Source organism: Vipera ursinii (assembly GCF_947247035.1).
Source record: "Vipera ursinii genome assembly, chromosome: 1".
NCBI classification, from domain to species: Eukaryota; Metazoa; Chordata; class Lepidosauria; order Squamata; family Viperidae; genus Vipera; species Vipera ursinii.
The window spans coordinates 84,069,495-84,191,390 of NC_139512.1; the positions used below are offsets into that span (position 1 = coordinate 84,069,495).

Here is a 121,896-nt window from a genome sequence, read left to right on the forward strand (position 1 = left end):
CGGTAGCGGCCTGGCTTATTTCCTGTGCTGGCAGGCAGCTATTATGGCCGCTTTAATGCTCAGCTGGATCAAGACCTCCCCATTGACAGTCTGGTTTGGGCCTGGACCTGACCGTGGTGGGAGGACGGTCTTGGATTGTTCATCGACCGCCCCACTGGTGTGAGAGACCAGTTGGGGCAGGCTTGGCCCTGGACTCTCTGCTCTCTCCACCCCAGGTTGGACTCCTCAGCCGGAGTGAGAGGACGGCTGGGGCTTCCTTCCTGATCACCATCTCAAGTGAGAGCTGAGCTGGACTAGTGGATTGAGAGATACACCCACCGGACTCAACACTATTCCATCTCGATACCATCATTTTATTGATTCACCCATTGTAAATAATTGTAATCTTTGCCCTATGTGGACATGTTATTGTTCTATGGTTTGTTATCGTTACTCTGGAGCTGAGCTGTATGCCCTCAGGGGGGTTTCTCCCTCTTGGGCACAACCAACCGCCTGTTTCTACACTCCCCTTAATGACGAGCCCAATTGTTGGGACTCCGAGAGGTGGCTGGGCTTAGACAGGGGCCTAGTGTTGAGACACGTTAAGAGGCCCCCGATACATTTTTAGCTGGTTATTTTAAAAGGTTAGGGAGGGGGGGATAGTAGAGTGGGGAGGAAATTATTAACCGGCACTCAGTCTGGGCCTGCTAGGGGTCCTGACGAGACGGGGTTGGGGGAGGTGGTTGCTGGTTCTGTGAATGTTGGGGTGGGGCTTCAAATCCCCACGACGATAGGGAATGGCAGCAGGTGGTTGCACGGAGGGCCGTATCAACATCTGGGATCGCGCCCCCGCTGTCTGCGTGCGGTGGCACGCTCCAACCCCCCGGTTAGCACCCTTTTCCCCGGGGATGAGGGTGATCAGGCCCCTGAGCTTAGGCTGGTTTATTTTAATGCCAGATCCGTCATTAACAAGGCTCCCCTCATTCAGGATTTGATCGAGGAGGAATGTGCGGATCTGGCGTGCATCACGGAGACTTGGTTGGGCTCGGAGGGAGGGACTCCTCTGACCGAGTTATGCCCTCCAGGTTTCCGTGTGCTACACCAGCCACAGACTCAGGGTAGGGGTGGAGGGGTGGCGGTGGTTGTTCGGGAGACTTTATGCCCGCGGGAGACCACCATTGTCCAGATGGCTGGGAGTGAGTCCCTCCTCCTGAGATGTGGCCCTCGGGCTCAGTTGGGCTTGTTGCTCACATACCTGGTGCCCAGCTGTGTGGCAACAGCCCTGCCCGAGCTGCTCGACACCCTCTCAGGGTTGGCGGTGGAGTTCCCCAGGCTTATAGTTCTAGGGGACTTCAATTTGCCTTCACTGGGAGGGTCATCTGAGTTAGCTCGGGAGTTCATGGCTTCCATGACGGCAATGGGCCTGATCCAAGTGATTCAGGGCCCGACTCATGTGGGGGGTCACACTCTCGACCTGGTGTTCCTGTCTGGACAGTGGTTGGATGATCTGGGAGGGGGTTCACCAACCATTGTTCCCCTGTCATGGTCAGATCACTATCTCCTGTGGCTGGTCTTCTGCCGCTGGGCTGTGGAACCGACCAGGTGGTTCCACCCCAGGCACCTAATGGACCCTGAACGGTTCCAGATGGCGCTTGGGTCTATACCCATCGCCCTCACCCACAGCCCAGTCGATGCCTTGGTGGATGCCTGGGAAAGGGCGGCTGCTGGGGCACTTGACTGTGTTGTACCCTTGTGACCTCTGATCCGGCGCAGATCCCATTGGGCTCCATGGTTCTCTGCGGAGCTCCGGGAGATGAAGCGTCGGAGACGGGGTCTAGAGAGCGGTTGGAGGTCCAGCCAATCTGACCGATTGCAGTTAAGAACCTTTATAAGGTCTTATCTTGCGGCAATGAGGACGGCGAGGTCTAATTACTTCGCTGCCCTCATCGCGTCCGCAGATAATCACCTGGCTGCCCTGTTTAGGGTGACTCGCTCCCTCCTTAACCAGGAGGTGAGGGAGGATCCCTTGCAGGGACGAGCCGAGGAGTTTAGTCATCATCTGGTGGACAAAATCGCTCAGATCCGGGCCGGTTTGGAATCTGACTGGGCAGAGTCTGACGTGGAGGAATCGGACGGTCTTGAGCATGTTATCTGGACTGAGTTCGATCCTGTTTTCCCTGATGATGTGGACAGGATCATGGGGAGGCTGAGCACCACCACCTGTTTGTTGGATCCGTGCCCCTCCTGGCTGGTTTATGCGGCCCGGGAGGAGACACGAAGCTGGTTCCAGGCAGTAATAACTGCTTCTTTGAAGGAGGGTGTCTTTCCTGCCGCCTTGAAGGAGGCGGTGGTGAGACCCCTCCTCAAAAAGCCTATCCTGGACCCGGCTGTTTTAAATAACTATCGTCCAGTCTCCAACCTTCGCTTTTTGGCGAAGGTTGTTGAGAATGTGGTGGCGCATCAGCTTCCTTGTTCCTGGAGGAAACTGATTATCTGGACCCGTACCAATCGGGTTTCAGGCCCGGATACAGCACGGAGACGGCATTGGTCGCGCTGGTGAATGATCTCTGGCGGGCTCGGGACAGGGGTTATTCCTCTGTCCTGGTCCTATTAGATCTCTCAGCAGCTTTTGATACCATCGACCATGGTATCTTGCTGCGGCGCCTCGGAGGGTTGTTGACGGGAGGGCAGAGATCCTCCCTGAGGCCTCTCGTTTGTGGAGTTCCTCAGGGGTCGGTTCTCTCTCCCCTCCTGTTCAACATCTATATGAAGCCGCTGGGTGAGATCATTCGTGGTTTGGGGGTGGGGTATCATCAGTACGCTGATGATACCCAACTTTTTCTTTCCACCCCGAACCAACCCAGCGATGCCCTCGCCGTGATGTCCCGTTGCCTGGAGGCGGTCCGGGTCTGGATGGGGAGAAACAGGCTTCGTCTCAATCCTGCCAAGACTGAGTGGCTATGCATATCAGCATCTCAGGTTAATCAGACTATTCCACCTCTAACGATGGGGGGAGAGGTGTTACCCCCCGTTGATAGGGCTCGCAACTTGGGCATCCTCCTGGATTCACGACTCAATTTTGAAGACCATATAGGAGCCGTGACCAGGGGGGCTTTTGCCCAGGTTCACCTGGTGCGCCAGTTGCGACCCTATCTGGACCGAGATGCCCTACGCACAGTCACTCATGCACTCGTGACCTCCCGTTTAGACTACTGCAACGCTCTCTACATGGGGCTGCCCTTGAGGACCACTCGGAGGCTTCAGCTGGTGCAGAATGCGGCCGCACGAGTTGTGATGGGGGTTTCCCGATACTCCCATGTAACACCTCTACTCCGCGAGCTGCATTGGCTCCCGGTTGCCCTCCGGGTGAGATTCAAGGTGCTGGTGATGACCTATAAAGCCCTAAATAGCTTGGGTCCAGGTTATTTGAGGGAACACCTGCTGCCGGCATCAAGCTCCCTTCGTCCAGTGCGCTCCCACAGGGAGGGTCTTCTCAGGGTACCGCCAGTAAGAGATTGCCGGTGGACAACACCCAGGGATAGGGCCTTCTCAGTGGGTGCGCCTACCCTTTGGAACCAGTTGCCAGTGGAGCTTAGGCCTGCCCCCAACCTCCGTTCATTCCGCCGGGACCTGAAGATCTGGCTCTTCAAGCTCTCTGGCCCAGGCTGAGAATTTTAATTTTAATTTTAATTTTAACTGGGGTTTTATTTGTTCAGGGACGGATATAATTTTTTAAACTGTTTTTAACTTTTGTATTTTTTGTTTTAATCACCCTGTAAACCGCCCTGAGTCCTTCGGGAAAGGGCGGTATATAAATATAATTAATTAAATAAATAAATAAATAAATAATAATAATAATAATAATAATAATAATAATAATAATAATAATAATAATAATATAATCTGGAACACAACACGCTAGATATCACAGTTGTAGAGAACCAAAGCGTACAGCTGATTGATATTGCTGTACCAGGAGATGCCAGAGTCGAAGAAAAAGAACTGGAAAAAATTACAAAATACTGCAACCTGGCCATTGAAACTGCATGATTATGGATGAAACGTGTAACAGTGATACCCATTGTGATCAGGGCACTGGGAGCTATGTCCAAAAACTTTGCAAAACACATCAAGAAATTGCAGCTTCCTGTAATAACTCCAGCAAAGCTACAAAAAACTGCGCTACTCAGAACATCTTACATTTTAAGGAGATAGCTGGTTGATACCTTGGATGCTGGCAGCAGCCCATGTCAACCATTAGTGCCAGTCAATTTGAGTGTTCAGTTGACTGAGTTTCATGTTTTATGAATAAAAGTTTTATAACAACAACAACAAAAACAAAAATAACAACAACAACAACAACAACAACAATAATAATAATAATAATAATAATAATAATAATAATAAAGTTGGAAGGTACCTTGGAGGTCATCTAGTCTAACCCCCTGCTCAGACAGGAAACCCTATACCATTTCAGACAAATGGTTGTCCAGTCTCTTCTTGAAAACTTCCAGTGTTGGAGCATTCACAGCTTCTGGAGACAGGTTGTTCCACTGATTAATTGTTCTAACTGTCAGGAAATTTCTCCTTAGTTCTAGGTTTCTTCTCTCTTTGGTTAGTTTCCATCCATTGCTTCTTGTCCCGCCTTCAGGTGCTTTGGAGAATAGCTTGACTCCCTCTTCTTTGTGGCAGCCCCTGAGATATTGGAACATTGCTATCATGTCCCCCCTTGTCCTTCTCTTCATTAAACTAGACATTCCCAATTCCAGCAACCGTTCCTTATATGTTTTAGCCTCCAGTCGCCTGATAATATTTTTGCAAAAATCCATATTTCTTCAGCAAAGAAGAGTAAGAAGAGCAAATGGAATTTATAGTATAAGGTAGAGCATCATTGCTTTCTGAATTATGTGTGAGTCAGAATTACTTGTGACTCAGACATTGGGGTTAGGCCTGAACAGAGAGATTGGCAACAGTTTATAGCCAGATATTTGAGTAGACCCAAGGGCAATAAAATAATATAGCTTCATATTTTGTCAGAGGGAAAGAGAGTCGAGACGCACAGTGTGACCCATACAAAGACAATGAGAAATCATTGTCATAGAGCTTTACAGAGTTTTTCAGATTTTACTATGGTCATCTCATTTCAGCCATAGTGTTAGGAAAGACATACAGTTCATTGATACAGCTTATCAAATGAACATAACAGAAAATGCTAAAGTTCTTTCTTGGTACCAAAACTTATTCCAGAATAAATTTGAAATATATTTGAAAATGTACTTGAGCCTCTGTCTTTCACTTTCAACTATGCAGTTCTGAGGGAGGTTTTTGCTTTGGAAATCAGCAATGGGCTAAAAAAAAGTATGATTTCCCCCCCCCCTCTCATCATAGGATCAGGAGAAATAAAAAGAAAAAAGGAGAAAAAAGGAGGAGAGGGGAGTGAAAGGGAAGGGAAGGGAAGGGAAGGGAAGGGAAGGGAAGGGAAGGGAAGGGAAGGGAAGGGAAGAGAAGAGAAGAGAAGAGAAGAGAAGAGAAGAGAAGAGAAGAGAAGAGAAGAGAAGAGAAGAGAAGAGAAGAGAAGAGTCGCAAAGAACACACATTTCTTACCTACTTTAATCCATAGTACTTCCTCCATCCACAATCAGCCGTAGAAGTGGGTGAAAAGTGTAACACACCTTTGAATATTCTGATTCCAAAATCATTTTAATTTCTGAGTCAAGAGCAAGCAACGTAATGTCCAATCTAGACATAACTATATACATGACTTATTGTTTTATGCCTAGTCTCTAGGTAGCAGAAGTATTCAGTTGGCTCAGAATGAATCTGTGCGATCCCTTTTTACCTGTCTGAACTGAGGACCATTGGCACATGGCAGGGTTGTGGATATGTGATGCAGTAAGTCTTGAATCTTGAACCTTCCTTCTAGGAAATGAAACGAGACTTATTTAACTCTCTTATGGCCTTATGGTGCCACTTCTTGATCATTTCCTCCTCAAATGCAGTAAAGATAGATTGATGGGCAAGCTTAGTGCTGATAAACTTCATAAAACAATACTTTACTACTATAACAATGTTAGAACAGGTAGCAGCAGAAAATCAGGGCCAAGAGTAAGGACAGATATAGAAAGATTAGGAGAATGGAATGCCAGGAATAGGAAAAAGGGGTCCAGTGATGAGGTGGCTGAAAAAGACAAAGCTTGAGCCTGTGGTACATAGCATACATGAAACTTGTTCTCCACACACTCCCGGTCTCTTCTGCCTCACAGCTGAATGCATGATCTGGAGTGCTAAGAAAATGATCTAATGGTTTCAAAACTTATAATCTTTTATCTTTGAAATGCAACTCTCATCAGTTTTGGGGAAGGGACTTCTTTAGCATTAAGAAGCTGAGTAACACCCTTTTGATTCCCACTCACCAAATTGAGTTTTGAATTAAATTCTGTGAGGTATGTTTGTCCTTCAATCTCTCACATTCTTGGCAGCTGCCTCAACTTACTAATAAAAGCCAAACCCTAGAAAGGGAATAGATTTTATCTAGGTGCAACTCAGGGCAAGATGTACTTCTAGATGATAAAATGATCCAGTGAAATATAGTGCAGGAGTCAGACAACCATTGCAAGTTTTAACACGCATTTGCTAGATGAAATGTACATAATGCCTTGGAAAAACTTTAGCACCAAGGGCAGTCTTTTTTAAGCAGAAAATGTTATATCCATAAATGAGCTGCAGAGAACTTCACAATACAGTTTTGGGTTGTTGTAAATTATTACAAGTTCAGCTTTTGCAACTGCATGTACCTTGTTTTGCCAACAAATTTCAAACAAGTTTGAACTATGCCTTTCTCCAGTCTTTCTCCGTAATTGATCCTCCTTGAGAAGATGCCACATTATAAAGGAGGAGAGCCAATCTGGCCTTCTGGTGAAGATGCTGGTCTAAAAACCAGGAAGCAAGGAGTTCTAGGCCTCCCTTAGGCATGAAAACCAACTGGGTGACTTTGAGGCAGTCACTCTTTCCCAGGCCAAACATCTTCACAGGATTGTTGTCCTGGGAAAATGGGAAGCAGAAGTATTAGGTACGTTTGACACTTTGAATGAACTAAATATAAAGGTTGCATTATCATCATCATGACTATCGTTGTCGTCATCATCATCTTCTCTAGATTTTGCATATCAGCTGCATCAATCATCTAAGAAGTCAGGTCAAATCAATGTTTTACTCAATAGCAAAAACAGCAGCCAAGATGTTGCTTTACAATACTGCATAGCTTGAAAATGGTTTTAAAACAATCAGAAGACCTAAAAGACTTAATAGTTATGTGGGTAATTGTTCCAGTATCAGAGCAACATTTTCTGATTTCTGTCACCAAGGATACTTTGCACGTTCCCTGAACTAGCTCTTTAGCATGTGACATGGAAAGCTGTAGTCCAGCTTTTGACAAAATTAATCTATTCCCCATGTAAGAGAATGAAAAGGCCTTCTTCATACAAACGAAGCATCCAGCTAGGATCCTAAATTGTCTTTATAACCGAGAAAAAGTCCCTTCATTTCACAGGTGATCCTTGGATCCAATGAGAGCTCCTATTGCCTTTTAAGAGGAAGGGTAAATAATAACACAGCAAACTAAAAGTTGAACTGGTTGTTTGCTTTTTTAAAACCAGCTCTTGGTTTCATTTGTTACTTCACCTGCTATTCTTTAGAAAAATCTCCCAGTTCCCTAGAGCAAATTTACAAGGTTGTAAAAGGAAAAGGAGAAAAAAAAAAGAATTGGTGAATATAACTGTTTGGTATATACTGTATGCTGCCAGTTTTGCATACCTGAATTGATTAATATTACTTTGGCTTCCAAAAATCAGTTTTTTAAAAATGTAGATAGATTCCTATGTAGATAGTTAATCAGAGTCCTCAACTCGATAACAATAACAAGTTGATTAAAGCTTGCACATTAAGAGTTCTTGCTGACATTTTTCTTGGCTGCTCTATATGATCTTGAGAAAGCATCTCTTAATCTCATTGGTAACATTTGGAATTAACATTTGGTTGACCAGCAGATCATTTTAATTTCCTACTCTGTTTCCTACATTGAAATAGTACAAATTTTGTTATCACTTTTTTTCTTTTTTCTAGTTTCACAGATCCATGCTGGTTGGGAATTCTGTAAAGCCTAGCCTAATAGATTTTGAGAGAACCAGCTTGAGAAAATATGTTCACAAGAGTACAGTTTAGTGGTCCTACTCTGAGCAATCTACGTGGGCTTCCATTCTCTTGAGTTCTTCACTTGGCTTATGCTTAATATTGGCACAAACTGTCATTTGACCAACAGTACCACAATTGATAATTATTTGTGTCTAGTGATTAAAGTGGTTGAATTAGAAACTGAAAGACTGAGTTCTAGTTCTAGAAATGTTACCAAGAGAACAACATGGGCCTGTTTCTTCTATTGTTAGGATTCAGATTTTAATTTATTTATCTATAGCCCCCCCTTTATTAATTTTATAAATAACTTGAGGTAGCAAACATATTTAATACTGTTTCCTCCTCCTATTTTCCCCACAACAAAAACCCTGTCTTCTGGATTGGGCTGAGAGGTAGTGATTGGCTCAAAGTCAACCAGCTGGTTTTCATGCCTAAGGCAGGACTAAAACTCACAGTCACCTGATTTTTAACCTAGTGCCTTAACCACTAGACCAAACTGTCTACAACCTCCATAAACGTATTACAAATGGACCAAAGAAACCACAAATGTATCATTTCTCTAGTGGATAGTGGTAACCCTTCCTCAAATCTCAGCAAGGTACAGTATAACTCCAAGTCTTATGAATCGTTGAGCTACCAAGTAAAAGGTACCACTGGACAACTATGCCATGTGGTAAGCAGCTTGTGTACTACTGGACTATGTGGGTCCTCCTATGGGTTTTATCTCAAAGGTCCATGGAAACACATGCTATTAATACTAATCAAGCAGGAGGTGACAGTCTGTGTCATAACATGAATAGTGCACATGTTAATAACTTGTTCTATGACACAGCTGCCCGGGGGAAAATATCAAGAAGCCACCACCTGGAAGATGGAACTGCCCTTTAATCCTATATCCAAGAAAAGGAATTCTAGGGTGCAGCAACATTTCCTGCAGCCATTTCAGTTGCTCTGAAATGCTGCAGCAATCCATTTCCCTCTCCTGTTGAATCAATGAGGTCAGAATTTCCCAGGTCAGAAACCATAAGGTGAAAAGGAGGTTCTGTGGTGAATTTTAACAACTTGAGTAGCTTGCTGCTGTATTGACACACACACACATGCAGTGGCTAATTCAGACTTGGATTGCAATCATTTCACTGGACGCGTAACTTTTAAAAGATGTTATTTTATCTCAACAGTTAAAACTTTCATTTAAATCCAATTTTTTAAATAAATAAATAAATAAATAAAGGCACTTCAAACTGAAATTGCAATTAGATGTTAACTAACCTTTAAAAAGGGCTAATCAGGGTCACATTTAGTACTTGGATTGTAAAGCACTAAGAAATTTCAGAATTTTACCAAAAGGTATAGTTGTCAGTTTCAGAGTGTGATTTTTTTTAAAAAAAAACAAAACACATATCCTGGAATAAGACAATAGCAAATGTTTCTGTGTGTTGCCAGGATCTCTACAACACATAGTCATCTAGAACCAAGTTCAACTACAGCAATAGCGCAAAATTTAGAGAAGGCTTGTAGAAAGAAGAAGGGCTTGTAGAAATATCTGTCTTGACTAGAAAAATACTAAACTGTTTTCATTGTTTTCATATGTAAAATTATAAATTACCTATTAATAATTAATATATTATTAATTATTTAAATTTTCCGATAAGTCAGTTCTTTACAGGATTGCCTTCGGTAACCACAAGAGGATTACTAGGTTTTATGTACGATCAGTACTAAATGTCATACTAAGATTGTTTAAAGTGGCATGTGTAATCCTATTCTTACTTAAGAGTTATTTCTATTCATTTCTGTGGGATTATATAGAGTTGGATTATACGTTTTATGGGACAGCTACCAATATCTCCAACAGAGATCCCCAAGGAAGGAAAACTGAGAATTCAAAATATACTGTTGCACTTGTTTCAATGTCAATGGCAAGCTTCTTGGATAAGAAGCAAAATATTAAAAAAAAAAACCAAGAAAGTCCAGTTGCCTTTTGGAAAAAGCACCTTTGTGACACTTGTTTCAATGTAATAGTTATTCTTTACTTTCAAGAACTTCAAGATTTCATTTGTGGATAGCAACGCTGAAACAGCCAAGTAACTGTGCATTCTGAACTATTGACCTCAGGACTTTCTTGCCTTCTGCAATAAATTTCATGCTCTTAGAAAAGAGACACACTGAGGCCGAATTTCTGAATGAATTCCCATTTCATACATACTTATTTGCTTGCAATATTACAGCATGCAATTAGTTTCTGATTCCGTTCATCAAAGTCTCCCAGCCACGACCAATCTACTTAGTCAATCATAATGATACTATTTTGATAGCTGCATCTACTTTGTTATAGCATTAATCCAAAGAGTTTATGCTTTTAATGGGCTTGTCCAAGTCGCTAATCCTTCCCTTCCCCATCAATCTCCAAACATCCACAAAATTCTTCTAAAGGAATCTAAGGAAATATGTGTAGCTAAATCCATAGGGACAGGAAATAGCACCACCAGGTGGGCAACCATCAGTGGACAATAGATAGAATGACCTGGACAGACAATGGATTAATTGAGATCCTTTCTTTGGGACCAAAAATGTGTGAATTTAAACTTAATACTTAGTTAGGAAAGCCTCAAGGAATTCCAGATATCCAAGAGAGCAAACTATAGCCAAGAAATCTACATGACTGTGTGGAGGGAAGAAAAAAGACCTTCAGACTGTGGGGGGAAGAAGGAACAACTTCAGATTTTTGCTTTTTAAAAAAAGATATCAAACATTTACATGTAATGCATACTTGATCCTGTCAACTCTGACCTTCGTTCGTTTCGCTGGGACCTAAAACCCTGGCTCTTTGAGCTATCAGGCCTGGACTGTGGGGTTTTAATGATTTTAAATTGGGATTTTAATTTTTGGGGCCATATTTAATTTAATTTAATTTTAACTTAATTTTATACTGTATTGTTTTTAAATTTTGCCCTGTAAACCGCCCTGAGTCCCTCGGGAATAGGGCGGTATACAAATTGAATTAATAAATAAATAAATAAACTCATTTGTTTTTTAACATTCTTTTAGTCCTGGAGTTGATTAAAGTCAATACTGCTATATTAGACTACAAGGACCTTGTACACTCCCATTGCTTCTGTTAAAACAACTTTTACAAATTCAGTCTTTGCCCTTTCACTGATATATCCATTATGCTGCAAATGAGGTCTAGGCTTTATCTTCAAAGAATTGTTGAAAGTTTAGACTTGAATTGTTAAATTTCAAATGAGTGGCCAAAATTGAATTTTGAAAATGGAACCTAGAATAGCAAAAAGCAAGTGTCAGGTAAAAGGAAAAATCCAATTTAGACTTTTAACATACAAGCATAGAAAACTGAAGGCAGAAAAAGGCCCAGTAGTCCATCAACCCCTTCATGGATTACTGCCTTGTCGTGGCGAAGGGGCTTGCGTAATTCAATGAAGCTATGAGCTATGCCGTGCAGGGCCACCCAAGACGGAAAGGTCATAGCAGAGAGTTCTGACAAAACGTGATCCACTGGAGAAGGAAATGGCAACCCACTCCAGTATCTTTGCCATGAAAACCCTATGGACAGTACCAAAAAGCAAAACGATATGACGCTGGAAGATGAGCCCCTCAGGTCGGAAGGTGTCCAATATGCTACTGGGGAAGAGCAGAGGGCTAGTGCTAGTAGAACCAGAAAGAATGAAGCGACTGGGCCAAAGCTGAAAGGACGCTCAGCTGTGGATGTGTCTGGTGGTGAAAGGAAAGTCCAATGCTGTAAAGATTTTCTCTCCATAGGAACCTGGAATGTAAGATCCATGAATCAAGGCAAACTGGACGTGGTCAAACAAGAGATGACAAGACTGAACATCAACATCTTAGGTATCAGCAAACTAAAATGGACAGGAATGGGTGAATTTAATTCAGATGACCATCAGGTATACTACTGCGAGCAAGAATCCCTCAGAAAAAATGGAGTAGCCTTCATAGTCAATAAAAGAGTAGGAAAAGCAATCCCCAAAATGACAGAATGATCTCAGTTTGAAAAGCAATCCCCAAAATGACAGAATGATCTCAGTTCGAATCCAAGGCAAACCATTCAATATCACAGTAGTCCAAGTCTATGCCCCAACCACCGGTGCTGAAGAGGATGAAATTGACCATTTCTATGAAGCCCTACAGCACCTAATAGAACTAACACTAAAAAATGATGTCCTTATCATCATGGGGGAATGGAATGCTAAAGTAGGAAGCCAAAAGATAACTGAAATAACAGGCAGGTTTGGTCTTGGAGTACAAAATGAAGCAGGGCACAGGCTGATAGAATTTTGTCAAGAGAATGCGATGGTCATAGAAAACACTCTTTTCCAATAACCCAAGAGACGGCTCTACACATGGACATCACCAGACGGTCAACACAGAAATCAGATTGACTATATGCTCTGCAGCCAAAGATGGAGAAGCTCTATACAGTCAGTAAAAACAAGACCAGGAGCTGACTGTGGCTCAGACCATGAGCTTCTCATTACAAAGTTTAGGCTTAAACTGAAGAAAGTAGGGAGAAGCACTAGGCCACTCAGGTATGAATTAAATTATATCCCTGTTGAACATACAGTAGAGGTGACAAATAGATTTAAGGAATTAGATCTGATAGACAGAGTGCCTGAAGAACTATGGACAGAGGTTCTCAACATTGTACAAGAGGTAGCAACTAAAACCATCCCAAAGAAAAAGAAATGCAAGAAAGCAAAATGGCTGTCTGAGGAAGCTTTGCAAATAGCTGAGGAAAGGAGGGAAGTGAAAGGCAAGGGAGAAAAAGAAAGATACGCCCAATTGAATGCAGAATTCCAGAGAATAGCTAGAAGAGATAAGAATGCTTTCTTAAATGAACAGTGCAAAGAAATAGAAGAAAACAATAGAATAGGGAGGACCAGAGATCTTTTCAAGAAAATTGGAGAGATGAAGGGAACGTTTAATGCAAAAATGGGCATGATAAAGGACCAAAATGGCAGGGACCTAACAGAGGCAGAAGAGATTAAGAAGAGGTGGCAAAATTACACAGAAGAACTATACAAGAATGAGCTTAACGTCCCTGATAATCACAATGAGGTGGTCACTGACCTCGAGCCAGACATCTTGGAATGTGAAGTGAAGTGAGCCTTAGAAAAGCTGAGCAACAACAAAGCTAGTGGAGGTGACAGTATTCCAGCTGAACTATTCAAAATCTTAAAAGACGATGCAGTAAAAGTGCTACACTCAATTTGCCAGCAAATTTGGAAAACACAACAGTGGCCACAGGATTGGAAAAGATCAGTTTACATTCCACTTCCAAAGAAAGGCAGTGCCAAAGAATGTTCAAACTATCACACCATTGCACTCATTTCTCATGCTAGTAAAGTTATACTTAAAATCCTACAAGCTAGACTCCAGCAGTATGTGGATTGAGAACTACCAGAAGTAGAGGCAGGATTTCGAAGAGGCAGAGGAACTAGAGATCAAATTGCCAACATACGCTGGATCATGGAGAAAGCTAGAGAGTTCCAGAAAAACATCTACTTCTGCTTCATTGACTATGCTAAAGCTTTTGATTGTGTGTATCACAACAAACTGTGGCAAGTTCTTAAAAAGATGGGAGTACCAGACCATCTTATTTGTCTCTTGAGAAACCTATATGTGGGCCAAGAAGCAACAGTGAGAACTGGACACGGAACCACTGATTGGTTCAAAATTGGGAAAGGAGTCCGGCAAGGCTGTATACTGTCACCCTGCCTATTTAACTTATATGCAGAGCACATCATGAGAAAGGCAGGGCTAGATGAATCAAAAGTTGGAATTAAGATTGCCAGGAGAAATATCAACAACCTAAGATATGCAGATGATACTACTCTAATGGCAGAAAGTGAAGAAGAACTAAAGAGCCTCTTGTTGCGGGTGAAGAAGGAGAGTGCAAAAGTTGGGTTGAAACTTAACATTAAGAAAACCAAGATCATGGCATCCAGCCCTCTCAGTTCCTGGCAAATAGATGGGGAAGAAATGGAGGTAGTGACAGATTTTATTTTCCTGGGCTCCAAGATCACTGCAGATAGAGACTTTAGCCAAGAATTTAAAAGATGCTTGCTCCTCGGGAGGAAAGCCATGGCAAATCTAGACAGCACACTAAAAAGCAGAGACATCACCCTGTCAACAAAAGGCTATGGTCTTTCCAGTTGCAATGTATGGCAGTGAAAGTTGGACCATAAGAAAGGCTGAGCACCAAAGAATTGAGGCCTTTGAACTATGGTGTTGGAGAAGACTCCTGCGAATCCCTTGGACTGCAAGGCGATCAAACCGGTCAGTCCTAGAGGAAATCAACCCTGACTGCTCTTTAGAAGGCCAGATCCTGAAGCTAAAACTCAAATACTTTGGCCACCTAATGAGAAGGAAGGACTTACTGGAGAAGAGCCTAATGCTGGGAAAGATTGAGGGCAATAGAAGAAGGGGACGACAGAGAATGAGGTGGCTGGATGGAGTCACTGAAGCAGTAGGCGTGAGCTTAAATGGACTCCAGAAGATGGTAGAGGATAGGAAGGCCTGGAGGAACATTGTCCATAGGGTCATGATGGGTCAGACACGACTTTGCAGCTAACAACAACAGTCCATCAAATCTGCCCTTTGAGGCTTTTTTCTTTTTAATTTATTTATGTATTACAATATTTATTATTTTGTTATTTTTATTTATTTTTAATTTTTTGTTGGATATAGATACATGTTTATCCCAAGCATGTTTAAACTCAGTTATTGTTTAAAATCAAAATTCCTCATGCTTCTGTATATCTTTCACACTTAAAAAAGTGCTATACCATTTTGTTAAAAATGGCATACTTTTTTTTATTATAGCCTAAAATTGATAGCAAACTACTACATTCAATGTGCGTGGGGCAAAATTTGTTTGAATCCCGTAATGCCATCTGAGCTAAGAAATGAATTATTTTAAAAAGAAAGGAAAAACTCAAGGTGCTAGCCATCATTGTGATAAAATATAAACCTATCCATAGTTATTGTTTAGTTCCCCTGCCCCTACGCCCAGTATCAACAATTTCAAGTAAAAAGAACATAAAATTTAAAAAAAAAACCATCAAGGCTTTATAGAATATCACTTTTTTCATATTACTTTGCAACAACCCAGATGCATGCTTGTATTAATTACAGAACTTATATGGCTGCCTATTTCATACAAAGATTCCTGACAGCTCACAACAATCTGTAAAAACATAGCTAAAAAAAATGTATCCTTCTTTCCAGGTGCCACAACAGAACTTCTTCACTGAGAGACTGAATGTCTGCACAGCCATGTGATTATGTTTTTATATCAAACTTGCTACACTTTTCATGGGTCTATTTTTGTTGAACAAATATACTCTTCATGTTCTATTTTCCAATCATGACTTTTATCTGCCAAGTTTCTATGATAGAGATAATATTTGCTTTCCTGCATCAGAATTTCTCATCCTTTATTTGTTACTCGTATTCTGTGCAATAATGCACAGATATAGGAGATTGAGAAAGAACACTTTTGAAAATGGTGCATACAAAGGAGTGCATGTGTGCACGCATTTGTGCTTACATTGAAACAACAACCTCATGCAGAGATATTATACTTAATAAATTGCATCAGGGAAATTAGCATTGAAAAAGGTATCTCAGAGAATTTATGTTACAAGCAACGTACATAAGACAAAATTGTACACAAGAATAGTGGACTGTATGAAAGTTTGCAAAGAAAAGAAAAAGCTCTAAAAAAACTTTAATTGTTGGCAAAGTATGGATATTACTAACAAAGACATTATAAGACCGAAATTATACCCATTCAGTCTTTCTGATACAAAGAGTTTTTTTATCTGAGCCTTTGGCCAGAAGATTGTACAGGACACAGTTTAAACTGAGCATTCCTAGATCAGTACAACTTTCAGTTGGAGATCCAATGGATTTTAAGAATTAAAATGGAATTGACTCAAAGCTTGCAGTTCAAACATACAAAAATCTTGCAGATTAGCCATCACGCCAGTGGCCACCTATTTCATACAGCAGTCAAACAAATGACTTTAGGAAGCCGTCTACTAAAATGTTTCATTTCTTGCAATGATTGGGGGGGAGGGGGGAGACTGAGGATTGTCTGAACAAATGTCTAAAATTTATTTAAGGTGATTAAGGTTGAACAAACTAAAAATGAATTCTCTCAATATGGCAGAGGTTCAACCTGTTCTATGTGGAATATCATTCTTTCTGAAAAGGCCACTTGGGACTTTGAAGGTCCTTTTGGATTTAAAGATAGAGATGACTAGGAATGGCTTTTGTGAGGCTTCTGCAATCTCACAATTTATATATTTATTTATACTCTTTTTTATAAGCCAACATTACAGATTAGTTTTCTTTGGCCTCCAACTAATTTCCATAGGCTTCTATGTACTGTCCAGTTTTCCCGTCTACAGACTCCAAAACAGATAGCAACTTTTTCTGGAAGTAGAAACAGATTATGTTGCCCTCTTTTAAGTCTTCACTCACCTACAGTGCAAACACAGTTTCTATGCTCCATTTCTGAAACACACATTTCCCTGTCTCCTTGAACATTCCTGTCTGTTTAGGCTGGAGTGCTTCAGTTGTTGCAATTTGTTAACTATTTTGCAGAGGAAAGACTTCACCTTCAACTGAGCCCATGGCTTAGCTTACCAATAGCTCTAGTATATTTTAGATTTTTCCTTTAACCTGACTGTTGCAATAATACAATTGCCATAATTGCCTTATAAATCAAATGTTGGTGGTCACCTCACATAGCACCTGTTAGCTATTTCTTAAAGCAGGTACCTGGATATAATCCTGAGAAATGAATTTAAGGAGATGCTCTGAAATATTTTTTTTTCATTCAGAATCAAAGCTCTGCAAATCACTTTAGTGTCTATAAGCCCTTCAGCTTCAATTAAGATAACCATTGTTCATATGTGAAGCAAGCTATAGTCAGGGAAAAAGATTGGTAGAAACTGACTGATGATGTAATGGTGGTTCTGAATACAAGGGGTAAGTAAATATTATGATGGGATTGCAGAAGCCTTGGTAAACAAATGCTTGGTCACTTCAGCCAGCTCCTATGAGCTCAAACAGCACCATCCCAAGCACAAAATGGAGTTGACAATAAGCTTGCAAAAATTCTAGAAACTAACTTTAAGGGATGAGGAAACTTTAAAAGAGAAAGAAATAAATCGATCCAATACTAACCAAGAGCATTCCGTGTCATAATGTTTAGTATCCTGTTTTGAACTATATTAAATTTATTCACCATAGTTCAGAATAACTACTATTTTCCTGCATAATAGTAAACAATACGTGATAAGTTCCTTCCTTCTTTTTAGGTCAACTTCATCCTATTTTTTTCCACCAAAAATGGTTGTAATTTGTTCATCCAGCTTTAAAACTGAATCTGTATGTCTAGAGGTACATTTGCAAAATAAGTGATTTCTCATAAAAAGATCAAATATATCTGTTCTCCTTGCCAGTTAAAAGCCTGTCATTTTTATAGTGACAAGCAACTTGTGTCATAAGCGAAAAGCAGGGGCTGAGAAATGAATCCAGAACATCCAGTAACCATTTTATTTGGCCAATGTTCTGCAAACATTCAAATCAAAGACAGAGAGCATTTTTCCATTTCATCCCTGCCCTGTCCTATCCCCAGAAAAGCAAAACACTCCTTAGAACTTCAAGTGAAATAATGAGAATGCCACTCCTTTCTAGACATGAAAAAAAACCATAAATATAAGTAGACAAGTTCTTAAACTTTGACAATTGATAGCTGTCTGGCTTGGACTCTGGAACAGTACGTGCATGTTAATGCCTGTCAGCATTTGATGAGGATTTGGAAATGAACTAAGAACTTACATTTTCAAATATGAAGGAAGGGACTTTGAAGATGCATAATTAAATACTTTTGGCTTTTCTAAGTCACATGAAATAAGGGCCTAGATTCAGAATTTCCACCCACTAGTGGGAACACTCCCTAGGCAGAAATCTGTTCAGGACACTGTGATAAGTGAAAGGAGACAAAAATACTCTGTTGCTTCTGCATTCCTCTTTGTTCCAGAGAGCTTCCCAAAGCTTCAGAGCCAATTTTTAGGGATGGTAAGGAACTGCAAGAGGCAGAAGCAATTAATGAATATCTCTTTATTCTGTCAGAAGAAGTACTCTGCTTGGCAGAAGCCTTCTAGAGATGGAAGAACATTTTCCATCTGCAGAAGGCAAAGTCTGAGCTCTTAATAATTTATTCCAGTCGATTTTAGTAGTCTATCATCATCTACTTTTCATAAAGTCTCCACAAACAAACTATTCACAGAATGCAAGAATTCAATGAAAATAACTTTCTGTTCTATCGGTCACTCTAATCGCCTGTAGGGAAATGTGAAGGTTATGATGTGGCTGATCATAAAATAATGTTTTTTTGATTGCCTAGAAACCCATGGTATTTCAATCCAAAAGCCAAATAAACATCATCTCAATGTGAAATCAGCATTCTTCAAATAAATGTCATGGAAATAGATTGAAGCTGCAGATCCTACATTTTGCAGCACACATTAGAACTATTAGACCACCTGGTTGGAAATTCTAGGATCCGCAGGTTCAAATATCTGAAAGAAACCAAGCTGGAGAAATGTGGTGTAGGCTGTACATGAATGAAATAGAAGAGAAAGTCATAAGCTAATCCATATGTTTTATTCTTCTGTATGCAGAACATACCTGCATCCCTGTATATAGGTGTGCGTGTGTGTTTTGCTGAAATAATATTTCTTTTTAAACTGATTCCTTATTGAAAGTATCCACACCTAAACACACAGTATGGTTTATACATAAGGAGTTCTTGAGTGGTTCATGTTTTTTTTTTACCATATCTGCCCTATGATAAACTATTCTGTGAATCAGCTTCAGTCTTACAAATATCTTTATCCCCAAATGGTGCCTTCCACAATGTGGATCAATTCTCATGATTATTTAGTGAGGAAGGTTACCTAATAGAACTTTGTTGCTTGAAAATGATTAAAATTAAGGTGCCTCTTAAAGCAGGCTCACCTGGAAGCCTAATAAATTCTTCTAATGAAGACCAGAAAACTCTGAACACTTCTTCCAAATTGCTTTTTAGATATACACAACCCTGTTACCTCATGCATATTGGATTTCACTACTGTCCTATTCATATTTATTCCACATCAAATCTTGCTGTATACAAAAAGACTCTCACTTAATGAACACAGAGTTCAGACAACTGAAATTATAAGCGAGTTACATTCTAAATTTCATTTATGTATGTATTGTGAATTGTTGCACTATAGGAGATGAAGAAGAAATTGCATCATGGAACATTCTATCATTAGTTGATTCTCTGAATTTGATATAGAAATTAAGAACTCATCAATAATTTTATTTTATTCCTTGAATGACTATGGTCCCAAGGGATAGACTGTCTACTCAACAAATTAACTTTACAGAGAAAAACATAGAAAGTTCATTGTAAACTTTACATATTGTTAAAATTCATTTGAGCTTTTAAAATGTTGTTCTGAATACTTCCTGAATAATAGTAATTATTAGTAATAGTAATGGATAAATGCCTCTAAAGAAGCTGGTCTTTCCTGCAGCCCAAGTTAATAAAGCGACAAAAGGCCAGGCCCAGCAACTGGAGAGAAGGAAACATGTCCACAGTAGCCTAAATAAACATTGTGAGGACATGTTATAGAGAAACCATTCTGAGGCAGATTCATGCTACCATCTGGAGAACCTGAGGATGAGGCCTTAAGGAACCTTTCCAAATGTAGAACTCCAACGCCCATCAATACTTGCTGGCCTAGCCAATGGTAAGAAATGACAGGAATTGCAACTTCTCAATTTCAACTCAATCAGAATAGAACTTCTATTCTTATTTTCATAGAATAGAAATAGAACCTTGGAGGTCTTCTAGTCCAATCCCTGCTCAAGCAGGAGACCCTACACCATTTCAGGCAACTGGATGTCTAGTCTCCAGCAATGAAGCACCCACAACTTCTGAAAGCAAGCTGTTCCACTGGTTAATTGTTCCCACTATTTCTCCTTAACTACAGGTTGCTTATCTCCTAGAATAGAATAGAATAGAATAGAATAGAATAGAATAGAATAGAATAGAATAGAATAGAATAGAATAGAATAGAATAGAATAGAATAGAATAGAATAGAATAGAATAGAATAGAAATATAGAAAGTGAATGGAATAGAATAGAATAGAATAGAATAGAATAGAATAGAATAGAATAGAATAGAATAGAATAGAATAGAATAGAATAGAATAGAATAGAATAGAATAGAATAACGTTATTGTCACTTTAAATGTATACTAATCGGCATACAATAAAATGAAATTTCATTGCATACAGCTCTCTAAGAGTCACCATCTCCAATATACACTGCATAAATATGACACAAAAAGAAAGATTGTTTTTTGTATATACACATACCCACATACTGTCTTTGACACAGAGAATATCCATTTTCATATTCTGTGACACAGTTTCTATCCATTGTTTCTTGTCTTGCTGTCTGGTGCTTTGAAAAATAAATTGACCCCCTCCTCTTTGTGGCAGCCCCTCAAGTACTGGAATACTGCTATCACATCACCCCTCATCCTTCTTTTCTCCAGATTAAGCCATATTCAATTCCCACAACCGTTCTTCATATGACTGAGTCTCCAGACCTTTAATCATCTTAGTTGCTCTTCTCTGCAATTTTTCCAAAGTCTCAACATCTTTTTGTAACGTGGTGACCAAAACTGGATGCAGTATTCCAGGTGGGTTATTCAGTATTTATGCAGTATTCCAGGTGTGGTATCCAGGTGTGGTTCTGGAGGATTAGAGTTCTCCACTGCTGTCTAAACTATGGGTCAGGCTTACAGAATGCCCACCATCATGCAGTTTTTTTACACTGGATTTTGGGGACAAAGCTATTCAGGAAATGGGAATAATTATTTGCATAAAACAATAATAAAAGAAGGAAATGTTTGACTATATTTTATTTGTATGATCTTATCCAGTTGATCCATTTTATAGCTTTGCTCCGAGTTAGGACTTGCCAGTTGATATTTGTCAAGTTGCACTGTAAATAAAGTTTCCTATATTCTAGCTGTCAAATTTATGGGTGTGCTGCTTTGGAGTGGAGAACAAGGTTCCACACAAAAAATCTTGGTAGAGACAATATTACATCATCATTTTCCATTTCTTCAACACTTGGGGCAAGTAAAAGTCAAAGGAGGATAGAATAGCAGCTGAAAGAATGCACTGGCAACTTTAAAGTTAAGGATTACCTAGGAAAAAAAGTCTGACACTCTTTGGGCTAATATTTGAAGGGACCCCTCAAAAGCAGAAAAAGTGAACATTTTAAAAATAAAACACAGATGTAAGAAATGAGTGCCTTTGAATTAAGAGCATGAATGCAGCCACACTGCCTCCTGGTGTTCTGTCCAAATTTGGTATTTACTGCATCCTGCAAGAAAACTGGATTCATCTTGCCAACATAAAATCTGAAATAGATTTACACTGTTAATCTGAATCTTCTAGGATTCTGGTTAAATGAAGGCATGGATCCATCATGTATCTCCTTACAACATTCACTTCCAAAACTGTGTTGTGCAAACAGGGAGATAGCATTGTATACTACGATTCTAATTATAACATATGCATTATAACATATGTGCAGTATTAAGTATTATATTTATATTATTAGCATTGCCATTCCATAATAAGCAAAGAAAAGCAAAGCAAAGCAAAATCCAAGCCCATGAAAACATTTGTTTATAGCTTGTAGATTGAAAACAAGCAGATAATTTAGTATGGGTGTACCTGTCCCATTTCTAATGTGCCAGAATTTGCACATTTAGAACAAAGTTTTAGAAGGGATTTACAAGTGTTTGGTGGGTGTAATTTTTTTTGCATCCCTTTCCAAACTAAAATTAATTATAAATTCCATCAAACTTTTCCTCAGAAGCTGAAAATGATCTATGATATGCAGTTATATTTGTGTGGTGTTTATATGCATGCCCATATCTCCTCCCTAGTTTAACCCTTCATTAGTTTGCAAAAGCAGATATCTGCATAAATCGATTTCTATCCTTTCATGTACTGAGGGCTGTTGCTCCAGCTTGCTCCACTTTCTTTGGAAAAGGAAGTATTCATCCTTCATCCAAGCTTTTTTCTCTCCCTCCCTGACTGATGCAAGGCTGCCCTGCTTAACAAAAGACTCTAGCCTACAAAATAGCTGCCCAACTGAACTATAGAACCCAGAATTTACCTGATAGTCCACAGTGTTGATGCTTTTGTAATATTAACATTAAACCTTATTTCTCCCATAAATTAAGTCACTGAAATCAAGACAGTTCAGGGCAATCCTGAGGATGAGTTTTTTCTGCTATGGCTTCCTGTCTTCCTAAAAAGATCCACTATTGCTTAGTATAGTGAGGAACAGTGAGGGTAAAAAGTAAAACCTTAATATTGTATTGTACTGTATTGTCTAGGAATGCATGTCACCATGCTACGGGTTCCCTCTCCTGAGTAGGAACATCTAGCAGCACCAAGAAGAGGAACCGTCTCCTTGGTTGTTCCATCCCTATGGAACTCATCCCCAAGAAGATAAGATTGGCCCCTACTTTGGTACTCTTTCACAAGGCCTTAAAGACTGGTTTGGCCAATGGGTCTGGAAAACCCAGAATGGGATGAAGCCCATCATATGGTTTATTTGACTGACTGATTGTCAATCAAATATGGCCATGGAAGGGGGTTCCTGTTTTCAATTGCTTTTATATCTTTATTTATTAGGGTTGTTTTTATCTTTGTAAGCCAGCCAGAGACACTGATAATGACTTGAGCAGCCATATAAATTTTCTTAAATAAATAAACCACAACATTCAATAGTATACAAATTATATAAACTAAATTCATAGGGGGGGGTCCCTGAAAAGAGGCAAAGATATGCCTCTCTCACCCACAATGGCAACTGATAAGCTGACATGTAAAATGATTCACTCTTCCAACAGGTTATATTGACAGGCAGCCAACTATCCAGCTAGGGAAAGTTTATGAAGTTAGTAGAAAAATGGGACATGTGTGTTGCTGGGATCCAGGACCTCTGCTGTACCACTATTTTATTTTTTAGTGTAGATAAAGGTTATAATATGTAAGCTCCCATTCTGGCACAAGAAATGAATTCTTGGTTAAGCATGTTCTTAGTAGCCCTTTGTTCCATAATTCTGTGTCCGCCTTTCTGAGTCATTCTTTTGCACCTGGCTTTGACTACTGGCCTCATAGTTCCACTGAATAACCAACTGATGTGGGTTATGCAATTTTCAGTGGGAAAACTATCAAGAGAAAGATTGAAATACATTTTTTAAATCCTGAGCAAAAAAACAACTCGTTCTTCATCAATTGTTTGTTCCTTTTTTTAGCCTCATGACATTGGTCAGCATTGAGGTTGAAAGTAATAGAAAAAGAAAAAACGCCTTTAAAGGTTACATTTAATTTTTTTAAAAATTGTTGGCATCTGCTCAATTTTTTTCTTAATTAGACAACAAAGTATGTAAAACAGAAATTGCATCACAGAGATTCTAAACTAACCTCAATAGTTTGGCAGAAGTCTGAAATGTAACTTTTAATTCTGTTCAGAAAAAGATTTGTTAAACAATTCCTTTCAATTAAAAAAAATCCTTCAAAACAGAGAATGCTGGGATGGGTGGGGGGGAGAGAGAGAGAGAGAGAGAGAGAGAGAGAGAGAGAGAGAGAGAGAGAGAGAGAGAGAGAGAGAGAGAGAGAGAGAGAGAGAGAGAGAGAATGTCTATTTGAATTCACAATGTATTTGTGTAAATCAGATGAATTAAAATCTAAGCAATATTTTTTTTCTCATCTCTTTTCAGTTGTGAAAGGCAAATCCTTAACCAAGAGTTGAACCAAAACATACTCAGGGCTATATACAGTAAGATAAAGGTTACTTTTCTTTTTCCTTTAAACCTCAGAGATTAAGAAACTGAGATTGCAAATCAATTTAGGTCTCCTTTTTCACTGAATCCCTTAATCCCTTCAAACCTTGGCATCATTTCTCACCATTTTTTTCGTTCTTTCATTCTAGAATTTCCTACCTGACAGTCACATTGACCTTCTACTAAAAGGCAAGATTGGATATCTGACACCTGATTTACAAATACTGGAGTTCTGGTTACAAGTTTCAGGCTGCTTCCCATGATCTCCGAACCACTGTCTAGAAGCAGGGAGCCTGGTTTTGTAGCAGACTGAAATCTCAGATATACGGTTTTGTAAATTAAGACTGTGAATGCTTGATCTTGATTTCTTACTAACATTTGCTAATATTCAACCATCATGACAAAAAATAAAAGTTCTAGTGTAACTCAGTGGAAGTTAATTATTTTCTATTACTTCTTGTGAAGTAGTGGTCTAAACTTTATTATAAGAATGGCCAATTTGAACCCTTTACTTGATAAAATTCCAATGGGTCTTAAGGGCTGAATTTCTTACAGTGTTTTTGAATGCAGTGTAAATAGTAAAGCTGAATGGAAAAAAAATCAAGATAGTAAAAATAAGTACTTCTTCACAAATTGCAGAGTTAAGCAGTGGACAATTAAAATCTGAAAATATTAGGATGGTCTTCAATTAGGGCAATTTAAAGGCAATAAAACAAATTCAAGCAGATAAGCCTATCAATGACTTTTAATCATACAGATGAAATATTATCACTAGGGACAGAGACAGTATCCTTCAGACTATTGGAGTTTGGGAAAATGAACAGGGGTAGGCTATTGAACTGCTACCCCTGTTTGTGGGTTTCATAAAAGTACCTAGCTGCCTCTGTGACAAAAGAATCCCGAAACAAATGCCCCTTTTTATTTGGTCTGGCACAGTTATATTTTTACTAGTGGCCATGTTTATGTTAGCATCATTGCCAGGAAACAATACATCAAGCATAGACAAGTTAATTAAAATGATTAAGTACCAAGTGACATGAATACCCTTAATCTGATAAATGCAATCCTTAGGTGGAATGAGAAATGTTATGTACTAAGCTTTATTGGAACACATAAAGCTATGTATAAGAGTCACCACCAGGAGGCGTTGAACTGTAACTGTTTTGGCGGGAAGCAATTCGGTGGGAAACAGAGGTTCAAACCGATTGGTTGGTTGAGTACCTGGCCAGGTACTGGCCAAGTATATATAAGAGTGCAGGTAGCCCCTATTCCCCAGTACAGTCTGATATTTGCTTGTTTATTAAATTTCTATGCCACCATCTCACTGATACAGCAACTATGGACAGCCTAGAAATATAATAATTAAACAGCAAATTATGGTTTGTTCAACCTATGCTTCAATCTTCATTTGGCTATAAACTAACATTTTGATAAAATGATAGCTTTTCACATTCATCTGCAAAGTGAAACTTTGGCTTGCTTAGGAGAAGGTGGATATTTTTTAGGAAATCATGAACAATGAGGAGGAAGAGAAGCAAACTGGAATCCTTACATCCTCCAACCAAGGGTAGCCATTGTCATCATACAACGATTGAATAGTGATTCCATCACAATTTCAGATTAGTTATTAATGAGGAATGTTCATTTCATTTTTAAACCATCCTATTTTACAACTTCTTTTTCTAACAAATTAAAGAACCGTCCAATTGGCATGACCATTCTCCCTACTTCAGTTTGGAATCCACAGCAGTTCTTGTTATGTTGTTGTTGTTAGCTGCGAAGTCGTGTCCGACCCATCGCGACCCTATGGACAACATTCCTCCAGGCCTTCCTGTCCTCTACCAAGTTCATGTTATATATACAACATATTAAGCTAGACTAGTGCAATTTAATATTAAAATTGAAAATACAATAAATGTAAAAATAAAATTCAACACCTTAAACCACCACTGCATTAGATTTTTGTTTCTGGTTGCAGGATGATGCAAGACTGTACCAATAATTTCTATCAAATTTATAACCTAATAGTGATATTTCCAAATCCATTAATTTGGTTACAATTTGAAACTAAGGACTCGTCTATGATTATAAATCTACTTTCTTAGCAGAAGAAAAAAGATACAATCAGTGGGCTATCTTCTTTGCTCACCCAGATAGTAGTAGATTAATAGCACTAACAATAACACTTAGATTTATATACTGCTTCAACAGTGCTTTACAGCTCACTCTAATCAGGTAAACTTGAGCAATTTCTGAACACAAGTTAAATTTGAGTAGCAGTCTTCTATAGGATGTCGCATGTTCATGTCCTCAAGAAATGGCCACTATGGCATTATTTTTACCAGGACATATAGAACACAAAATATACTTTGAAGCTGTATATTATAGTTTGTCCTAAAGTAAACTGTTGCATGCTTCCAGAAATGCATATTGCCGAAATCAGTTATTTTGCCCTGAATATTGGAGTGCATTTTAGGCACATTTAAAATTTATTGGATCTATACAATTTGCTGACTTTTTTCCATGTACTCAGAAAAGATGAATTGATAGATATGTACGTATTACTGTCAATTATTGAGAAAAAGCTACCATGATTTCATGAATTGTTTGAAAAAACTTACGTGTACCTCAGGTAAAAATCAGCTCTCAAAATTACTAGGAAACGATCATAAGTAGGCTAGATTTGGTTCTGTTTTCAGCTTTATGTTCTTATTTCTGCTTTTCCATAATAACAATGACTTTTTGCGGCAATCATGTGTTTGCATACTCAGGAATCAGTATGCCTTGCGGTTGATTGAAAAGTAAGTGTGCCTAGGACTGCATTTTCAGTCATGTGAGCCTGTCCTTAAAAGGAAATGTTTCTATCCAAAATCTAGTAAAGCTTAGGAATTTGCTGCCCAAGAGGTTATCACAAAGGCAAATAAGAGAGCGAGTCTTAAAGACTGGACCAGCAGAAGCAATAACCTTTGCAGTTATGCAACCTGGACTAATGACTAATGACATAGTAATCAAATGTCATTTTTCATAACTTCGATTGATTGTCTGAAGCAGAATGAGAAGGTTTTTTTTCCCCATGAACAGTATTTCATAAAAGTCCAGGTGCCTTTGGGGGAGTTTCCCATCTGCTGAAGCCTCGGGGGTGCTGTGTTATGTTCACCTATGACCACCAACAGAGTGCTGTAATCCAGTTGTTTCTACCAATGGTCACAATTAGTGCATGGAGAAACCCAGAAATATCTCAAAGATCTTAGGTAGTCCTATAACCTAAAGTAGGGATGGACAACCTTGAGCATTATGCCAAGTTTTCATTTAACTCCAAGTGGCACTGTCGTTCAAATTTGAGCAACACACCTATGTGGTAATTTCATTAGCTCAAAGTAATTTCCCCTCAGATGCTGCAGCGTTGTGTAAAATGGAGAGGTGGGGGATCTTACTGCAGGAATGAATACAGGTAGTCCTTGACTTACAACCACATTTGAATCCAAAATTTCTGTTGCTAAGTGAGACATTTGTTAAGTGAATTTTGCCCCATTTTACAACCTTTCTTGCCACAGTTGTTAAGTGAATCACAGCAGATGTTAAGTGTATCTGGCTTTTCCATTGACTTGGGTTGCCAGAAGGTCACAAAAGGTGATCACATGACCCAGGAAACTGCAACTGTCATAAATATGAATCAATTGTTAAGTTGCTGAATTTTGATCATGTGACCATGGGGATGCGGCAGTGGTCATAAGTGTGAAAAACAGTCATACGTCACTCTTTTCACTACTGTTGTAACTTTGAATGGTCACTAAATGAACTGTTGTAAGTCGAGGACTATCTGTACAGCCCTTGGCCAGAAAAAGCTTCCCCATCTTTGATTTCAAGACACTCATTATTACCAAAGAACAATGGTTAATGACATACTGGAAATTATAAAACAAATCTATTACTTTCTGCTCTAACCTTAATGGGACATGGAGTTATTATAACTAATAACGCAATATTATTCAAGTCTGTTTAACAGTAAAGCCATTGCATTCAATAGGATTTATTCAACTACAATACAAGTAAGCAGTGCTTTTTTTGTAAAAGAAAAAGGTGCCGGAACTCACACATGTCATACAACCTGCCTTGCCTACCCTACAAGGTTCTATCCAAAAAAGGTGCCGGAACTCCGTTCTGAGAGTTCTATGAGAAAAAAAGCCCTGCAAGTAAGGTTATACAAGGAGAGAATCATAGCCTCAAGAACAAAATTCATAGATAAGGTCTAAAATGTGTGACAGGGGGCTTTAAATGTAACTCTTTCAAGCTTTCTCTTCTTCTTCTCAAAAAATACTTGAAAAGAGCTTTTAAACAGATTGTCATATGACATGAATATTAGCTATTCATTCCAGTAGGCTACAATAAGCCTCTTGATGACCCTAAAAAGCTCTTTGCATCACAGCTCTCATTTCCCTTTTCATTTTCTAAAGTTTTATTTTTTGCATTTTTACAACATAGAGATTTTTCATGTCATTTATTTATTTACTAGATTTATACCCCACTTAAACAATATGACTCTGGATGGAGTACAACAACAAAACTCAAACAGTAAATGAACATAAACAACAGAAAGACATACAAGAGATATAAATATAAGATACAAAATATAAAATGGTGACTAAACATAATAACAAAACCACCAGAGAGAGACTCTGCTCCACTGGCCTCTAATGCTTGTTTATAATTCCCTCTTGAATCTAGACCTCCCCAAATCTCTGCCAAGAAAACAGAAATGTTAGGTCAGAATCTGTAATGGATAGTGAGAATAACCTTGTGAGACAGAAGGAAGAATCCCCGCCCTGACAACAGGCTAACAAACAAAATTTGAGTGCAAACCAGCAATATAATTTGAGAACGTTTCTCAGAGGGGATCCTCCCTAGTTCTCTAGAACAGGGGTCTCCAACCTTGGCAACTTTAAGACTTGTGGATTTCAACTCTCAGAATTCCTCAACCAGTGGCTGGCTGATGAATTCTGGGAGTTGAAATCCACAAGTCTTAAAGTTGCCAAGGTTGGAGACCCCCACTCTAGAACATAAAGGCAAGGAGGGAAGGAATGCTTTCAGACTTGCAAGATTCTGTAATGTAATCTTACCATAAGGGTAGTGTGTCAATGCTAACATCAGATGCTCTTGTTTTGACAACAGATGGAAATGTAGCCATCTTTTCTCTTTTGCTTTTAGAGTTACAATAATGCTGGGAGGGGGGATGTGGATGAGAGTCCAGTTAGTCATAACAACAATAACTCAGCCGTGGGAATCAAGGTTATTGCGCCCAGAGCTGATAAAGATTTGGTGGGCTGAAGAGCTGGGCAGAAAACCCGTGCTTCAAGCTAATTGGGGAATGTGATTTATGACTGTTAATTGGAGGAGGGAATTGTGCTTTGTTACTTTATGTGGGGGGTGTGTGTGTGTGTGTAATGTATTGGGACCTTTACTTGAACTGTTCACGTGTCTGTTTGAATGCTGCTTATGGTTGCTCAATGGTGTGCCTGTGTAACGGTCACTGACTAAGCCAGACTTGCTGTCTCCAAGAAGATCATTGGATGACTTGGGGTGGGAATGGGTTCCTTTAAACCTATTGGCCGCCGCCTAGTGGCCAACCATATAAGTAGCTGCGCAGCAGCCTCTGTTTCAGTTCTGTTCCTGTTTGCCTCAATAAAGCAATGTTCCTGTTTGCAACCTCTCATCTCACTTATTGCCTGCAAAGAACCGGCTACACAACACTGGTGATGAGGATGGGATGCTGCTTCTTCAAAAGAGCTTGAAGTCACTAGTGGGTGAGGCCACCATAGCGTCTGGCAGGGATCGCATTCCCCCCCCCTCAGTCGGCCTAGCAAGCCATGCTAGTGACCACCTGTCCTTGGACTTGGAAGAAAGGCTTCAAGACCGACTCATCTGTGGACTAAGGAGCAGAGAGCTTCAACAAAAACTTTTTGCAAAAGAGACTCTTTCACTCCAGGAAGCCCTAAAAGAAGTCATGGCGGACGAAGCCGCCAGCGGGGTTGTAAAGGCATTGCAGCCTGCCAAAAGTACTCCTCATGAGGAAGCCATCCACCACAAGGATGCCAAGCATTCAGAAGACGTCGACTCCAACCACAAAGTCGACAAGATCCAACGGCACCACTACAAGGAACAGAAGCCCTCTTACAAGGCAGTTCCCTTCCTTCGGTGTTTGGGCTGTGGCGGCCGCCACCAACAAGCAGACTGCTGGTTCCGGACAGCCACGTGTCAGGCCTGCAGAAAATCCAGCCACATTGCAGCCATCTGTAGAGGTTGCCAGAAGGACCGCCAATCGGACAATCCGATCAGGAGAGGTACTGGGGCCCCGGAGCAGTATAGAGTAGGGTTCTGATCCAGGCACCAGAGTGTTTGCCGCACTGAAGCTCACCACCCCTTTAAACCAAAACTTCGCCTTCACGTCAAGCTGCAAGGCATTCCTTGCAGGATGGAACTGGACACTGGTTCAGCTGTAACCATTATTTCCCTGGAGACTTTCTAGTTCATGTGCAACTGCAGCAAGAGATGGGCCAAGCTTAGGCCATCCGACGTCATTCTAACTGACTTCCAGAATTCTGAGGAGCTGTCAAAGGCGAGGTCACTTTGGCCGTCAAATTCAAGGGGTTTTCAGGGCCTCTAGATGTGATTGTGGTGGAGTGGTGGCCAGAGAACGAGCTTAATAGGACTTGATTGGTTTGATGCACTGGGCATTCAGGTAACCGGAATCCACTGGACACAAGCAGTGAACTTGGCGTCAGTATGCAAGGAATTCACAGATGTTTTTGACACAAGCCTGGGAGAGTACAAGGGCCCTCCGATAGCTTTTAAGCTTGATCCTGCCATAACCCCTATTAGGATCAAGTCCCGTAGAGTGCCATTTGCACTGAAACACAAAATCAATGCAGAGCTGGACAAGCTAGTCTGTCAGAGAGTACACAGTCCGTAGATGGGGGTGAATAGGAAACTCCCATTGTTACACCACTTAAGGCCAATGGGGAGGTCAGGATTTGCACCAATTACAAGTGCACCATTAACCGGGAAACTACAGCAGCACGCATACCTGGTGCCAGTCATTAGTCACATTTTGGCATCGGGGGTACTGTGTTTACTAAATTAGATTTGGCACAGGCCTATCAGCAGTTACCTGTGGATGAGGCCACAGTGGCTGCACAAACCATTATGACACATAGGGGGGCTTTCAAGGTCAAACGCCTTCAATTTGTGGTTAGCGTAGCCCCAGGAATCTTCCAGGGAGTTATGGAGCATACGTTCAAGGGCATTCCGGGGTCTGCCCCTATTTTGATGATGTGCTCATCACCAGTGAGTCCACTGAGGTGCTTGCAAGGAGGCTCAAGGCCATCCTTTAACGGTTCCGTACAACAGGACTCAAACTGAAGAGGGACAAGTGTAAAATTAGGGTCCAGATGGGGAAAGTCAACCCAAACACGGTGGCAGCTTCACTGACACAGCTGCCTCATTGGACTTTGGTTTGGGCCAACCAGGAATGGCCAGCCAAAGGAACTCGAGTCAATCCGACTCACATGACCTTAAGAGCCCTGGTCTACCCAGCCCAGCAGGCAAACTGGTAGACCGGGAGTTGCCTGGATCCCCCAGGGGTTCTGAATGGTCACATAGACACCACAATATTTACAAGATTATATTCTTAAATAATGTATGTACATTCTAAAGGGGAGGGATGTAATGTATTGGGATCTTTACTTGAACTGTTCACATGTCTGTTTGAATGCTGCTTATGGTTGCTTAATGGTGTGTCTGTGTAACGGTCACTGACTAAGCCAGACTTGCTGTCTCCAAGAAGATCATTGGATGATTTAGGATGGGAATGGGTTCCTTTAAACCTATTGGCTGCCGCCTAGTGGCCAACTGTATAAGTAGCTGCGCAGCTGCCTCTGTTTCAGTTCTGTTCCTATTTGCCTCAATAAAGCAATGTTCCTGTTTGTAACCTCTCGTCTCGCTTATTGCCTGCAAAGAACCGGCTACACAACAGGGGGGATTCAGTTTTTGACTTTAACTATGTAGTGCCAAAGCTTTGTTTCTTGAATAAAAGATTCTTTAAGCCAAACAATGCCTTGAAGTTGTTTTAAAGAGTTTCATCTGTCAGAACCATGTCATGTTAATATTCTTGGTTTTGGTTTCCTGATCTGGATTACCTTGAAGGACAGACAGGATCCAGGGAGCCAAAGCTCTGATTTCCCTGAATTCTGAAGTCCAGTGATAGATATTCTTCTCTGCCCACCCCCCGCCCCCTGTTAATCTTAAAGCCAGGCTGGGGAGAGGGATTGGGAAGAGTTTTTCAGGGAGAAGCAGTTGAAAAAGAAAATACAAGCCTTCAATTCATAACCCAGAAAATTATTTTTGAAAGAAGCAGAAACTTCCATTGCTGCAATGAAAATTATTGCAGCAATAAATAAAGCCTACTTTATTTATTTATTTATTTATTTAAAACACATATACAGCCCCCCCCCCAATTCAACCTAGTTGCCTCTGAGTGGCTTTCAAAAAGAAAATGCAGCAAAACCTTTTTTTTAAAAAAGGATATAAAACTGCAATGTGCACTCCAAGTGACGAGAATGAAACCATAAAATAGTAAGCCAAATAGCAGTAACATCATCACCATTCAATCAGGACTTTGGCACCTCACAACCCAAAGACTCAGGGCAAGTGTTAGGTCTTGACAGCACTTTTAAAGGTCAAAAGACCCAAGAGGAAGATCATTCCATAACAAATAGGGCTGTCTGTCACCAAGAGAAACATTTGCTGGCTCACAAAAATGGCTACTGCTTCAATGGAGGAATGTAAACTCCCTCTCAGAGCATGTGAGGTAAGCAGATAACTTAATTTTATGTTATGAAGGCTCACAGAGTGACGGAATCACATGGTCATAGTGATTTGTAAATAAATAAATAAATATAAATAAATAAATAAATAAGGATTTGTTTAAAAAAACAACTTTGGGGAACATTTCTTCATATCTTTTCATATTTATTATTAATGAAATGCAATTAAAATCCCAACTCATTTGAATGATCTCCGATGAAACATAAATTAAACGAATTATTTATTTATTGGTCATGATCTAGATAGGAAATGAATTTATGTTCCGATTCTACATTCTGTGAAGTTAAAATGAAATTTTAATGAACATTTTCAATTTGCCAAGATAGTACATGGGATGAAACATTTTGCAGATCTAGCAAAATGCCCACCGGGCAATAGAATCTACTGAGTAGAAAGACCCAAAAGTAAATATGTAATATAAATAACTGCTCACGTATTTTGAAATGGCCAGTGAACTAGCAAGTACTGCAAGGAATAGAAGACGGGGGTGCGGGGGAGGGGAATAGAAAAAAAAAGAGGGCATAGTCCTCAAAACCAGACACAAAAGGTTCTTCACACACTCGCTTTGACATTTGAGCTGCATGTTGTTGGAACATTACTCATTTGACCAGTTGGTATAATTCAGGGATGATGAAATTCTTGCATCCCAATATTGCAGATCTATAACTGCAAGTTCACTACTTTTGGCCATGATGGTTTGAGCTGCTTGGTTGCAGAAATATCATTATCCATTCATTTTGCTCTCTGTTTATATACAGTAGTTTGCCCAACCAGTGTTGCGGGGGGCGGGGTTGGTTGTCTCCTTAGTAGTTCCTTGTTTTTTGATTGATTGATTGTTTTTAATGGTGTTAATCCATGCTTACCTGGGTGTTGGCTGCTGAAGTGTGAATAGCATGATAAAATCAATATCAAGGTAAAGAATATGAGATTAACAAATAAGTGGTAATGCAGGCTTCAGTCTTGAAGTTACAGCTAAATAGTGGAATGTGCATCAAAACGTCATCATGAAAGCACTATAATTTATGTATCTGCATCATGCAGCAGAGTGCAAGTATATAAGGTAGCATGTGGTTGATGATATCACCTAGTTTATGTCACTTTGGCAATCATCATGGTGTGTCATAAAGTTGGTCAAAGTCATTTTAGCATTTGTCAAGCTGTAGCAACCAAATATTAATAATCAGAAGTACTTTTTACCTTTTATCAGGTTTTTTTAGAGGAGGACTTAATAGCACATACATCATGCCAATTTAGATTTAGAAAGTGGGATATAAGTTATGGGAAGCTAGTTTTTAAGTTCTGGATTAGGACATTTAATTCTTAAATCTTAATTAAAAACCCTCAGCCAAACCAAAGTTATGGTACAGATTTATATCCAGCTGAGACTTTGTGTCTAGATTCTTGTCTTCAACCTCAAGACACTGTGCAAGAAAGGTAAGACAGAGCTGACCTGTGGCCCTCACATTTCACAACCTGAAGAACGTATCACGGACAAAAATGGGACTAGAAGACAAAAATAAATTCAGCCTCCAGGTGAGTGATTCACACATGATGGTGATCTTGTGGAGGTCTATTGTGATCAGTAATCACTGGCCAAATCCTAGTCACCACTTCAGCAAACACACACACACACACACACACACACACACAGAGAGAGAGAGAGAGAGAGAGAGAGAGAGAGAGAGAGAGAGAGAGAGAGAGTGGTCTAGTCAGCTCAGTGGGCTCAAATTTGGGTTTTTAATATTATTGGTTCACAAACATGTACTGTATTAGTGACTGAAAACTCTTCCGCTGCAGTATACAAGGGGTGATATAAATAATCATGTATAGAAAAAACAGATATTGAATGAAGTTTCAAACTCTGGATGCACACGCTGTATAGAATTGTGATCTTTTGTGGCTGGCAAGTCGATGCTAAAGGTTTGTTACGTGGCACTGAGAATATAAAACAATTCAAACAGGTTAATACTTGATTTGTTTTTCTAAATGGAAGGGATAGGAGGTATGCACAGATTTATCTATAATCATTACCTTATTTGCAGAAAAACATGAACACTCATGCTCTTGAAGACAAAAATGCAGGGAGAGGTATTTGTTTAAATGGGTGGTCCCTAAACATTTGTTTAGTTATGCATGCAGAAAGCTTAAGAAACACTGTGCTAGATGATTGCTTGTCAAGTCAAATTTCAGTACTTTTTATACATAATGTAATAATCTGGTTTTTTTTAACTTGCACTAGATTCAAAGTAACTCATAAATGCCGATTTTGTTTAATAAGGTGCTAATATTTTATTCCATGTATTTTAGCATTATGTTCTACATCTTTTCCCATTGACCTGTTGATATAAAGCAGAGGTTCACTGAACACTGATTATCACAACTGTTTGTATATTGTTGTCAACTGCTATTGACAGATTTTATTTTTAATATTCTCTAATAAAATGGTTAAGAAACTGCTATTACCATTATTACACTTCTCTTAAGAATATCTTTTTCTGGATTTTTTTAAAAAAATACAATATTACATACAAGTGAAGAAGTGCCAATAGTCCTTTCATTTTCTATCTCTAATATAAACTTGAAGTTTTGGGGAAATTGTCTAGATCAGGGCTTTTCAACCAGTGGTACGAGTACCACCTGTGGTACACTGGCACCTGGCAGGTGGTACGCGACCACCCTAGAAAAGTGGCAGCAGGGGAGGGGAATGAGCTGAACCAGTGGCAGCACCGCACAAGCCTGCGCGAGAGATGGCTGGAGCTGCAGGGCTGTAAGGGCTCAGCGGAAGCACCAGGATCAGCACCAGGCTTCAGGTGGAGCTCAGCACTGATCCTGGCACTTCTGAGCCCAGAAGAAGCGCCGATCAGCTGAAATGTTGCAGCATCTCCAGGGTCTTGTGATTTACATTCAGATGCTTGGCAACTGATTCATATTTATGATGGTCACAGTGTCCCAGGGTCATTTTTTTTGGTCATCAACTTTTTGACACTTTGCTAGGTGACTGGTGGTACTCGAATGTTGCCATATCCTAAAAGTGGTACAATGGGTGAAAAGGTTGAAAAGCCCTAGTCTAGATGCAGATGTCTTTGGCAGAAACCATGTTTCACGTTTTCATTGGTCATCTGAGATTGCAATCTTCTCTTCCATTCCTCTTTTACTGATGTGCATTTGTCTCAGTGGGTTGGGACGCTGAGCTTGTCGATCAGATGGTCGGCAGTTTGGCCGGTCAAATCCCAAGTGCCGCATAACAGAGTGAGCCCCTGTTACTCGTCCCAGCTTCTGCCCACCTAGCAGTTCAAAAGCAAAAATGCAAGTATAAAAATAGGGACCACTATGGTGGGAAGGTAACAGCGTTCCTTGCACCTTTGGCATCTAGTCATGCCTGCCACATGGCCACAGAGACGTCCTCGGACAACCGCTGGCTCTTTGGCTTTGAAACGGAGATGAGCACCGGCCCCTAGAGTCGGAAACGACTAGCACGCATGTGCGGGGGAACCTTTACCTTTACCTTTATTTCATGTAATGTAATAAACTACGTTAGGAAGACCAACAGATTTTTCCCCCCCCAACGTATACTGAAAACTATTCCAATCTATACTAAAACCAACATTTATTTCAATGTATATTGAAACCAGTGAACTTTGCTTTCCACTCTATGCAGCTGAAGCAAATGAGTTTACAAAAGATTAGGTGACAGGACCTATGTGACTTGGCAGATAAACTTGACTGATAAACTTGAAAGGGCTCTGTTCAAACAACAGACCTAGTAAAATATTCTGTTCAAACCAGACCTAAATCATCGCAATTGCCTGATTCTAAATCAACAGGTTTGTTCATGTTTCCATGTTTTTAGTAGATAATTTCTGACCCACATCCAAATTAGCTCCGGGCCCTATTCTGGCCCTGTTGAACAACAATACCTGAACACTAAGTGGGATCAGAAAATAAAACTTAGCAGGTCAGCCTTTCAGTGTTGCCCTCTACACATAGTCCTTTCCATAGATAGGTACATGCTAAACTTTACTATCTAGATCTGGGCAAAAGTAGCTGATAAAAACACATTAATAAAGGTGGTTAAAAAGGGTTAATGCAAAGCTCTGGAAGAATTCCTCCAATCTAGGAAAACGATTAAAATGATTCTTTGGTTCGCCAATGTAAGAAAGTAAAAAGGTTAAGTATGCTGGACTAAAAAAATAATAATAATAATTCAGATTTGCATTTACATGGATGGCAGTTTGACCTAGTAGTAACTGAACAGGAAGAAATCTTTGAGTAATGGTGAATAGTTGGATGAATGTATCAAATGATTTGGTTAACATTTATACATTTCTATTACAATCACACTTGGAATAATTTGATAGGTTAGAAACAATGTGTGTAGTTCTGATCATTGTATCTCAAGAAAGATACAGTATAATGACATAAGATGCAAAAAATAAACACTAAAATAATAACAGGGCTGGTACAATTTTCTTATCAGGTAATTATTTGGGAATATTTGCTGCTGGTTCCCGTTCTTTCATCCTTTCAAGCGTGGTGTTGATTTATGATCTTTTTTTCCATCAAACTCTGAAAGTACTGTCTAGTTTTACAAAATACAAAGTAAAATATCAATAAAAACAAATATATAAAACCAATTAAACCAATAAAAGCATAACCCACTCTGGCAACTACAATCCAAGCAACAGTTTTCATAAATTAAAAACTCTGCGGAAAGCTTCAATTATGCAATTTACTGAGAAATTGCATAGAAACGGTCCTTCAAAGCTTTGGAAGAAGATTGTTCTAAAGGAATGGAGTCATAAGTATTTCACTCCAAATTTCATATATAAGCTGAAATTTTCCTACCTGAGATGAAATTAATTCTATCAGAAGTCAGGCCTGGAAATAATTGAAAACCAAGCCATTAAAGGGCTTCATGGATTTAAAAAAAAACCTCAAAAAATTTAAATTGTATTCAGAAACGTACTTGCGGTGGCCAGAGAATTGATATTTCAGGTTTATAGCTGGACTTACTGACCACAGGCAGGCCTCTGCATTTTGTATCTGTTATAGCTTCTACGTATTCTTCATATTTGATCAGATTTTTCCAAGGATCATTTTAACCCTACAGTGTTCAGTGTTTAGAATAATAATAATAATAATAATAATAATAATAATAATAATAATAATAATAATAATAATAATAACAACTACTACTACTACTACTACTACTACTACTACTACTACTACTACTTTTTTCTGGCAAGCTTTTATAGAATTCTGTCCAACTGCAGTCTATTGCTATGATTTCTATAGGAAATTTTGTTTGATTTCTTCTTTTTTGCATGTTGTTATTCTAAGTGCAAAATCATCTTATATATTTTATAGAAAGATGTGTTATACATGTTAACAATGAATAATTGAATTGCTCATTCTAGTATTAGATAAATGGTAACTCCCTAATAAATACACTCTTATGCTCACGTCAGCAGCAAAGAATTCAGATTTCAACGGGCTTACTCTCTGATGAGTGCGTGTATAGCGTTGCAGTTTAAATCACTGGTACTGTGCCACCTGCTTCTCAGATAAATCTCTTGCTGAGAAAACTAATGGCACCATATAAGAACATGCAAATAAGTGACTGGGATTTTAATGTGGATCCAGACTGACATCATTCTTGCCTTAATCACTGCCTGACGCCACCCAATCTAGAATTGCCTTATAGGATTGGTAGGTCATTATGAAGACCTATATCAGCTTCAAGAGAAATCAAGGGAGAAATGTAAGGCATGCCACCAACCTTGTTTAAACATGTTATTAGCCTCATCATCTTTTATAGGTTTTAGTTCAAGATGACGGTCTTCAACTGGGATAAGGAGATAAAGAAGAGATGATATACAGCACTTGTCTTCTGAAGAGTGCATAAATATATCTCCAGCATTAATTACTTGAAATTCTTTTTGATCTACAGCTGCTTTGGAAGCTGAAGTCTCACTCAGCACTGTTATTATTCCTCTGAAAATTGACATCATGTTGTAATTTCAGAGTAGTGAACTGATCTCATGTTAAAACTTATACTGGAGCCACCTCATATTTGGTTGACTTATTCCTTTATTCCTCCATCTGGTATGCTAAGAATATGTTAATCTTACAAATCCTAGAATCCAAGCTGTAGGTCATGCTTGCTGGGAATTTCCAAAAGATCTGGAAGGCACCAGAATGGAGACAGTTGACTTATTCAGTGGATCTGCTTGTTTATATCCAGTTTATAAATAGCTCAATAGATATAAAGATTGTTGTCTAGCATGTTTTGGTCACTTTTTAAAAAAAAATAGCTGGCTATAAGTAGATACCAGGAATATTTCAAATTCTCTCAGATTATTATTATTCAGCTGATACACTCAGCTTTTCAGAAAATATTTGATGAAGCCATTTGCAGAGGTTAAGCTGGCTTGGGTTGATTCTGTGCAGTCTCTAAGAATGTCTTGGAATCTTATTTCATAATATGGGTTGTGAAAGAAAAGGGAGTTAAATGTAATAAACAAATGGTTTACTGGCAGAGATCTCTTTGTTATTTTTTGCTGGGATGAAATCTTTGAAAATTTGATTTAAGGGTCTGTATGAAACAGATGATTCTCTAATACATTCTAACACATTGGTCAAGCTTGTCATTATAGTGCCAAAAGTAAGGATGTTCTTGGCCAAAATCACATCCACAGATATAAATAGCTAGCCACTACAGTGCACTGACATATTTTATTGCAATAAAATACAGAGAAAACCCCATAAAAAATAAATTTAACAAAAAATAACATTTTCTTTTCTTATTCTCCCAGCTTTTAAAAATTATTTTGTGGTTCTTAATATTTTAAAATTTGTATTGATTTTTTCAATCTTTTGAACATTCACCTGAACTTGATTCCTGAATATTGTATTACCTGTGGCTGTATTTTTTTTCATTTTTACTCCACATAGGATTGTGTAAAACAGCAGCCCCCAACCTTTGCAGCTTGGCAGCCAGGCTGGGGGGAAAGAGGGGAACCGGGCCATGTGAGCAGCAGGCCAGCGGGCACACATGTGCAGCTTGACTCACACAAGTGGTGGACTCACACAAGCATGCGTGCACATGCAGCTCAACTTGCACAAGTTGAGTTGCATGTGTGCACTGGTCCTCCATTCCTACGGCCCTGTTGCAAATAGGCCACACAGCCTGGTAGTGGGGTGTGGCCCATGGGTTGGGGAGCCCTGTCTAAAATGCAAACATAATCACTTCCCTAATCAGCTTTTACATTGCAAGGAATATCTCAAAAGTGCTTTTTCAAAAGGCAAGTGGATTTTGTTTATCCTTGAAGACATTTCACTTCCCATCCAAGAAGCTTCTTCAGTTCTGGCTGAATGGTGGAGAATGGAAGGTTGTATATTCCTTGCAGACATCTGGTCATCAGCATTCTTTCTGACAGCTGTTGAGGTCACTTGGAAGGTTTATCTGTGCCCTCAGGGTCACCTGAATAGTGCAAATGGGTGTGGACCCTTCTTGGAGGTGCTGAAAAGACTGTGTTGTAAACAGCAGATAGGTGGTGTCATATCCCTCTCCCTGAACTGAAGAAACCTCTTGGATGAAAAGCAAAATGTCTTCAAGGAAAAACAAAGTCTAGTTGCCTTTTGAAAAAGCCCCTTTTGGGACAACCATGACTAGGATGACTGAGAATCTCCATAACACTACAAGGAGGGCCTCCGCCATTGCAATTCATCTTTATCAGCAAGACCTAATAAACTACTGCTCCATTCCCAAAAGCTTTCTTGGGCGTAACCATTCTAGACTCAATAAGATCTATATTTTATTGAGACATGTGCAGGACTTGATCTGCTAAGATTCTTGTTCTGGACAATTGGCTTTGTGTAGCGATCATTCTTTCTCTATCAACCAACCCCCAACTGCATATGAGGAAGATTAAAGAAATGTAAGATCATCATGTAGTAGTGCATACTTTAAGTTTACAAATACTCTTCTATTTTACCTGGCAGGTTGGCTAAATAATCTTCAGTCTAGGATCTGCAAATCTGTTTAAGCTTGCGTTCAACGAGAAATTCAGGATTTAATCCCAGACATTTTATAAAACATTTTAAATTATTTACGCGTATAGATGCTGCAATCAGCATTATTTTTCTGGTTACAGAATGGATCAGCACAGGTTGATGACATGAGCTTGATGTTTCTTGTTTATGCCTATTACTGTAAACCAAATAGATTTCAAATATTGTAACCATTCCTGCCTCCAAGGCAGGGGTGTCAAACTCTCAGTGTCACTTTTTTTCCAGTGCTGGCAATGGGGTGGGCATGGTTTTGCCATGACACATCCGGTCTGTAGGCTGGCAGTTTGACACCCCTGCTCTAAGGTATAAGGACTCAAGAACTTCAACTACTTTAGTATTGACCTGAAAACTTCATGGACATTTTATTCAAAGTACGTCAAAATAAAATTAAATACTTATATAACTTATGCATGAAGGAAAAGGGAATTGCTGGCAATGGGGTGGGCATGGTTTTGCCATGACACATCCGATCTGTAGGCTGGCAGTTTGACACCCCTGCTTTAAGGTATAAGGACTCAAGAACTTCAACTACTTTAGTATTGACCTGAAAACTTTGTGGACATTTTATTCAAAGTATGTCAAAATAAAATTAAATACTTATATAACTTATGCATGAAGGAAAAGGGAACACCATTCTGAGAAGCAATCATCCACAGCTGAAAGGCCAATCTTTCTGTAGACTCTTCATAATTTGTGCTATAAACTGAACATTTTGTAAATAATGTAAAAATCTATTTCATTATAGAAAGTGTATGCAGATTGCATACGTAATTTACAGTACAACATATAATTTTACAGGAAATAAAATCAGATCTTGAGAGTTGATGCACATGCAACATTCATGTATGTGTTTGTGTTTAAAAAGAAGAAAATAGCTAAGTATGTATTGTATCAGGACCAAGAAGTGACACTATCGATACTTATAACAAACTTCATAACTTTAAAAATTTATAGGAATAGAATTCTGTATAGAGTGTCATGGTTCCGACTAACGAAACACTTCAAAGAACTTTCAGGCATTTTTATCCTAAAGAGTCTTTAATCGTGAAAACAAAGCGTTGGACACAGCATGGTGAAGTGCCAAGATCTGAATTCCCCTCCCTTCAGCACCTAATATCTGGCACAATTCCCTCCTCCAATTAGCAGTCATAAATCACGTTCTCCAATCAGTCTGAAGGGCAAAGCTTCCCTTCCGTTCTGTAACCCTTATTTAAAAACAACCAGGGGAAACATTCTTCCTCCCAGCTTCATCTAATTCTAAGAGCAAAACAATTTAAAGGAAAAGGCTGCCTCTTTATATTGCCAAAGCAAAAACATCCAATGTTTGCAGCATTGACATCGAGCTTATAATAGTAATATCCTGTATCTTTTTTCAACTTCCACACTTACTACTGAACATAATGTTACAGTGAGTCAGTTAAGCAGCTAAATAAATTTGTTTGATAAATAAATATAAAGATCATGATTAAGCTCCTCTTTACAGGGGTGGTACATCTCTGTGAAGGCTTGAAAAGTCTATTATTATTCCACAGCCATATGTATGTATGCAATTATCTCAGGACTAGGGAGTGCCTGAACTCCAGAACCAAACTTCTCCAATTTTAGTAGCAAAATTAATGTTGTAATTCTAAGGACTGATAATGCATAAGTGACAGAAGATTGGCCTTTGAAACTATGCATGATTTAGTGTTTCCGTAATACTCTTGTTCCCATTCACTCTTACATAAATTATGCAATAGCTGAAATGAATAGCTTTTTGACTTAGAAATAGCTTCATACAGAGAAAATGAATGTAAGTATCCTGCTGCCATTTCCAACACATACAGTAAGAGCAGCATTTCAACTCGTAGACTCTTTTATTACTAGCTTCAAGGTGGCCAGCAGGACAGGAAAGGAATTACAATGTCATCCTGAAACAGCTAAGTAGAAAATCATCAAGACTGAACATCAACTGTCAGTTATTTTTTTTTAAAAAAACACCACAATTTGTTATTGCTCCATGTTTTGACTAATGCATGCAAAAATGTCCAAGTTACCTCAATAGTTGCTTTGACTTTGGTCACTCTCCAAAGCAATTGTTTTATTTCACAACCCTCCTCTCTCCCCATTCCCTCCCTCCTTCTCTCTCTCTCTCTCTCTCTTTCCCACTATGTAGTTTTCTCTAAGGAATGTATTTCATACATTTGCCAAAGTGGACTGTAATCTCCAAAAACTAATTATGTTAGTTTAATGTTGCATTCTCTGCCTGAAAGGCCTATATGGCTACCTGTCTAGATATCATATTTTTTTAAAAAAATACTTAATAACAATAGCAATAGCTCTGAGTCTTATATACTACTTCATAGTACTTTACAGCCCTCTCTAAGAGGTTTACATAGTCAGCATATTGTCCCCAACAACCTGGGTCCTCATTTTGCCAACCTCCAAAGGGTGGGAGGCTGAGTCAACCTTGAACCAGTCAGGATTGAACTCCTGGCAGTGAGCAATGAGTTAGCCTGTAATACACGGTGGCTCAGTGGGTTAGGACGCTGAGCTTGTCGATCAGAAGGTCGGCGGTCTGGCTGGTCAAATCCCGAGTGCCGCGTAACAGAGTGAGCGCCTGTTACTCGTCCCAGCTTCTGCCAACCTAGCAGTTCTAAAGCACGTAAAAATGCAAGTAGAAAAATAGGAACCGCTACGGTGGGAAGGTAACAGCGTTCCATGTGCCTTTGGCGTCTAGTCATGCCAGCCACATGACCACGGAGACGTCCTCGGACAAGCGCTGGCTCTTCGGCTTTGAAACAGAGATGAGCACCGGCCCCTAGAGTCGGAAACAACTAGCACGCATGTGCGGGGGAACCTTTACCTTTACCTTTTACTGCTTTCTAACCACTGTGCCACAGTGTGGGGCAGAGGTGTCAAACTGCCGGCCTGCAGGCCAGATGCATCATCCAGAAGCCGTGTCCACCCCATTGCCGGCAATGGCAAAACCGTCCCAATACGTTGCACAATGTCATGTGACATCGCGAGTTTGACATGTCTGGTGTAGGGAAATGTAGAGAAAGCATGCAGAGCACAGCATGTCATATTCTTTTCATCCTATTACCAAAGTGTCCATAGAGGACAACTGAACATTTCTTTGTATGACACAGTAATGTGTTATTTTATATATGTGTCTGTCTGCATGTACCATCTCTCCAGGCACTAATGAGACTGTGTGCTCCTGTTTGTGTATATACATGAGAGCTTAATAAAAATGGGAGCATAAATGTTGCTTGTGAGGGTGTATGCACTGGTGGGATTCAAATATGTGAGCAACCAGTTCTCTGTGTGGATGCCACTTCTGGAAGTCCATTCTGGGCCTGGGCAACAAAACATTAGCTATCAGTTCTGCCGAAGTGATGCAAATCAGCTGAATCCCACAACTGGTTGTATGTGGGTCTAGGGAAGGGGGAGGAGAAATAATAGTACTAATTATACAAAAATGAGAACTGCATATGTAGGCTGGTTGTAAAAAAAATCTCTCTGAAATTCTGTACTGCTATAGCTGTCTTTTATTTGGTTGGATATTAAGGTCCATATTTCAAGATGTATAACATCATCATATAAAAATAAGTACATATAATTAGTACATTTAGATTTATAGCCTGAATGTGGAGGCAAGGTCCTCCTCCTCTTCTTCTTCTTCTTCTTCTTCTTCTTCTTCTTCTTCTTCTTCTTCTTCTTCTTCTTCTTCTTCTTCTTCTTCTTCTTCTTCTTCTTCTTCTTCTTCTTCTTCTTCTTCTTCTTCTTTTGCTGGCTTCAAATCCAGCAACCCCTTTACTGCTGATCCAGTTTCTAGAGATCATTGTGTGCTGGGCAAAAGATCTGAAGAAGAAATGTATACTCATTCAGCCAAAATGACAGCTTTTTCCATACAGGCTAAGATCTTGCAAGCTCAGCTGAATATTGATGGCTTCAGTGTGAGGATCTCGTAATTGAAACAGACTGTTTTACCTTCTGGACATCTTAATTCATGGGTGTCAAACTTGCCATGTCAAGTGACATTTTGCAACATATTGCGACTCTTTTTGCATTGCCGGCAGTGGGGTGGGCACAGCTTCGGTATAATGAAACTGGCCTGCGGGCTGGCAGTTTGACACCCCTGTCTTAATTCATTTTAAAACAATTGCCAGATTTCTGCACAATGGAATAACTGGAACAGTTGTTAGGATGAATATAACTGAAACACCATGGCGTGGAAGATGTACTTTAGACTTTGCTTGAGTAAAACACTATTCTGTAATTCCTTAGAGCCATCCACTATTTTTAAGGATTCGATATGAGTCTACAAAAAAGCTGCCACTCTTTTACAAAGTGTATTTTCCCTTTTTCAGGCTTGTGGGAAAGTCCAGTAAAGGGCAAGGTGCTCAAAATATTAGCAGAGAAGTAATCAGTTGATGCAAGAGCTGAAACATTTCTTCTGAAGCTTTTCAAAGCCTGCCTAGCCCTCAGCTGGATTTTCCCCTATGGGGCAATCTCTTAAGCAGATCTTTCCATGGAAAGCGATTTCTGTCTGAGTATGTGGGATCTCATCATAAACCTGCAGTGGAGACAAGAGGTCTTTTTCATGAATGAATCTGCTAGGCAATAAAAGGCATTTTGCAGTGCCAATCATAATTATGTACAATTATGCACAGTTTCTATCTATCTTCTGAGTGTGTTAGAACTCTTCTGCCACATCTGATTTTACTGTTGTTTCACCACTCTGCCGTCCCAGTCCATCTAATACAAATCAGTGCCCCCTGGAGCCACTTAGATGACTTGCACAGATAAAAAATAATAAGGGGTCATAAAACAAGAAAATAACAGATGAGCTGGATGCACACAATGCTTGGAAGATCAAGTTGAGTCAGCTGAAATCTGAGCTGTACTTTAGGCGGAGAGAAATTGACTAAAATACAAATACAGGGAAGTGGTTGTAGTTCTTTCTTGATGTTTAATGTGTTGAAATTGTATTTTAACATGCCTTAATTTCCTTCTTTTGAATTGGTCTCTCCACATCTCATCCTTAGTGAAGCGTGGAAGCCAGCATATTTATGTAATTAATTTAATTATGGGACTTATATGCCGCCCTATCTCCTCATCTTTCCTACATCGGATGAGGAGAGCACATTTCTCTTCTTCTGTCCTGGCCACTGTTTACAGAGGCATGACTGAGAATATTTTAACAAACTACATCGCTGACTTGTTTGGTGGCAGCAGTGCCTCAGATAGAAAGTCCATACAGAGATTGGTAAGGACAGCCAAGAAGATCATAAGAAGCTCTCTCCTGGTATTCAGGATTCTGTTTATAAGCACTATGTGCTTCAGGCTCAAAGCTTTATTAGAGACCCCACGCACCCACTTTACGGTCTGTTTCTGTTGCTCCCCTCTGAGAGGAGGTTTTGAAGTATTTCTAGAAGGACTACCCAATTCTGTAATAGCTTTGTTCCCTAAGCCATCCATCTGGTAAACTTACAAGTTCATTTTTCTTTCCATGCACATCTATACTAGACTGCTGTTTCTCTGTGTCATATAATATATGTGGGTATATGCATAATTCTGTCTTTGTTTATTGATTGATTGATTTTTGTAATATTTATGTAGTGTACATTGAAGGTGGTGACCCTTTGAGAGCTGTATGCAACGAAATTTCATTTTCATGTATGCCGATTAGTGTACATTCACAGTGACAATAAAGTTATTATTCGATAGTGAGATCAGCAGTATTCAAACCCATGGAGCAAGCTTAAACTTCTCAGATATTGAAAGCAAAAGGACTTTATTTTGATTTAAATATTTAGCAGTCAGTCAGGTCTTTCTTGCTGTATTGATAGATAGATAGATAGATAGATAGATAGATAGATAGATAGATAGATAGATAGATCTATCTTCCTGTTCTGTAGTGATAATAAAACTGTGATTTAACAGTGGTTTATTATAGCTTTCCTAAGCTCACTGCCAGTCAGTGGACTTGTAAAAATATATTGGTGGCTGAAATGGTTCACTGAAGCATACAAGGATAGGCAGCAATGTGAGTATTAAATTTCAGAAAACTCACACTTTAATCCATATAATCTGTGCTATATGAGATTGTGATTACTCGTAATCAGCAAAAAATATTATTAGTAAAATAATTCAGGGGCTAGAGAGATACTCAATTCTGAATCCATTTTGGGGGTACAAAATGTAGGTAAATGTCTTTGAAAAAGAAAGGGATGTGAAAGCATAAACAAATGAAACTATATCCCTAATATTATTTGCTGGAAAAAAAAAACCCCTAAGGTATTGTTCTCTTTAAGGCAAAAATATGGGAGGGAATAGAATTTAATTGGAATATTCCTGCATTTTCATAACGTTTATTTAAGAATCTGTGATTATAAAAACTTGACAAACACTCCTCTAGGGTTAGAATGAAAGCAAAAATACTGCAGCCATTATGAAAATTGCATGGGTGTGTTGATGTCAGTTACTAAGAGTTAAATCTTGACTGACAGTGATGTTACAGTTTTATCTAAATTCATTGTACAATCATATAAGACAGTTGAAGTGATGATATCTCTCTTCCAAGAATAGTTTAGCTCTGAGAAAGTAGTGAATTAATCTATGAACTCGTAAACTGGGTTCAATCTAAAAGAATATCATGTAAAATGGGCCGTTTCTTAGACTCAGGACCAGGTATACGCTTTTTCTTTTTTAATTTTAGTATTGTTCAGGTTTTTCTGTTTGCAGTAAATGATTCAAAACTGTCTCTATGCCAATCAGATTTCACTTTCCTTTTTAAGCAGAATGGACTTTGTGTCTTCTACACATCTTCCAGCTTTGCTCCAGAGTTTTGAAGGATCATCCATAGTAGATCTGAGGAACTCACACAGAATGAGAAGGAGAATGGAGAAAGGAAAGTCCTGTGGTAGTAGCATTATCTCAGGGTATGGTCAGTCTATGGTTTAAGGCTTAAGTGAGACCAGGACTATATGTCTTTAATGTAGCCCATTCTGTATCTGTTCATTTATGTAATATTACTTAATAATTGGAAACTGAACTGTATGCATAAAACCAGACCTGCAATGCTCTGGTTTTCTCCATCAGGATTTTAATGCAATCAGAGTACCAAACAGTGAGCTCTACAAGTTTTTAAACTACTTAAACAATAATAAAACTATAGGCAGAAAAATCTGCACAGTAAAATGTGATTGTCATTGAGCAATTTCTGGAGTTATCTGTGTTTAGGAATGGCACAGTATATCTATTAAAATCATGAACATTTAAAACCTGGCACCAAAGTTAAGTTTCCATACCCAATTCATTGTTAAATCCTCCTCACTCTATCCCAGAGCTTTGGGGGGGTAGGGGAAGTTATGTAACAGAGGTGTTAGATGGCTAAAGATAGGGGCATCCATCACTGGACATGCTGCCACATTCTGGACTGGTTGTGGTTTCCAGATGGTCTTTAAGAGCAGCCTCATGTAGAACACACTGCAGTAAGTAAAAAATGAAGTGACCAAAGCATGAGTGACCATGAACAAGGCCTCCCAGTCCAGGCAAGGTGCAAGTGGCACATTATAGGAATCTATCCAAGGATGCCCCAGCCATGGATGCCACCTTCTTCTTGGGGAGTCTAGAAGGATTCCCAAATGGTGCACCAGTTCAGTCCAGGGAGCACCACACAGTGCAGAGTCAGAGATGAAATATCATCTTGGCTGGGTTGGGGTGTAAGCAAAAACCCAGAACTTCTCTGGCTTTCCAGGACTGATCCATAGCCAGTTCCATCCCATCTTGACCCTTACAGCAGAGGACCCCAACCTTTTGGGCACCAGGGATCGGTTACGTGGAGACAGGTTTTTCTGTGGACCAGAGGGGGCATGGTTTTGTGTGCTGCCTGCATCCTGTGATGGGGCTTTGCTTGTTCGCGGGCCAGTTGCTGGCATGCCGTGGCCCGGTACTGGTCCATGGACTGGGGATTGGGGACCCCTACCTTACAGCATCCAGGTCATTGACCAGCACCACCACAGCATCACCACTTATGTAACTGTGTGTCATCAGCATACTGATGAAACTGCATTCCATACAAACAGGCAATCTCCCTCATATAGATATTTTAAAAGAAAGGGAAAGGTTCTATCCCTAAGTGCCCCGTATTGCAGGACCCAAGGGTTTAGCATCTTCTTCCCCCACTAACCCTGACTAGAATCGGCTGCAGAGGAAGGAAGAAACCTTTCATAATATAGTGCCTCCCACTCCCAACTTCCAAAGCTGGTCCTGAAGCATAACATGGCTGATGATATCAAAAGCCATTGAGAGGTCCAGGAGGACCAGAATGGTTGCCCCAAACCCATCCTGAGCTCTCCAAAGGTCATTGGCAAGTGCAACTAATGCCCCGGACTGAACCCAGACTGAAAAGGGTCCAGGTAATTCACTTCATCTTGGGCTCTTTGTAGCTATGCACCAACCACCCAATATGAGTAATTTATTCCTCTACTGAACTGCTTTTTCTATGTTCCTCTCATATTTAGTTAGTACCCATTAAGTCCAGTAGTAGTATAACTCTCAGTTTAACATATTGGGGAATACAAATGGAAGGATGACTTCCTTTCCTATTTATGGCTTCCTACAAACCTGTTTATTGACCACCAATAGAATGAAATATATAGAATACGGTCTAGCAAGGCTTTCCCTAAGTATTTTTAAGCCCAACCAAAGTACTCCTTTGTTCTAGGTTGAGAAAGTATTTATAAACCCAGCATGTCTTCAAAGAATGAAAAGTGTTTAATATTGATCATGACTGTTGATGTGAAGTGCAAAACTGAGAAGGTAGCTAAACTTAATTTGCCTTCTGCACTGGTGCATAGGGAGGAGCAGGGATGGCAATGTCCAGCCTGCCTGTGTGACATCCACTACCACGTGACCTCTTTCACTCCTCATCAGCAATTTATTAAAGTTTGGTTTATTTGTTTTTTTGTTTAAGGCAGATATCTTTCTAATATTCAGGAGCATATTGTAAACCAGCTAATGGCTTCTTAATTTTTTTTAAACCTAATGTTATGCAGTTTATAGTCTGAAATCCATGCTTCATCCAATTATTCTCCCATAGTATAGATATTTTTTACAAAAAAATCATATAACAACACTGTTTGAAAATCTTGCTTTTTGACGGCTGTAAATATGACTAATATGGTGTACTCTGATTTGTGTTTTGAATGAACCAATTTAGGAATGAGGAGGTATCTTGGATATGTGATTCGGCAGTTAGAAAGGCTCCTGCAGACTCTGAAGAATCTCTGTTTTGCATGACAGCTAATCATGCTCTTCCTGAATTAATTCGCTTAGAGGACAACTAGCATAAACCTCAGTTTTTGAGTGCTATTCTAAGTTTTTGATTTGTAAGCAAGTTGGAGATCTCAGTCAGTAACAACATTAATTCAGTTTCATCAGCAATCTCGGTAAGTGTGTTAACCAGGAATACAAAAGCAACATTATCTTATAAATAGAATTATAATGTTACTTGTGTTACACTGTTGAAAATCTACATAAAGTTTTGACAATAAAAGTATAATCCATACACCATCCTTTACATTACTCTATAAGGTTTCTCAAGCTTAAAAAAAGGTGTGAAGGTTTGTGTAAATAGAAATGTTTAGCTTTACAACTTACATTTTGGTATTCCCCAAATCTAACAGATAAAGCAGTTCAGATTCTGCTCGTATCACCCCTGCTACTTTTAAAACTGAAACCAGAGAATGTTCTACAATCTTCTACAAATACCCCAATGATGTCTTCCAGTTCACGGTCATAGATGCATTTTCATCATTCCTGCATTTTTAGAAGAATTTGCTAGAGTTTTAATATACCTATAGAATATAACCCCCAAAATAAAATCTACTTTTATGTGTACTCAATAATTCCATTTTCTTTAGGAAAACACAAAACAAGTACCGTATTATGCCTATTTGGAAACACACATCCCCATCTTATCCAAGGTACACAGGGAAGGAAAGAGGGTGTTTTGTTTTGTTTTGTTTTTAGCAAATGGGTGAATGTTCAAAACTGGACTCTTCTCAATTTTAAGAGCAACTTCTCCTCTTTTCAGCTGTGTCACACTCTGTATTATCATTGTCATCAAAGGGTGTGTGTATAAAAACCTGAAAAACCAAACAGACCTGTCTGGAAAGTGTTCCATATATCGGAGGACTGCAGGTGGCCCTTCTCGCAGTTTACACCTCACTGAGCCGGAAAACCTCTTGGCTTTGAAGATTACTTTCGGATCTAACCTTTCCTTGAGAAGAAAACAACTGCTCCCAGCTGCACGTAAGCTTCATTTACTTCTTCGTAAGGGCTCTTAAGGAAAGTCCCCTGCTCCCAATGCTGAATGATGTATGTTGTGGAAGTAAATTGGCACGGTTTTGTATTAGTCCTTAGTATTGCCCTCTCTCTTGGGAAAAACACAGCCTGCAAATGTGAGTGTGACATTCAATCTAATGTTCAGAGAATTGTAATTAATGTCCACTTTCTGGCAATTAGGTTCCACAGAATATAGTGAGGTTTTTCTACCAAAAAAAAAAAACCCTGAGCTCCTTTAGACTATAATCATTCTCTTGACATTGGTTCCCAAAGCTGTTTGTTACTGGATTTGGTTTTTGGTTTTTGTTCTTTGTACTTCTCAAAAATCAGTAAGATAAAGAATGTCATGAATGCCAAAACTGCAAAATAATCCTCTATTCTCATTATTGATTCTAGTAATATTTTTTTTAAAAAATGGTCATATGAAGAAAAGCTTCTGGGGCTTAAGGCATGTTGTGTAATACTATTGATTTGTTTTCTTTTTACTGGATTGTTTTTAACCCAGTTTATGGAGATTTGAGATGTATACTGCTCAGAATTGTTTATGACTGGAGTGATATATAACCCTAGTAAAATTTTAAAAAAACTGAAATTAGAAATACATATATCCATATGGGCACTTTTTAGAACTAATATAACAGTTATCAGATTAGTGTGCTTAGGAAATTGCTGTATAATATGTGTGATACTTCTGGGGCCTCTAGTGGCTGTTGCTATGAAACAAATCTTACTTAAAAATCTTTAAATCTTTCTTACAAAAAATGTTGCCACCTACTAAATTGGAAGACATTTTATTAGCCAAGTTAATAGAAATAATCATTTGGTAATTAAATATAAATACATATCTTTTCTGATAAATGTAATGGGCTATATTTAAAAGATATGACTGAGTTATTAAAATCAGTAAGGCAGGGCAATACTGTGACTGAATTATGTACAGTTAACATCTGTTAATTCCACAGTCATTTTTTCCATTATATAATTATCTATTAATTATTATACCCCTCTTTCAAATTTCTAATTTCTTTTGTAACTCTTTCCAAATTAGTTTTTAAAATTCTTCTAAACCGGTGGCAGAGTGGCCTGTCCTACACCTGCAGCCCCATAGAGGTGAGAGCTCTATGGGGTATGCTTCACCCAGAGTGGGTCCTGGACCACCCCCAGAAGCAGAATCACAACCCATCGTGAGAGGATGGGGGAGTGGCCTGCTTCTGCGGTTCACCCAGCCAAGTGGCAGTGGCTGGGTGACGGTCCAGATACCCACCTACCCGACTAGACCCTCCTTCTAATGCTCCACCCAGGGGACCGCCTTCCCAATGCTACCCGATGCTCCCTATGCATCTTCAATATTCTTGCATAGACCTTCTCGCCCTCAGGAGTTCCCCCCTCTCCTGGGTTCGTCCTGCCTTCATTACATCAAACCTCGATGACGGGCCCGACCTTTGGGCCTCTGAGAGATGGCCAGGCAGGGTCAGGGGCCTCCATTACAAGACCAACAAGAGGCCCCTGGTTAAGTTTCTTGTTAAGTTTTTTGTTGGGTTAGGGAGGGGGGCGGGAAAAGAGTATGGCTGCTCGGGAAAGGCAGGCCTTCCGAGTGCCATAACGCAGGCCAGGCTTGGTGAGAAACGAGGACCAGTCGCCGACAATATCCGAAGGTGCACTGACGAACATCCTATTCCCAGGATGGTGGGGAACGGCAGAAGGTGCACAAACAGAGGGCCGCATCATCACCGGGAGTGTCATCTCCGCTCTGTACAAGCGGTGAGACGCTCCGACCCTCTGTACTTCCCCGGAGGACCCGGGAGCGAAGGTGTGCAGCCTCCTATGCTGAGGCTGGTCTACCTGAATGCCAGGTCCGTAGCTAACAAGGCACATCTTGTTCGTGACCTAGTGGAGAGCGAGCACGCGGACCTGGCTTGCATCACGGAAACCTGGCTGGGCCAAGAGGGTGGTGTCCCTCTAGTTGACCTCTGCCCGCCAGGTTTCCAGGTGCTGCACCAGCCTCGGACCCACGGGAGGGGCGGGGGAGTGGCAGTTATCATCAGGGAATCCCTTAGCCCGCGAGAGATCACCGTCCCTCAGATGGTCGGGTGTGAGTCTCTCCTACTGAGATACGGCCCGGGAGCGCAGTTGGGCCTGCTGCTAGCATACCTACCACCTAATCGTGCAGCAGCAGCCCTGCCCGAGCTACTCGATGTCCTCTCAGGGTTGGTGGTTGAATTCCCAAGACTCATGGTCTTGGGCGACTTTAACCTACCGTCCCTGGGAGGATCGTCCGATCTGGCTCGGGAGTTCATGGCTTCCATGACGGCCATGGACCTGTCGCAAATAATTTCTGGACCGACTCATGAGAGAGGCCACACCCCAGACTTAGTGTTCTTGTCTGGACGGTGGCGCGATGATTTCGGTGGGGGTGCCACGACTGTTATGCCCCTGTCATGGACCGATCATCACCTCGTGCGGCTAGACTTCCCCTTTGCCACCCCCCGCCGTGGGTGCACGGTGCCAACCAGATGGTACCGCCCTAGGCGCCTAATGGACCCTGATAGGTTCCAGGCAGCGCTTGGGGACGCACATGCACTCCCTGCTCACAGCTCGGCGGATGCCTTAGTGGAAGCCTGGGAGAAGGCAGCCACGGAGGCTCTGGACCGAGTTGCACCCATGCGGCCTCTGACCCGGCGCAGATCCCAGCGAGCCCCATGGTTCACCGCGGAGCTCCGGGAAATGAAGCGTCGGAGACGGGGCCTAGAGAGCCGTTGGAGATCCAGTCGATCCGAATCCGACCGATTGCGATTAAGAAGCCTCACCAGGTCTTATCTCGCTGCGATAAGGGTGGCAAAATCCAACTACTTTTCCACCCTCATCGCGTCCGCAGATAATCGCCCGGCTGCCTTGTTCAGGGTGACTCGCTCCCTACTGAACCAAGAGGTGAGGGAGGAACCCTTGCAGGGTCGAGCCGAGGAATTCGGTCAATATCTGCTGGATAAAATTGCTCGGATCCGAACCGGCCTGGACTCCAACTGGGCTGAGTTGGAAGAACAAGACATGGACAGTCTTGTCGACGTCACCTGGGAGGAATTTGATCCTGTGACTCCCAAGGAAGTGGACAGGATTATGAGGAGGTTGAGCTCCTCCACATGCTTACTGGACCCGTGCCCTTCCTGGCTGGCATATGCAGCTCGAGAGGGGACACGAGGCTGGTTCCTGGCGGTCATCTCCGCTTCTCTGAGTGAGGGTCACTTCCCCACCGCCTTGAAGGAGGCGGTGGTGAGACCTCTCCTCAAGAAGCCCACCTTGGACCCATCCTCATTGAATAACTTTCGTCCAGTCTCCAATCTTCGCTTCCTTGCGAAGGTTGTTGAGAGCGTGGTGGCGCACCAACTCCCTCAGATCCTGGACGAAGCGGTTTATCTAGACCCGTACCAATCGGGCTTCAGGCCGGGGTACAGCACGGAGACGGCATTGGTCGCTCTGATAAATGATCTCTGGAGAGCCCGGGACAGGGGCCATTCCTCTGTCCTAGTCTTATTAGACCTCTCGGCGGCTTTCGATACCATCGACCATGGTATCTTGCTGCGACGCCTCAGGGGACTGGGAGTGGGAGGCACGGTTCTGCGCTGGTTCTCCTCCTTTCTCCAGGGTCGCTCGCAGTCGGTGTTGGCAGGAGGACAGAGGTCGACCCCGAGGCCTCTCGCTTGCGGAGTACCTCAGGGGTCGGTCCTCTCGCCTCTCCTGTTCAACATCTACATGAAACCGCTGGGCGAGATCATTCGCAGCTTTGGAGTAGGGTACCATCAGTATGCTGATGACACCCAGCTTTTCATCTCAACTCCAAACAACATCAGTGATGCCCTCGACGTGATGTCCCGCTGCCTGAAAGCGGTCCGGGAATGGATGGGGAGGAACAGGCTTCAACTGAACCCGGACAAGACTGAATGGCTGTACGTACCGGCTAGCCAGGATACTCAGAACATCCCATCCCTTAACATCGGGGACGAGTTACTACCCCCTGTTGATAGGGCCCGCAACCTGGGTGTCCTCCTTGACTCGCAGCTCTCCCTGGAAGATCACATAGGAGCTGTGACCAAGGGGGCCTTCTCCCGGGTTCGACTAGTTCGCCAATTACGGCCTTATCTGGACCTGGATGCCTTACGTACAGTCACCCATGCTCTTGTGACCTCTCGCCTAGACTACTGTAACGCTCTCTACTTGGGGCTGCCCTTGAGATCCACTCGGAAGCTTCAACTGGTGCAAAGTGCAGCGGCGCGGACACTCTTGGGAGCCTCCCGATACTCCCATATCACACCTCTCCTCCGTGCGCTGCACTGGCTTCCAGTTGCCTTCCGTGTGAAGTTCAAGGTGCTGACAATGACATACAAAGCCCTACATGGCATGGGTCCGGACTACCTGCGGGAGCACCTTCTGCCAATGTCAACGCCCCACCGTCCTGTGCGCTCCCACAGAGAGGGCCTCCTCAGGGTGCCACCGCTCAAGGAATGTCGGCTGGTGGCCCCCAGGGGGAGGGCATTCTCAGTGGGTGCGCCAGCCCTCTGGAACAGCTTGCCAACCGAAATCCGGATGGCCCCCGACCTCCGCACCTTCCGGCGCGAATTAAAAACTTACCTGTTCCAGCAGTCCGGCCTGGCCTGATAGCTCTTATTGGGGTCCCAATTTGTATTTTACTATTGTTTGTTTTTCACTACGGTTCATTCTGTATGCCTATCTTATTCTGTACACCGCCCTGAGTCCCTCGGGAGAAGGGCGGTTTATAAAAACAAATAAATAAATAAATAAATAAATAAAAGAAAAAAAATTCATCGGATAGATATAGACATAGATATAGCTACAGAGAATATGACTTCTTTGCATATATATTAACTCTGTATATATGTAAGTAATAAGTTTCACTTCTGATCTGATTCACTTTCCTCTTTCAGAGTGGTTTTCCAAGCAATGAATTTAAATAAATACTAAGTGTAAGGCAAAAACAAATTGTAAGAAAATATGCTTCTTTAGTTCACAGTCAGTGAACCAATTTTATCCCTTTTACATTGAATACATAGTTGTCATCATTAACTTTTTTCAACAACTATCTTTTTAGAAAGTATTGGGGGGTCAAGAGGGAAAATCTGTATTCCTTTGCTTAGCTTGGCCTTGCAAATATTTCCAGTTTTGACTGGTTGTGAATCATGATAAGAATAATTAATTTGTTGTGCATCTTTCTCACAGTAATTTTAATTTCCCCGCTTCTTCTGGCACCAAAAACAGTTCAGAAACAATTTAGTGGGAGTAACTATATATCATAAATATATATACAGTTGCTTCTTTTTTGTTCAAATGTCTTGCTACCTATTATCTTTTTTGGTCATATTTGAGGTATTATTTACAAAATATTAGGGTTTTGATAATGTTCACGAAAGGGTGAAGCATAAAGATATTTCACTATAATAACACAGATTATTATTGTCAATTAGTATTCTTTTTAAAATTATAGTTTCAGTCACAAAAACTTTGTGATGCTGTTCCATTTTTGTGTTTTAAAAAGAAAAAAATAATAGTTTGTATTAAGTTTCTTCTTATTTGCAAGAAAACTGACTGAAATCAATAGGTTTTTACATTAGTCAAACTTAGTCCATGATTATCTGATTTTGACGTAGAGAAAGGTTGTGATCCAACAAAACAAGTGTGGTTATCAGCAAGTTTTCTGCTTTTATTAAAACTAATTTCTGTTTTGGTTTATCAAAAAATTATCTATAAATGAAAATTATATCGCTAATGTGTTTTTAAATTTTCTTCTCCCCCACCTTCTTTATTAACATGTAATAGAAACATAATTAGAGATTCAGGTTTAACTTCATCTTAGCCACATACATAACACACAGGTGTGTATCATTTAATTTATTTGTTTAACTTATTAGAAGCAATTTCTGCCCTATGTTTTATGTGTTGATTTCTACTCATGCAATAGAGTAGATGGTATTCATCTATGGAGGTTCTCCTTCTCTGGAGATTTTTTGAAAGAAAATGGACAGATATCTTTCATGGATAGCTCATTTTCCTGCACATTAAAGAGGTTGAGACTAGATGTTCTTTGGTCCCTCACAAATCTATAATTTTATGATTCTATTGTTCTCTAATGTGGCCAGTTAATTCCACAAATTGGTTCTGGGATGTTCCCCAGCTATTCAGTACAAACTGGATAAAAGCTTGTGGTCAACCACAGGGAAGGACTAATTATCATGGGGCGATGCTTTAGATACATTACTATGGGCTATCCATATATTCAATTAAACCTAGGAATTCAGTAGATCAGAATATCATTGACTTTTTGATTACTCAGACCACTTCAGTTCTACAGATCGCTTAATTAAACGCTTACTTAAACTAAGAAGCAATTTGGTTTAGTGGTTAAGGTACCAGGCTAGAAAGCGGGAAACTATAAGTTCTAGTCCTGCCTTAGTCGTCAAAGCCAGCTGGGTTTGATTGCCTCTCTCTTGGGATTGTTATTGTGGGGAAAATAGGGGGAAGAAGGTGAGTTGAATATTTATTTATTTTATTTTAATTCCATTTATATCCCGCCCTTCTCCGAAGACTCAGGGCGGCTTACAAGCTTAGCAGTAGCCTTCATTCTATGTATATGCCTGCTTATTAGGGCTTTCACACACACACCCCTAAGCGGCATTATTACAAAGTCAGCTTAATTGCCCCCAACAATCTGGGTCCTCATTTTACCTACCTCAGAAGGATGGAAGGCTGAGTCAACCTTGAGCTTGGTGGGACTCAAACCTGCACTAAAGCACTAATATATTCACTGCCTTCAGTTATTTGTAAAAATAATAAAGGTGGGATTTAAATAAATAAATAATTTAACCACAGTGTTACTAACAGTAACTAAATTGATGAGGATGATGAGGATAATGATAAAATACATATTGTCACACACAATTTGGTAGTGAAAATTCCATTCTGATGGACTGCAAAGCTTTAAAACATATAGTAAGTATTAGTATTAGCAACAGCAAACAATTTGCGAAAAAGGAAAGAAAATGGTGTCACCTTTGTCCTATTCAGCCAAGAGTTATGAGCTAGATTTTATGGATTCATTTTGGTTCACCCTGTTTTCTGCAAAAGGTGTTTTTTAAAGCCATCTTAATTTCTTGAACACAGAGATTTGTTAATCCTTTAATTACAACAAAATGCTAACTCTACAGAGAATAGCATTATAATTTACATCATTGGTGAGCATTTTGTGTTAAGCAGGACTTGATAAAGTCTCCTTGTAAAGACACTCAGATTCTTTCAGATAGTTGGAAGGTAACAATTATGATTATTAAATTGAGGTTTTTAATTAAATATTAATCTGAGAGACAAAAATCTCCACAAAGCAAATTTAGCATTTCATCTTAGATAGGAAACCATTTGGAGAAATATCAGAGCAGAGAATGTAGCCATCTTGAGGAAGAATACCTCCAGGAGAAAACAGTTCCCTCTTTGGTTGCCATCAATCAAATTTTGGATTGTTTCTATACTGCCATCAACACTCCACTGCAGGTTGATCCAAGCAACAAAATGAGCTGACAAATGTCTAGTCCAATCTTATTAAGAATGGGTCATTGCATGACTTCTTTGTTCAATGCTACTCACAATATAATTGTTAAATGTAAAAATATATATATATGGGAGTTTCTGTTTCTGCCACTATTGTTATGATGATATTCATTATGTGTGATATTAAAGCAAATAATTAAAGGTGAGCAAGTGATATGAATAATCATATAATATTTTAGGATGATGCTGGACTCTGTTAGCCACAGTACCTTCCTGCCAAACACAGTAATGTGTGAATCCTTGACATCGTGGTCAGACGTATTTGGAATAATGGATGAACAGTACTCACTTTTTGATCATCAAACAGGTGGGTAAACATTTCATAGTTTTACTTAACAATTAATAAAAATTGTAATAAAATAAAAGCCTTCACCTTGTGATACTCTCAGAAAGGTGTTTCCAGATTGTTTACAGAATGAGTTTCTTGCTTCCTAAGCATTTTTTGTTTATCTGTCACTTTTACAATTCCATTGCCATTTATGTATATAAGACAATTTCAGAGTGTACTAAAATGTTTTTAGGCCTATTCAGGAATAAAGAACTCTTTTGGATATGCTTTTCAATGTCTATGACTTGAATGCTTCTTCTAAGGATGGGGAAGAAATCTATTTAGTTGCCTAACTCCCTGCTATGTGGAAGAAAAAGAGATCTGTGTAAAAATAAAGTTAATCTGATTACCTATAAGTCATTAAGTTGCCGGTGTCAACTTCCCTTCGCCCTGTGCGTTCCCACAGAGAGGGACTCCTCAGGGTGCCACCGGTCAGAGAATGTAGATTGGTGGCCCCCAGGGGGAGATCTTTCTCTGTGGGCACCCCGGAGCTATGGAACCAGTTACCGGTTGAGCTCCGGACAGCGCCCGATCTTCGCTCCTTTCGCCGCGATCTGAAAACATACCTGTTCGAACAAGCCGGCCTGGCCTGAGGAGGGATTGGTAGGGTTTTTACTATCTTTTTATTGGGGTTTTTATTAATGTACCAACTGTTTTTATGGGCATGTATTTAATTACCTTTTAATTTTTGTAACTTTGTGTTTTATTCTTGCCCTGTACACCGCCCTGAGTCCTTCGGGAGAAGGGCGGTATAGAAATATTAATAAATTAAATTAAATTAAAATTAAAATAGTTAAGTCGTGGGCTCTTGGGTGCAGGAATGACGACATGAAGCTGAGTACAGGATAAATCATGCTTTATTCTTGCTGGAAATGTACTGAAACTTGGACTGCAACCAGACACAATATATAGTCTAGCTCTAGCCCCTAGGCAGCAGCCAATGGGTTTGAACCCACTTTTGCCGCCTGGGGCTAGCCAATTGCAGGACCGGAGAAAGCCAGTTTGGGTTGCTGCTCCAGCAACGCACGTGGTGTATCACCACAAGCCCAGTACATAATACCCCTCCCCTCTTAGATCGAACTATGACAACCGCAATTAGTCTTGACAGTTGTCAAGACTTATTAATCAACTCACATACAACTGTAGTGATAATAATAAAAATAATAAAATCACTGTGGCTGCAATGAGATTAAACAACGTCTAATGAACAGGTTTCCATTGCAGAAAAGAGCAGTTTCACAATGCACTAATTTCTGTAGTTAGAGGTAACAAGTTTTACAACAATATGCATCACTTTATTTTACAATGTAATCTGTGAGGTACACAGGAGGCTTGTGTGGCCTAGAGGAACATCTTGGAGTTCCCATCACTTTGTGGTCTACCAGCTTACCCAGTGGGCTGGGTAGACCCATGTCCCTTTGTGCTCCAGTGTCAAGGGGATTCAAAATGCTCTGGCCCACCCCAGAGTCAGTCTGTTCAGCAGAGTAGGCACAGCAGTTGCTGAAATTTGGTTGGCTCGCTTCGCCAGGGGGTCCATGTTGCACTCCTGTGCTACCTTGTTCTTCCTCAAAATCCATCTCCTCTGAGAAGGAAAAACCCTGGTGGTCCAAGTGAGGGCTGGCTTGGCCACAAGTTTGAGGACCTTGGGAGAGACTTATGATGCAATCTTCATTTAGTGGCCGTTCTGGAAACCTTTTCCTGAGTTGATTGATGTGTCTTCTGACAACTCACCCTCCCTCCAACCCACTTCATAAGATAGGGGTCCAGATGCCTTGGTTATTTGACCAGGAACCCATAAATTCCCTTGACCATAGTTCCTGGCCCAAACCCAGTCGCCCATGTGCAGCCCCCTCGGAGGTTTTGGTCAAGAGGCTTCTGCTGCCACTCTGCCTGGATGCAACCTGTCCAGTTTAGTAATCAAACACCTCCCCCAACATAGTTCAGCAGGACTTTTACCTGTAGCAGTGCAGGGCGTAGAATGCTGGCAGAGTAAAAAATCTGCCAATCTGCGATGCCAGTCACCTGTGACAATGCACTTGAGTGCCTCCTTTGTTGTCCTCACCATGTGTTCAGCTTGTCCATTAGAAGATGGATGAAACGGTGCAGACGTTGCATGTCTGATGAGATTAGCTCTAAGAAAAACCTGAAATTCAGCAGCGGCGAATTGGGCCCCATTATCAGAAACTAAGACATCAGGCAAACCATGTGTTGCAAAGAGTTTCTCAGCACCTGGATGATCCTAGCAGTAGTCATGTTAGGAACTGGAATTACTTCCAGCCATTTTGAGTGGCTATCCACTACTATCAGGAAAAGCTGCCCCTGAAAAGGCCCAGTGTAGTCTATGTGAATCCTAGACCAGGGAGTGTGTGTTTCCTCCCACCTGTGAACTGGGGCTTGAGGCATTTCAGGCCTAGATTGCTGGCATGTATAACAACCATGGACTTGACCCTCGATGGCCTTATCAAGGCCAGGCCACCAAAGGTAGCTTCTAGCTATGGCTTTCATTCTGACAATGCCTGGATGTCCTTCATGTAAGGAGTGTAAGACCCTGTCTCTTAGGGAAGTGGGAATTATGACTCTGTTCCCCCATAAAATGCACCCTTTATGTGCAGACAACTCATGCCTCCTGACAAAATAACTTTGAAATTCAGAGCCTGGGCTTTTTTCCAACCAGCCTGTGTATACCCATGACAACACTCTACTCAGTATTTTATCTGTGGCAGTTTCAGCAGCAATATCCCATGCATGGAGGGGAAATTCAGGTATGTCCTGTATGGACAGTAGTCTAGCAGCAGGAGCTGGATCTGGATCCATTAGTGGCAGTGGTAGTCTACTGAGGCCATCAGCATGGCCCATTTCCTTTCCTGGTTTATGAATTAATTTGAAATTGTATGCAGACAAAAAAAATAGACCATCTCAACATTCTTGGAGATAGTATGTGGGGGGGGGGTTGTTTGTCTGTTGTGAACAGTCCCAACAGAGGTTTGTGGTCAGTGTAGACAGTGAAATCATGAAATTTTTTAACTCCAGCAACTATGGCCAGGGCCTCTTTGTCAATCTGGGCATAGCTGCGCTCAGCAGAGGACAAGGTCCTTGAGTAAAATGCAATAGGGACCTGTTTCCCATTTCTCTCTTTGTGGCTTAAGACTGCTCCCACCCCATAGGGAGATGCATCACATGCAAGACATATAGGTTTAGACTCTTTGTAGTGAGTTACAGTGGACTTTTCTGACTATAGTGCTTTTAAGTCCTGGAAACTTTTTTCATGTAAGTTAGTCCATTTCCATGGAGCTTTCTTATCTAGAAGCCTGTGGAGGGGCTCTGCTATTGCTGCCTTATGAGGTAGAAATGTGTGATAGAAGTTTAGGAGGCCCAAGAATGCTTGTAGCTCTCCTTTTGATTTGGGCCTAGGAGCCATTTTAATGGCCTTCACTTTAGAATCAGCGGGGTGAATGTCGTTAGCATCAATTCGGAAACCCAGGAATTCTGTTGAAGAAACCCCAATACTACACTTGTTCTTTTTTAATTTGAGGCCTGCTTCGCGAAACCTCTGCAAAACAGCCCTGAACCTTCTGGCCAACACTTCTGGGGAAGTCAGAGAAAGAAGGAAAGCAGAAGAGCAATTTTGTCATCTGGACAGAGCTTTGAAAGAAGCTCATGTGCAGAATGTGATGGAAAACAGTCTCTTGCCTTAATTGTACATCCAATAATTAAGGCAATTGCTTTGATTGCTCCCAACATTTCATGCAAATATTTTTCATGGTTACCTTTTTTTGTTTCTGCCAGCTGCCTTATGAGTTAGCTGAACAACTCAGTTAATAATTTTTAAAGCAATGAAATATCCATCACTATAAGTGATTAAAAGTTGTAACAAAATAATCTGAAAATATATACAATTTCTTTGTGCCAGTGCTAACTCATTTCCATCTTGTTGCAAGTCCTCCATTCTGTTTTTCATAACTCTTTGTACAATCTTCCATTTCATACCAACCCAAAGAGAGATTCCCAGTTTAGGATCAGTCATCCTTCTATCTCATAAATGTGGCCTATTGTCAGTAATATTATACAATAATGCAACAGACGGCATTGTTAGCTTGAACTGACATTAAATAACATTTGGTAATGTGGCTTTGGATATAGGCATCCATTCTTAACTACAATGATGGCAAAATGATTAAAACTGCAATGTGTAGTCACCACGCAAGCTCTATCCTTTCATTCTCGTATTGCAATGTTAATGCAAATATTAAGGAGCATGCTTTCCATCATGACATTGTATTGTTATGCGTATTTTTTTTTCAGTTGCCCACATCCTTCTGGACATTTATGGCTTCAGAAGTTGATCTGAAGTTCTTCATTAAAGTAAACAACTAAGTTGTTCAAACTTTAACTACTGGATTTTTTTCTCAACATATTGTGGCAGCTTGTGATTCATCCTGGACATCAATGCATCCAGAATACTGGACAAGACACAATGTCTGTGAGTGGCTACAGTTTTGCTGTGATCAATACAAATTGGATGCTAACTGCATTTCCTTTTCCCACTTCAACATAAATGGCCACCAGCTCTGTTGTATGACCCAAGAAGAATTTTTAAATGCTGCTGGAATTTGTGGTGAATACCTCTACTTCATTCTCCAAAACATCAAGATTCGTGGTCAGTGTGCCAAAGATTTAATCAGAATATTACTGTTTCTTTCTGGGTGTAATGCTCAGCCTTATGCAAAGTATTGAAATGGCAGCCAGTGAGACTGCCATGTGATGCTAAATCACAATCTAGCAGACATATCCAAAGAAAGAAAGACCAGATAAGATTGAAACAATTTAGAAACTCATTAAATCAAATTAATCCTTGCAAAATTAGACCAAGAGATAAGATCAGGCAAAGAGAAATGAAAACCACAAAAGGCAGCCAAAAGCAAGATGAGATTAAAATGAGGGGGAAAAATATAGAAAAGAGTAAATTCTGACTCATGGGTTTAATCAGGAATGTTCATGGGAGAAGGGGAGTGTTTAAAACGTTAAAATTGATTATTTTGACCCCATCTAGGGACAGCCCTTGGACTAATCCAGACGGAGAAGGTAATTCATTCAGCCCACATGACTTTGAATGATGTCCCTCTTCAAAGCCTTAGATCTCATTTCTAGCAAGAGCTGTGATTTTAATAAATAATAAGATGGAGCATCTATAGGTGTATCTCAATGTTGGCTCTTTTGCACCATTTTAAAGAAGAAATTGAAAAGCTAAATCACAGCACAGAACAATCTGTTCACATGAGAATTTTTTTAAAAAAATATTGCAATGGTACAGAAATTCTAAGTAAGGCATTTTTATTATATACAATAACACTGTAATCTATATTTGTTTTTATAGGTATCTCCTTCTTTCAGGACAATGAAGATACAAAGTCATCTGAAAAAGACTGTAAGGGAAACTTCAAAAGTTTGTAATAAACTTGTTATAATAAATGAAATATTTCAGCTGGGGTTAGAGGTTCTCTCAGCAGTAGCGTTAGTAGTTTACTCTCCTTGTTCTGGCTGCACAAGAACAGTGAGAGCAACCTGCTCCCAATGATGCAAAGGCTATGACTGTATAAGTTGCAGTTTTATGTGGAAATGTCATGGCGCACATATCAAAATTTGCCCCACAGACACCCACGGTCACAATTAATGCCATGTTTCCTTGTTTGCTTTCAGAGGAAATAATTATTGGATCATGATCCATCTCCTGCATCCTTAGAGCAAAATTCCTGTTCAAAATCATTGCAGAATGTAAAGCCCCAAAGCTCTTTATAAAAAAATAATAATAAATCCTCTCTAAATAAGATCTAGCCTCCCATCAATCATCTAACCTTTGAGCTTTTGTTCTGGAGTATGGGCAGGGCTTTTTTTCTCATAGAACACTCAGAACGGAGTTCCGGCAACTTTTTTGGATGGAACCTTGTAGGGTAGGCAAGGCGGGTTGTATGACACGTGTGAGTTCCGGCACCTTTTTCTTTTACAAAAAAAGCACTGAGTATGGGGTTTTTGGTTTTAGACCGGTTAATAGCAGAGCAACATCAAGTATGATTAGATGCTATGTTCCTCCTTAATCATTTCCAGTTTGGCTTGTAACTGATTTTGTAGGAGACGTCTACAAGAAAACTAAAATGGGAAACGTTTCCTTGATCACCTGATTGAACTCATGCACTTCTTTCTGTGCCATTCCCCCTACCAACTGAAAAAATTAGAAAGAATATTGACATGTAGCCTCAGATAAATATATTTTTCCTTGATAGCGTGCAAAGTTTGTGCATAGTGTCAGGCAGGTGTAGAATTCTCGCCAAAGCTTTTTAATATCTACATTAAATATCTACAACTGGAGCTTTGGAGAGGAGTGCTGTTACAGTGCCAAAGAATTTAGATCTATATCTCATAAATTAAAGATCTAAGCCTGACAGGTTAGAATTTAGGCAATGTTTAGAAGCTGTGATCAAATAGACTAAGATAAACAGACAGTTGATATCAGAAAACACATTATTGAGTTTTCTAATGATTAATAGGCAGCATGCTGTCTATCAAGTTCACAGTATTGTTCTTATATTAGATGCTGCCTTGCTTTTCAGTGATCAGACAGTGTAGTAAAAGTAACACTTTTCTGACAATTAAATCTTCTATTCAAGGATTTATCCTCCTTGGACTTTATGATTCTAATTATATTTTCCATGTTAGACTACTGTAATGCAAGTAGTCCTCAACCTATAACAGTTCATTTAGTGACTGTTCAAAGTTACAACAGTAATGAAAAATTTGACTTATGACTGTTTTTCATACTTACGACCATTGCAGCATCCCCATGGACACATGATCTAAATTCAGACACTTGACTCATATTTATGACGGTTGCAGTGTCCTGGGGTCATTTCATCAACTTTTGTAACCTTCTGACAAGCAAAGTCAATGGGGAAGCCAGGTTCACTTAACAACCATGTTACTAACTTAACACCTGCGGTGATTCATTTAACAACTGTGGCAAGTCATAAAATGGGTCAAAACTCACTTAACAAATGTTTCACTTAGCAGCATAAATTTTGGGCTTAATTGTGGTCCTTAGTTGAGGACTAACTTTATGTGTTTTATGGCTGAAACTTTTACATGGTTTACATTAAAACCTGTTGGCCAAAGATAGGTACTGTTTTGAAAACATCTTTGCATTTATAAATTGCAAATTAAATGTTAATAACTACAGATTATCGTTGTTCAAGTGGGAATTTAACCTTTCAGTCCCCACCATGGTCCTAATGAAAATTGTTCCTCCAGACATGGAAGTTGCATTGGAAGAAAAAATTCCAGCGTTGCTTCTTCTTGCTTCCGTTAGCTGCCATCTGAATAATTGTCCCCTTCCCTTTCTAATACCTGCTGTTTCATTTTTTTAAATATGCCACCATTTCCCATTTACCTTTTTTCTACATTCAGCCTCCATCAATGCCCTAATTCAGCTGCCATCAATTGTGTAAGACAGGGGTCTCCAATCTTGGCAACTTTAAGACTTGTGGACTTTAACACCCAGAATTCCCCAGTTGCCAAGATTGGAGACCCCTGGTATAAGACATTTGATATCAAAAGCAAGAAGTTTATAGCCCCACCTCGGAAGCTATGGAAGTATTTCCTGGTGAAATTGAAGCAGATATACCAGTGTTAAGAGGTGGTAGGCTGATGGAAAATATATTCAGTGGGGAGATTCTCCACAGAAAGACTGTTTTTTGGGGAGCGACTGATAACACCTTTAAGTTTTTTTATTGCTTTTTGAAGGTTGATTTATTTGGTTGCTCTCTTTGTCATTAGTTTTCAGCAGGAAATGACTTTCAGTAAGTAAATGGGACAATTCTTTCATGTGATTTGCATGGATTTGGTAACATGCAAGTCTGACTCAACCCTAAACTCAGCGTAATTATAAGTCCATTTTGATAGTTTCAGGTTGTGTAAGTCTCCCAGAGGTCAGATGTGTATCTTTACCAACCGGTTGGCTATGTACATGCTGCAAGACCAAGAAATGCAAGGAAATCAAGGCTGTTTAACTTAGCCTGGGCACTGAACAACAATAAAATCACTGATTAACCAGCCAATTTTGCCTTCGTCCAGTGAGCTCCTTTGCCTCTATTTGTTAGAAAATTATGCTCCATGAGTATCATTCTAGAGCAATGTTATAATATAAAGTACTATTTACCTAGAGATGGTATCAGGGCACATTGTGTTTTCTGGTAACCATCTTTTAGATCATTCACACTTGACCAACGATGATCTTTGCAGGACTTTCAGTGGTTATTGATGCAATTTCAGCTAATTATCCAAATTGGGGTTAATCATTCTCTTTTATAATGATGCTGGGTTTTTAATTCTAAGAAAAGCCTCAGACCTACACTGGTTTAGTGTTCCATAGAGTTTTATTCAGAGAACATGAAAACGTGTTTAAATATCACTGAAATTCTTTCAGAATTATTTACGGGTTTTTTTAAAAAAAATATCTTCCAGATAATGATAAGGCATGTTTGAAAACGGGTGGCCTCAAGAGTCAAGAGTTTCAAGGTCAAAATAGAACAAGTAGGTATATTTCTGACATCTAAAATTTTATATATAAGTATCGGAGAATTATTAATACACACACATATATTCATATTTACACAAATGAAACCAAATATACAGCTATTTGCTTTTACTTTTAAAAATAGTTTATTTACATTATATACCTGATTTTATATACATTATAAATACATGATTTTATAATCAGTTTATAAACTAACCAGTATATAAATATCTCTTTATATATCTTACGACTCTGCAGACTCTGCCAGACAGACATAACTGTAAATAAGAATTCTATTAGTCGGCGTAAGCATCTCTTTCAGGAAGAAAGGCAGAAATAAAAACTCTGAACATGCTACCTTTGAACATGTCATTGGCTGGCTTGTTACTGGAGAAGAAATATGAAAAGCAGGCTGCAATGTCGCATGGTCACACAGACAGACAGACACTGAGCTGGGTAGTAACTTCTTTATTTGGTATCAGGAACGAAGCTGGGGAAGGGGTTTACCTGGCGTCTCTTTATACCTGCCCAGGTGAATCGCAACCAATAGATTCAAACCTGGGCTTCCCGCCAGTGCAGGTGGCCAATAGATTTAAACCCTGACTTCCCGCCAGAGCTGACCATGCCCCGGAGCTGTCAGGCTTGCTCCATTCAGGCTTTCCCGCCAAAAGTGGTTATAGCCTGGAGCTGTCCATCCCCCTGCTGTGCTGACATCCTGTGTATGCTTTTAGTCGCAAACACTACACAGGCATTATGAACATTGACAGCCTAAATTATAAATGAAGAATCACTCTTTTCTAATTATTTTTTATATGTAACAATTGTGTAAGAGATGTGAAACTTTAGCTATGACTACAGCTGAATATGGAAAAAAAGCTAGGTACACTTGATAAACTATTACCAAGAAATCCTGCTTTAAAAATGTTAGTCTGTTGTGATATAACTAACGTAGTTTCTGAACCTGGGCACCCTTCAGAAATACAAGGTTCAGTTCCCTTTTTTTCCTGCAATAGACAGGTTGGCTTGGCCATTCTGGGAGTTGAAGTCAATATCAGTAAGAGGCCATGGGTCAATAGAGATCACATGTGATAATAGGCTCTGAGATTTAGGTGTTGTTTCTTGATCTCTCAAGTCATTGCTAAAGTCAACCATCCCAAATCCTTAGCAACAGAACTCTGAGAAATGAAAAAAACGTAGATTATCATTTCAGACTGCACGTCATTATTTCTTAGCAGCATTTATGCTTATGACTCTCATGACATATGTCATATGTAGGCCAACTTAATTGTTAATAAAAAATAGTCCCTTCTGATTTCTTTAACACGGATACGACATCCTAGGTCCTTGCTTTATTTGGATCCTGGATCATTTGGTTGTCATGGTTCTGACTAATGAAACACTTCAAAGAACTTTCAGGCATGGTTTATTCCAAATGTGCTCATGTCCAAGCCAATGAATCTACAGCTGTCCTTCAGACTTCCCATGTAAACATGTGGAAGCTCAAGGAAATGAGAGCAGGGCTGTATCCACAGCTCCATTCTTCTCCTGTTCTGAGTTCTTCACAAATGCCTGAACAGGGCTCAATTTTTGGCCTAATCTGCTCCACCTGATTAAAAAGAAAAATGGGCAAAGGTCAGGAAGATCATCAATAATATATGCTGCCATGAGCTTTGTGGATTATGTTGCTCATCCAATGCGCTATTTTTAAAATTAATTTTGCAATTTAGCCTCAAACTTGTCTAAGATCAGTATATTCCTCACCTCATTATAACCTCAGGTGATGACTCTGCATTTCTGATCAGACTTTTAAGCAAGTCTGGAAAGTAAAAAGAGGTCAGACAGTATCTGCTTCTTAGATTACCACATCATCCTTAACTTCCTGCTACCCCAGCCTATGTGATCTCGGCAAAGATGATTCAAATACACTCAGCGTTCATCTACTATCTTAAATTGTTAATTTTCTAATAGCATGTTGGATGACATACAGAATTCTTATTGAAGAGATACCTAAGTTGTCTGAACCCCGGGGGCTATGAAATATATGGGAATATAGTCAGTTAAATATATAGTCAAAATTTGAGGCAGATAGGTGGTTTAGAAATATAAAATACAAATAAATAAAAATAAATAAAACAGAGCTTTTGAGAAACAAGAAGTGAAATCCAATGAGTGAGGAAGGAAGGAAGGAAGGAAGGAAGGAAGGAAGGAAGGAAGGAAGGAAGGAAGGAAGGAAGGAAGGAAGGAAGCTTGGGATGGAAAAGAGCCTCAGGAGACAAGAAGATCTCACAAAATATCACACTGAAAAGATGATCATGCTCAATTTTGGAAAGGGATGGAATTAAATTTTCTGAAACAAGAATTATGGGATGGGGTGCTCATCTACAGAAACTGCATTATATCAATCTACCACACAAGATGTCTTCCAGAACAACAGGCCTTATTTTCAAGAGAGAGTAGATTGTTATATAAGCCCTCTTTCTTTTTAGACACACAGAGGTTGGTCCTTTCAGTTTTGCCAATCAGGAGGTTGCACATTTATTCTCCTGATTGTTTCCATTTGGAATGGCAGGAAAATAACTAAAATAATGAAATCCATTCAGCGGGGTCTGACAGGATTTAGAAAATGGCACATGATTGATTACCCTGGGCCTACTTATCACTTGATATAGTGATGAAAACTGCATTGCACATGGATGCTTGGTAGCTTCCTATGTTATAAAGCAAAGGAATTTGGTCTCAGTGTCACCTGATTGGTTATTTTTCCTGACTATGCTGGACTGCTTTACTGGCATTACTTTCATCTTAGGTATATCATTGATCTACAATTCAGATATAATTTTCTAACCTCTGATAATCTGTCACAGAAAAGCTTTTCTTACCTCTGTTCACTGTCATTCTTGAAGGTCTGCAGAGTTCTCACTTGTGGGAATTTGTACGAGATCTTCTTCTGTCTCCGGAAGAGAATTTGGGTATCCTTGAATGGGAAGATAGAGACCAAGGCATCTTTCGCGTTATCAAATCTGATGCTCTGGCAAAGATGTGGGGACAAAGGAAAAAAAATGACAGAATGACTTACGAAAAGCTAAGCAGAGCACTCCGGTAAGTTAATACTTTAAGAAGATATATCTAATACTGATAAGAGCTGGGCATTTTGCATATGTTATAACAGTTTTATGCAATCTTCTTTGTTTTTTGTCATTTCCAGGCCCAATTCAAGTGCCTTGTTTGTTTGTTTGTTTATAGTTCATAATTCTTAACTGCCCATCTCTCTCAGATGCCTATATTAGCTTATAAGGAGCTTTCACCATATCTAAAGAACTGCTCTTCCCATTGCTTTTACTGTACCCTAAAAATCATCTTCAGAGGCTCTGTTCTTGTGTCCTCCTAAGCTAAAGTGTTTTTTTAAAAGTTTTATTAAGGTTTATTATAGCATAAAATATAATGAACATAAAGATTAAAAGGAGGGGAAGTGCATGAGGAAAAAGAAGCAAAAAAAATGTTGACTTCCGACTCTTTCCAACACAGTAAAATACTAATTCAATTTACAACCTCAACTTTTTACTTTACCAATAATTATTATAAGCCAGTTCTATAACTATACAATTATTAAATCGTCAAACTAAATTCTGGTTTAGGTTTTTTTTCTACTTCAAGGATCAAAACCAATAGATACAAGCAATGTTCCAATAAAAACAAGACTAAATAAAACCTCTTTGTTTAAAACAGTTTACATCGCCATTTTAACCAAATCCATTTTTTTTCTTTTTTCTTTTCTCCAGTTGTGGGAAGTGATACATAAAGGTAGTCGTCGACTTACAATCACAATTGAGCCCCAAATTTCTTTTGCTAAGCGAAATACTTGTTAAGTGAGTTTTGCCCCATTTTATGACCTTTCTTGCCACAATTGTTAAGTGAATCACTGCAGTTGTTAGTAACACAGTTGTTAAGTGAATCTGACTTCTCAATTGATCCTGGACACTGCAACTGTCATAAATATGAGTCAGTTGCCAAGCATCTGAATTTTGATCATGTGATCATAGGGATGCTGCTGCAATGGTCGTGTGAAAAAAGGTCATAAGTTACTTTTTTCCAATGCCGTTGTAACTTTGAATGGTCACTAAATGAACTGTTGTAAGTCGAGCACTACCTGTTATTTCTATTTAAACATATTAATATTTCTAAACTATCATAATTTATTTTAACACAAGTAACTATACTTTCTCAGTTCTTTAACCTTAGCAGTTCTTTTATGTTCATTTTAAAATTCTAATCATTTTTAAAACATTCATCTTTATAAATAAAATCAATTAATGTAATCAATTAAAATCTTTAAGCCACTCCCTCCAGCTTGTCTCATAAAATAAAATGTTTTTCTTTTTCAGAATGTCAATTAAATAGAATAGAATAACACAGTCGGAAGGGACCTTGGAGGTCTTCTAGTCCAACCCTCTGCTCAGGCAGGAAACCATTTCAGACCAATGGTTGTCCAAACTCAGCTTAAAAATGTACAGTGTTCCACTGATTAATTTCTCTATCAGGAAATACATAAACTTCTCTTTTTCTAAAGAGATTCTCTAATATGATTTTTAAAATAAATATGTCAACATTGTCAATTCCCATTTAAATTTCGAAGTGAAAACTTGTTCTCCTGAGGATTGTAGATTTACTTGCACTTTACTTTCCTCTTCTTCTTTCAAATGCACTGGAGGATTTAAAATTAAACCATCTTCACAGGAACACTGTTAGTGACAGATTTATATTCCAAACGGAGATGAGCACCGGCCCCTAGAGTCAGAAACGACTAGCACGCATGTGCAGGGGAACCTTTACCTTTACCTTTTTTATTGTCAGATAGGCCCACAGTAGCCTCAATAGCTTGATAACTTTCTACACATGTTTGCAACTCTGGATTGCTCCTCTTTCTTCTAATTACTTGAGTGATTTGTTTGTCTTGGTCCTCATGTGACATCTTTGGCATATACAGGTAGTCCTTGAGTTACAGCCACAATTGAGCCCAAACTTTGGTTGTTAAGTGAGACGTATGTTAAGTGAGTTTTGCCCCATTTTACGACCTTTCTAGCTACAGTTGTTAAGTGAATCACTACAATTGATAACTTAGTAACCTGGTTAAATGAACCTGGCTTCCCCATTGGCTTTGCTTGCCAGAAGCTTGCAACAGGTAATCTCATGATTACCTGGGGCATAGCAATGGTCATAAATGTGAACCAGTTGCCAAGCATCTGAGTTTTGATCACATGGTCATGGGGGTGCTGCAAAGGTCGTAACTGTGAAAAATGGTCATAAGTCACATTTGTCCGTGCCACTGTAACTTTGAATGGTCACTAAATGAACTGTTGTAAGCCGAGGACTACCTGTAGTTGAATTGTTTTGTTTAAATACTCTTCCAAAATAATTTTTGCAATCCCTGTCTGATTTAGAGACCTTCTATGTTGCTTCGTCTTCAGTATTTTAGCTCCCTCTTGTGGTCAAAGAATAAATCTTTTTTTAAAAAAAAGCTTTTTACAGACTAGCTGGTATCTCCTGGCCAATCAGAATCCTTGCTAGTAGGTAACATCATCAATGCTAGTGATGATATTACCTAGTTTGAGTAATGTAATGTCTGCAAGAAAACAACCAAGTAAGAGCATCAAGGACCCCTCATTTCAATCTGAGCTACAAATATTTATCACAGTCCAAATCCATTAAAATCAAAAGATTTCAGCCTCCTACAACAACCAACCCCAAAGTGAAAATTATAACCCACAACTTCAAATAAAGGTGGAAAATTCATGAAAATGCCCAAATAAAACAGCAACTTTTTAAATCCTTTCGTTTCTCCATCAAAATAAGAAATGAAAAAGGATTCCACAATTCCTTATTTCAGCCCACCTCTGGCCACCACCCTCCTCATTGTTCAACAATGGCACAGATCTTCAAAAAGGAGTAACAGGCTGTGAGAAGAGAGAAAAGAGCCTTTTTTTAGTTTAGTAAAGATAATAATCAAATAAATTTAAGAAGTGAAGGCACAACTTGTCCATTTAAAAAATAAATTTCAAAATGGCTGCTTTTTCAACAAGGAAGTAATTGCAGTCCCACCTCTTGTAGGGTGATTCTAAAACCCCTTCTAATGCAGGAGACACATATATACTTAGGGAATTCAGTACCCTTATTTGTAAATTGAAAACACTTTTCCAGATTGATCATCTTTACTGAAAGCCTCCAAGCCAAGTGGTTATTGAGGGACAGGCCTTCAACACTAGCTACCCAATTCTGAAAAGCTCTGCTCAACATGGAACATGTTGGGCATCAAAAGTGGGAGGTTTTTTTGGTTTAATTTTGTTTTGGTTTTTGGTGTAAAACAAATACAACAATTTAATACTCCTACATTCATTTTCAAGTACTGTGAGCTGATTTGAGAAAACTTAGTTTTGAGAGGTAGCATGCACATTTTAAAAGTAAAACTTTCTGTCTAATTTGATATAGATTAACTCATTCCAAAGATGATCAAACTTGAGCAGGATTAGGGGTGGGGTAATGCTGCAGCTTGATATGTTCTTGAAGGAGAAAATGAGTAAAAAAATTACACATTCATTAATAGAGTGCTTGCCAGCCTAAGCCATATATATAACGTTTAATACCCCTACATTTCCATTTTGCTTGACAATAACCTGACAACTTTACTCTGAAAAGTAAAAAGAAAATGTTAGAAAAATAAAATATGGCTAAAGGGTACTGGTTCCCCAAATATCTGGGAAAGTTTAAGTTCTGAGACAATTAACTATGACTTTTGCCTATGTGAGCGGAAGCCCCTGCGTTGTCAAAACCAAATGTTTCATGCTGTCATTCAAATGTAGTGTTCAGGTGCTTCTAATTCCCATTTCACTGTTATTGTTGCAGGTATTATTATAAAACTGGAATTTTGGAACGAGTTGACAGGAGATTAGTGTATAAGTTTGGAAAAAATGCACATGGATGGCAAGAAAGCAAATCATGAGATACCCATATTTTTGGACTCATTATCCAGTAAACAATGTGAAGGTCAACTCCAAAACATGGAGGTTCTCTGCCAGCTTTTCTAGATCAAGATGGCCATATATTCTGAATAACTGGATAAAATAACCATTAATAGACAGTCTGGATCAGGAAATGTACTGCCTTTGCACTTTTTATCTTCCATATAACCTGCATGGCACAAACACCCATACATGGTTTCAATTTTTCCAGTAAATTCCCGCGGATTTGCTCTGAAAGCCAATAAGAGTTTGTCATTAGTACTTAAAACTAAATCTCAGCATTATAACGCTTCCATTTTGAGTTTGATGGAATCCTGAATAACATTTTCTTGTTAACATTTTATATTCACCCATGGGTGGGCAACCAATTGCCATGTGGTCTGTATGAGTCTTTATAATATTTTTTACAGGCCAGAGAACCTTAGAAATAGTGCCTCTAATACTCAGCAGCAGAGCACAAGAAACAGAGGTGCAATTTCTTATTGCTTGAATGGAAAATAGCGTTTGTGTTGTTGTTGTTTTTTTAAAAAAAATGTGTTTAAATAATATTAAAAAGCCCTCAAATGTAAAAGATCTGCTTCCCAGCTGGTAAAAGATAGTCCATGTCTATCATCGCATTCCAATAGGTAACGTAGTATAATCATTTTTCTCTATCGTATCAACTTGAATGTGGATATGTGGTCTTCTAGATGTAGTTGAATCGGAACGCCCAAAAGTCTCAGCCAATATATCCAATGAAAATGGGACATGGATCTGATTCGCCAGGACTGGAAAGCCTGCAAGTTCTCCGCTGCCTGTCCTCTTGCATTCAAAAGCAGTTTCATCCTGTCTGCAGCAACATTCTTTGGGACGGTTATGCTGGTAGTCACAACAATATCTGTTACAGCATGAATAAAAAAAATTATTTTGTGGTGTATGAAGACTTAGGAAAGACTGGTTCTGATTCCAGCTGGACAAGAATTTGCTGCTACTATTCACCTTTTACGTATGTGAAAGGAATCAAAACAAATATTCCTACTTCAGAATTTATGAAGAAGTGTTTTGTTTTGTTTTTCTTCGGGAAGAAAGGAACTGTGTTCTGTGTTCATAATGGCACTTTTGCAATTTGTAAAACATGAAAAGACTTCAGCTATGATTTACACTCCCTCCCTCAATACAAATTTCTACATCAGGAACGTGGTTGAATAAATGTTTTAAGTTGGCTCCTTAGGACTGTTGATTCTCTGCCTGGGAATAAGGTTAGTTTATTAACTGACTTGCTAGATTGCTACAAAATTGTAACAGTGTAACTTTAACCATCTTTATTATTAATATTTTTAATTAATTGTACTGCCTTCACACTATATATTCTTTAGCACACACCTTTTTTATTTGTTCATATAATATTAGCTGGCTGGCTGGCTGGCTGGCTGGGACTGTCTGTCAGTCAATGGATAGTTAGAAATAGATTTTCTTTCTATCATCTATCATCTATCTGTCTGATAAATGATAGATGATGAAAGAAAGAAAAGAAAAGAAAAGAAAAGAAAAGAAAAGAAAAGAAAGATATCCATGCTTGATGGAATGAAATATATCAAGCCTGCCACAGATAGAACATAAATATTTGAAATAAATAAAACTATATATAATGTGAGAGTTAACTGCCAGTGTGTACATAGACCATAATTTCAATGATTTACATTTCACGTACCTTTCTGAAAACAAAATCTTGTGCTTTATCAGAGAAGTCATAAACTATTATTTTGTTGGAAATCACTAAACTTTATTCTGTAGTCTTCTAAAATAACAAAGTGGTTCTATGAACTCTTAGCAAGTCCTAATGAATTTAGTGGGACATACTTCTAAATAGATTTACTTAACTCAGAAGTTGGATATTGACATTAGAAGCATTGAAGAAATGGTGTAATTATTTTTAAAGCAATGTATTTGTATTGTGCATTAATACGGTATATTCTACCTCAGATGAAGTTTGAGAGGAATAATTGGGCATATTATGGTCATCTTTAAATTAGGAGGTTCTCTGCAAACTTCACACATCTCTCGTGTCCTCTATTATAACTCAGATTTATTATTTTATATCATAGCAATTGTGAATCCTAACAAAAACAGAAGGCTTTAGAATATGCAACTTTTTTGAACATTAAAAATAAAAGCAATGCTATACTTTTAAATTCAGTTTTGTTATGCCTAGAATAGAATCTTGCCAGCTAGACATGGGGAATCAAATCTGTTAAAATTTCAGTTCCCTTAATATTAGGCATTCTGGATATAAAGTCTCTAGGAATTATAGATAAAAACATCTGACAGATCCCACGTGACATGTCACCAAACTAAATCAGTAAAACCAAAAGTAAAGCTTGTTCACTGTTTTAATGAACCCAAGGATTTTATTCACATTTTTCCTCCATTCTACCCATTTCATTCTGGTTTCTGCAATGTTTCTTTTTTCCTATTAATTTCTCTCTTTCTTCCCTGGTTGATAAAGCTAGGATAGAGTTGACAATCGGGTTGATGTTGCTCCAGTGTTATCCACCGGTAGGATGCATGCATCAGACAAAGTCAAGACTTTATTTAAACTGTAATTTTGGAAATAAAAAAAAATTGCATTTAAAAAAGGTCAAGATGGCAACCTCCAATTGAACCTCTCTCCCCTTTTTTACAAGTGTTACCATGTAAAAAAGACAGAGCTTTAATTGTATGATCAAGGTTACCAATCTGACTTTTGTGAATTCCCTGCAGTGGTCACTGTTTATCTGTTTGCTTGAAAAAATGATAGGCCAAACCTATGCAGTATAATTCTTGGACTGACCCAAACTTCTACAACATAAGTGAATCCATACTTTCAAGGAGTTTATGTCAATTAACATGGTAATGAGCAAGCAAAAAGGCTTATTATCTACAAAGTAAGGTTCTAAGGTTCAAAGTTAAAAAGTGCTCTCTGTGAAAAAAAATTTAAAAAACTGTTCACTATTCATTTCCAAAGATCAAGAACAAAATGAACATAAAGTGTTCATTTTCATTATAAGAGGATTTCCTTTTGAACTTGAGTAAGTTCCCATTTCAAGAAGGAAAAGGCTGGGAGTCTGAACTTATATCACAATAAAAAGTCTGGAGATGGAGAGACACAAAAGTCAATCAGCTAGTAGACATGCTTAGTGTAAGAGCTTTGTGTTGCTTTTTTTGAATTCTATAAACTACCAAATTATAGGTACAGTTGGATTCCACTCTCTTGCACGCAAAAAAATTGTACCTGGTCTTAATTAACTTGATCTTCCCACATATATTTTTGTTAATTTGTTCTTGGAGCTACTTTATTATTGCTTTTATTTTGACAACCAAATGCAGAATGTGCCAGCTTAATGACACCCATAGGATCTAGTTTCTAGAATACCAATATAAAACTACATGGTTAATATCTAAATTGAATTTGTAGCAGTCAGTCAGCCAATAGGCCTAATTTTAAAAAAAAACTGTTCTTTTTTTACAAAATGATGTAGCATGATTTTACTATGTTGCTTTTGAAGTACCAGTGGAAAACACATCCAGAATAAGTGTGCTGTTTTATTAAATATGTTTGTGAGCAAATGTAAATTCTTATATTGTAATCATGCAATTTTGGTTCATTGCAGTTTGTAAAGAATGTATATAAAATGTTTAATTCTAAACAGAACTTGTTTTGATAACTCATATTAGCAGTAGTTAAAAATTCTAATCTTTACAAATGATGGGACACTGAGAATTTACATGAAATATTTTCTGCTTGTAGCCCACACATAATTGGAAATCTTCACTATTTCTTGTTTTTTTTCCTTTAAGAATTGTTATTTTCATAAGAACAGTATCACAGATAAAGTTGCGAGTGGTCTGCATTTAATATTTTTTTTGATCTAATGGTTATTTAATTGCTACATTATTGCAATGTTTATTATAATTCCAGTGTATGTATTTATCAAAAATGCTTTTTCTATTTCTTGAAAATGAACAACTCCCTGTTGAAGGGAGTCAATCATAAGAATTCTAATATTTTAAATAGTTGTTGGGTGATACTGCCTTATTTTTTTCCCTTCCAACTTTATGTACTCCAGATCCATCCAACTGCCAAATTCTGATTGCAGTTTAGAAAGGCAAAACATTTGTTAAAAAGCCTAATCAGCCTAATTTGGGACAGAAAACTGTCATAAAAATTATCTGTTACTCTTTTTCTTTTAAAATGCTTCATTGGATGAACCCATCAGAGATAAGATTTTAGTGTAACTGAAGAGATGATAACACAAATCTAAAATCATGCGGTAATACAGTATGAATGACTGCTTCCTTGATCAATTCAAAATTGGCTTGGTCTGGCTTAGCAGACTGGGTGGTTTTCAGATTCTCAAAAATAGCTTCGTGCTGCGTTTCCAGTAGAATGAAATAGAGTGTCCTTCAAGCTGAAGTTGACTTCTGATGATCCATGTTTAGGGTGTGTATATGTATGTGTTTGTGTGTGTGTGTGCGTGTGAGGAATACAAAAGAAACTTGTGCCTTCTTCCAGATTCTTTTTATTATTTTTTGTATATAGATGCTCAAATCACTCCCAAATTCCAACTGTGGAGAATAGCAAGATTTCACAAATTCATGAACACTAGATTCTTTTCTATGAACCCCAAATACTGGAGCCTTTTTGGAACTGCTGAAAGGATTGTGTTGCAGACTGGAGTTAGATGATGTTGTATCCCTGCTCCTCTGTTGAGAGAGGGCTGTTTAGTTGACATAGATGGCCAAAATTGAACAGTTCTCTCTCAACAGAGTGGGAGGGATACAACATCATCTATCTTCATTCTACAACACAGTCCTTTCAGCAGTTCCAAGAAGGCTCCACTCCCATTTGCACTACTCAGGTGACCATGAGGCCACAGATAAACCTCCAGGTGGCCTCAACGACTCTCTAAAAGAATGCAAATGACCAGCTGTCTGCAAGGAGTATAAATCCCTCCATTCCCCACCATCCAGTCAGAACTGAAGAAACTTCTTGCATGTGAAGTGAAATGTCTTCAAAGAAAAACAAGAAAGTCCATTTGCCTCATGAAAAATAACTATGACCTGAATGACCGACACTCTCCATAGAAAATAAAATATGTTAATACACAAAAATAAACCAAACATTTATTATTCTAATGTATTTCAAAGATATTGCCAGGATATATTCAGCATTAACTATATGGTGAATTCAGATTGTTTTTAAAGTCCGAATCACATTTGGTTGTGTATTGCAGTTAATAGCACAGGAGGCAATTCCATTATACATAAAGCTTTTCATAGCTCATTTTCCAGATGGAGGGATTTCAGATAAACTTTTCCAATGTGACTGGTAATTACAGATGAGGTTTCTTCTTTCCAGTGAATGAAGTTTGTGTACTGTATTAAGTATGAACTTAATCCTAGAAACCATAATTAAAAGGAGAATTAGCTTTGTCTCAATATAAAATACATAAATTATTAATTTACACACACACACACACACATTTCTTTATATACATTTATGCATATGAAATACTAACAGATTCCTTTCTTTACTGTTCCTTTGTACTTTTTGCTAACTATCTGTATTGTGACAAAAGCCATGGTGATACTAATAATTATAGATACTATTTTAATTCCACTGAAATGGAATATTTTAACATCCCTTGTTAAAATTGGATTCCAGATATTGTAAGTTATATGGAAGAACATAGAGTTTTTCAAGCCAGTGGTGGGATTCAGCCGGTTCGCACCAGTTCGGCAGAACCAGTAGCTATTTTTTTGTTGTCCAGGCCCAGAATGGACTTCCAGAAGCAGCATCCACACAGAGAACTGGTTGTTCACATATTTGAATCCCACCACTATTTCAAGCTCCTCTCATTCCTCCTCTAAGTCTGTCCACAGCCATTTGTGTCATCTCTGCCTTAATCTATTTTCAATTGCTTATTCTTTACTTACTTTCACAGCAATCTGAATTGATGATGTTTTCTTACCTTTCTTTTTCCTTCAGCATTGTGTCTATCCAGGTAGGCTTGAATGCCTGCACCATAATCGGGATGAACATCAGTAAAGTTTTTCACCTAAATTGGCAAAGGAAGTTGAGATTATTTGTCTATTTTACTAATTCCTGTACTGATGAGAAGTCAGTTGCTATTGGCACAGAGATCTGAAATTTCAACACACCAGGAGTATTTACTTCAAATACTCTCATATGGCAAATGTACTATTTTTCAGATGAAAAGCTGAAAAATATTTTTATAAGAAAAATACTACTTATCTTTCTATTTATATCTGACAAAGTGGCATAGCCATAGGGACAGGGTACGGGATGGGAGGGGTTGGGATGGGATGGGATAGAATAGAATAGAATAGAATAGAATAGAATAGAATAGAATAGAATAGAATAGAATAGAATAGAATAGAATAGAATAGAATAGAATAGAATAGAATAGAATAGAATAGAATAGAATAGACCAGTGTGATTTGGCACACAGGGAATTTGTCTCTGGTGCAGACGTTCTCAGTGTACATGCAAAGCAACAGAATAATAACAATCATCATAATAATACAATAAGAGAGGGTGTAAAGAAGATAATAAGGATAATAATACTGCAGTCATGCTACATGCATTATATACATAAACTTGTAAATAGTAAACATATCTACATCTAATTTATCATAAGTGGTTTATTTTTCTACCGCTAGTGAAATATATTCAATACTAAAGTTAATCTGGACTGGAAACTGACAACTTACATTTTTATCAGTTTTCAAATTAAAATGTTGAAAAGTCTCCAATAGAAGAATTGCAAGGATTATTCAGAAGAAAACTTAATTGCGCGCAGTGCACCTTTAGAAGGATGAATCTTAGAACTGCAGTCCAACTCAATTACTACTGAAGCTATCCCAGAAAGATATCATGGTCGATAGTATTGAAGGCTGCCAAGGGGTCAAACAGAGCAAGACAGATGCACTACCCCCATCCCATTCCCACCGGAGATCATTAAAAAGTGACCAATGCTGTTTCCGTCCCATATCCAGGCCTGAACCTGACTTGGAAGGGTCTAGATCAGGAGTCCCAATCCCTGTTCAGAACTGTGCGGCGCAAGCAGTGCACGAGCATGCACAGCTCCACTTGCACAAGTGGCGAGCGCTCCTCCTCACACTGGAAGCTCCATTTGTGCAAGCAGCAGGTGCTTGTGCAGGAAGCTCCATCTGTATGAGCGACAGGCACCCACACCTGCCGTTTGCTCAAATGGAGCTGCACACATAAGCATGCATGCCCACTGTTTCTGTGGAACCATCCTCTCTCCCCACCCCCCCACCCCGCTAGTCCACAAAGCCAGAAAGGTAGGAGACGCCTGGTCTAGACAATCCATTTCATCCAGGAGCCTCTGTAGCTGCTCTGCGGGACCAGAAAATTCATCATTCAACAGTGTAGATGTTAACTGGCTTATCATCTGATTCCACCCAATTTTGCCATGGTTGTTCAGCAAATCATCCATGGTCATTAAAGCAAGACATCACACAACCATGACTTGTGACCTCCTGCTAGCTTCCCCGCTGATTCCATTTGTCAGAAGACCTCTGAGAAGATTGCAAATGTGATCACGTAGCTGCAGGACTGCCAAGGTCCCAGATCATGGTCATGGGATTCCAGGGATGTTGAGATGTCATAAGCCTGAAGACAGGTCATAGCTCATTTTTTTTGCTCCACTGTATAACTTTAAACAATAATTAAATGAATGGTCATTAAGCGAGGACTACCAAAAGCATCTTTATCCAGAATTGTATGCCAGCAGATGTGTAAGATCAAGAAAAGACATAGCTGCTTTAAGGGGTTATCAACAGATGATATCTGTGTACCCTGCATGCCTCAAATCCAATGTTGCCTCTTCAATTGGAATTGATGTACCACCTTGTGATGTATTACACTGTTACTTACAGCTCTCTTCTGGATGAAAAGCTGAGCATCCTTAAGATGGTTGGCAATGTTCTCACAAAGTCTCATGCGCTCTTCTTCATTCAGTACTTTGACAAAGAAGTCCCGTACCTCAATAAATAGTAAAAGCAAATGTTATGCGTATACCTTCTGCCACCTAACAGAAATCTTCTACAATTCCAATTTCATCAACAATATCAACCTCAGCTATGAAATACACGGGAATAAAGTAATGGCTATTTACCATTATCATGGAATTCTCTCTGCTGTTTGGAATGTGAAAAGTTCTGCCTTCTTTGAACCACCCCCAAATGCTCTAAATAATGCACTGAAAACTGACTGCCTCTTTAGCTAAAGCAACTCTCAGGACCACATCTTCATCAAGCAGCTTAACCTCCTACATCCTCAAATATTCCCTAATATTGCTTTGAAGACATTACAAATGTCTAATAATCAATGTACAATCAGTCACATAACAATCTTTTGAAATTACATCAGGAGCAGAACAGGTGCTTTGAGCCCGTCTAGCACATTTGGCTATCAGGAACTGCCATACCGCATCTCCACCATGACACATAACTGCCCTTTTAGGTTCTTAGCAACCATCTTGCCTTTATGACTTGTTACAGCATCTCACAGTTCTGATTTGTGATAGTGTTTGCTGGTTACTGGCAAAAAACACTCTTTTTTAAAAAATAGGTTCACTTAATAGCTGTGGATTCATTTAATGACCACAATGATTTGTTTAATAACTGTCACAAAAATGTTGTAAAATCGGGGCCCATTCATGAGAGTGCCTTGACTTACGACTGTAAATCCAGTCCCAATTGTATTCGTGAGCCCAGGATTACTTCTAAATATGTTTTATAAATGGGAAGTGGGTGGACATTTTTGAATGATCTGCAGTACAGAGGGCTGGCACATTATAGTAATTTTGGCCAAACCAGGAAAAATAGCTTACTGGACTGACTCCAAGAGACCCAATAATCTCACTTTTATACATGGATCCACTTGTGAAGAAAATCGAATAACAAAAGGCGAGAGCAAACAGGAAACCAAAACTTAATTACTTGAGGATAGAATTATATCAACCAAGGGCTCTCAACTTTTTGTTTTAAATTGGGTGCTTGGACGACGTACAAAGAGAATATTGATGATAAATTTACCTTCTAACAAAGAGAGAGAAAAAGAAATACTATGCCTAGAGACATTTCCAAAATAAAACATAGGAGGTTCTCAATTTACGACCACAATTGAGCTCAAAATTTATCATGGTAAGTGAGATGGTTGTTAAGTGAGTTTTGCCCACCATTTAGGACCTTTCTTGCCATATTTGCTAAATGAATCACTGCAGTTGTTAAGTTAGAAACAAAGTTGTTAAGTGAATCTAGCTTCCCCATTGACTTTGCTGGTCAGAAGCTTGCAAATGTTGATCATATGACCCGGGGACACTGCAGCTGTCATAAATATGAACCAGTTGCCAAGCATCCGAATGTTGATTGTACATGATTATGGTATGCTGCAATGGTCGTAAATATGGAAAATGGTCATAAGTCACTTTTTTCAGTGCCATTGTAACTTTGAATGGTCACTAAATGAACAGTTGCAAGTTGAAGACCACCTGTAACAGGGCATTTCTAGTTTATTTACTTGAGAGACGTTATCCTCAACTGAACTATTAAAACGTTGTACATCTCCTGAGATAAATACACAGCTCTCCTTGAAAGCAGGCTGTTCCTCTGGGCCAGTAAAACTATTTGGGTAATAGTTTGGAGCACCACCTAAGGGAAAAAAAATATAATATATTAGAAGCAGGACAAAAGCAGCAAATAATGCAGGAGGATTAGCTCTGCAAGCATATCACCCATGCCTTACAGCCAAAATTTTGTTTTTTCAAGCTAATGGAATTTCTACAATCCCTTTTCAGAGAACTGGATTCCTTGAGACTAAGGCTATTCTTAGCTGCTTCCAATTCCCAAACCAAACCAACAAAAAACTATTTAGGGCTTTGATTCTCTGTTCCTGTAAATATCTTGATAATGTAAGAAAAAAAAAGCTTGAAGGTAAAATTACTGTACATATATTTGTAATATTAATTGACTCACAACCATATTGTAATGGCTATTAAAAATATTGTAATATTTTGGGTCTATTCATTTGCTTCAGTAGTAATAAAAATAATGAATTCATTTATGATGCTAACTTTTGGCTCGCTTTAGAATCGCTTGTGGGGTAAACATCAATGAATGTCTCAGATAAATGCTAAATCGGAGGTGGGGAGGCTGGAGGCTCTGAAACCTCTTCTGACGTTCTCTGCCTTTGACATATAACCTTATTTCAGTTATATAACAGTTGAGATGAAAAGCACGTAACTGCAGTGTAAGCCTAAACTTTTTAAACTTCAGTACCCACCCACTCTGCTCCCCCAAAATGTGCATGTGTCTACTGTATATGTGTGGGTCCACGCCCATATGGCTGGATGAGGGAGGGAGAGATAGACAGACAGACAGACAGACAGACAGACAGATCCATCAATGGTGCTGGACTCTAACCCACCAAAAGTGTTTTTGTCATGTAATTTTTGAATTCTTGAATGAGATCCCATTCTTGTATTTCAACTCTAGGATAAGTCTGACATCTCAGAAATTTCTTTTTAAAATGTTACCGCTTTAGCAGGCAGTCCTCAACTTACCACTGGTTGTTTAACAATCATTCGAAGTTACAACAGCCGTGGAAAAGATGTTTTGCAGCCTACAAAGACTTTCAGCCACTGTAAAATGTTGTGCCATTTCCCCCCCTCCCCCGTTATCTCGATCTGGGTGCTTGGCAACCTGTGTACCCTAACAGTTGCTAAGCCCCTTGCAATCATGTCACCACCATTTGTAAACCTCTCCTGTTGGCTTCCCCAGAAGGTCAATGGGGAAACCGGTAGGGAAGGTTGCAAGCTGCTGCCACCTGCTGACAGGACTTTTGCAGAGTGCAAAACTCAGATTTTGAAGTTCATATAATATGCTTAACCGAACTTTCTACATTCTAGTATACTTCAGGAATCTCTAACCTTCTTGAAACAATAGATACATTTGAATTTTTGAAAGCATAACAGAAATTTGTTAAAATGGTTCTTTAAGTATGATCATAAAACATGTTTTAAAAGCCTATATAAAGTGTAAAGCAGTGCCGGAAAAAAGAACCATGTTTTCTTTGCAAGATACTAGCTTTCCATTATCTGTTATTTGTGTCTACATAAAATAAATATATGTGTTATGACCCAGACGGTCAAGGCAAGGAAGGCCTCTAGAGAATCCTTTATTTTGTTCAACAAATGTTCCAGCAAAGGGCCCTCCAACAACCAGTAAGGCTCCACTCCCATGCTACCCTGGAGGCAGCCACCCTCAGTCCCCCAAACAACAGCCCCTATAGTACAAATAAAGCCCACATAGTAGGAGCACGCTCACAGGGCAAGGTCCAAGGTTCAAAGTCCAGTCCACAAGGAAGAGTCCAGGCACAAGACAATGGCAGTCCTCAGGGCAAAGAAAAGATCCAAGGCAAGAAGCAGTTCCAAAGCCTAATGAAGCAAAGGCCAAAGCAGTCCACAAGAGAAGGGCTAGGTCCAAGACAAAAAGGCAAAGAGCAATCTTCCAAGTGAGGCAAGGCAAACTGCAACAGGTATGAGTCGAAGCCAGGAGAGTGTAAGCCAAAGCAAACAATTGTTCCTGGCAAGAACTAACCCCCCCCATGGCTTCTCCTCAAGTTACTCCCCTCCAGGTCTTCCTTGTGAGGAGGTGGTGAGGCAATCTCCTCCTGAGTTGCCTTGCAGCCCTTCTCTGGGCTTGCCTACACTCCACTCTCCTTGCCCTTGGATTGAGTGGAGGAGGCAACTGTTCCTCATCAGAGGAGAACTGCTGCCTATCAGCACCACCACCGGTTAGCAGCCAATCCTCCCCTGTGTCTGTGCAAGCAGGCAACTGTCCGTCTGGTTGAACACCTCCCCCAACCCCTGAGAGGCCCAGGACAGCATTTTCTTTGACAGCCTCTGATCTCTCCAAACATGCCAAACTAGAAGTGCCATCCCTGTCGGATGGTCCCAGTTCCAACTCTTCCTCCTTCTTTGAACTGGGCTCCGATGGGGCCATGGCGGTATGTTAGACACAAAGTTAAGCTGTGGTGTCAATGTAAATGAAGAAAAAAGCAGCTGCAAATGTTACTCTAAATTACCGGCATAGCCTAGCTTCCAAATGTTATTTTCAGATTTACCCTGGTTGTCAGAAACACACATAGGTCCATCTCTCTGATAATTGGCCACCCTAGTTCGGTATGGACAATTTACAGGAATCTGAAGGTAGTTGGGTCCCAGACGGTGTCCATGGGTATCTCGATATGACAAAAGACGACCCTAGAAAAATATATCACAGAGGTAAAAGTGAGGAAGCGGACAGTTTCCCCCCCCCCCCCCCGGTTTTTCTCATCACTGCCTGTATCATCACTGCTTTTGAAAGACTATTGCTGATCCTACTCTACAGGAAGGAAAAATCTTGATTTCAGAGGACCCAAAAACATGGCCCAGAAGCAAACCTGTAGATTCAGGTCAAGAGTATCTATTTAATATAGCAGAAAGTGGGAACAAAATTAGAAGGAAGTCTTTGATGCTTTCTTTAGTATCCCTCAGACTCTTTCTTTTCTTTAATTACTTTATAATCTAAATCCTTTAATTAATGGTGTAATTAAATAAGAAATCTACAATCTTTCATCTTAGTAACTATATCTGGAATGGGGATCTTATGCTAACCAAACAACTTCCTTGTGTCAAGCTCTGCTAATACCTGAGGTGCAAATAATGAATGGTGTTCTTTTTACCAATTGCTTTTATATTCAGAGGTGGGAACAAACATCCCAACACACCACAAAAATAAAAACATGGGATAAAGAACAAAACTTCTAATACCAAACAGACTGATGTTAACATGTTTTCATTTTTGTAAAAATAACCTTATTGAGAAACTGAGTTCCTAGTCTCGCAATTAAATGAATAGGTGAAAAAAAAATCTATTCTGGTTACCTGTAACATTTTATCAGGGCTAGGTTCAATTCCTGGAGGCATGTTGCTTGGATCAAAGGCCAGTTGTTCCACTTCAGAAAAATAATTGACGGGATTTTGGTTTAAGACAATTTTTCCCACAGGAATGAGAGGATAATCTTTGTGAGGCCAAACCTGGAAAATATGACCAAGATGTTTTATTTTTATATCTAGCTTGGACTTGCACAATATAGAAATGTATTTTTTCTACTCTGTGCTGTATACAGGAGAAAAGGTCACAAAAAATACTCGCCTTTGTTACATCAAAAGGATTAAATGGAAACCATTCAGCTTGTTCAAATGTCATAATTTGAATATAGAAAGTCCAAGAGGGGAAATTTCCATTAGCAATTGAATTGTAAAGATCACGCAGGCCATAATCCGGATCTTCGGAAGCCAATCTTTCAGCATCTTTGACAGGGAGGTTTTTAATTCCTTGATCAGTCTAAAAATATTGAAGTGCAATGTTAATTAGTAATTTGCTAGCAAAAATTACTAAATGTAATTATAAATCTATGTCCAAAGATACATTGTGAAATTATGTGTGCAGTACTATGCGTGGAAGGAGTAAACAACAATTACTAAATGTAAAAATATTTATTCTTATACACGCCTCAACCGATTAGGTCATCATCACAAGCAGTGTGGTGGCCTAATGATGAAGACACTCGCCCAGCACTCAGAAGGTTGAGAGTTCAATCCTAGGTAATGGCAGATGTCTCTCTCTTTAGGGCATAAAGAAAAAATGTCTGCTGCCAACTCCATATAGGAGTCAGGAAGGACAGTAAATGCTCAGCTCCATCCATTCATCCCGACCAGTAGCAGCAATCTGTGTTAAAACAGAATTCAGTTTAAAAATGAAAATGTGCTGTTAGAGAATGTTTATAAAGCTGCTATACAAGAAATAAATCTAGGTCCAAGGATGTATTGTGAAATTATATGTAGGAAAAACAGTATTATGGATGGAAAGGGTAAAATTTTCCAATGTTATAAAGGAAAATAGAAGATTTTTGCTAAAAATAATATTGTTATTATTTAAAAATAAGAACAGATATTAATGCAATTGGCTTTGCCTAGAAATTAAGTGCATGGCTGATAAAAATTGAAAGAAATAAGTTACATGGAATCATATGGAGCAGTCAGGGACAGACTTTTGATGGCTCAACATTGAAGAGAAAATAGTAACAGTAGGCCATATTTACCTTTACATGAAATTTGCAGTATACTGCATTGTCATAAGCATTGACTAGCTTAAAAGTATGTGACCCATAGCCATTCATGTGGCGATGCCCATCTGGAATGCCACGATCGCTGAACAGGATTGATACCTAAATGAGCCGAAACAATGTACATAGCCATCTTTAATGAGAACACAGAGGTCGGATTCCATTGAACAGCTGTCTCTTCCTGCATAAACTGTGTATTCCAATTGTATTCTATACTTCATGCATATTCCCATCCAGCCCTGCCCAATATCTAGAATGTCACCTTGCAGTTTCATGACATTCATTCAAGAAACAAGAATAATTAATGCTCCTTTTAGAGAATGCCTTGTTTCCTTTTAGCATATTCAGAGGAAAAACAGTGTCTGCATCAGCAAGACATTAAGGGAAGAAACAATTTTTAAAAAGTCTTAAACTGGGCTAGCTTTATTTATGAAAAAAACTTTTAGCTGCTTTTTTCTGTTATGAAATTTTTATTGATTTTGCAAATACAAGGTAGCAACAGATAAATAAAAACAGGTGTTCTGCACCATAATTTATACACACTGTATGCATATTTCTACGTTCATATTTCTACTGGCAAAGACAAACACATGAATTTCAAGAAATTCTAGACACTACCCTATCCTTCCCTTCACGTTTGCAAGAGCAGAACCACAACAAGAATTGGCTTTTTGGCTTTTATCTAAAAAATGAAGATGCCATAGAAACTAAACCCAATTCTCTTCTCTCTTGATAACTTTTTTTATGATGAGAAATGTAATTTAATATAGCAAGATAACAAGAATCCAGTCTTTAATTTGTATCTCCTGGTCTTTGCCATTTTCTATGAGCTAAAGATGAAGAACAGAGGGCTTAAATGAAACAGACTAAAAGGAGGTAAAATCTTACCTGGTGTAGAGATTCAGGTCGAAGACTCCAGAAGTCCCATGCCATGTTTGGATCTTTCAGATGTGTCTGTGGATTCCTCTTTTGGGTATGGATAAAAGAGGGAAACTAACAGAATACAAAAACAAAGAATTAATTAAAATGAACCTTGGCCCTAACAAGATAGACACTACCGAATCATACCTCCCCAATAAACATTTTGAAGAATCACATCTATAATTTGAAAATATTACTGAACTAGCAAAAAGTAGTTTAACAATAGACAATTTTCTATTTTGGCTGACTTTAAACTGCCTGGAAGCTTTAAACTCCTGTAAAATTCTGGTTATTAAAAAAGAGTTAATAATTATTTTTCTGGATACAATTATAAGTGACAATGTTACCACATAACATATAACAACCTAAGTAATCTGAATGCAGGTTCAATAATGGCATATTTTCCCCATTTTACCTCGGATATTCAAGATGGACAAACTGGAATTCCTATTATTTATTTAGCATATGGCATATCATACATGAACTAGCAATATATATTAACATTTCAACTAGATTAGTAGAACCCAATAAAATATAAATGTTAAAAAGATCTATGTTCAAACATCAATGTCTAGGCCACCTAACCATCGAAGCACAGTGTTTATTTATATTTAAAAAACAGATACTGGACTGGTAGATGCCCTCAGCTTATAGCCGGTCATAATATGATCTACAGTTTGATGTGAGACCCCAAAGTCACACTGAAGAGATGATGCTATGTAGTAGTGGGATTCAGCCGGTTCATGCCAGTTTGGCAGAACCGATACCTAATTTTTTGTTGAGTTTGGCAAATTGGTTATGATAAATCTGTGTTTTCCAGAACTTGTCTGGTTTTCGTTCAACTTCCTTCCAGGTGGGGGAAAAAAAACCCTCCCCAAAAGTCCAAGAGAGGAGCAACGGAAACCAAATGGAGATGAGGTGCCTTCGATTACGTCAGCTGCCTGCCTGCCTCTTCCCTTTCACTCCCCTCCTGAGCCGGACTGCCATGCTACAGAGGATGAGCCTTACCTGGTCCCCCTCCGCCAGGGGGAAGTGACAGTGAAAGGCTCTGCCACCACTGCGCAACAGCCACATCTGCTGCTGGAGGGGCTTTCTTCGGTCCCTGCTGCCTCCTTCTCCTCCAACTCCATGACCAGGGGGCCAAGCCTCCCCTGCTGCCTCCTTCCGCCCACCCTGGTATCCCTCTGCCAGCCCTCCATCACCACCACACTTTCTTGCCGCCCTGCATCGGCCTGTCTCTCCCTTCTCCATTCTGGAAATGGCAGCCCCATTTTCTGCTGCTTTCCTCCCAGCAGAAGGGAGGAAAGGAAATATGCTTTGTATGGAAGGATGCTACGGTAAGCTCCAGGAATGCCGGCTGGTGGCCCCCAGGGGGAGGTCCTTCTCTGTGGGCGCCCCGGACCGGTTGAGCTCCGGACGGTGCCCGATCTTCGCTCCTTCCGTCGCGATCTAAAGACATTCTTATTTGAACAAGCCGGCCTGGCCTGATGGGGGATGGGCGGGGTTTTTTATTGTTATTTTAATATTTGTATTTACTGTTTTTAGTGGGCATATATTTAATCCTTTTTAACTTTTGTATCTCTGTATTTTTTATGCTTGCCCTGTTCACCGCCCTGAGTCCTTCGGGAGAAGGGCGGTATATAAATAAAATTATTATTATTATTATTATCAAGATAACAACTGAGAACCTATAAAATATAAAAGACACTTGTCAGAAGATGTTGTTTTAAATATACACAATCTTCTTTTTATTTACTTTTTCGGTTCCCACAAATCATAAATATTAATTATGTTCCAATTTACCAGCATTGGATCTCTAATGAAGAAGATGGGAGTGTTGTTCCCTACAAGATCCCAATTTCCATCTTCAGTATAGAATTTCATTGCAAAGCCTCGAGGATCACGCACTGTGTCAGCTGAGCCAGATTCTCCAGCTTAAAAAAAATAAAAAATTCCCATGATTAAATTCTATGCACACAGTCTAATACCTTGACCAACTTTTTTTTATGTATTTACTTACTGTGGCATCTATAATCCATATGGTTATTTAAGAGAGAAAGAGCAGAAATAAAATTGGACAGAAGTAATTTAAAGTTCAGAGGATGGCGGAAGGCTAGGAAGAGATGGCTTAAATAAATGGAAAAATTACTTGCAAATTATCTTTTAAATTCAAATAATTTAATGTGTTCAGTGACTACATGTAGAAAAAGCACTTATGAAATACTTGTCAAATTTACATCTTGGTTTCATTGCTTTAAATTTATTGGAGATGCCCATTCAGCAGACTCTGGACAGCTTAGAAAATATAATACTAAATTAAAACAATTAAAAACATAGAATAAAACAAGGCAATACAAATTAAAAACCAATAATTTCAATCAAACTGTCAAATAATGTTATAAAATATATGTCATTATTCTTTCAGATACACGCAGACATAAATATCCTTTAGAGAAAGAATATACTTGTATTTGGGGTGTTCATAAAACTTGCTCAAAAATACACATGCATTGATCCTTTCCTGCAGTAGCCTATTTAATAACATTCTATTAAAAATTTAGAAAAATATAAAGAATCAACATTTCATATTGAAGGTGTTATTTATTAAATGACATTGCCCAGTATCAATTAAAAACAGCACATAAATATCCACTGAAATAGATTAAAATGTGTTACACACACATACACATATTCAGTGAAACTCCTTTATATATGAAGTAAATAAATAACATACACTGAAAGTCTACAAGATCCTTACCAACAGTTGAAAACCGAATAGCCATTGGCGTTCTTTTGCCTATGTGCTCAAATATCTTTGCCTTGCAGTATGTGGTGATATCATGAGTCACTTCAAAATAGCCAAATGCTCCTGAAAAATTAAAAGGAGTTACTCTCTTAAAATGAAAAAGATTATTCCAAAGTCCGTAGATTTGGAAAGAATATTAGTTATGGTGGAAGAAATATTATCGGGGGTTCACATGTACACATTTTATGCTTTTTTGGAAATGTTTATTGTTACTGTAAATATAGCAGCTCCCTTTAATGAAGAATCTCTGATTCAACAAAGGATGCTGCTATCAAAAAGGAAGAAATCAACTTTCACTCATTTTGCCTTCTTTTCCCATTCTCATACTAACACTTGATCCTTAGCCATTGCACACAAATGTTTTTTTACAGACTGAACAATGGTAATTTCTAAATAGTTTTACCTGTAGCATATCATTCTTAATTAGATTAGATTTGTATGTAGAAAGGGTGTATTACATGCAAAAAAAAAGATTCTAAATTAAATATGCTTAGATCAATATGAACCTCTGAATGATAAATACATTTCCAGAGCAATAAATGCAAATAATTTTTCCTCTGGACAATACAATATTTCTGGATTTTCTTTTAAAAATTCTGAGAAAATATTATGAGTCAACCAATAGTTGACAAGTAAACTAGGTTAATAGGTGCTCAATACATATGACACAACTAAGCAAGGATTCAGTAGAATAAATCATGATTTATAAATAATGCAGTATTATAGAACAAAGTGGAAAAAATATAAAAAGATCTCTTTTTCCAACATTACAGAAAGTCAATCTGATTCTAATATTTCCTGGTTACTTCTGTTCACAAATCTATGATCCATAAAACAGATTAGTTAATCACAATTTTAATGTTTCAAACTTTTAAAGAAAAAATGTTAAATGTTATTAAATTGTATCAATTAGCAAAATAAGACCAGCAAAGATAAATAAAAGTAAGAGAAAAACATAAGTTTAAACTGCCACAAATGGATAGATTATATATAATTCAAACTCCAATGAAGAAAAGCAGTGGCAAAAATAAATATTGCATTGACTAGCGTTGGTTGCCTCTCAGACTACTGTATAAGCATCACAGAAAGATTCCTGAATAAATTGATTAAGAGCATAAGAGGCACAGAAACAATGCAAATTCGAAAACTAACCGGCTCCTTTGGCATGGACAACTCTCTCGGGAATCCTCTCTTGGTCAAAGTGTGCTATTTCATCACCGAAAACCACATCCTGAACCAGAAGTGGGCCTCGTGGACCAACAGTCAGGACATTCAGCTTGTCTCCCACTGGGATTCCTGCTCCTGTGGTTAAGGAATCGGCTTCCTAGGTTCAAAACAAGAATCACAATTATAACAATAAAAACTTCCACAACTTTTTTGTGGTCACTGGAAAGCAATCCCAGGTTAATTTGACAAACAAAATCTGTCTGTCTGTCATCTGTAGCTTCAGGAAAATTGGAGACATTAATTCATAATATAAATTAAGAGATTAGCTATATATCAAGAAAATTTAAAGTTGGCTAGTGGTAAAACACAGAAGAAGTGTCTGGTGCAAGAAAGCATAAGCCAGGAGATAGTTCAAAAGCACTGAGAGATTATTCCATGCAATCTATATACAACAATCTGATCTACTAATGGTCAAAGCAAATTGGCGACAGATAAGAGTCAATAGACTTCGTAGGTCTCTTCCAGCGGCATAAAGACTCTAGACTGATGTGCTTGACCCCGCCCTGAGGTTCAGCCTGGTCATCTCCTACAAGTAGATGGGTTTCCTATTGAGTGGTATATTTATAGAACTTTTGGTGCCAAAACTTTTCCAAGTATATAAAAGGATATTTGATAAGGGAATCTTATCACCTGAATTTAATCAGGCTTATGTTACAGTTATACCAAAAGCTGGTAAAGATCATATTCAGCATGCTAATGAATCACACCATCTCACTGATTAATGATAATACAAAATTTTAACAGCAGTGTTATAAATAGATTAAAATAAGTGATATGTTTTGTTATTAAAAATGAACAAACAAGATTTACAAAAACTAGCCAAGCACTATATATTAGACTAGTTATATCTAATAGACTTGAATAAAAATAAACGTGTAATGTTATCATTACCTAGATGTTGCAAAAGTCTTTGACAAAATACATAAACAGTACAAGTTTGCTGCACTAAAGAGATTGGGATTTCCTTTGGAATTTATAAAATAGATTAAGATATTATATATGTCCCCTACATCCAAAGTGAAGGTTAATGGCATGCTTTCTCCTACTTTTTCACTACTTAAAGCAGGGCTTTTCAACCGGTGGTATGTGTACCACTTGTGGTACTTTGCCACATGGCAGGTGGTACGCAACTGCTAGCCAAGTGTAGCAAGAGAGGGGAATGAACCTCAGTGAGCCAAGCCTGAGGGAGAGGGAAAGGCAGCTGTAGCTGCAGGACTTTATGGGCTGGCAGAAGCCCCAGGAGCCGGCAGGGCTCCAGATAATTGGCTCCAGCTGATTGGCACTTCCGGAAGCAGCTTGGAGCTGGAGGTGAACTGAAGAAAAAGGGTAGGGGAAGAGAGGAGAGGCTATAAAAGAACGTGGTTTGGGTGGGGGAAGGGGAAAAAGACAAAAGGAAAGGTTTAATCTCTTTAAACAAATGTAATTATAGTTTTACCCCCTTTAATTGAGTCTGTCTGTGGTTTTTAGAAAGTTTTCTTTGAAGGTAAACTGGCTTAATTTAAAGCTAAAGCTTTTCGCAATTGCCGGAGCCTTTCTGTCTTGGATTGCAACATTGTGACACGTGACATGCCTGAGGCAGCTTAAAGAGAAAAAAAATGGAGTTTGTGTTTCTTTATTTTCTTGCTTTGTACTTGATTACTGTGTCTTTAAGGGTACAGGGAAGGGATTGGGGTGTGTGTGCATTCTTACTACACTGTGGAAGAGCTCAGAAGGGCCAACCAGCTAGCTCAGGAGTCTATAAACTTAGAAACTTTAAGACCTGTGGACTTCAACTCCAAGAATTCCTCAACCAGCCATGAGAGCTGAGGAATTCTGGGAGTTGAAGTCTACAAGTCTTAAAAGTGCCAAGTTTGAAGACCCCTTGAACTAGCTGGTAGTGGTACAATATTAATAAACATGGATAAATTCATCATACATTTGTCAGTGCAAAGGGAAAGTGATTCAGCAAAGGAACAGCCACCAAAGAAATTAAAACTGGTACTGTTTTTACTTTTTTCTACAGTTTGTAATAGTTTATTAGATTATAGAATAAAATACAAAAGTACAAAAGCAAATAGTAGGACACAGTGGGGAGGAAAAAAGGGGGGGAAGTGAGGGGGAGCAGGGGAAAAGAACAGACTTCCTCTGTTGCAGTAGAAGGAAGCATTAACATTGAACCTCAACTTTTTACTTTTCCATAACATCATAAACTAGCCATTTCTATAACAACAAATGAATCTAATTAGTAAAACCTCAAATCCCCCCTTGTTTTTAGTCATCAAGTTTTTGACACCTTGCCAAGCACTGGTGGTACTCAAATATTGTCATGTCCTAAAAGTGGTACAATCTGTGAAAAGGTTGAAAAGCCCTGACTTAGAGGACCTAAGCAAGATGTCCACGTTCACTTTTTTTTAAAAAATATCTGTGTGAAACCCTCTGGATTGGCTATTAGACAACATACCTGAACACAAATTGGTTTTATTTGAGAATAAAATTCTTTTGTTTAGTTCTAGACCTCCATCCCAGTGTTGATGGAAAAGAAAGAAGCCATTGGTAAAATTGCAGAATACTCTATTAATTGGTCCAAATCAGAATTGATACTTATAGACAAAAATGTGGTTACCTATTCACTTCAGGAATATCAATTCTGTATTTGTACCAAATACATTGAATATCTAGGTATATGTATACAAAAGATTAAACTCAGCAGCATGTAATATAAGGAAAATAGAACGTTCTCAAAATGAATATTATTCTCAGATTAATTAATATTCTGAATCCTAGTTTATATATCTGGAAATACTTTCAAAAAATAAATTCCTTGTTTCGAAAAATTCTTGATTCCAAGAATATCTTTACAGAAAATGCAATTACCAATTAGTGAGGAAGGATTTGGTTTTCTGAATTTGGAGCTATATCATTATGTTTACCTAATGTCAATTATTAAATAATGAAAGTCAACAACTGGTGTTAATTTTTTTGTTTAGGACAATTTTGGAACATACTGTACTTATGTAGCAACTTTGGCTAGGTGAACAGTATTGGGATATGAATATACTAAAATTCTACTATCTCTGGAAAAAAATTACATCAGAAAATTATGAAATGTCATATCTAATTAAAAAAAATATTGATCCTTTTTCCCATGCTAAATTACTTTATATGGAAACCCAATTTTAAAAATTTGGAAGAGGATGATATGGAACAATTGGATGGAAGTGGGATGTTGATTTCAGATCAATTGATAAATGAAGATGAATTTCTAACCCAGGGGTCTTCAAACTTGGCCCTTTTATGACTGGTGGACTTCAACTCCCAGAAAAGTCATAAAAGGGCCAAGTTTGAAGGCCACTGTTCTAACCTGTTCTGTGCTAAGAGATATCTGTCATCTACCAGATGTAACCGAAAGGCAAAATTTAAAGTTACAACATTTGTTAACAACATTGTTTGGACCAACAGCAATTTCAGCTTATGAGACACCTGATGTACTAGAACAGCTTGTTAAATCCTAAAGAATTCCTGGAAGCCAGGCACTCTAATAAATCTGCCACCAACAGGCATATAGATTAAACACCGAGGGTGGGGGGGAAGACAGGTGATCCAGATGTGCTGTGCAGCTGCCTGGTTTGTGGGAGGCTTGCGCAACGGCACCACCAGCAAATGGAGGCAGAGGCATGGGGAGGAGGCAGGCAATCCCTACACGCCACCTATTCCATCCCACTGTCTCTCGGCTTGCCCACGACCATGCCGGGGCAGGCAGCCACACAGTGCATTGGATCACCTCCCTCCCCCCCTGCCTCCCATGAGCCAGGTGAGCCAACCCTATTTTTAAGAGTTTTGTGAAACATTCAAAAGACTGAAAGTTTGTTTATAGGACAAAATGACTTCCCCAGTGCCCTAGAAAGTGGATTAACATACTGTGTTTCCCCAAAAGTAAGGCTTACCCTGAAAATAAGCCCTAGCTTGGTTTTGGAGGGTAGGTCTAATATAAGCCCTACCCCCAAAATAAGCCCTAGTTTTGGGATGAGGCACACACCTAAAAATCAAGCTAGGGCAGTGGTGATAGTGGAGCTGCCCCACCCACCCTGCACCCACTTACCTAGCAGCCAGGCCTCTCCTCACCAGCCCACTTTTGCAGTGTCTTCTGCAGCCAGGCCTGCATTTCTCAGTCACAGGCCTTTCTAGAAGGCCACTGTAGCCGAGAACTGAGCTATGGATTGAATCAATAGCTTGATACACGGCTGCAAAGGCCTTCCAGAAAGGCCTGACTGCGAAATGCTGGCCAGAATGCAGCTTGCAGAAGGAAGGTGTTCCTTCGGCTGCAGAAGAAGTGGACAGGCTGGGTGGGGCTGTCGGTGCCGGAGGTGAGTATAAAAGACATCCCCCCAAAATAAGACCTGGTGCCACTTTTGGAAGCAAAAAAAAAACAAGGTATATGCAGCAACATAATTAAGGTACAGGTGGTTTGCAACTTCAAACCATCCATTTAGTAACTGTTCAAAGTTACAATGGCATTGAAAAAAGTGACTTATGACCATTTTTCATACTTACAGCTGTTGCACGGTCACACAATCAAAATTCAAACACCTTGCAACAGGCTCATATTTATGTCTGTTGTGGTGCCACAGAGTCATGAGAAGACATTTTGCCACCTTCTGATAAACAAAATCAATGGAGAAGCCAGATTCACTTAACACCCATGTTAACTTAATAACTGCATTGGTTCACTTAACAACTGTGGGAAGAAAAGTCATAAAATGGGGCAAAACTCACTTAACAACTATCTCACTTAGGAATAAAATGCTGGGCTCCACTGTGGTCATAGGTTGAGGACCATATATCAAGCAATATGTACACAGAGAATCACTATGGGTTGAATGGATTATATATCCAGTTGTGCACTTCAGGCTCTTTCATTCCCAGCTCTCATTAAGAAAAAACAATATTCCCACACATCCAAATGCTTGACAAATCTTATGACTCTGCTACACATGTAAAAAAGCCATTAGTTATTTTCATAGGTAATTTCATATTTTATATTTTTGAATATGTTTCCCAGCATTTCAGTCTTGCCTTAAAGAAAAGACATTGTGGAATTTCAAATGAGAATTCTGCATTTGGTTTCATATCTTTGATGTCAAGTTTCTGACGTATGGGCTTTTCAAGTGACTCTGAGGCATTGTTTACCTTAAAAGTCCTTTATTAGCCTAATACACCTGCAAATGCTTGCTCAAGGAAGCTGGAATCTGAAATCTCCGCCCCTTGCACAATATATTAAAACACATTTCTCCACCTTTCTAATTTTGTCATTAATCATATTCTCCAATTAATTTGAAGAATCAATTTCCCTTCTGTTAGAAAATCTGCCAAGGTCTTATCTTCTTTAGTTAGAGATGGCCTTGAAGGTGCAATCCTACTCGTCCCCTCTCCCAACCTTAAACTAAATCTCTTAAAGCAATACACAAGTTTAACATATGAAATGGCTACTTCTTGATCTCTTGTCAAGCAATAACATTCGATGTTAGCAGCGTTGACATTTGATCATTCATACATCCTTGATTATTCATGGTGGACTAGGGAGGCATTTAGCAAGTGGTGATTTATCTAGGTATTCAATCCAACAAGTGTCAAACAGGATAATGCAATACATCCCACTCAAAGGGAAAGATAAGAAACAGGATCAATGAAATCCTACAGGAATTACTAACAAACTGGGATCTACTTTTTCATGTCAAGGAGTTATTCAGAAATTTATTCAGTTCAGAAACAATATGGATAAAGTTGTCTGGGTAACTTTAAGTAAGAAACTAAAGTAGTACTTTTTAATGGAGGCCAGAGACAGATACCAGATAAAATAACTATGCACAACAAGATTCTGGGATGATATATCCCAGTTCTCTTATATTGCAGCAGTGTGGAAATTAAAGTGTATCGAGTCAAATGTACAGAAGAATAGCACTAGCACTTAAACTTGTAAACTGTTTCACAGTGCTTCACAGCCCTTTCTAAGTAGTTTACAGAGTCAGCCTATTGCCCCCAACATTCTGGGTCCTCGTTTTACTGACCTCGGAAGGATGGAAGGCTAAGTCAGTCACTATGTATTAATGCATAGTTGCATGCTTCAGAGAAGTTTCATCATGAGACCACATAAAACAGAAAATATTCCCACACTTCCAAAACTCTTGATAAATCCATTTTGGTTTTGGTTTTTTAATGCTGTGCTGCATGGATAGGAAGGCCTTTAAATCAGCTTCCAAGGTGGCCTCAGGCCCCCACACAATATCAAAAATCTTTAAGACCTATTATGAAATTGTAATTTTTAAATATGAAAATTAGGGAATTTAACATATAAATGAGCAGAAAGTAATCAAATTAACTACTTTCAAATTTAGTGAAGTTTAAAAATATTAATGTAGAAGGAGTGATTTGATTTATTATGTCTTTATTAGAAAAGGCAGTACCCTTCTAGAATAAAGCAAGAAATCTAACCAAATCAGTTTTGTCCAAACCCTATTTACTAAATTTGTATTAATACATTTATCTAATTCTGGGTTTCAGAGCAATTTCACTTCTAAACTGTACAAAACAGGAACATTCCCACACTGCAAAGTGCTTGATAAATGTTTTAACTGTCATGTCTCTCCTACAAGCATCTGCAGTGAAATCATCATCCTGGAAAACACACAATTGTTATCATATCAGTAACCCCCAAAAAACAAAAACAAAAAGGCAGTAAACATTATTCTTTGCCTTGGCTATTTCTTATATTAATGAAGTGCTGAAATCTTGACATTGGGTTTCTTAGTTGCTTTGTTCACTTACCGGTATATAAAGCTGTAACAAAGTAATTAGAGAGGAGCCTAAGGATAAAGGATGTCAGTATATTAATTTATTAAGCCAACATTTGATTTGGGAGCAGGGCCAACATATTTAATTCAATGACTTGCAAGCTACCTTTGGGATGGTATAAGATAAACTCTAATGATGTTTTTAATTATATCAACCCACGTGATAACGTTTTTAACACACCCATTTAAGTTACCAGCATTTTTTAAATGTTTCTAAAAGGTCTATGCTGCAGGCAACCAGTCACTTCTTGAATATCAACTTCTTATTTTACCTTGTTTGTAATTTTTTTATCTATATAATTTACAAGCTTTTTCTCATGCAACGGAATCTCATAATTAAATTAAATGGGGTTGAATATGGATTACAAATCTTAATGTGTATTTATACTGCAGAGAAATAGCCCAGTGAGAGTGGATTTAATTTACATGCAATCACTTTGTTATTTTAGTGGCAATTAAGATATTCAGTGCAATTTTCAATTTAAATTGGCTTTTCTATTTAAAATTGTATTCTTTAACTACAATAACAAACAACATATTGCTTTAAAGCTAAATATAACAATCATATCAGGACTTTGAAGTCCATCAAAAACTCTTAGTGGACATTCTGGGTTCTAATTTTTCTAATAAAATCAAAGGGATTAATTACAAAACTTATCTCTCATTGCTCATTCCATATACATGCCAAGATACTAAACAGTTCTGTAATATTCATTCTATTAATCAAGTTTAATGTTTGATTAAGATTAACTCAAGTTTCATATTAAATCATGTCTCATATTTCTAAAAGCCCTTTATACTTATTTTTCATTAAAGCATGACATTAATGCTACTTGGAAAAATCAGTAATCAGGATGCCACTGTGAGCATAACCAGTAACAAAACATCCATATTGGTAATCCTTGCTTAACAATGGTAACTAGGACCAAAATTTCTGATGCTAAGCAATATAATCATTAAGCATGGAATCATATGAAGTTAGTGATGGAAATCCTGGCAATTTCCATTGCTGTTGTTATGCAAGGAAGACAGCTTGTTAAGCAAGGATATCCTCGTAAATTCTTACTGGCCTCCAACAAGCAAAGTCAATGGCGAAGGTGGCAGGAAGTTGCAAGTATCAGGTGGCTTGCAAGCAGGCCAATGGACAGGTAAGTGGCTGCCATGGAGTGGGAGCTGCTAGGGTTGTTTGCTGCCAGCTGAGGGAGAGTGTGCATGTGTCCAACGCAGCATGAGCATGGCAGGGCTAGGAGTGGATGCTGCTGGGTGTGGGATGGTACGTAGGTGGCTGGTGTGGCTAGGCTGGGAGTGGCTGCTGCCAGGTGTTGCAGAACAGCGTGAGAGGTGCTACAATGAAACTGCAAAAGCATGGCCAGGCCAGTTGCTGCAGAGTGCACAAGCAACTTGCAACTTTCTCTGCAACTGAGTTTGAGTTTGCTTCCGGGAAGTTGGCAGGAAATGGCAACCACGTGACTGCAGGACACTATAAATATCATAAGTGTAGGCTGGTTGCCACAGCCCCAGATGATGTATATGTGCATGCTGGCTGGAACTTTGAGAACATGTCATAAGTACCACTTGTTCAGTGCCATCATATCTTTGAATGGTTGCTCAATGAGTGGTTGTTAACTAGGAACTGATTGCCTGATTCAGGCAACTTCCAAGTATGAATTTGGGACAATAAATTTTCAATTGCAACAGCACCCTCCTACTCTAACTACTGTGACCATTTTCCCTGGAATTTCAAAAGTCTCTGAGACAGATTTTCTGATAAGAGATGAGAGATGGAATTAATCCCTTGAAGTTGTCTATCCACCTTTTCCACCATTTATCACAGAATATATATACAGATAAGTGCAAGCAAGCAGGTCATGAGTGTTAATCATATTAGTGCATTTCAGCACAATGTATAATCTTCATAATGAACTCATACTTAGTAAGTTCTATGTGCTGAAGCAATTACTGTGCTTTTACTAGATGAAAGCAACACTTGAAATAAATTTGAAACTTAATTGAATTCAAACCTTTAATAATACTATATGACTTTCTAGGCGTTATCTAATTATTTTCATCTGATTTAAAAGGATAACTTTGGCGGACTGAACTATCTTCCCAACCTCCACTGTTACGCCTACTCCAGATTTGCTCTGCAGATGACAGGCTAGGATGGGAGCAAAGGAGAAAACAGCCAAGGAAACTGATACAAATTGAAGATCAATCATGTACAACTTACTATACACAGACATATTTTGTACAATTTAGCTACAATTATAAAAACACTACAAATGTTTAAGCTGAAGAATCACCTGCTTGTATACTGGTTAGGTCTGTTAAATTATATATCAAAATCTTAAACGTTGCTTTAAAAGAAGCTGAAGGGAATATAAATGTCAACTTTACTGCATTTTAAACAAATGCATTCAACTGATAAAAAGAGAAATCAACTGTAATGCTTTGTATTCTATTTCAGAATCTTCAATCAAAATAGCTTAAAATAATTAATGAACCCATTATTTAATAACTGAGCTTCCTGGTTAATAAAAGAAAGAAAGAAAAAAAGAACAAAATTACTATTGTCATGTTGACTTTTCCTTAGATGTATTTATGCTTGCAGAGTTCTTCCATTCAATCATGTCAGATTAGTTTTCTTGGCAATGATTTTTCAGAAGTAGTTTGCCATTTGCCTGCTTCCTAGGACTCAGAGAGCGCAATTAGCCCAAGGTCACCCAGTGGGCTCTGTGCCCAAGGCAAGACTAGAATTCAAGTTCTCCCATTTCTACATGTTCTCCCTTAACCACTACACCAAACTGGCTTTCTTGCAGTTTATCACGTTGTATTAAAATAATTACCAGCAACGCAGAAACAGAAAACAGACTACTTGCTTCATCTTAGTTTGATTCTTAAAAGCATGATGAAAAGCACCATAAGTGGACTGAGGCTGCTTACTTCTATCTCAGCTTCTTCATTTATTCTAATGGCTAAAATTGAAATATATATTTCAGGTCAGAATAAAGCATATGGATTTGGGCAAATTTCAATTTATACTTGACCACCAGTACCTGTTAGATTGAAAGAAATCTTATTGCTCTTGGTACGGATGGATTGTACCAGGATCTGCATCTTTTGCTTGTAATACGGTACCGTAAATATCACATGCTGTATTTGACAGAATATGGCAGAAGTTGAGAAAGTATTTTCCTTCCTGATAAAGTTACTAGAAAAAGTGTAGTTGCAGGTAAGTGTTGTTTGTCCCAAAATATAGTAAACTAGATTAATTTGTAAGAAAAGGAAAATGTGTCACTTTTTTTTCCAGAGGTCCCTCAATAATCCACAACAGTTTGCTCTATTGCAAGGTTCTCCAAGCTTGGCAACTTTAAGACTTGTGAACATCAGCTTCCAGAATTCCACAGCCAGTTAAGTCAACAAGTCCTAAAGTTGTTGCCAAGTTTGGAGACCCTTGGTCTAGTGGCTAAGGCATCACGCTAGAAACCAGGAGACCAACCAGGACTTCTTGTCTCTTCTTAAGCATGAAAGACCAGCCAAACGACTTTTGGTCAGTCACACTCTCTAAATCCATCTCACCTCACAGGGTTGTTGTGGGGAAAATAGGAGAAGGAAGGAGTATTATTATTATTACAGCCAGATGTTTGGACTGGGTTTGGCATTTTTGTCTACCTATTGAGTCCTTACCAAGGACCTGGGATAGGCAAATGTGGATGTTTGATGTTACAGTTATTGTAGGATGGAAGCTATTTCCAGTAAGGCCACCTCTTGCAATTGACTGATGGCAAATTTGTCAATACCGATGGTGTTCAAGTGATGCTCCAGTTGTTTTGGGATCGCACCCAAGGCACCTATTACTATTGGTACTACCCTTGCTTGCCTTTTCCACAGTCGTTCTATTTCCATTTGTAGGTCTTTGTATTTTGTTATCTTCTCCAGTTATTTCTCTTCTATTCTGCTGTCTCCAGGCACTGTCACGTCCTTGTTGTATTTCTTTGTATTCTAGCTTGTTTGCATCTGATCTCAACTTGATCTTATTTTCCGGTCTAATATTCCATTTTTATGGTGACTGGCTTTTTTTCTTCTTTGTTGATTTTGCATCTCAGGTATTCAGCTATAACTGCAGCTGTGCTGTACATTGGTTGGTTTGTTTCTTGCAGTGAGTTGGTGCTTATACTTGATATTGTAGTATTTGCATCTTTAAACGCTTATGCTAGCTGTTTCTTTGGAACAAGCTTCAGTGCAGGCAACCTTATTCTGATGTTTTTGTGCTATTCTAGATGTTCAGTTATTCTTTGTTACAATTCTTTTATTTAGTTAGAGGACTTTGTTCTTCCTGAGGCAGAGGAGAGGGGGGCCTGGTTTCCAAATGAAAACAGTTGTGTATCTCTGCTGGATTCCTCTACTACTAACTCCCCCTGGTTTGCCTCTACATTCTGAGTTACTTCTGGCAAGTCTTTGATTTCTTTGCCCTGGGTGAACCTTTGCAGTTCTTCCAATTCTGCTTTTGTGAACATTTCATATTAAAAATCGACGTTGATCTGCTAGCCTCTCTTCTGTTATTTATGGATGTTGTTCTTTCCAGGACTGGTGCATTCATTTCAAATATCCTCTTCTTGTTGGATTTGATCTGTAATAACAGATCATTATTTCTTTGTTTTCAATCACTGTGTATTTGCGACTGGTAAACACCTTTTCTTCCAGATGTTCTGCAGCTGCTGGCCCTGGTTGCTCACCCAACAGTCCTGAGTCCTGTAGCCCATTTTTCACCAGATATTCAGGAACTCCAACATCTACAGACCTTGTTAACCCAGGCAACATCCGAGCTGGTATGGCTTTCTGACATTTATGTCTCACCATATTTTTTATGGGAGAGACATTGTCTGATTCCTCTGATGAGACCTGTCCACTATGGTTGAACCTCTGGCATAGCTCTCATCTTCCTCAGAGTACACAAGAACCACAAGATAGTGCCTCACTGGGGGATTATTACTAATAATAATTTAAATTTGCCACCTATCTCACTGTGGGGCTACTCTAGGAAGCTTACAATAATAAAAAGAAAGAAAATGAAAGGTTTCCAAAAAGAAGAAAAATAGAACAATTAAAAACACAATTAAAAACACACTAAGGAGAATACATTAATATGATAGCCAAAAAGCTAAACAGGTGGGATGCAGAGTGCAAGGAGAGGGGGAGTGGAGACTGTCATGAATCCAGCAGCCACCTTCACAGTGTAATTCTCCCATTTGGTCTATGGAGATTCCCAGTCCTACAGGTCATAGTTTGTTTTTCTTTGAAGACGTTTCGCTTCTCATCCAAGAAGCTTCTTGGATGAGAAGTGAAACATCTTCAAAGAAAAACAAGAAAGTCCAGTTGCCTCGTGAAAAAGCACCTTTGGAATATCCCATTTGGTCCTCAGGCCACTTGGCAGAGCCAGGTTGTATGCTTGTCCCCTTGAATTATTTATAAAACCAAGGTAGGATTAAAATAAGGGGGGGGGAAAGAAATTACTCTTTAGTCAGCCTTTAACTAATTGATATCTTTAGTTATACAAGTAAGAAACACACATTGCTTAACTATTGCCAAAAAAAAAAGGAAACATGAATATCCAAACCAGATCAAATCTTGAACAGACCCCGCATTACCCCTAGGATAAATTATTTCTGAAACTATTCCTTAGCCAGTCTCTCTTCCCCGAGACTGAACCTATTGCAATTCCCTGTTCCCAGTTATTAACCCCACAACTCCACTCCGTTTTTTCTGCTATCTGTTCTCCCATCAAAACACACAAAACACGCTTCTCTGATCCGGTAGCAGTATACTATACTACAGGGGTCTTCAAACTTGGCCCTTTTATGACTTGTGGACTTCAACTCCCAGAATTCCTCAGCCAGCAAAGCTGGCTGAGGAATTCTGGGAGTTGAAGTCCACAAGTCATAAAAGGGCCAAGTTTGAAGACCCCTGCTATACTACATCACGCTATTCCAGGTTCATGTCCTCTGCCCACCCCGGACCCCTTCCTGGATGCGCTGCCCGACAGACTTTCCTGGGGACGCTCCAGAAGCACAGACTCTGCCGGGACTGGGGGGGGGGGCGCGTCGGTACCTGGGAGCCCCGCTGCTCTTGCCAGCGCTTCAGCTGCTCCTTAGCGTAGTCTCGATTGCCGGCCATTTTGGGAGACTGGGAGACCCCGACCCTAAGAGAGATGGGACGCTTTCGGCTGCGGAGCGCTGATGTCCAAGATCCTTATTGCGAAAAGGGGAGCCAGTCCCCAAAGCTGCAACGTCCCAACTATCATGATCGCCGCCCAGCTGCAACTGTCTAATAAAGCCAGCTGATGAAAGTTCAACGCCCCCGCGGCCCCGCCCTTTCTTCTTTGGTTTGGGGCTCTGTTACAAAGCTCGTTCTCTGATGCTTATGAGGTGAAAGAGTCGACTAACTGATATTTCGGTTCTTTCGAAGGAATATTTGGAGACAGGGAGGAAAAATGGTTGGAGGGGACGGAGAAGGGGCTGTAAAGCCACCGGTCTGGTGGGGCCACCTTATTATTCACATCTGGCAGGTAAAAGTGCACAGCAGCGTCCCTGAACTTGTTGCTTGCCTGTTGTCTGAAGCTAAAGCTCCCAATGTTCCCAACCAACATAGTATTTCCCACCTTAGCAGAATTCAATCTTCACTGCCCAGAGATTAGCCATGACCTAGCTACTTCCTCCTTCCTTCCCTTCTGAGCCTGAACCCCACTGAGAGGAACTGTAAGTTACGATTTTTTGATCCAAATATCCTTGCAAAGGAGAAGTTTCTGTCCCTTATTCTGCTTCTGGGATACTCTGTTCACTGTTGCTCTCTTTCAGCAATGAAGAGATGTCCTTGTCCTTTCTCTGCTGTCCACAGAAGGTAAGGAAACAGGTATAAAGAGTGGACATGACATTCAAGTTGTCCTCAACTTACAACAGTTTGTTTAGTGACCGTTTGGAATTACAACACCACTGAACACAATGACTTATGACCATTTTTCACACTTATGACCATTGCAGCATCCTTATGGTCACATGATCAAAATTCAGATACTTGGCAACTGACTCATGTTTATTATGGTTACAATGTCATGGGGTTCATTTTGCAATCTTCTGACAATCTTCTCACATATTATAGGTTAGCTCAGTGTTTTTCAACCTTTTTTGGGCAAAGGCACACTTGTTTCATGAAAAAAATCACGAGGCACTCCACCGTTTTCCACACCGTTGGAGCTCCCCACGGTCGCTACACGAATGGTCGTAAGTCGAGGATGGCCTGTGTTCTCAAGGGGTTGGACTAGAGCTAACCCTATTATGACAATCAAATGATTGCATCTTACTCTTAATTATAGGCACCATTCATTGATTTACACACACACACACACACACACACACACACACACACTTTTCTATCTAACATATACACTTTTGGTGGCTAAATGTCTATGGAGATTCTCAGTCATCCAGGTCATAGTTGTCCCAAAGATGCTTTTGATGGCTACCAAATAAAACACTATACAGCTAGTCTTTACTTACTAACCATTCCTTCAGTGACCACTTGAAGTTGTGACAGTGCTGAACATATGATCAAGAAATTCCAGCCATTACAGCAACCTTGCAGTCACATGAGCACCATTTTGTGACCTTTCCTGCTGGCTTCACACAAGGAGTCAATGGGGAAGTCAACAGGGAAGGTTTCAAAGTATTGTGATATGTCTTCCCCTTTCTTTCATGCAGGCACCATATCTTCTTGGGCCTTCCTGTACTTGCATAGACCTCACACCTGCACCCTGTGCCCTCTTTCCTAAGCCTCTCTTGCTCATACACTCTCCACCCTCCTTCCTTGGCCTCCTTGTGATCATGCCACACTGCAGTATCCCTCTCCCAACTCATGTACAACCAGAAGCTGGGCCTCCCTCACCCCTGTGTCACCCTGGGACTCCTTACCTAGGACTCCTGTTGCTTCCTGCTTAACAACTCACACATCTTGAGTTATCATGATAACCAGTATTGCCTGGATTGCCTTAGCTAAGCAATATGGTCACATGAGATCATATTTTAGGACTATATCGCTCAGCAATGGCAATCCTGGCCCCCATTCAAGGAATACCTTGTAATATTATAAAATCTCTATAATTCAAAATGGAAACAAATTAAAATAATCATATTATCCTGGGAAGCATTAATTAGCTTGTGGATAGTTTGGAGTTAGCTTATCATCATAACTCAAAGACTACCTGTAATAAAAACCTCTATAAATCAAAGGCAAACCAAAATTTGCCTTTATCGCGTCTGCAGATAATCGCCCGGCCGCCCTGTTTAGGGTGACTCGCTCCCTCCTTAATCAAGAGGTGAGGGAGGAACCCTTGCAGGGTCGTGCCGAGGAGTTTAACCAACATCTGTCAGACAAAATCGCTTGGATTCGGACCGGCCTGGACTCTGACTGGGCAGAGTCTGACTATCAGGACACGGGCGGTCTTGTCGATATTACTTGGGAGGAGTTTGATTCTGTGACTCCGGAGGAAGTGGACAGGATTATGGGGAGGCTGAGCTCCACCACATGTTTATTGGACCCGTGCCCTTCCTGGCTGGTTTATGCAGCCCGGGAGAGGACACGAAGCTGGTTCCAGGCAGTTATATCGGCTTCTTTGAGTGAGGGTAGTTTCCCCGCCATCTTGAAAGAGGCGGTGGTGAGGCCTCTCCTCAAGAAGCCTGCCTTGGACCCAGCTGTGTTGAAAAACTTTCGTCCGGTCTCCAACCTTCGCTTTCTTGCGAAGGTTGTTGAGAGTGTGGTGGCGCATCAGCTCCCTCTGGTCCTGGATGAAGCGGATTATCTAGACCCGTACCAATCGGGTTTCAGGCCCGGGTACAGCACGGAGACGGCATTGGTCGCTCTGGTGAATGATCTCTGGAGGGCTCGGGACGGGATATTCCTCTGTCCTAGTCCTATTAGAACTCTCAGCGGCTTTCGATACCATCGACCATGGTATCTTGCTGCGGCGTCTCAGGGGATTGGGAGTGGGAGGCACGGTTTTACAGTGGTTCTCCTATCTCCTGGGACGTTCGCAGTCACTGTTGACGGGGGCAGAGGTCGACCTCGAGGTCTCTCGTTTGTGGAGTTCCTCAGGGGTCGGTCCTCTCGCCTCTCCTGTTCAACATCTATATGAAACTGCTGGGTGAGATCATTCGTGGCTTTGGAGTTGGGTATCATCAGTACGCTGATGATACCCAGCTTTTCATTTCAACCCCAAACCACCCCAGTGATGCCCTTGACGTGATGTCCCGTTGCCTGGAGGCGGTTTGGGTCTGGATGGGGAGGAACAGACTTCAACTCAACCCCGACAAGACTGAGTGGCTTTGCATACCTGCATCCCGGGTTATTCCGGATATTCCATCTCTTTCTATGGGGGGGTGAACTATTACCCCCCCATAGATAGGGCTCGCAACTTGGGAGTCCTCCTAGATTCACGGCTCACTCTGGAAGACCACATAGTGGCTGTGACTAGGGGGGCCTTCGCCCAGGTTCGCCTGGTGCGCCAGTTGCGGCCCTATCTAGACCGGGATGACTTATGCACGGTCACTCATGCGCTCGTGACCTCTCGTCTAGACTACTGCAACGCTCTCTACATGGGGCTGCCCTTGAGGACCACCCGGAGGCTCCAACTGGTACAGAATGCAGCCGCGAGAGTTGTGTTGGGTGTCTCCCAATACTCCCATGTTACACCTCTGCTCCGTGAGCTGCATTAGTTGCCAGTTGTCTTCTGGGTGAGATTCAAGGTACTAGTAATGGTGTTTAAGGCCCTACATGGCATGGGTCCGGAGTACCTTAGGGAACACCTGCTGCCGGCATCAACTTCCCTTCGCCCTGTGCGTTCCCACAGAGAGGGCCTCCTCAGGGTTCCACCGATCAGAGAATGTTGATTGGTGGCCCCCAGGGGGAGGGCGTTCTCTGTGGGCACCCCGGAGCTATGGAATCAGTTACTGGTTGAGCTCCGGATGGCGCCTGATCTTCGCTCCTTCCGTCACGATCTAAAGACATTCTTATTTGAACAAGCCGGCCTGGCCTGATGGGGGATGGGGGGGTTTATTGTTATTTTAATATTTGTATTTACTGTTTTTAGTGGGCATATATTTAATCCTTTTTTAACTTTTGTAACTCTGTATTTTTTATGCTTGCCCTGTTCACCGCCCTGAGTCCTCCGGGAGAAGGGCGGTATATAAATAAAATTATTATTATTATTATTATTATTATTATTATTATTATTATTATTATTATTATTATTATTATTATTATTATTATTATTATTACTATTATTATTATTATTATTATCACATTTTTCTGAGAAGCATTACATAGCTCGTATATAGTTTTGGAATATTAACATCAGTATTGTGAGGGAGATAAAGGGAATTCTTATGTATAGAAGTCTATTATATTGGTGGTATGGCATTCTAATATTTCAAGCATACAGTTCTTTCTCATATTTCCACCTAAATTTTCATGTATTGTTCTATTTTTCATGTATAACTACTTCCAATTTCATGTTGTAGATTTAATGTAGGCAGTTTTATTTAACTTATATACAAATAGGGAATGTAATCAGCTGACACCAGGAAGAAAGTTTTTTCTGCTATAGCCCCTGCCCTGTGGAACATTCCTCCCCATAAGGTGAAGTTGACACCCACCTTATAGGCCTTCCAGAAGTACCTTAAAACATGACTTGTCAGGTAGCTTGGGGAAGCTCATTGTAGAGTGGAACCTGTTGGATGGCTGTACATGTACAACTTTCAACCCTAACTGAGCCCAGAGTTACAGTGATGTCGTTACAGTAATTAAGCAGGTCGCCAGGTGACTGCACCCGATTTTATGAATTTTTTCAGGTGGTTGTTAAGCAAAAACAGTGATCATTGAGCTGTTTTATCTAATGGGCCTTTTGTTGTTGTCGTTGCAGACCAGGAAAAAACATCAAAAATCATGGCCATATGACTATGCAATGCTGTAAATGGCCATAAAGGTTTGATGGTTGCCAAGCACCCGAAATGTACTAATGTGACTGCAGTATATAAGTGTGCAGCCTTTGAAACTTTAAAATCAACTCATAAGTACCTTTATGGGAGATCCATTTTATCTTCAAACAGTCGCTAAGTAAATAAATAAAGTCTTTATTGATTAGCCCTTGGGCCATATCAAAGTGCAAAGTTCCAGCAACAAATTGTTACTAAAATTTGATAAAGGCAATTTAAAATGGAATTTGATAAAATACAATTTAAAATGGAATTAGAATAAAATACAGTTTAAAATGAAATAGTAATAAAATACAATCTAAAATGAAATTGTAATAGTGTACAATAATTTAAGATATAGATAAAATATGATAACATTATATTTCGGAGTCGCCCTTGCAATCTACCCCAATCAGTCCCACATATGCAGATCTCAACCGGACCAATTTGTTTAAGTACTGTGCTACGTTAAATGTTATTTTCAAGTTCTGGCCGGACATAAGGTAAGTTATTTTGATATGGGGATCCCAATGGGTCATTCGTTTGGTATATAGACCAAGATACCTGTCTCTCACCCTCTTATACAGGCAACAGTCAAATAGGATGTGAGCCAGGTCCCCTACCTCTGCCGCTCAGCAAATGCAGAGATACTCATTGTAGGGTATAGCATGAAATCTCCCATATCTGACCATTGTGTCAAGCTGTTCGAATCTCGCTCTCATAAATATGTCCCTAAGATGTTTTGGGAGTTGTAACTTCAAATAACTGTAAGTACGTTTGTATTTACTCAGCCATTTCAAGTTACCCACCTTACTAAGGATAGCTATATCAGTTTGAGCTTCTATATCCTTAATTCTTTGGGCAACTCTTTTTTTGGATTGTTCTCCTGTTACACAAGAGACAGGAAGGCCACAGCTTCTTACAAAATTTGTTAGTTTGGTGATCCAGGAGATTTGTGATTGTAGTTTTATTTGCTCTACTAGGCATAACTTGGGAAGTCTATCAGTCTCCATTTCATTAACTTTGCACCAGTAGTTATAAGCTCTAATTTTAGATAATGCCTGAATTGTATGAATTCCCAATTCAGCTCTAACTGCTGCAGCAGATGTTCTTGGATCTACACCCAAAATACATCTCAAATGCTGGGACTGTGTTTGTTCTAGGACTGTGGTTGAGTAAAGACCCCAAATTTCTGCTCCATACAAGAGCATTGTGGTAACCTTAGCCTTATAAACCTTGATTAATGGGGCTAGGGACCCTGGGTAACTATGGTTCTTTAATTTGAGCAGTAAATGGGCTTTTGCTCTAAATGTGCTCTGTTGATGATGGCAGGCCCAAGATCCAGTCTTGGAAAAAGTTACGCCCAAATATACAAAGATGTTAACCTGTTCAATTGGTTCACCATCTAATTGCCACTTATGTCTCTGATGGTTTCTTCCAAACACCATTATTTTTTTATTTAGATTTGCTAATGATTAGGGAGTTATCCTGGCAATAAGAACTGAATCTTCTTAATAGCCTACGTAATCCTACTTGTGAGTATGATAATAAAATCATATCATCAGCATAAAACAAGCTGTTACAGCAAGTATTTAGGATCATCCACATGTGTACCATGGTATCCTTCATTAACCCTGGCAAGTCATTGATGTATAAATTAAATAATAATGGGGCCAGGATACACCCTTGCCTTATCCCTTTATTTGTGTGAATCACAAATCTCCTGGATCACCAAACTAACAAATTTTGTAAAAAGCTGTGGCCTTCCTGTCTCTTGTGTAACAAGAGAACAATCCAAAAAAGAGTTGACCAAAGAATTAAGGATATAGAAGCTCAAACTGATATAGCTATCCTTAGTAAGGTGGGTAACTTGAAATGGCTGAGTAAATACAAACGTACTTACAGTTATTTGAAGTTACAACTCCCAAAACATCTTAGGGACATATTTATGAGAGCGAGATTCGAACAGCTTCACACAATTCAAGGTAATATCCAGCTGTATTTCCATATTTCTCTGTTCCTACAAACAAATACTTACATGGTCTTATTAGAATAACTAGTATAGCAGAAGCCAAAATCATTTATCAAAACTACAAAGTTGCTTTTTGGAGAGTATATTTATTTATTTATTTATTTATTTATTTATTAGTTTTTATAAACCACCCTTCTCCCGAGGGACTCGGGGCGGTGTACAGAGGAAGGTATACAGATGAACAATAAAAAGTAATAAAAACAATAGTGAAAACAAACTGGGACCCCAATTAACGCTATCATGCCAGGCCGGACTGCTGGAACAGGAAAGTTTTTAAGTCGCGACGGAAGGTACGGAGGTCGGGGGCCATCCGGATTTCGGTTGGTAAACTGTTCCAGAGGGCCTGCACACCCACTGAGAATGCCCTCCCCCTGGGGGCCACCAGCCGACATTCCTTGAGCGGTGGCACCCTGAGGAGGCCCTCTTTGTGGGAGCGCACAGGACGGTGGGGTGCTGACATCGGCAGAAGGTGCTCCCGTAGGTAGTCCGGACCCATGCCATGTAGGGCTTTGTATGTCATTGTTAGCACCTTGAACTTCACTCGGAAGGCAACCGGAAGCCAGTGCAGCGCACGGAGGAGAGGTGTGATATGGGAGTATCGGGAGGCTCCCAATTCTTACCAGTTGTAAAGTAATTATTTCCCAACTGAGATATTTTACTAAACGCATATGAATACAGTATATGCATTGCCTTTGATCAATATTTTACATAAGTTTGATGTTATTTAGTTATTTATTTAATCATATTTAGGATGCTGAGCTTGTCGATCAGAAGGTCGGCAGTATGGCAGGTCGAATCCTGAGTGCCGCATAACAGAGTGAGCGCCTGTTACTTGTCCCAGCTTCTGCCAACCTAGCAGTTCGAAAGCACATAAAAATGCAAGTAGAAAAATAGGGACCACTATGGTGGGAAGGTAACAGCGTTCCGTGAGCCTTTGGCATCTAGTCATGCCGGCCACATGACCACGGAGACGTCCTTGGACAAGCACTGGCTCTTCGGCTTTGAAACAGAGATGAGCACCAGCCCCTAGAGTCGGAAACAACTAGCACGCATGTGCGGGGGAACCTTTACCTTTACCTTTTACCTTCTTACTATCCTGAGTGATTCTAAGACGGCTTACAATTTGAAAGCATATATTTCAAAACATTAGAAAAATTTAAGATTAACAATAGTTAAAAGTTAAAACCAAGACCGAGAGAGCATGGAGGTGTACTTTTGTCTATCACTCAATCAACCACCTCCAGCATGGCACAATCTACGTATCAGGGGCTCCAAGCCAACAGGCAGAGCCAGGTTTTAATATTCCTCCTTTCCATACAAAACATGTGCTCTATTGAGCTATAGTTCTTATATCTAGATATATAATTATCTCTTTCATAGGATTATAGTTAATAACAGACTCTTTGCTACATGCTATATCCACAATATGGTACGATAACATGAGAATGCTATATGCTGGAGTTGCCAATTCACAATTTGAAAACAAACCAGCAACTAGGTCTCACTCCTGTCTTCTCAAACTGCCTGTAGCCAGGGTGAAGTAACCAAGTTTACTGCCAGTCATTCTAGGTGACTCCTTGCAAACTGTCTTGCTATCTATCTCAAATGTCTGTTCTTCAATAACAGGCTGCTTCTGATTATACAGGTTTCATTTTATGGCATCTCTCGTGCTAGGATTCTTTTTCCCCCCTGTGTCTCATCCTTTTTTAAACACAAGCAAACTGGCAACTGAAGGCTGTTTTAGAATTGCTCACAACTGTTGCATAACTATGCTCTGAAGGAGTTGATGGGTAAGTGTAGGTTCCAGGTGGCTGCAGATAAGCCAACACAAAACCTCCCAAATCCCAACAGCTTATGGTGAGCATCCTACGTATAGATTGGTTGATCCAACTTCCTGTTCTGTGCTTTGCTGTTTGAATGCCCTTTCACCAGAATTCTATATTTGCAGAAATATAAATGGAATAGCTCTGCAACCATCACCAAACAATAGGTGCATACATTCCCTTCCATGCAGTGCTGGAGAAGTTTGCTCAGCCTTGGACTCAGAATGCATTCTTTCTACAAATAAACTCAACACTATCTTTGAGACTTTATAGTGAATAGTGCTACCGTAGTATATAGGGCTCTTCACCTCTTCCCTCAATAAATCAGTTTTCTTTAACTGATCTCCCAGTCACAAAGTGGTACAGTTACTTCGTACTGAATGTCCATCCCAACATAGTATGAGAGAAATGTATTCAAATTTCTGTTTAGGAAAGGCGATACTATTCTTTTTCACCATCTTCCTTATTCAGGCATACATGTTTCTCATTTACGTTCCCAATCCACATAATTTACTGGATTAAAATTGTACCTGCTCTTAAATTTAACAAGGTTTGGGGTTTTCCTTTGATAATAAACTTCACACCCTATAATAATTCTATACAAAGAAGAAAAGACTTCCTCTCTAGGCAGAATTTGATGAGTAACAGAAAAAAAGTAAATTAAAGAAAAGTATTTCATCTGTTTACACAGCATTTTCAAGATTTTTCAGTCATTTGGGTTTGTATACATGTGACCGATTATAAAATACTGTATATGCCTGTGGAAGAAACTCATGAGATGTTTATAAGTGTAAGAAAAGTACTTACAAGTACTTAGAAGAAGCAGATGTATTGTAAGATAAACTGCAAACAAAGGAAACATGAGTAATATAAAATATGACTATTTTCCTTCAGCAATATCTAAACAAGCAGCTGCCAGAAAAGCTGACACAGTCTTAGGCTATATTAACAGAGCGATAGAATCAAGATCATGTGAAGTGTTAATACCACTTTATAATGCCTTGGTAAGGCCACATTTGGAATATTGCATCTAATTTTGGTCACCACAATATTAAAAAAAATGTTGAGACTTTAGAATGAGTACAGAGAAGAGCAACAAAGTTGATCAGGGGACTGGAGCCTAAAACATATAAGGAATGGTTGGTGGAATTAGGTATGTCTAGTTTAATGAAGAGAAGGACTAAGAGTGACATGATAGCAGTGTTCCAATATCCAGTGCTTTTTTTGTAAAAGAAAAAGGTGCCGGAACTCACACATGTTATACAACCTGCCTTGCCTAGCCTACAAGGTTCCATCCAAAAAAGGTGCCGGAACTCCATTCTGAGCGTTCTATCACAAAAAAAGCCCTGCCAATATCTAAGGGGCTGCCATAAAGAAGAGGGGCTCAATCTATTCTCCTAAGCACCTGAGAGCAGGACAAGAAGAATGGAAACTAATCAAGGAGAGAAACAACCTAGAATTAAGGAGAAATATCCTGACAGTGGGAACAGTGAAATGACTTGCCTCCAGAAGTTGTGAGCACTCCAATGTTGGAGGTTTTTTTAAAAAAAGATTGGACAGCCATTTATCTGAAATGGCACAGGATTTCCTGCTTGAGCAGGGGTTTGAACTAGAAGCCCTCCAAGGTCCCTTCCAACTCTGTTATTCTGTTATTCAAGTGCATAAGCATATGAACTCATTGATTTCTAAAGTCTTTTCAGAATAAACCAAGGATAGGCAACCCAATATGCCAAGCAACACATTTGAAATTTTGATAGCACTTGTGTGTGCTCTTATAAAATGATGGTCATAAGTAGTTATAGTGTATACCTTTTTTAATGAAAATTATCAGCACTTTTAATCAGTGACGTCATCAAAGTAAACAAACCCACGTACTGTAGTGTTGATTACGTCAGCAGATCAGGGCCCTATGCAGAAGTAACCGCCCTATTTTCAGATAAGGCGAGTGGAAGTGACGTGTAGGCCTAAGCCCATCAGGATAAGCAAGAGTAACCCTAGCAACCCTATTTTCAGATAAGGCGTCTTGAACCTAACCCCATCAATAAGTCAAGGCAGTCAAGCCTCTGGGTACATGATTATCTTTTTTTTAATTGAAAAGTTTTTCAATACATTTTATCTTTAACAACCCCTCCCCCCCACCCCCTTCCCTAACCCTTCCTAACCCTCCACCCTCCCCTTCCCCCCTCCCCATCCCCAACTTCCCAGAGCTAAATACAAGGTATAAAAGTAAAAGCAATCATAAACAACCATATGCTAACAACAATAAACTATTAAGTCTATCGCACTCTAGCTCATATAAAATGACTACAAGCAATACTATTATCACATCAAAACTTATACAAATGCTAAGTGAAACTTTTTGGTCCCATATTTGTTCTGGATGTAATCAATCCACTTTTTCCACTCCGTAATATAACGTTGTTGCGAATGGTCTTTCAAATAAGCCGATATCTTTGCCATTTCCGCCAGGTCAGAAACTTTTAAAGTCCATTCTTCTATAGTCGGCAGTTTCTCCTTCTTCCAATATTGACCTACTAAAAGTCTTGCTGCCGTAATTAAGTTCAACATCAACTTAGTGTCCACAACAGTAGTATCCGTAATTATGCCCAATAAAAACAATTGCAGACAAAACTTTATCCTTTGCTTAAATATCTTCTGCATATTCCACCAGATTTTAATCCAAAAAGCTTTAACCTTTTTACAGGTCCACCATATATGAAAATACGTTGCGTCTTCGCCACCACATCTCCAACATTTAGGTTGATAGTTCGGATACATACTTGCAAGCTTTTTAGGATCTAAATGCCACCTATAAAACATTTTATAAAAGTTCTCTCTTAAATTTTGAGCTTGCGTAAATTTTACGTTCCTCACCCAGATCTTTTCCCAAGTGTCCATTGTGATAACTTCTTGAATATTCTGAGCCCACTTTATCATACAATCTTTAACAAGTTCTGTTTCTGAGTCAATTTCTATCAATGCAAGATATATCCATTTGATATGTGCTGGACCCTGATTTCTAATTTGCTTTACCAGATTTTCATCAGTCATTGAAAAACCAATTTTTTGATCTTCTTTCCACCTGGCCCGTAATTGCCCATATTGAAACCAGGTTTGAACAATCTTCTCTTCTCGTAAAAAATTGTACGGCTTCAAACACCATACGTTCCTCTCCAAACTTAAGATTTCCTTATATGTAGTCACATCATGTTTGAACCCAACATTTATGTTTTCTATTGTGTGTTTCGGTATTGCCCATAAAGGTATCTTGTAGTTTAGCTTATGTCTATACTTTTTCCAAACTCTCAACAAAGCATGTCTTAAAATATGCACCTTAAACACATTATCTACCTTCTTATCATACAATAAATATGCATGCCAACCAAATAACAAGTCGTGGCCTTCAAGATTTAATAATCTCCCTTGTGTTAAATTAATCCAATCACTTATCGCTGACAACACAGCAGTTTCATAATATAATTTAAGATTGGGCATTTTAAGACAACCTCTTTCACGTGTATCCTGCATAATCTTAAATTTAACTCATGGCCTTTTCCCTGCCCATACAAATTTATTGATACCCTTTTGCCATTCCTCCAAATTTGAGTCCTTTTTAAGAATAGGTATCATTTGAAATAAAAATAAAAATTTTGGCAAAACATTCATTTTCACTGCTGCAATTCTTCCCAACAAAGACAATTGTAGTTTTTTCCAGCTATCCAATTCTTTTTGAATTTTTCCCCATAACTTTTCATAATTATTTTTGTATAACTTTGCATTTGAGGGTGACAAATACACCCCCAAATATTTAACCCTTTTAACAATCTCAAATCCAGTTAACCCTTCTAAAAGGGCCTTTTGCAATACTGTCATATTTTTAGGCAATATTTTAGTTTTTTGTATATTAACCTTAAATCCAGAAACCTTCCCATATTGCATTATTATCTCCATCAGGTCCACAACAGAATTTTCTGGCTGAGTCACGGTAACAACCAGATTGTCTGCAAATGCCCTCAATCTGTAATCCTGATCTCGTGAATTTCCTTAATTTTTTTCCAAATTCCGTATTTTAATCAACAATATCTCCAATGTTAAAACAAATAATAAAGGTGATAATGGACACCCTTGCCTTGTGCCCTTTTCAATATGACATACTTCAGTCAAACTATTATTTACTATTATTCAGGCTGTTTGTTTTTGATATAATGCCCTAATTGGTTGTAAGAATTTATCCCCAAAATTCATTTTATCTAATACTTTCATCAAAAATTGCCAATCCAGTTGATCAAAGGCTTTTTCGGCGTCTAGAAAGATCAGCGCCGCAGGGATCTGGTTGTTCCTTTCCAAAAATTCCAACAAGTCTACTATATGCCTCACATTATTTTTCATTTGTCTGCCACTAATAAACCCAGTTTGATCACCATGAATTATCTGTTGCAATACCCTCATCAATCTGTTAGCTAAGACCTTAGCAAATATCTTGTAGTCCGTATTCAAAAGTGATATTGGTCTGTAATTTCTTACTTGAGTGACATCCTGATCTTCCTTGGGAATCAGAGAAATAAAAGCAGTTCTCCAAGACAGAGGCACCCCACCTCCCCTTTGAATTGTCTGAAACATTTCCCTTAATGGCTTTATCATCTCCAATTTTAAGTTTTTATAATACACCGCAGTCAGTCCATCCGTGCCTGGCGCTTTATTCACCTTCAATTGTTTAATTGCTAAGAGAATTTCTTCCTCTGTTATCAATTGATTAATCTCTTCCTTTTGTTCTTGTGTAAGAACCGGGATATTAGCATTCCTCAAATATGCGTCAATATCTGCTTCATTAATCTTATCTTTAGCGTATAATTTAGAATAAAAGTCCACAAAAGCTTCCTTAATACGATCCTGTTGATACACAACCTTACCTTATATTCTATTTTATCTATATTAGAAGCCCTTTGCTTCTTCCTTAACATGTAAGCTAACCATCTACCTGGTTTATTGGCATTACAAAAAGTATTATGCCTAGCAAACCGTAGGTTATTTGCCACCTGATCAGCCATCAGCTTGTCAAACTGTCCTCTTAACAAATTAATAACCTCTTTGATCTTCACATCCGATGGATTCAAAATTACATGATTATCTTAACCCTAGACTAATTCTATGGACATTCAAAACAAACAGAATAAGCTAAATAAAGTAAATAATTAACAGAGGCCTCTGCTTTTAGGAAACAATCCCTACTTTGGGGAGCTGGGAAATAATAATGAATGCTTTTTATTTCTAATCATTCTAGCCTAATGATGCTTTTAATTTTTGTGGAGTTTTAAAAATCAGCGCCTCAAAAGCAGGGAAAAAAAGAGGCCCTAAAAGGAGGCCAGGGCTTGCATTTAACCCCCTTTTGTAAAAGGTATTTATTTCTAGGAGGTTTTAAAATCATTTTCTCGTATGCAGCTGGTTTTTACCTTTGTAAAAATCTAAAGTCACATATTTTGTCAATTGAGCCCTCAAATCCGCATGTACATGTAACCGTACGAAGCACGGCCTTAATAAAATTTATTCTGCACCCCCTACAGCAAAAAGACAAGGAATATTAACAGGAATTAAAATGCTAGCAAGAGACAACTAGCCAGGTGGGAAGTAGACTTGTTCGGCCATGTTAGGGCTGCGGATCCGGGCACGCGTGTTTGTGTCTGATAGTAAAAAAAGGGGGTTAGGCCTTGTTCGGGACATGCCTGGGCATGTCATACCCCGTAATTCTGGACAGGCACAAGGCTCAAGGACGTGTCATAGCATGCGCGGGGGAGATTGTACAGGCAGGTCTGAACAGCTAACGATTTAATTCCAGCAGTCTTTTGAAGATGGCAAATACTGATGGAGATTTGTTTGATCTAAATTTGACCCCCAAACCTCCCAAGCATAGACGTAAAATAAGAAAAGGACCTGACCTGTATGGCTTCGTTGAAGACAACAACAAACTTATAAAGCCTTGTTGTTGCAGATTCTGCAAAACATCAAATGGTAAGTAAATATAAAAATTAAGAAAACAGTATTTTGA

At 39.2% G+C, this 121,896-nt stretch overlaps 2 protein-coding genes across 9 annotated transcripts; one reads left to right on the forward strand and one right to left on the reverse strand.

Annotated features, from left to right (window-relative positions):
• Positions 1–51,270: 51,270 nt before the first annotated feature.
• Positions 51,271–103,279, forward strand: ELF5 (E74 like ETS transcription factor 5). Of its 7 annotated transcripts, XM_083361453.1 has the most exons (8): positions 51,298–51,412; positions 57,272–57,327; positions 59,233–59,360; positions 63,805–64,038; positions 64,756–64,806; positions 67,893–67,961; positions 70,848–71,043; positions 74,842–76,501. In XM_083361453.1, exons 3-8 carry the CDS (start codon positions 59,234–59,236, stop codon positions 74,936–74,938), a joined length of 774 nt encoding a protein of 257 aa, XP_083217579.1. In that variant the 5' UTR covers positions 51,298–51,412; positions 57,272–57,327; position 59,233; the 3' UTR covers positions 74,939–76,501. The 7 variants fall into 7 exon arrangements, with proteins under 7 accessions (XP_083217580.1, XP_083217584.1, XP_083217579.1 ...); XM_083361454.1 differs by lacking the exon at positions 57,272–57,327 and having other exon boundaries at positions 51,271–51,412; XM_083361458.1 differs by lacking the exon at positions 57,272–57,327 and having other exon boundaries at positions 51,271–51,412; positions 63,805–63,861.
• LOC310639638 (catalase-like) lies at positions 79,221–107,186 on the reverse strand. 2 transcript variants are annotated; one of them, XM_083361434.1, is made up of 13 exons: positions 107,086–107,186; positions 94,076–94,247; positions 92,876–92,986; positions 91,921–92,051; positions 90,085–90,189; positions 89,173–89,298; positions 88,224–88,415; positions 87,953–88,105; positions 87,151–87,289; positions 84,547–84,677; positions 82,900–83,007; positions 80,948–81,034; positions 79,221–80,374 (listed from the first exon to the last, which is right to left on the reverse strand). In XM_083361434.1, exons 1-13 carry the CDS (start codon positions 107,149–107,151, stop codon positions 80,369–80,371), a joined length of 1,527 nt encoding a protein of 508 aa, XP_083217560.1. In that variant the 5' UTR covers positions 107,152–107,186; the 3' UTR covers positions 79,221–80,368. The 2 variants fall into 2 exon arrangements, with proteins under 2 accessions (XP_083217560.1, XP_083217559.1); XM_083361433.1 differs by lacking the exon at positions 79,221–80,374 and having other exon boundaries at positions 80,822–81,034.
• Between the last annotated feature and the right edge of the window lie 14,710 nt (positions 107,187–121,896).

What these genes read in the sequence shown, in the direction of transcription:
- LOC310639638 (XM_083361433.1), bottom strand. Translation starts at nt 107,151, where the DNA reads ATGGCCGGCAATCGAGACTACGCTAAGGAGCAGCTGAAGCGCTGGCAA. An exon ending in AAGAGCAGCGGGGCTCCCAG is followed by an intron (nt 94,248 to 107,085) that starts GTACCGACGCGC and finishes TTTTGAACCTAG; the next exon opens with GAAGCCGATTCCTTAACCAC. An exon ending in GCCCTGATAAAATGTTACAG is followed by an intron (nt 87,290 to 87,952) that starts GTAACCAGAATA and finishes ATATTTTTCTAG; the next exon opens with GGTCGTCTTTTGTCATATCG.
- ELF5 (XM_083361452.1), top strand. An exon ending in TCAAGGTCAAAATAGAACAA is followed by an intron (nt 67,962 to 70,847) that starts GTAGGTATATTT and finishes TCATTCTTGAAG; the next exon opens with GTCTGCAGAGTTCTCACTTG. An exon ending in AAGCTAAGCAGAGCACTCCG is followed by an intron (nt 71,044 to 74,841) that starts GTAAGTTAATAC and finishes TTATTGTTGCAG; the next exon opens with GTATTATTATAAAACTGGAA.